The 107,658-nt window shown below is 27.3% G+C and overlaps 1 protein-coding gene across 1 annotated transcript; it reads right to left on the bottom strand.

Moving 5' to 3' along the window:
• Positions 1 to 3,208: 3,208 nt before the first annotated feature.
• Positions 3,209 to 75,094, bottom strand: LOC107441561 (uncharacterized). Its single transcript, XM_087159248.1, has 3 exons — positions 73,322 to 75,094; positions 5,719 to 6,722; positions 3,209 to 4,224 (listed from the first exon to the last, which is right to left on the bottom strand). Exons 1-2 carry the CDS (start codon positions 74,673 to 74,675, stop codon positions 6,433 to 6,435), a joined length of 1,644 nt encoding a protein of 547 aa, XP_087015374.1. The 5' UTR covers positions 74,676 to 75,094; the 3' UTR covers positions 3,209 to 4,224; positions 5,719 to 6,432.
• Between the last annotated feature and the right edge of the window lie 32,564 nt (positions 75,095 to 107,658).

Raw genomic sequence — 107,658 nt, 5'->3', positions numbered from 1 at the left:
ATCTTTTTGGAAGAGTGCAACTACCCGAAGAAAAAAAAATTATGCATGCCACTACCAACTTTTCCGGAACAGTAAAAAATATAAAAATAAGGGACATTTTTTTTTATCGATCCTGGTTATAGAGGTTATAATAATAATATAACTTCTTAACTTAATTAACAAATAACACATTTTTCTTCTTCATGTTAATCCGAGAAAGGATCTCTTAAATAGTATAGATAAAATAAAATTAAGAACATATGTTTTATTTTAGTGCACATTCTTGAAGGTTCAGTACGCAGAAAATAAAAATAAATAACTTTAAACATTTCTACTTTTAATAGTTATTGAGCTGTCAGTTATTAATTTGGGTGGTTTTTGAATACGTATTTTAATTTTCGAAGAATCTTGAAGTTGCAAACAATGGTGTTTAAAAGTATATTAATTATTCTTGAGCATTACTTTTAGCTTCATTAAGCTAAAAAATAAAGTTTATTAACACAAGTTGATGATAAATCTACAACAGTTTCCAAAATTAATATAATTTGAGACGGTTGGAGAATATGAGTAGGTTTTCATGTGGGCATTTGCAGAGTTTCTGAAGATAAAATTATCATTATTTTTTAATAAGTCTTCATGAGCCACTGTTAAAACTTACTGCGCCTCACTGTGGCACGTGTGCTGCAGGTTTGCATAACCTTATTTTAAATTATAGTAAAATCTTAATTCAACAAGCGGTCGCCTGCCAATTGAATTGAATTTTGAAATTTTTAAGTATTGCAAAGAACCGTAGAGGTAAGATAATGGGATGGAAAAATTGTGATACTGAAAATAATTATTTTCATGCCTAATTTCTTTTTCATGGAAATATGAATGTTTTAAGAAAAAAAACAATTAATCAATCAAAAAATAATATCAAATAAATAAATAAAGCCAAATAAATAAATAAATGAAGAAATAAAGAAACAATATCAATTTCTCATTAAAAGAGCGATAAAATTCATTTGATTTAAATAATTTTACTTCTTTCTAATTTTTCTTAAATTTATTTCGATATTGAATATAATAGACATTCGTATGCTCTATATTTATAGGCTTTTAAACTAATGGAGGAATAAATACAGATAAGTGATATTTCTCATAATAATTACATAAATGTTTTTCAATTAATAATTAAAATTATTTTTTCATTTCCGAGTTTGCAAAAGAATATATCACGTCGTAGCATCGAATGATAAATAAATAAACAGGAATAAGTAAATATATATCAGAGAAATTAAATTGTTGAGTATTTGCGCCTGATATCTATATTTTAAGCTAGGTGACTACCTACACTTAAAAAAAAAACGAAAAAAAGAATCTGTTATATTACAGAAAATGTCTGGTAGCAAAGTTACCAGTATGCTACGGAAGTAATACGTTGACAGTTATTTTCTGTACCAAAACACTGCAAAAATATCTGTACACACCAGATATTTTCTGGAGGTCAGAATACAATGGAGAAATTTGTCATAAAGGTAGCTTTATACCGTCTGTTTTGCATAGTGTGACAGATTTCTAAAATTGTGTTTAGTTTTCTAATTATTCCATTTTTTGCGTGATTTTACAGGTATCGAAAACCATCATTGTACGAAGAATCATCGTAGATTTCTTTTTTTCCTCCTAACGTTAAGTTTAGACGTTCCTAAGCGGGATTCGATCCCGGAACCTACCTAGTTTGAGGCCAACTCCTTGACCACCATGCAAGGCGGTCGTCAACTGTTTCAATGCATCAAGTAATTTTTTGCCACTTTGATAACAAAGTTTTTCATATTCAAAACTGAAAAAAATCTGAACCCAACAAATACAATCTGTATCAATGGTTAAAGATTTTATTCGCTAACAGAAACAAAATTTATGACGTTTTAGTGCGATATATTTGCGATGTGAGTGTGACAGATTTTGATATAACCTGAAAATAAATTTCTGTAGTTTCAAAGAACAGAAATTTTATGAAAGAAAGTTACAGGATTGTTACGTTTTTAAATAGCATTTACAGTGTAGGGTATAAAAGAAACAATAAAAAAATGCGTCATTGTGATGTCAGTGTTCTAGTTAATGGTTTGAAGAAAAAAATGCTGGAAATTTTTTAAAAACTTGTGAAATGGGCAAAGCGTTTTACACCTATAATTTCATAGCCTTAAAATCTATCAGTATACTAAATTTCAAGTAGACTGGTAGGTAATGCTTCTTGTACTTTCCTAATAGAAGGATTAAAAACTAAATAAAAACATTATTCGATGAAAAAAAATACTTGGAATTGAAGTAGGAAAATGGTTTTTGATGGATTTTTATGCAGGAAATTAAAATTACTCAAAACAATCAGTTAAGTCTCTTGAAACTTCTTCTTCTCATTGGCACGACAGCCCAGGATGGGCCTTGATCTTCTCAACAAGCCTATGCCAAGACATTCTTCCCTTAGCCAAGGTTCTCCAGTTTATTATCTTTAAAACTTGTAGGTTCTTCTCATGGCGGTCTAAAAATCTTAGGTTTGGTCGTCTTCTTTTCTTGTTCCTGTTGGCCTGGCACAGAAAACTTTTTTGATTGTCCTGCTATCCTCCATTCTTATAATGTGGCCTGCCCATTTAATTCTTTGAATTTTGATAAATTTAATGACATCATGTTCCTTATATGCTTTGTAAAGTTCCGTGTTTGATCTTCTAAACCAGGTGAAACTAATAAAATAAAAAATGAAGGAATATGAATTTGTTTGATTCTTTTAGACATTATTTATTTCAGAACTAAATAAATGGGTTTATAAAAAGGGGGGAAAGCATTTTAATTGTTCAATTTCATAGCGAGTCAGTCCGTTAATAGATAAATATGATTAGAATTAAATCACTGGTTTCATACTGTTAGACATTGTTTAGTATGAAACTCAACAAACGTTTTTATTTCTATAAAGAGAAATACAATTTTTTAATAGTTTAATGTTGTTTCAAGCTGTCATATCATAACATGATTCGAATATAACAATGATTTCAAACTTTTAGAAAGTATTTAGTACAAAATTCAATGAAAGTGTTTTTTTTTTTAAAAAGAAAAACACAATTTTAAAAGTTCACTTTTATTGCTAGTTATTCAGTGAATAGATAGTTAAAATTCATACATAACACTGTCATTATAGCCTTAAGCACTGTGGAGTATATAATTCAACTAATGTGTTTTATTTTTAAAAAGAAGGACACAGTTTCAAAATAGTTAATTTTATTGCAAGCTATTCCGTGAATAGATAAATATGATTCGATGACAAACACAAATCCAAAGCTTTATTATTGCAAGGTTGGATTGTAATGTTACATATTCCAACTACAGACTAGTTTAAATGTTGTTTTCAGAAACTGTACAAATATTTTATTTACAGTTTAGATTAAAGCAGCGAGCACCATTTTGAAACAGTTCGATAAACAAGTAAGTGTAATAGAACAGTTTTGTATATTTCTTACAAATTTTTCCTGACTTTTTACCTTAGGAATGAACGTGTTTATGTACAATAATAAATAGAGAATAGTAATGCAAACACCGAACACATATCGTGACTTTGTTCTATACTTCATTGGTAAATTCCGAATGTACATTTAACAAAATATTAACGCAATAAATAATACAAATAAACACTAACATTCATTTACATAAACACAATGAATGAGATCCCATAATAATAATACGTATCACAGTTGAATTAAGTAACCTTAAGTTAGAATTTTCATTTCAGTTTACAAGAACGTCAAAGTATTCCATATTTTAAAGTAGAGGAATACATAATTTTCAAAATAAGATGTAGTTGACATTTTTAAACTTTAAAGCATGCAAAATCATAATTTAAAAAAGGATTCAGTGCATAAATGAAAAAACAAAATATATTTTAATTTTTTTTTCTTTTTTGAAATTGTTATATTATGTTTGCAATTTGTGTTCCGTAGATCGTGGAGAGCTTCTTTTTCCTTCTTCTTAACTTATGCAATTCTTTTTCTCAAGCTTATGGAATAAAATATTTTTATACGCTTATGTTTCCTTCAAATAAGCTTAAGTTAGAATATTTATTTGAGTATACAATAAATTTAAAATGAATCTAAAGTTCTTCTTCTTCAAAAGTAAAGAAATACAGAAAAATATAAAATATTGAACATAATAAAATGCGGAAAATAAGAAATTTTTTTAACAAAAAAAGACAAAACTTTATTAAAATGTTTTAGCTTTATACAACTACACTGGTTATCATAAATTAAGGAAAAATCACAAAAATAGCGATAACTCTTTCAAAAGTAAGCCAAACCGTGCAAAATTTGCATATGTTGTCCACTAAGAGTAGCTGAGTAAAATTGCAATATGCAAATTAGTGGCGCTGCACTCGGCTTACGTCATCTGCCTGGAGCATAAAAGTCCAAGTTTGAGAGAAAGCACACAAATTTTACTGTGATTGCGACATTGAAAATCTGAGATAGCCAATTCGTAATAATGACCTCTAGGCATCATTTGCCTGAAGAACTACGATGGAGAGCCATCGGGAGACTAGAGGCAGGGCAGAGTCAATCAGAAGTGGCCAGATGGCTAAATGTGAGTCCATCTGTGGTTCATAGACTTTGGAGGCAATTTCAAACCACAGATTCGGCATCTAGGAGGTTCAGTCAAGGACGGCCAACTGTTACGACCAGTGCCGATGACCGATATTTGACATTAAGTGCACGCAGGAATAGAACCGCTACTCCGACACATCTTAGATCCTCTCTTGCTGCAGCCACCGGAAGGTTGGTGTCAACGTCAACTGTGCGCAGAAGGCTCCACGAAGGTGGTCTGTATGCGAGACGACCAGCCATTTGCGTGCCGCTCACATCACGCCATAGGAGAGACCGTTTGCAGTGGGCCCGACAACATGTCCACTGGACGTCAGATCAATGGAGGCCTGTTCTCTTTACGGATGAGTCCAGGTTTAGTCTAGAAAGTGACAGTAGACGTTATTTGATATGGAGAGAACCTGGGACCCGTTATCATCCATCAAACATCCGTGAAAGAGATGCATACGGAAGAGGCAGTGTCTGTGTTTGGGGAGGCATATCCTTAGGAGGGCGCACATACCTCCATGTCTTTCCAAGGGGAACCGTGAATGCTCAGGTTTATCGAGACAACATCCTTGATGCTTATGTGCGCCCATATGCCGGGGCAATTGGTGATTGCTTCCTGTTACAGGACGATAATGCAAGACCACACAGAGCTCGCATTGTTGATGATTATCTTCAACAGGAAACAATTACTCGCATGGAGTGGCCAGCTCGATCCCCGGACTTGAATCCTATCGAGCACGTTTGGGATGCTCTAGGGAGGCGTGTATCTGCCATCAATCCGCCCCCTCAGACCCTTGCCACGCTTGCAACTGCTTTACAAGAGCAATGGCTCTCACTTCCTATTGAACTGATAGACCGCATAATTGAAAGCATCACACATCGCTGTTTGTGCTGTATTGCTTCTAGAGGCAATCATATTCCATATTAAAGGTACTTTTTCTATTGCAAACCGATACTTCCAATTTGTTTATTTTATACATGTGCTAATTTCTATACTACTATTAATGTCTGATAATTTCTTTTTATGTTGTTTAATACCTTACTATGTGTTGTATATTGTGGGTAAGTTTCATAAAATTCCATGTGTAATTTCTTGAGTTATCGCGATTTTTGTGAATTTTCCTTAATTTATGATAACCAGTGTATAATATGATTAAGGAAAAACTATTTTATGCATTAAATATTGTATGTAAAATGTAAATACCCCAAAATATCAGTTTTTCTGACTTCACAAGCATCGGTATATCTTACGTATAATTTACTTCTTATCTGATAGTTTAATTTTTTAATTTCTTTGCATTCATGCATTGTATATGTGTAATACCCATTTATTATTTTTTTTTAAACTAACTCTTAGGTTTTAATTTAAATGCACGATTTGATTTAGTTGCAAGACTTAATTCTCAGATTTTTAAAATTAAAAAAAACTGAAAAGTTTTTGTAATTTTAAATTAAGACGCTTGTAAGATTTAATTTCCACATTTAAAACTTAAAAATGCATGAATTAAAAAAATTTAATGAAATACAACATAGACAAATGTTTTTAATGATGTAAGAATATAGGATTATCACACAAGTTCATTTCGTGTAATATGAGAATTTAGTTATTCTGTTATATTTAGATTGATGATGTTTTCAATATCTACTTCACACAGAAGAATGATTATAAAGTCTATGCGTCATTAATCTCAGCGATGGAGGGTTCCTGCGAACACTGGCTCGTTTTTGTTTCGCTCTACGTTTCTGAATGTACCATGAGAATTTAAATATACTGTTATTTAGATTTCATGCTTTTAAATTAAAACGTTCAACGAGTTCGTAATACACAATATTTTTATGACATTATCAATATCTATTTTACAGTAGAATGATTATAAAGTCCATGCGCCATTAATTTCAGCGCTAAAGGGTTTTTGCGTCCACTGGCACGTTTTTGTTTCGCTCTGTGATTCTGGAACCAGATTTTGACTTGACTTTCTGTCAATTTTAAGTCCTGAGCTAAGGAAGCTCGTCTTTTTTCACTCAAGTATGGATTTTCAAGGAATTCTTGTTTCAGCCTTAGAAGTTGGCTGCCTGAAAATGCTGTTCGACATCGTTTCTCGTCATTGCGTTCTTTTTTCTTTAGCCTGCGACAGCGAGGACCTAGAAATTAAAATAATAATTATTATCACAGAAACAGCATGTTTTACAATAAATATTATCAACATATATTCGTAGAATCCTTGTAAAAATTACATTAGAGGTAGCAACATAAAATTTTAATGAAGAAAGAAACAAAAAAATATCGAAATCTGTAGCTCGCAACTGAAGTAGGCAGGAATGAAAACAAGGAAATCTTTCTGACCGTTGGAGGTAACAGAGAGCAATTGATACGTAGATTATTATAAACATCTCAAAGTTCTATCAGGCAATCAAACAGATTTTGATGCTTTCAGTCTCGTCTTCTTCAGTAGTGATTCGTAGATTTCAACAGCGGTTTTGGTATTGAGTATATCGATTAACGGTTTTGAACTGGCAGCCCGCGAACTGCTTGTGGCCCGAGGTGTGTTTTTTACAGTCTGCGAAAGAAAATATTTTCCTTTCAATTTTGTGTAAGGAATACACAAAGTTACAAAAAATTTTTCTTTATCGAACAAATTCGATTTCTCTCAACTTCCATGAAAATGTAATGCATTCATTTGCATACTATTTCATCCCTAATCAAATGTGGAAAGTTTATTATTTTTTTTAACCCATTTTAGGTCCAGTATAGAAACTTTATAAAATATGGCATAATTTTCATTGAAACATGCCTAAATTACATTCATTAAGACGCAAAAAGTTTCATGCCTGAAAAATAATACTTCATTTAAGGAACAAAATGGTGCGTATATGCACCACTAACCAAATCAATGGACGTTTAATTAAATGCTAGTTTTTTGTGACATTTGTTTTATTTTTACTTTATTTACCGAACTTTCAATTTTAATCCATCATAAAAACACATGATTAATCTCAAGGGAAATATTTATGCGTTTTCTCAAACTCGAATTTGTTAAAAAAAACCCATTTAAATTAAAGTGAAAAACTAGCTAACTAGAACTTTGAAAGTTTCTCATCAGAAAGTGTTTACTAATATTTATTACTGATTACTAATATTTTAAAGATGTCTTCCGAACCCTTAAAAATAGCAGAAAAATAAAATTAATGAAAAATTTCCGTCACAGTGCTACTAAAAACCATTTCTTGAAATGGTGCGTTTACGCATCTTAGGCCTCAAATAGGTTAATTTACGGGTTTTTATGGTAAGCTTTTAAAATTTGCTAGACTATCTCGGAAATTTGCATTAATTTTCGCGGGAACGTATTTAACGTGCTTGTGCTAAAGTGTTTTGCATTGAAATTTATAAAGAACCAACATAGAAGCCTCCAAGAAGATTCTTCTCTAGTCAAACAACAAAACAACAAGACTTAACGTAGATATCCTGAACATTTGGTGAACAAAACTCACTGAACATTTTGTAGGAAAATTTTGCATAGAGGAAAATAATTGTACTGTGTGGTAATGACATTTCCGGTCAAAAAACAAACAAACATAATTCTGATCAATTAAATCAAAGCATACGGTATTTGAAAAAACTCATTGGGAAATTTCTCCGATCATATGGTAAAGGCTTACCGGAAATTATAGTTTTTAAAATTATAGTTCCTATTACCATACATTTCGTAAAAAACACAAACATGAAGTATAAATTTAACCGAATAAACAGTTTTTATAACATGCTCCAAGTTATGATGATAAAATTACCTAATTTAATTCACATTTATCAAATGTTATCACACATTATTAAACTTTATTTTATTGTTAATGTTACCAAAATCATTATCAAAGCGCATTGTTAAAAATTACTGAGCTTTTTTGTGTTCCCATTGAGCCAGAAACGCAGTAAATTTGACCATATTTTGGTAGTTTTGTTTATGCTTTTTTCTTTTCATTTAGTATTTTTTTTTAAAGGTTTTATGCACATTTTACATCAGAACACTTTGAATCAAAAATAGTCAACTTTCATTATCACTACGTTTGTACAACTTGATGAAAGTTGACCAATTTTATCCTCGAAAAAAACCTCTAAAAAAAGTATCATGGGTTTTAACTTAGTTACGTTGCGAACCAACGATAGACGAGAGTTTTTGATTGTGGACCTCGGACACTTCTAAATTGGAAACCTTCGATAAAAATATTCAGTCAGGATTTACTCAACAGCATACATCTTTCGTAGAAGCAAAATTGTTACAACTTTGGTTGAAATGTTTTGGCTTTAAATATAATTTATGAATAAATTTACTTAGCGAAAGTTCTTTACATGTATTAATAAATATATAAAATTTTCTTATTTATAGAACTTTTTTTCCTTCTTTCTGACGTTTATAAAACGGTATTTTTGCTGCAAAAAATAAGAAAAAGAAAAAAATGATCATGCATAATGTGTAAAACTCTATATTTACTATAAGAATTAAAATATGAAAATTAAGAACAGGATTCGGTATGCAAACTATTAACTGGTAAAGTGTAATGTAGATGTAATGTTGAAAGTTTTAGTACTTCATCAATCTGTTATAAAAGAAATTCGATACATGAATGAAGTAAATTCATTTTAGGTGTAAGACGAAAAAGTGTTTACTGATATTTTTTAACACAAAATGGTTGGGTGTAGTAAAAAGTATACACCGAGAAAAAGAGTGTGGCCAAAACTGCTTGAATATGGTAAAATTTACCATTCTTGCTAGGAATACCAAAAAGCTCTGTTATTTTTACCTAAACGCTTAGATAATGATTTTTGATAAAATATGCAATAAAATATTATATTATAATGAGCACTGAAATTTGGTAAATGTGGTACAATTTGGTAATTTATCATGGCATGAAAACCATTTATTCGGTTAAATTTATTTTCTAGTTTTCACAAAATGTGTGGTAATATGAACTATAATTTTGGAAACCAGAATTTTCGGTAAACTATTATTAAATGTATGAACGAAAAAATTACTAAAAGACTAGTATAATTTTCGAATTTTATTATCAAAATTATTATTATTCTTTTATAAATAATAATAATAATAATAATAAAAAAGCAGAAATGTCATTGCTATACTGTGCGGTAATTTTACCAGAATTTTTTTCTTCGTGTACATTTCTATAGATGTAAGAGTTGTTTTTTTAAAATAAACTAGGGACTATTCCAGTGGTATCAACGTAAATAACATACAATTTAAACTTAGACACATTCAAATTTGCAGATGAAGTTCTTCAGAAAGAAAATATACCAAAACAAAAAGTAGACAGCAACACCATAAACAAACATCATTAATCTCGATAAAACTTAAAAATATTATTTCTTTAATCGTGTTTCATGCCATTTCAAAAAATATTTCAATGAATTAAATAGTTCATAAACACATATATTAAATCAACGTTGCCCAATTTTTAGAAATAAGTCATTTCGAATACACCATTGTTTTACACAATATTTCTTGTAATTTTCTAAAAAATTGTTCAAAAATGTCTTGAAACTGATTTTTGTTAAGGGAAAGAGAAAATAAATGGATAATATAAACGTTGTTTCAAACATATCGAGCATTTCTCTTTGTTCAAATATTTGAATTATATTTAATGTATTGTCTACTAATATACAATAAATGAAAATTTGTTTTGAAAAGTAATGAAATGGAACGAGAAAAAAATAGTACAATTTGTTTATTTAAAAAATGTTATTAAATAGTCAAGTTTTACAACAAAATATTTGATGAAATGCATAAACATTAATTTTTAAAAACCTCTTTCTGCTCTATTTCTAAACCCTAATTCTATTAATTTTTTTTTACTAAATTTGCTCAATTCGCAAATAATTTTATTCCGTAAAACTATATTAGGTGCAAACGTAATCATTGAAAAAATATATCGTTAAATGAACAATTATTTTAACAAGATATTTCATAAAACACATGATATTGGCTGTTTCTAAAATTGCATTTGTGTTACAATTCAAATCTTTAAAAAAATTACAACTTATTTTCAATATAGAACTGATTTTGCTCTTTTAACAAATAAATTTGTCTCTACTGAATGCTGGAAAAATACTTCGGATTGTTAAAATAAAATACTTTTTGATCAGGATTATGCACATTCACTACTGTCTAATTTGATAATATACAACTGTTTTATTAATAAAAATAAGAGATTTGTTTAAAGTTTCATAACAATAAATAATAATATGTGACATAAAAATTGTATTTTGACTAAGTAAGTTAACAGACTTATGCAGATTGAGGTTAAATTGCTATTTATATTTATTTTAAATAAATTAGGAAATTTATTTAGAATGATTGTAGTGAAATTATAAATTATGATTAAATTACGTGATTTGCGTGCTATATGTTCTTAAACTTTTTTACTCAATTATGAATAAAAATAAGAACATTTTTCAACTTTCAAACTGAACATTCAAATTAAAACATTCAAACCAAAAGTTTATAAAATAACCTACATTTGTTTCCTACCTTATCATGATACAATTTCACGTTATCAATAATTATTTACATTTTACTTAAATATATTAGAAAACTTTACTCTTAAGTAATGTAGAAGTGATTATAGTATCTTATATAAATTTAGATATAGAAAAACAGAAATTTTCTCGTCTCACACATTGTTAAAATTTTTCACCCAAAAATATGATTTATGAGCAAACTTTTTTTTTTTTTTTTTTTTAAATAAAAGCTAAATTTGTGAAAATTTCTGACACAAAAATTAGTGAAAACTTATAGAATTAGTGAGAATACAAATAACACTTATAGAATTAATATGTAAATAATAATCATTAAATATTTTAAGTGAAAAGTAGAACAAAAAGAATTTTTCTGGAGGAACTTTCTGGGGAAAGTTATAAATTAGTGGAGTACTTTGGAAATTAATTATTTAAAACTCATGGAATTTGAAACTCATAATTATTTGAAACTCATGGAATTGCACACATTTATCATGACTCATTAGACTATAATATAATTTTTTCAGAAACTATTTTTATACATCTTCTTATATCTATGTTCATTTTTTTTGTTTTCCGGCTTTTTAGTATGTAATTTTTGTTAATTTTTTTCAAAAATATTTTTTAAATATTCTATTTTTCTTCTTCACTTTTCATTAATCTTTATTATTTTACGTGTTCAATCTATATTTTTAACTTATTTTATACTTTCTATATACTTGCAGCTTAATCGTAGTAAAAAAACTTATATAAAAATATATTTTATAAAAAAAATTAATACAACTTTATTACCTCAAAGGAAGAAATATTGATAATTTTTAAAAATTTTTTGTAATAGATAATAATAATATTTGTAAATATCAGCAGCTCCCTATAATCAATTAAAGCAGGTTAATTAATTTGCATACGAATACATTTTTATATTCTACTTATAAAAGAACGAAAATATAAAAAAAAAAAGAGAGAGAAAATCGAAAGCTCCTTTTACATTATATTATTAAAACATCAATACATGAATTAAAAATTAAATTAACGGTGTTAATTTGTCAACGAGTCTTTTAATTAGCATTTTATTCATTCCTTAAATTAAAATTGCTTTTTATGAATATAATGTATTATTATTACATTAATTATCAAATTTTAATATTTATTCAGATTTAAAATTCCTTTTCAGTGAAGCAAAATTTAAACTCTAATTCAATTCTAATCCAAAGTTTCATTTAACATTGGTGGTATTTAAGTTCCAGTTAATTTTAAGACATCTGCCCGTTATAATATCTTCGTATTAAATAACTAACTCCTTAGAATGCTTAAGTACCATGTGTTTTGATGTGTTAAATGATCAATACAAAATCACTTGAATAAATACAAATAAACCTGGCTTAAAATTATGCTATGACTTATGATTAATTCTGACATCCAATAATCATTATGAAAAAGAAATCAATAATTTATGTATTTAGAATTCTTTATTTACTTGTTTAATCTCAATTTTAACTAATTTATTGCCTCTTATGAAGAAATGAACAAGTGAATTTTGTTAAATTTGATTCAGGTAATATTTAATATCCAATATAGTCTGCTTTCTTAAAACTTGAAAGTGTCTAACAATATCCTAAGTAGAAAATACTCTCTAGATTCGGCCGTCTAAAACTTTTTGAAGGTAAATTAAGGGTAAGAATGCTGCATAGTAGCTCTTTTTATTAATTATTTAAATGTCATACTATCATTTAGTGACGAGCCAAAAAGTGACGAGTTTGTGAGGTTGACTAAGCTGGTTGTAAAAGGAGGCTAGTATATTTTATTATTGTGATATAAATCATCTAGTTTATAACTTTTACAGACACCCTCTCAAGATCTTTTAATTTTGAGAGGGAGAACATCTTCTGTAATAAACTAAAAGGCAAACTTTGGTTTCAGATCAAAAATAACTTCTTTTACAGGATAAAAACAAAACTAGACAATTATTGTTTATAGTGATAAAAAAATACATCAAAAATATACAAAACCTCATTATACAGTTACATCTTAGACTCTAAAAGCAGCAGTTTGCTGCTATTTTATAGAACAGATTAGTATTTTTCACAATACCTCATTTTTAAAAATATTATTTTCATATCTATTTAAACTAATGTGCTACTATGTGTTATATTCATTTGAAAGTCTGTGTCCAATGATAAGAGATGGGATAGTTGCAAGTGACGTGGTGTTGGTATCTTGAATCTCGATTCTTATTAGTTGTTAAAACGTGGTATTTGTTTACGTTAGAAAATGCTCTTCCCATTCTATTTCGAGTAAGACAAGCCCGTCAAGTATGAATTATCTTAAGTGATACATTCTATATTCTTTTACAAAGATTAAATTCTTTCACTATATATATATATATATATATATATATATATATATATATATATATATAATATTTCTTACTTAACACAAAGACAGGCACGAAGTCATATAGAACATAAACAAACTAATTATGCATCGAAGTGGCGAGGTACACAAGACAAAAATATATCACGATTATCATAAAATACATAAACAAATAATAAATCTAAGTTGAGTAAAAGACTTAGGCGAGAAAGAATTATATTTTAACAAATTATATATTTTAATGAATTATATTTAAAAAAATTATATATTTTAACGAATTATATTTTAAAAAATTACATATTTTAACGAATTATATTTTAACAAATTATATATTTCAAAAAATTATATTTTAACAAATTATATATTTTAACGAATTGTATTTTAACAAATTAAATATTTTAACGAATTATATTTTAACAAATTATGTATTTTAACGAATTATATTTTAACAAATTATGTATTTTAACGAATTATATTTTAACAAATTATATATTTCAACAAATTATATTTTAACAAATTATATATTTTAACGAATTGTATTTTAACAAATTAAATATTTTAACGAATTATATTTTAACAAATTATGTATTTTAACGAATTATATTTTAACAAATTATGTATTTTAACGAATTATATTTTAACAAATTATATATTTTAACGAATTATATTTTAACAAATTAAATGTGCGATACGACGTTGTATTTAAATTAACTTCGCTTTTATTAACATTCCTACTTATGTGGAGGAATTTAGCTCAACTCTACGCCAATTATAAGCGATCAGCTGGAGCTGACGTCATGGGTCACATGTGTGGAGATCTGTGATTTTTTTCTTCTTGAAATTCAATTACTAATTACTTCAAGCATTTTCTAATTACTTCAAGCATAAAAATTATTGTTTTTCACAACTATAGAAATAAACATTTATTTCTTACAAAAGAAGCATGAAAACATAAAACAGCGACTAGCTTAAGAAATTTATTCATTTTTTTAGACTGATCATAATTAAGTATTTTAAATTTTTGGCGATTTCTGGTTTTCCAACCTATTTATTCAGCGATGTTTTTTGACATGTTCTCATTAAGTTATAATAACTTTACCATGTTTGACCATATTTGATCGTTAAAAAAACATTAGTTTAAATCTTAGTAAATTGACATTTATGTAATGTGCTTTTATATGAATGAAATTATTACTTCTTTTTTGTTCAATTAGGAACTTAAATGCTGACTGGATAATTACATATTTCATATGGAAGAATGCAGATAATGCGTACTTCAATGGATTTAAAAAATACTTCTATAAACTCCAACTTGTATCATTAGGAAGCACAACAGAATAAGCATGTCCCTAGAAACCTAAATAATTCAGAAACGGTTTTAATACAGTAAAGAAAGAAGGGGGGAGGGGAGCGTCTTAAAGAATTAAACACGGCTTATTAATTACACTTCAACGTATTATCCGCAAGGCTAGATATAATGAATAACCTTTACAACCATGATTCACTGGTTTAGAAGTAAAAAAGAAGAAAAGATTTACCATCCTGAACAAGCATTGGATGAAGAACAGGTCTCAAAACGCGATCCTTGTTTTATGATATTCGTTGAAATCCTGAAATACGAGGGTATTTGATTCTGGCATTTCACGCCCTTACAGACAGGTGGATGCATTTCAAACTGATTTCTTTTTCTTTTTTATTTACCTTTATTTTTTATAGTATCTAAGAAACGGCGGTAGGTGGTCTTGGGGAAACGAAGCATCTTCGATTCGCGTAATTACCTGCAATTGTTTTTTTCCCTTCTTCTTTTCTTTTCATTTCCCACCGATACTTAGAATTGTTTAATCCTAATTTTTAAGATAATTTTATTAAAGTAATAGCTGCAATGCTTAACAGGACTTGAAACATTAAAAATGTTTATCTACATGTACGGTGAATAAAAAAAAACTTTGGTTAAATTACCGTACTATATGGTAATGACATTGCTTGTAAAATAAAATAAAAATAAATTAAAAAAACACACACACAAGTAGGACTAAGCCAATAAGCCAAATTATACGGTATCAAGCCATTTATTTGGTCATTTGTTTTGTTTATGTTGGTTTTCAAAATTGTAGTTCGTATTGCCAAATATTTAGAAAAGAAAACAACATAAAACTGAAAATTAAATTTAACCGAATAACTGGTTTTTGTACCACATGCTCCAAAGTATCGTAATAAAATTACGTCATCTACTAAAATTATCACAGATTATGAGATCATATTTTAATTTTTGTTTTACTAAAATCATTATTGAAGCTTTTTGGTGTTCTCATAACGTTAGAAACATGGCAACGTCTATCATTAAATTTTAGTCTATCTAAAAATTATTATCATTACCATTATTATTATTTGATAATAATAATAATAATAATATTTAATTACAGTTGAAAAGAATGACGGCATATTATTATTATTATTATTAATATTATAAAAAGTAAAACCTTTTCAGTTTGTCAGTCAGAAAGCTTCCGAGGGCTTATGCTCCAAAATTTTGAGCCAACGGCATGGTTAATAATTTTAATAATTATTAAATCATACACACAATAGAAAATGTCAAAAAACTGACACAATCGAAGAAGTTAACTAATTTGAGATAAACACTTTATCTTAAATGCTAAAATATTTAATAATTTTTCAAAATAAGTAATATGGAAAAAAATTGCGTGTGAAAATAAAATAAATAAATACTAAAGAACGGTATTAAATTTGTAAACTCTTAGATTTGTATCGATATTAAATTAGTTAGACCTTCACACGTACGGAATTTTTGCTTTTAAAGTATTATACAATTTTTTTAACTAACGTTATAAAATATTATCTTATCTGAAACGATTAACCTTATTTTAAGTGATTTGTCTTTTATAAATCAAATCATAAAATGTCTGTTTTTAATTTCTAAATCATTTAATTAGTGCAATGGATATCCATTTTTGTTATTCTTCAACTTACGCTGAGTTGATTTTTTTTTTTATCAAATCATAAAATATCTGTTTTTAATTTCTAAATCATTTAATTAGTGTATAGAATATCCATTGTTGTTATTCTTTAACTTATGCTGAGTTGATTTTTTTTATCAAAGCATAAAATGTCTGTTTTTAATTTCTAAATCATTTAGTTAGTGCATAGGATATCCATTTTTGTTATTCTTTACCTTAAGCTGTGTTGATTTTTTTTATTTTATCAAGTCATAAAATGTCTGATTTTAATTTCTAAATCATTTAATTAGTGCATAGGATATCCATTTTCGTTATTCTTTGACTTACGCTGAGTTGATTCTTTTTATCAAATCATAAAATATCTGATTTTGATTTCTAAGTTATTTAACTAGTGTATAGGATATCCATTTTTGTTATTCTTTAACTTATGTTGTGTTGATTTAGAAAAAAAAAATTCATTTTGTTGAGAGACAATTTGTAAAATTCTGATTATCGAAGATTATGATAACAGCTTTTTTTTTCAAAAGTCAAATTAAAGTTTCTAAAAATGGACATAATATTTTAGTTTTGGAATAAAAATTACGTTATTAAATAATTATATTATGATTCATTTTATTTAAAGGACGCAGATTATTATATTTTTAATTTTTGCAAAAACAAAATGGCTTAAAAAAGTGTTTTTTTTTTTCCTTTTCTTTTTAATTAAATCGAATTAATTTTACATTAATTCAACATCGGGTAATTTTTGGTAATAAGAGCAAGCATTAAGCGACGGTAATCAAAACATTAACCTTATTTTTCAGTAAATTTTTTTTTTTTCTGATTTTCTTCCCGTAATGATCATTTTTGACCAAAATAACTTCAGGCTTTAATTGCTGGGAGAGTGGCAAGGAGTTTAGAAAGATAAATGAGGCAAAGGTTGTCGCAGAATGCGGATGAGTGACAGCGATAACGAGAGTTAAGCTTTCAAAGGCAAACAGAAATGAAACTCAACTCTCGTAATTATAGAGAAAGCACAGCGGTTTAACTATTGACACTAACACGACATTCATCAAATAATTGGAGGGAGAAAAAATTGCATAGAAAAGTTTGTTCTCTTTAGTTTAAGATGGCATGAATGAAGATGTTGAGTGATTTGGTTCTGTGTATAAGATTGAAATTAATAAATGAAATAAAAAAAGATTTATATTTGTATTGTTTTAAAAATTTCTTAGGCAATATCGTTCTCCAATTATGGTTTTGTGTTAAGATCCATATCCGTTTTTCTCATCATTGTCAAATGCCCGATTTGATGCTAATTTAAAAAAAGAGAAAAATTGTGGCTCATTCTTGCATACAATTCATTTGTAAAACTTAAACTGTTTCCTAAGTAAAATAGAAGAAATTAAAAGAAAAAAAATCAATCTAATAGAGGCATCTAAGCGAGATGCTAAACTATATCACTTAATTGGAATAAATCAATCAATTGTAGTCATTTTAATCCTAATTGGACGATTCCTATTCCCATCCTGATTCCTATTAGTTGCTGTAGGTAATTGATTGATCATTGACGGAATGACAGATGACAGGTAAGTGAAGTGACGTCAGCTTTGACATCTCCATACGTGACTACGAAGAGCTGGATCAAACTGGGCTATAAGCTGAATCCGTTTGTATAAACTATAGTTTGTCTACGGTAAGGACTCCCTCCACCACAAATTTTGAGACCGTTTGCTGCTATGGAAACAAGAATATCGCATTTCAGGGAGGGTACCTTCTCTTCACTCTAGGGCTAACACAATAGACAGAAGAAGAAGATTCTTTTGAATAATGAATCAGAGCAGAATAATGATTTTTATAGAGTATAATGAATTAAATAATTCAGAGCAGAATAATAAATAGAATAATTCTTGAATAATGAATTTTAGCTTTAATGATGTTTAATAATATATACGGGTTACATAATAATTTTGCTTAAGTGAGTGAGATGTTTTAATAAAAAGCTGAAATGTAGAATCAATAGTTATAGATTAGAAATACTGCCGAAAAAGAGTCTGTTAAGTGTAATCACAGGTATCCTGATCCGAAACCCATTTTCAGTATTAAACAAGAGAAATAAGGAAAATATAATATAAAACTTACATTAAAAAGAAAATTAAAAAACTTTTTTGAAAAAACTAATTGAAATAATAAGCTACAAATGGAAAAAATAATGGGATAATGAAATGTGTACATACAATGATTCATGTAGTGCACAATGTAAGAAACATCATACTCGAGTAATTTTTGAAATGATTGTCCTTATTACGAAATAAAATTATCCTTTCATGGTTTTAGGATAAGTCCAAATTCTAACAGTTAATTAATTAGACGAGATTATAATTTTAGTTCAGAAATAAGGCACGTGAACGTACTTTCTCTGAATAAACATATGTTTTGTCTACAGTTACGAGTATTTTAAAATTCTGGTACCCATGAAACATGGGTAGCTGCAAACCAGCAAATGTTAATCTCCCAATGTAAAATTCAATAGTTTCATTAGGAAATCACGTAATTGCTCCAAATTTTTTCTCAGAAAAAATTTGGAGCAATTACGCGATTTCTACTATTTTTCTGAAACTAATCACTCTGATCAAAACATTCCTATTCATTATTAAAATAACTAACATAACCTAGGTAATTTTTAACAGAAAGTAAATTTTTAATGGTCATTTTGATAATTTTCAGTTTGTAGGGTGAAAGCGAAAAGTCTCCGAAAAATTCAGACCTTCGCCAACTTTATTTTTATTATTTTATAAATATTTATTTTTTAAACACTGAAAAAAATGGAAGTTCACCAAAAATTCAAAACGGCATAAAAAAAAGTAGTAAGTAAATAAAAAAAAAATATTTAAATTTCCTTGCTTCCGGTGTAACGAAAATCGCACCAGCAACTTGTCACTGAGTGAGTACCGCACAGCAAGTAAAAAAAGGGAGAGGTACAAAAACATTGTTACATTGAATTTTTGCATTAAAATTATCATTGATTGCACCAGTCTTAAAAAAATATTACAATTTTAAAAAAAATGACTATGTTTTTTTTATGTTGCAATGAACCACTTATTAAATTAAAAAAAAAAAATTCTCTGGTGAAGTTATACACTATTCACAATGCAAAGAAAAAAAACGGAAATAATTATTCAATTACACATCATTCATTAAATTTCGCAATAATAATAGAATAATATTCAAAATCTACTTTCACGCCTTTATATGCATTTTACAATGACATAATTCTAACATAATTTAAGTGCTCCATCATCAATCACAAAGCAAACATAATAATTGAACGAATAATAAAATCTATCGGCACGTCAATCATTTTTTAACCGTGACGTAAGAGGAGAGGAAGCTTCTTTGGCGATTGGTAATATCGCCAATGGCGCGAAAGTTTTTTTTCCCATCCCTACTTCCTTGATCGATGCCCGCGGCAGCTGACGTTTTGGCGGGCGGGCGCGTGCCGAGTGGGGCCAAAATCGGACCACCCAGCTTGATTTCCGAACATTGCTCACACAAAGGTGGAGTTCTGGCTTCATTTCCAATTTATGCCCCCATGTGCGGTAGAGCATCAATATAAAAAACTGGAAGAGAGAAGAAAGTTGAGTTTCTTCTTCCATTCCACTTTCTTATTCCACAATAATTGAAATCGGAATACCTGAGAGTTTAGGACTGGTTATATGCTAGGCACCTATGAATATATTAGAATAATTATATTTAATGAGGAACGTATTAAAATAATGGGAATTAAGTAAAAAAATATTATTTAATGATAAATAAAATAAATATTATTTAATGATAAATAAAATAAATATTATTTAATGATAAATAAATAATATAAAATTGTATTTTTTACAAAGGCTGAGTTTTGGCTTAATTTTCACTAAATAACTCCATTTAAAATAACTGTATATAATAAATAATATTAAATAAATGCGGTATAAAATAATTGTAATTTTAACAAATGTGAAGTCTCAACTTCTATTCAACTTTCTTACCCAGTTGGAAATGAGATTTTGAATAAATGAAAATTTAGAACTGGATAAACTTAAGCTAGCATGAAATGTATATAAGACTGTACATCAGGGGTGTCAAACTCAAAAGCTAACTTGGGCCAAATAAACAATGCTTAACTTTAGGTGGACCGCAAAAAAAAAATCAATGTTCATAGAAACAAATATTTTTATTTTGAATAGTACATTGTAATAAACATATATAAAGTTAAATTATTGTTTACGTCCTGATACTTGACATCTCTTCTCTGCTACTATCTTAACTATTTTGGGGAGAAATTTTATTGGCCGAGACTACTTTCAAAATTGACCCAACGTGAGCGTTATTAATACGGTTTCGGACAAGAGATTTATTTCCATTCTTAACGGAAAACAATTGCTCTCACTGATAAGTACTTAATTAAAATAATTACATAATACTAAATTATTTCATATGCGTATTTTCGAGTATTTTCAAACCTTGCGGTAAATATTCGTAAAATTCAAGCATACCCACTTCAATGAATTTTGCCTTCAAATTTGAGTCGTACTGAATCTCAATCACTTCCATTTGCATATAACTGGGTACTGAGTCTATATTTATTAAGAAAATCGAAGAAAACAAACAAAATTTGTCTTCTAAAGAAATAAAATCCTTAAACCTTGTTTCAAAATCTGTTCTAAGATTTTCTGCTTACTTTTGTTACAATGTAGTATCATCTGAGCTAGATTTGTTCTTGTTGCACGTTGGGAAGTGCGTTTTTTCATTTTTCAGTTGCCTTTCCCAAAGAAATAGTTTATATTTGAATACTTTAATTATGTCAAACATGTTTGTAATGATCTGATCCTTGCCTTGTAACAATAAATTTAAATCGGATAAGTGTTGGGTTGTATCAACCATAAAAGATAAATCTTGCAACCATATTTAATCGAAGAACAAGCTCGTATCTTGATTTTTAGTATGTAAAAACTTACATATTTCTTCTTTCGAATCCCAGAATTGTTTGAGAACCTTGGGGCAAGATAACCATCTTACCTCGCTGTAGTAGGATAAACCTGAATATGTACTATCTAATTGATAGCTTAATGTGAAACGGTCTCTATTTCAGCCAATTAGAATTTTACATTTTCGCTCGTACAATTTAAAATAATCCGTATAGTTTTTTTCACAAAGTATATTATAATTTTATATGCTGGTTTCGTTTCTAATTCACATTTCCAAATTATTTTTACTTTGCCTCGGATACATTGACTGGGCCACAAAAATGTTCACCTCGGGTCGCGAGTTTGACACCCCTGCTGTACATATATAGTTAATTAGGCACTTGGTGAAATAACTGAATTTTAATAATTAATAATTTCATGTAACTGATGAAGAATTAATTTATTTTAATTCTGATAATTTATAAAATTAAGAAGCTGGTGTATTAATTTCAAATCACGTAGTTAAAATATTAGATTCTAGCTAAATTCAAAATTAATACAATTATGGTACCTATTTAACTTTACTATAATTGCATAAAGTTTAAATATTTATTCAATTATTGATAGATCAAAACCAAGTCGTTCGAAATAATAGTTTAGAAGAAGCTATGCGAGTTTCAAACATTAAATATATAATTTTTCATTTATGTTTTTGTATACATAAAAACCTTATAATTTCAAGACTATTATTTTCTTGGGTTTTAAAAAAAACATGACTTAAAGCAAATAAATTATTTATTTATTAATTTACTAGGAGGCTCCGCCCCCTGCTCGCTAACGCTCGCCAACCCTCGAGAATTGCTAAGCAATCCTATGTGGATCACGCCGTGAACGTGGCTCGTTGCGCTCGCTCGCCAATGAACACAATGTTCTAGCACAAAGACATAATATATTATCATCAAAGACATAGTATTTTATCATCAAAGACATCGTATTGTACTTATGTAGAAGAATTCTACCAATGTTGTTATTGGCTTTTAAAAAAGTATATTAGCTATTTAGATTGTACATGGTGAAAAAATCAAAACATTAGCTAAATAAGAAACATATTAGCAAAATAAATTATCAAATATTGCTTCACTAATATTCTGCATTTTAAAGCGTGAAAATTCAATGCATAAATAAACGCGAAATATAAAAAAATTCAATGCATTCAATACAAACACTTAAACGTTTTTTAGACGTTTAGGTAGCTCCCAGTAGAAAAATATCAATTCAACAGCGGCCTTTTAAAGCATTCTCACTTCAATTAATTAATTAATTCCTAATTGAGTTTAAATTAAATATTGTCATGTTTTTAGTGCATGAATCTGAATTGAACAACCTGATAATGCTCACTCTGGTTATTGTAATCTGGTTGCTCACTACGTGCTCTTGCGCGCCGAATCCAATCAATTAAAAATGAAAACTGTTGCCAGCGCGAGAAAAGAAATATCATCGGTTTTATTGATACATACATACGTACGTATTAGCGTTTTATATAATATAGATACTAATGTCATTAGCAACAAAAAATAATAACCGTAAAACTGTTAATAAGATCAGACGCTGATTAAAAGAACTTTATCTTAAAATGTAAATGTAGAATTCCATTATTCTAATAAAAATAATTTTGAAAAAACAATCCTCCTAAAGTTTTATTTTAGAAACAAAACAAAATCAAAAACGTAATAACAGTACAGGCAATTTTAACTCTTTAAATTAGGGAAATCAAAATATTGATAGGAAAGCAATAACTTCATGACTGATATCAATTCTATGCTGATGACAACCGAACCAATATGAAAATGAATGTGGGAAAACTGGATCCTACCACGTGATTTTCCAGCCAATAAAAATGTGAAAAACTGCGACACTATCATTAGATTTTTATATATTAATTTATTTTGGATTTTTATTAGATGGCTAGTAACTTTTATAGAATATTTAATTTTTGCAGAAGTACATTTATTGCAATTTGAAAATTAAGTATTATATATATAAAAGAATAAATTTTAAAAATTGTAATGTTGTACTTGTAAGGTGTACTTTTAGTGGTAAGGTGTAATTGCTAAAATGTAATTGAAAATATTAAGTAAAATTTAAGTAAAATTATAAGTATAATTAAGTAAAATTTAAGTAAAATTAAGTGAAATATTTAAGTAAAATTTGAAATATTACATATAGGTTAGATTCAGAAACAAGATATCTTCCAAATTTGATTAAAAAGAAAAAGAACGGTTTAAATATCGCGTTATAAAATTAGCTATCGGAGCAAATGAATTATTGTTCAATTTAATGCACATTTATTAATGCAATAATGCACATTTATTAGTTTACTATTAAACACAAGTTTACTACTCAGAAAAAAAAATATGAATAAAATGAATAAATGAAACTGAGAAAGGATATTTTCCACTATTATAAGTATTTTGTCCGATAACAATATGAAAGATGCTTACTGGTGTTCTTGTTATATTGATCGAAAGTAATGAAAACTTTTTTTTCAAAAAAAAAAAAAATATATATATATATATATATATAATAAAATACTTATTACACAGTAATACTATATTACATTTAGCATTTTCTGAAAATAAAGGCATAAACATTAAGTAAAAAGCGTTAATTTTGAGGCTTGTTTTATTTCCAATTTTTTAGTTCATTAAACCATTTGCAGAAAAAATAAACAAATCTGTCAAAGAGGTAGAAGTAAGCAATTGCTTTTTCTTTTGTTGCTGCAGAAAAATTAGTGTGTCAACTAAGTCTTCCACCATTCCATGAAGGACAAATAAGATGCAAGATCTTCCTCAAAAAAAAAAAAAAAAAAAAAAAAAAAAAAAAAGAATAGAAAGAATCTGCCCAATTTCTGAATTTTTTAATTAATGTTATGAAATTACTGGAATATTTCTTCATACCTTACACAAGTTCTCTTCATATATTCATTAAAGTTTTTTTCTCGGAAAACAAGCTAGGAAAGGAATGTCCCATCACTTCAACCAAGTAGGTTGCATAGGTGTTTTATGCTGTCAAGAGCAGTTTTGATAATACAATGAAATCTCTGGGGAACGACCACTCTCTGTTCCATCGTAAAATGGTCGTTAATGGAGGTTGTTTGTTTTTTGGGATTACCTTCTTTGACTTCAAAATGAAATTGAAGGTGCATGATTTTTCGCAGGCGATTTTAATTTCACTCAGCGTCATTTTCTTGGTGCGGGAATGCGAGCCATGGAAACAGGATCGATGAATAAAACTTAGCGTCAGCAAAAATGACCCCTAATTATGTGTAAAAACAAATTTACCAATTATGAATGATAGAACTATTTTAATTAAATAAACAATTACGTTTTTTGTTTGAGTTTGTATTTAATTTCATATCATAAAAATTATTTAGCTTTAAAAATTGAGAAGAGATTTGTTCGTTTGAGATGCTTAGTTTTTTCTCGAATAGTTTTTTAAAAATTCAACTTTCAACTCTAAAAATAAACCATCGATAGGATCTTCTTCAGTACACTCTGACTGCGACAGGAGGAGGATGTTGCTCTCTTTCAGGGATCGTAGAAAAAAACTCTATAAATAGGAGCCACTCACAAATATTTTCAAAAATTTGAATCTATTTATTTGTTTTGATTTGATATTTTTTCGTGTTTCCTTATTTGACCTTCTCCACATTGGGTGCAGAGGTTTGCCCGGTCTCTGGGCGAGTTTTTGATGGTCTCTTTTAAAGGTTTTCTTCAACACAAAGTCAATGCAAATTCCGTGCCTCTTAAAAGTGGTCACAAAAAGAGGAGGTCGTTACATAGTGGTGGTCTTTCTGGAGGTTTCATTGTAGTATGATGTTATCAAAGAATGGAAAAAAGAACAGTTTTGATGCTACTGAAATAGAATAAATACTATCAAGGGAAGGGTTAAAAATAGTCTCACTACCTCCCCTTCAAAAAATAAATAAATAAAATACAAGTAAATAATTAAAAGAATAAAAGAATGTAAACTTATAGACACAGAATTCTTTTTTCTAAATGATAAATAGTTTTAAGTTGTATAAAATTTTACAGAAAAAATAAAAACTAGTTATAAGCTAGAATTTTTTTTTTTTTTATGGATTTAAATCAGTGATTTTTTTAAAATGAAATCAAAGTGATTTAAATCTTGAATATAATCACGATTTAAATAAAGTAGATTAAAAATTGGCGAAACCTATTTTTTCCATCGATTTACTAATGATTTTATTAAATGAACGCTAAGAAATACATTTAGGAAATGCATTAGATGATAGCAATGCCAGACTCATAAATAGGTACAAATATGAAAATTGTGCTCTGTATGCAAGAAAACTTTATAACTTTCATTCTATTAGTTCTACTGACTTGGTACGAAATAATCAGTGGTAAATAATTTAAAACGGACTGAAATACCAGGGAATAAGTAGTAAGTAGATTGATTATCTTTCGATCATGAATATGGAATTAAAAATGCTCGTTCCGTCATACTAAGAAACACTATTAATCGAATCAAAATTGATAAAATGAATGTTGTTACTATTTGAAAAAAAGAATTTATAAAGCTAAAATCTTTTAATGTTAAATTTAACAACAACAAAAAAATATTAATAATAAATTACAAAGCGAATCGTTGGGGGAAAAAATAATAGGCTGTGATGCTGACAGTCTAAATCAGGTGATTATTTCATGAACACCAAAGTCGCAGTGTTGTTTCTATCATACTAATCAGTACTATCTCGCGGAAAAAAAAACTCGACAAGGTGAATTTCGACATTATAGAAGGCGAGGTACTTATAAAGCTACAATGTCTCACGAACCACATCAGAGTCGACCGTTTTATTTACCCTCTTTGGCATGAGATTCATCCATAACCACACCTAGATGATCAAGCCTGGCGTTCAATCCAACAGCTGCCGCTCTTTTCATTTACAATAGTTTCACTTAAGGTTATCATGTCAAAAGGAAGCTATTGTATTTAATTTAAAAACAACTGAGCTGAAGGTATAGTAGCCTCTCGAGTAAAGGTATAAGTAATAAATCATAGGCCGAATTATTGGATGGAATCAACCAGGTGTTTCAATCATGTAAACAAAGACTCTATTGTGTGCGCTTATTAAACACACACACGTAGTTAATGAAAGATGAGTAGTGCTGTTATAAAATTTATCTACAAAATTGCTAGATGAACTAGAAAAAGATTTTAAAAAGTTTCAATTCTTAGCTGGTTTTCTTTAAAATTCTTTAATCTAGAAATTTTTTTACTTGTTTTCACAAATTATACTATATTATATTGTGAAAACTTATACTTTAGGGCTTAAAAATTGTCTGGGCATTGAAACAAAACTTTAAATACTTTGAAGTTTAAAAATATTCCGGAAATGGATACGGAAATAAACTAATATTATCACAGGGGAAAAAAATTCTGGTTAAATTACCGTACACTATGGTTATGTATGACACTTTTGGTTTAAAAAAAAAAAAAAAAAAAAAAAAAAAAACACGATTCTGGGTTGCAAAGCAAAATATATTGTATTTTGAAAACTATACAAAGAGTAAATTTAACTGAACAAATGGTTTTTATGCTATGTTTTTTAAGATATTATGATAAAATTACTAAATATTACCACATTTACCACATTTTATCATATATAATAAAACCATATTTTATTTTTAATTTTTCCAAAATCATTATCGAAGCGCTTAAGTAAAAATTACTGGGCTTTTGGTGTTTCCATAGAGACAGAAACACGGTAAATTTTATCATATTTTGGTTGCTTTTTCCAGACTTTTTTTTCACAGTGCAAATATCAGTTATATTAGATATGTATATGCAATTCATAATAGATATAACGGAAAAATTTTACATGCTTCAAATATTTCATTTCATATACTTTTAGTACTTAAAATCTTTACGCTTCATGTCATTAAAAACTGAATGTTAGGATACTGAATCAGGGATCTGTCTAGGTTTTTCTGAAAGATACCTATTTTGTGAAAATTTAGAAATAATTTGTGAAAAATTAAAAATTATATTAAAAAATTAATACAAAAACTTGGTAAAAATATAGATTTATCGTTTCTTAAGAGATACAAAAATAAAATTTTAAGAAGAAGTATTTTGTGAAACTACCGTTTTTCCTAAAGTTGAATTTGTGAAACTTCCGTTTTACCTAAAATTGAATTTGTGAAGGTACCGCTAAACGGTAGTAAATTCGGCCTGGACAAACCCCTGTGAATTATAATTTTGTTATAGATTAGAGATCTCTGAATATTTTGTCTTACTTAACATATTTTAGCCAATATATTTTGAATAATATGTTTGTTTAAAATATTTTAGCCAATATATTTTTGCTAGATAAAAAAAACTATTTTAAAAAACGAAGATAAATATATTAATAGTTAGAAGACAAAAAAGTTATATTAAATACTTTAATACATAATTGCACAGACCTTCCTCCTTGCATAACCTTCCTCTTTGGAAACTAAATTTGTTTGTGCGGAAGTAAAACTTAATAAAATACTTTGTACTTTTAAAAAATTAAACATTAATACAATAAAAACTTATCTGCTGCAAAAATCAAAAATTATAAATAGTTCAATATAGAAAGCATGAATATTTTACAGCGAAAAAACCGTATTACACATCTCTTAAGTAATGCTTCAAAAACGTAAACAAATAAATAAAAATAAATATATAAATAAAATTTAATATAAAGGTGAAATTTAAAAATTCTTCTGAGAAAAAATCATTTTAAAAACGACCCAATAATGATAAAACTCAAACTTAAGGACCATGTAATAGAAAAGAAAAATATTTGCAGATTGGTGAATATAAAATAGGAATGCTGGTTTTTCTTCTAGCAACAAATGGTGCAATAAGTTTTATTTTCTGTTGCAATAAGTTTTTAAATTGAAATTTCATGCATTTTGTAAAATGTAATTAGTGTTTTCTTAAAAGCGAAGGCAAAAAATAATATTATTTTAAAAATGACCCAATAGCCGCAATACTCAAACTTCGGAACTAAGTAAAAAAAAAAAAAAAAAAAAAAAATGTTTGTAGATTGGTGAATGCAAAACAGGAACAAATACTGATTATTTTTCTTCAAGCAACAAGTGACGCAGGAAGCTTTTATTTTCTGCAGCATTAAGTTTTCAAGTTTAATTTATATATTTTTTGTAAAATGTAATTAGTGTTTAATTAAAAGGGAATGTAAAAAATAAACTAATTACACACAAATCGAAGCAGATATTGGCTTTCTTCCAAATTACTTAAGCGTATTACTCTTATTACTATCTGGATTGACTGGATACGTCGTTACGATAATTAGGTTTTTTATTATGGAAATAAATTTACTAGTTATTATTGAAATAAAAGTAATGCTTGTCAACTTATCATTATAAAAGCACAAAAATAGCTTTCGCAAATCGTTGAATGAATTGAAATATCGTATACACGAGTTGAAAAAAGTATTTGCTTTTCTGTGTAACTTTAATTTTTGATTTTAAAACAATATGAAAATAATTAAAAAAAAGTACCTTACCAACTAATGAATCTATAGAAAAACAAAATTAGAAATTTAAAATCTAGCTGCGTAGTAAATTTTTTGTTTAGTAATTAGATGTACTACATTAAACGAAATGCTTTCATTTTTTATGCAAGTTGACGCAAGAATAATTTAAAGTACGAAAAGGGAGAAGTAAATTAAAAATCACAATCATATAATATTTGATTACAATAATCGGTAAAAAAGAAACTGAAAACTTTTGAGAATATAAATTAGGAATCTGTGTTTTTAAAGAAAAAAAGATTTCAGAAACAAAAGGTAGTGCAGCCAAGATGAGGAATATTTGATCTCAAAATTTTAAAATGTGAGATACATTGTAAAAGAAAAATTCCAGATCAAATTACGGTAAAAAGTACTGGCTGGCACCTTGAGTGCAGCATTAGTAAAATCCATTTTACCGTAAGATTTCATATCGTAATTTCTGCTGTAATATTTATTTAATTACTATGGATTTTACAGTCAAGATAACAGTATAAAAATTACGGTATATCAGAATTTTTTGTTAAGCAAAATTTTATTGTAAAAAATAGTAGTACCCTGAGTGTCGGTACTTTTTACCGTAATTTAATTCAGAATTTTTTACAGAGTATGGAACCTAATATTACACATAATTTTACTTTAATGAATTCAGTTTACTTTCACTAGAGTACTGCTAATTCTGTTCTAAAATTGCAAATTCAATAACCGTTAACTTCTTGAAATGTTGATATGTATTCTAAATGTGTGATGAATTAAATATTAAGCTTAAAATTCAAATTTAAAATACTTACGTTAAATAGGTAGATGTTTATCTGTGGGTGAATTTTCAGTTGCATATTTTAAAAAATTATGAAATAGTAAGAGAAATGCAGAAAACATTTCAAAAATCATATTTTTCTATAATTAGCAGTAATTTAAACATGCTTCTTAAATGCCCTATACTCTTGAATAAAAAATAACCTTGCTTAATATCCCGTAAAGACAAATGAGCAAAACTGTAGGTATGGCTAAATTTTCAGTTCTATTTTAAAAACTAAAGTAGTAGTAAGAAAAATAAAGCAACAATATTCAGCACTCAGATTTTTCAATTATTTTCAGTATCCATTTGATCATATTCACAGTAAAAAATTCCGAATCAAGTTACGGTGTATTATCTGTAAAAAACATTTTACCGTAAAATGTTATACATTAATTTTTTACAGCAACAGTCATTTAATTAGAGTAAATGAGTGATTATTATAAAAATTATGGTTAGTCCGAATTTTTGTTCCGTAATATGTTTCGTTATCATTTCAAACACATTTTTTCTTCTGAATAAAAAAAAATCAATATTACATAATAATAATAATAAAAGTTGATAAGTTTTCAGTTGAACTAAAAATTACAGTGTAATATAGTTTCAGTAAGCAAAATTAAGCTAAAAAAGTTAAACGCATTTTTTGAACACGTATTTTTTCATTATTTTTAGGGTTTTTTTTTACTATATTTCTTAAAAATAAAATTAACCAACAATTTATATTTTAAAGCGAAAAAAGAACCAAATTTTTAGTGAAATTTTGATAGTACGTACTTATCACCCAGAAAATAAATTATCAGTGACAATTTAAACACATTTTCTCGTTTGAGAAATAATAACCAATATTTAATCTCTTCTGAAGACAAATGAACAAAATTGTTGGTTAATTTTCAACTGAAATTTAAAAAAATGAGTAGTAAACAATAAAAGAAATTTAATATTTTTCAATTATTACAAGAATAATTTTAAACGTATTTGATTTTTAAAAAATAACCAATATATAATATCTTGAAAAGGCAAATGAACAAAACTGTAAACATAAACAATGAAATTGTAATAAAAGGATTTAAGAATAAAAGATTTTGTACAATAGGTAACGAAGCTTTAGGAATTTGTTTCCTATTTCAGCTGATTAATGAACGATGCATAAGTTACAGTCAGAGATTGTTAATAGGATTTCAGAAGCTACATAAAAGGTTTAAATGAATAGAGAAAGTTTTAATTGAAAAACAATTTTAAACATTGGCATGTTCCGGTCTTACAGATTTTTGTACTTAAGGACGTATGTTTAACAGTTAGCTTTAATTAACATATTTTAAAGACAACCTAAATGGAGAATAAAATTCTGGTAAAATTACCGTACTGTATTGTAATTACATTTCTGATAAAAAAAAATGAAATTAAATTTTAAAAAAAGCACACAAACATAATTCTGGTTAATAAAACTTAAATATACGGTATTTAAACCATTCATTTGGTAATTTTTTCACTCAAATGGTAACAATTTACCATAAATTCTGGTTTTTAAAACTATAGTTCTTATTGCTGCACATTTAGTAAAAAATACAAAACTGAAAGGAAAAACTTAAACGAATGAATGGTTTTTATGCCATGCTCTAAAGTATCATGATAAAATTAACAAATTTTACCATATTTACCAAAGTTTATCCCAAATTATTTATTAATAAAAATAAGAACAGAAACAAAGATGTTGCAACAGATTCTATATATCCCAAATTATAAAACCATATTTCATTGTTAATTTTACCAAAATCATTACTTAAGAGATTCGGTAAAAATTACCGAGCTTTTTGGTGTTCCCATAGAGCTATAAACACGGTAAATTTTACCCTATTCTGTTGGTTTTAACCATACTTTTTATCTCAGTGTAGTCGCAGAAATGATTGAAAATTTTATAATTTTATCTCAGAATTTTCAAGCCATAATTAAGTATTTTTCCATTAAAAAACCCCGTATTATAATATTTATACTTAAGCTTTATAAAGCTTAAACTATACTTACGCTAGTATATTAAATGTAAGCTAATGCAATACAATTCAATGTTAAATATATTAATGCTTTACAACTAAGAATTAACAAGGCTTTGAAAAATTAGTGTATTAAACAAAATAGATATTACAATCATTAACTATTATAGTTATTTTACTAGTTTCATTTTGCCAAAAAAAAACACATTATAAAAATTTATTAACTCAGAAAAGCTTAATGCAGTTAGTGATATAGTTAAGAGATAAATAATTAAATAAACAAAAAAAAAATATCACCCTGAATAAGTTTTGCTTTTGTGCTCGTATTTTCATGTACTGGATACCAATCTCAAATATTCAAATAGTAGTCTTGAAATAGGCTAATTAATTTGTCAATGTTAACTATTGATTAAGATTCGGAATAAAACAGAAAAACGTACTTCTTTTGATGGATATTTCACCGGATATGGATTTTACACCTCTCAAAATATGGGAGTGGTGGGTGTAGCCGGTAAATATGATCCCAATAGTTTAGTAAGAGTACGGGTAGGAAGTTTTATAAACTGTTAATCTTAACTTTGCGTTATTTGCTATATCTCACAAGCTTTTTAAACGAATCAAGAAATGTTTGCTCAAGTCGTTCATCCAAAGATAATTCCATGAAAAATTTTTTTAAGGATTATTTATTATCATTTTATTTAATAATAGTCGAAAAAGTTTTAAGTAATAGAGTGTACAAATTTTCACATCATTTTAAAATTTGTAACTTCAGATAACCAAATTTGGGCGAAATCGGTCGAATAGTTTCTGAGCTATGAAAATTAACAGTAGTCGTATTGTTTAAGTTTTACTTCTCAAATTTTCTTTTCTAAACAAAATGTATTTTCTTCCGTGGTTTCTTACCCTTTTTTGAAAGATATTTCTAATTATAAGTTGTATTTGGGGATTTTTTTACTTTTGACAAAGAGATAAAGGCACCGAGAAAAAGTATGGCCAAAACTACCAGAATACGGTAAAATTTACCGTGTTTCTGGATCTATGGGAACATCAAAAAGCTCGGTTATTATTACCAAAGTGCTTTAGTTATGATTTTAGTAAAATTCATAACATAATAATATTATATTATTCGAAATAAAATATTATTTCTTGATATGTGATAAATAAATGAAATAAAATTTGGTAATTTTATCATGATACCTTAGAGCATGGTACAAAAATCCTTTTTATTCGGTTAAATTTAGTTGTAACTATGTGGCAATAATTTTGAAAACCATAATTTCTGGTAAACCATCACTACATGAACGGAAAAATTACAAAATGAATGGTTTAAATACCATATACTTTGATTTTACTTTCCAAAATTATTATTATTTTGTGTTATCTAATAGAAATTTCATTGCCATACAGTCCGATAATTTTGTCACAATTTGTTTTCGTGTGATGTGATGCAGTAGTAAAGTAATGGGTATCAGATTGTTTTCCTTATTTTAGCTAAAGCATTCGATCAAGAAAAAATCAAATTTGCGTTACAACTAAATAATATCTGATAATTTTATATATTAATATTATATGTTAATATTTAATATTAATATTAAGCATTAATATTGTATTTAATATTACATATTATTATTATATATTAATATTATTGAGCTTAGTAAAGATAAAATATGAAACTATGCGTGTATCGTAAATTAAAAATTTTGATTATGTCTTGTGCTAAATTTATGCAATTGGGAAACAAAATGTATTTTTAATATTAGAATGATAATAATTACTCAAAAAGAAAAAGTACAATCTGCTCTGCTCAGAAATTCATAATGAAGGATGGATAATTTTTGGATGAATATGTAAAAGCCTCATCGTGAGAAGATGATGGAATAATGTGTACTCTGTAAAAAATTCCGAATCAAATTTCGATACATAGTACCAGCCTTGGCCAAGGAGTACCTGAGGCTTCAGCAAGGTACCAGCATTCGGGTGCATCATCTGTAAAATTCATTTTCATCGTAAAATACTAAACCATAATTTTTACAATAATATTTATTTAATTGAGTGATTTAGTGACTTTATTCTAATTATTACTGTGAAAATTACGGTATATCAAATTTTTTGTTTCGTAACATATTCTAATGAAAACGTATTTTACGGTTAAAAGTACCGGTACCCAGAGTGCCGATACTCAAATGGTATTTGATATGGAATTTTTTTATAATGAAATTGATAGTTACTTATTTTACTTAATTTCAGGAAGTCAAATTGGGAAAATATCAAACCTGAGCTATGTATTAAAGTTTAAATATAAAACTATGCTTGCAGCGTAACTGAAATTTCGTGTAAAAATACCAAAAAATCTTTATTTTTGCTTCAGTCAAAATATATGAAATTCTAATGCAAAACACATTTTTAATACTATACTGATAATAATTTATCAAAAGGAAGAGGGACAATTCGATGACATACTGGAAGATTTATTATGGATGACAGCATATTAAGCACAATTCATTTTCTTATCAGTAGGATTATTAGATGAAAAAATATTCGAAGAACCGGAATTGTATACAAATTAGTAACAATTAAAATCAAATGCATTTCATTTTGAATCTGAAATTATATGACAATCGAATGATATGGATTGTTATCATTATAATAGTTTTTCACCAGAGACTAAATATGTTATTTTGAGATGTCTACGTGAAGGAAATGTCCTAACGTTTTGTTAGTTTTTTCATCATTAGTATTGCAAGCACAAACACAACCTGAAACGATGTGTAAATACTAGACACTTGTTTATCAATCCATAGCCTTGTTAAAAATAGAGTAAAGCAAAATCGCATTTTGATTTGCAACGGACTTCTGAAGGCCTTAAAATTTTGACTTGATAAGAAAATATATCAATGAAATGTAACTTGAAAAAAAAAAGCATTTAAACAATTAAATCAAAAGAAACTTTATAATTCGCATACTTAATTCTGAATAAATAAATTATCATCTATTCAGGATCATATAAACATTTAAAATTTCTTGGAGCCAGAAATGCTTTGGGCTTGGGCTGAAATTTAAAATGCTTCGGGCTGATAAGCAGCATAACAGCTTTTTCCTTTAATGAAATTACATTAAGACAATTATTATTTTAAATTTAATGTAATCTGAAAATAAATTGATCAGAAGTATGATATATAGTTTTAATGCACAGATAATTATGCAAGTTAAAAAAATACAATAATAGAAGCTCTGTTTAAAAAAAAATCTTTTCTGTTTTTATTTTTTTTATCGTGAAAATATTCAGGTATTCAGGCATGCTTAAAACTTAATATTTTGCACCATCTGCTAGTTTTAAGCGTTTTTGTGAATTTATAACCCATAAATAGATAAAATTTCCATCTTATATAATTACTTTATTCGAGAAACTAATATAATACTGCTTATTAGTCTTAATTGCCCCATATTTTTTACAGTTTTTCTGAAAAATACACATTTTCCATCTCATATAATTACTTTATTCGAGAAACTAATATAATACTGCTTATTAGTCTTAATTGCCCCATATTTTTTACAGTTTTTCTGAAAAATACACAAAGTTTTAAAATGACGCGCCAAAAAATATTTTACTTTTTTTCCCTTACAATGAAAAAAAAAGAGTATTATCAAAACTGGAATATGATAAAATTTATGACATTTCTGGCTCAATGGGAACACCGAAAATCACGGTAATTTTTACCGAAGTGCTTTAGTATTGACTGCTAATCAAACTAACAATAAAATACAGTTTTATTACCATGCTGTTTGGTAGCAGTTGTGGTAAAAGTTGCTAACAATAAAATACAGTTGTGGTAAAAATTTCACCGTGATTCCTTAGAACAGAGCACAAGAACCATTTATTTTGTTAAATTTACTTTTCAGATTTGTATTTTTACTAAATGTATGGTAATAAGAAATATACTTTTGATAACTAAAATTTCCGGCGAAACTGTTACCATATGAACGGGAAAATTACCAAATAAATGGTTTAAAAACCGTATATTTTAGTTTTACTAGAAGTATTACTTTACCAGAAGTGTATTTACCAAACAGTGCGGTAACGTTACCAGAGTTTTTTCACCGGGCACGACGAACGCTAAATATAGAAGCAGATGAAAATAGCTTTATAAACAACTGCTACTTGAATAATACATTAACGTGCACATTTTGCATTCTGTTGATGAAAACAGAAACAATACAGAAGTGTATTAAAACTTATGAACGATAATGAAAAAAAAAATTATCATTGTTGATAAATTACCGTTTCGAAACCGTCATCATTCTTTATTATTTTTAAATACTGTAAACAATAAATAAATACTAAATAAACATTAACAGCTATTATGCTTTTTCAGTAGCAAACATGAAACTAATTTAGCTTTTTTTTTGCCCCTACAAAAAATTATCATTGTTGATAAATTACGCTTTCGAAACCATTATCATTCTCTATTATTTTCAACTACTGTAAACGATAAATAAATTCTAAATAAAAATTAACAGCTATTATGCTTTCTCAGTAGCAAACATGAAAATAATTTGGCTTTTTTTTGCCCCTACAAAAAATTATCATTGTTGATAAATTACGATTTCGAAATCGTCATCATTCTCTATTACTTTTAACTACTGTAAGCGATAAATAAATTATAAATAAAAATTAACAGCTATTATGCTTTTTCAGTAGCAAACATGAAACTAATTTGGCTTTTTTTTGTTGTCCCTTTTATGAAATCCTTAGCTATATCCATCTATCCTGGAATTGTCTTGCTATTAAAATTCATTAACTTTTGACCAGCTCTGAATTTAGTTAATACATATTTGAAACATATTTACCTTAACTAGATGCAAGAATGCGGTACTTCAATCACATCGATTTATATTTTACAGGCTATTGCGTGCAATATGTTCGTGAGTGCAAATTTCTGGAGGGGGGGGGGAGATAAAATTAGAATTTTTTTACTGCAGAATAACTATAGAAAGCGGCAAGTGAATGTGGTCCTCATTAATATTACACGAAAGAAAGTATAAAACGGATGGCAACTAAGATTCTGACATCATCTGTTGTTGTATTTCTTGGCAGGTAGTCATAATGAATGAGTAAGAAGGTGCAAAGAAAATATTAGATGATGTCCTAGTCCAATATATGTAAATAATTCATGAAACTTCTTAACTTAGGGAGTCCAAAATGGAATGTTAGATAAAACAGTCCTAAATAATTTATTGAATATAACAATTTTCCTGGCAACAGAGGAATGATAGCAATAAATTATAATATTTTTTTGTACATCCACAGAAACTTGTCTAAGAGCGAAAATCATATTTTAAAAACCTGACAAAGAACATCTGCTTACAATAAAACTAGTTTTATTAATGATCAATATCAAGTTATTTAATATTTTATTAATCAATTGAAATAACTAAGCCAGTTCAATAGTTAAAAAGGCATGATATGTAACATAATATTATTGTATGTTGTATAATATTCCAGGAATATACATTATGGATTAATTTATTAAACCATAATAATTCCTGCATTTGAGCTATTCATATTTAAAAAAATGCAAGATATGAAACATAAACCAAATTTCAAGCCATGCAATTATAATTAAAGTGTTTAGCGGATCATTTATATTTGAATCTAAAAACATTGTGAATATGAAAGCACAATTAGCTCATTTTTGAAACCTTAATAATTGTCCTTTTTAAGCTTCGTCTCTTTAAGAATGCAAATAAACAGTATTTGAAGTTAAAAGTTTTCAAATTGAATTTCACTTTGAAGCCTACTATATTTTATTTAAATTTTAAGCCTGTAACTTGTATTTAAAAGAAGATATTCTGCAATTTGTATAAGAAAGAATAAAAAATTTTTTTTTTTAAATATAAGTGTGTGATTTATATTGGAATTTAAAAAGATTCTGAATATAAAAGCATAATTAGCTCATTTATAAAGCTTTATTAATTGTCTTTTTTGAGCATCGCGCCTTAATACAATAAATTTTTTTTACTTAAGTTAAAAAAAATGCAATTTGAATTTTATTTTAAAGCCTGCTATTTTTTATTTTAACGTTAAGTCTGTAATTTGTCTTTAAAAGAAGCATTTCCGTAATTTGTATTTGAAGGAAGCAATTCTGTAATTTGTATTTAAGATAATGCAAATAAATTTTTTTTTATTTAAGTTAAAAATAGGCAGGTTGAAGCCTGCTATTTTTTTTATTTATTTAAATCTTAAGTCTGTAATTTTCATTAAAAAAAAAGCAATATTAGTTCATGTGATAATAATAATATGTGTTTAAGACTAAAGAACGCATGCTTTTTCCTGAAAATTTATGTAAGATTTTTGTTTAATTGAAAAAAGAATTACTATACACTATACGTTTTACATTAATAAATAATAAAAAAATCATGATAAACGATAAATATAAAACAAACCAAACCGCATTATAATATTTATAAATGCTACTTCCTCTGTTAAAATAAATGAAGACAAGAATGTGTTTATGTTTCTTAGAATGGTTTCTGTTTTTTTAAGCAGGTGAAAAGAGTTAAGAGATTATACATCCGCAACGACCACACACAGAGGCGACTCAGATAACGACTACCAAGGTCCATGGCATCTGACATTAGTAATATTTATCGTTTCCATACAGAAGTGCTTACAAAATATGATAGCAAAAGGGCATTAAATAGCAGGCTACATACCAACTAACTTTAGGTCCCTTTAATTAAAAAAAATGTTGAAAAAAAAACACTCATAGAATATTTTTTTTAAATTTCATTTATTTATTCATTTATTGAATATTTTTTAGGTTTTCATTGAATATATATGAGAGCACTGTGCTATAGATGTTACTTTTTCATTTGGATAAAAAATGAATTGTAATTAAAATTCATAAAAAAAAGTCTAGATATCACATTGATGTAAAAAAGCTGAGAGAGAAGATTAAAAGGATACAGGACAAATACTACAAAGATTCTTTCCAAAGAAAATAAAAAAAAATAGCAACAAATAAAACAAATTAGAGTAAAAGTTGTTTTTCGAAGGCTCCGTCGTTACATGAAATGATGCTTTTTCGCAACTAATAAGCTATTTTCATAACTGCTGTAGGTTTGCAATAGTTACTTATGACTATTAGGTCTAGTTTAGCCTATCCATATGCTTATTCTGAAAATGGAGCTAAACGTCAGCTTGAAGAAAAGCCACAGTTTTGTGACAATGCAAAGGTTTAATGCCTGAATTTTTAATATTTTAATACTTGCTCTCATGCCACATAATCTGGGCTCATAAGAATTTGTAAAACCTGTTCTAAAGCCACGTTAAGTTCAAATAACTGTGAACAAAACAAAATTTCTGGTTTCACTATTTTGATATAACTGGGAAGAAGGTGGTGCTTTTTAAAAAAAAAAAAAAAAAAAACTTTAAAGTCTTGACAAATCTTTAAAACAACCACCTTATATTCTTATTTTATGTAATCTTATATATCTTATCTAATCATTTTAATTTTCAATATTATTAATTATTCAGTAGTTAATCATTAAGTAATTAATTATTTTGTTCATTAATTGTAAGCATTACGCAAATATTAATAGAAAACAAATCTATCAGAAAATTCTTGATTCCAAATTTACATAAAAATGAGAAAATTTTAAAAATTTAAATAGTTATTTTGATTATTGGGAACAAAATTTACAAGGGAGGTTTCCGAAAGCTACTTGTTAATCACGGCGAATCTAAGTACATAAATACATATTGTCACGAAATAATGTTACATCGAAGAAAGTTTTTCATATTCCAAAATTCCAATTTGATTCATTAAATTCTTAAATGTACGAAAATTTCCTATTGTATAGTTCCAGTAATTTAAGAATTCCCTCTGTATGGTTAACAATTGTATGGTTGCACAATTCCACTTGCCGAGTTAGCACTCTTTAAATGCAAGACATTTCGAATTTTAACAAAGTAAAGCTGTAAATTTGTTATTTTAAATTTAACAGTTATTTCAACTAATTTATGTTATTCAGATTATTTGGGATGAAAATTACAAGGAAGACATAGCGAAAGTGACTTGCTAAACACGATGAGTTTTGGGACACATCACAGGAACATATTATGCCCCATTGTGCGGCCCATAATTTGTCTACACTGTTAGAATTTTCATTCTAAGACTATGGTAAAATAACCAGCAGCAGTCTGCTCATCCAATTAACATTAAAGTTTACGGAAAGGAATGTTTTTTATCTTTACGGTTTTGAAACAGTTAACAGCTAGAATGGTGAAGAAAAAAAATAAGTACGAAATAATTGGACATTAGAGCTGCGCTTTTCGTTAAGTAATGGACATTGGAGAGTGCAGGACACTGGAAATTCTACATGTGTTGAAGGGAATGGAAGAAATATTGTGATATCAACGCTGGGACTTGAACCCTCGTTCTGACGGTTACAAGGCAGGTTGATTAGCCCGCTCGGCTATAACATGTACTCAGCTGCAAGGAACTAAGTGGCTTCATTAGGTGGGCTTAGTTGGAGCGATAAAATTCTTATTGTTAACCGTATTAGGTGAAAGCAGTTAATAAACCGTTTTTTTCACAACTAACAGTTTGAAGACCATCTTATTTACGGTTATTTGGATGTTTTGTTTGAATATGGTAAATTAACAGTTAAATATATTGTTATTTAACCATTCTTTCCCAGAAATTTCTAACAATGTATACACAATATTATTAAATAGTGATTCGTGAAAATTATTTAGGCTCTTATTATAAAAGTATATTATTTTCAAAAATGTAGAGTTTAAAATTAAATTAAAATTTTAATGAATTCACTTGCCCAGAGTTTCTTTTGAGTCAACAAATCTACTTTATTAACTTTACATCCGAAATTTTTTTTAAAATTTCAATCAGAAACAGCATTTATTACAAATTGTATATGGGTAAGTCTTTTTGCATGTGTTATTACTTATCTAAATATAATCATAACTAACTAAGAATTCGTAAAATATATTATTCTTTAGTTTTTGATTATAATTCGTATTCAACGGCAAATGCTGAAAAATAAACGAAACAATGTAATTATCTACTTTTGTTGTTGTGACTATTGTGCTGCAGGGTAGCACTTAGTTACGAAAAAAATGCGTTCTTAAAAAAAAGGGTTCTTGGACTATGTGATTTTGAGAACCCCCTTTTTTAGGCTATAAATATTGAAACTTTTTTAGCCACACCGTCAGATTTAGTGTTAATACGCAATGATGAAGTTAAATGAATCTGAAGTATTTACGTGGACCAGAAAAAAAAATGCTATACACTTTCAATAGAAAAACGTTCAATTTACTGACAAATATCGTCCTACTAAACTGTGTAAGAAAAATTACTTATAAAATTCAGAATAACCCTATGTTAGACAAGAAAGTGTTTGGATACATAAAATCAACATATTCAGGGAATGACGCTTGGCGCATCATTCCAATAAAAATAATAAAAATAATAATTATTTTCTTAAAGCATAAGCATAAAAAGCATAAAAATAATAATTCATCTAATCTTCAGCATAAAAATAATAATTATTTTCTTAAAGAGAGGGTGAGAGAGAGAGAGAGCTTTTTAATCCATTTGCTAATGCGCTTCTCTTAAAGTTTCAGTTTAAAATTTAAAGTAAACTTCCACACTGAACTTCAGCTTTGTCCGGAAAAAAAGCCCTTATTTGAGAGATAAAAGACGGTAACAAAGAAAAAACGCTAAATTAAAGTCATTAGAGTTTTACTAAAGTAGAATGCAGTTTTAAACTGATTCTAAATGCTATTTTTTTTTTTTTTTTAAATATATAAAATTTTGCTGTTTGTATTTCGAGAAAATTGGCTTGACAACTTTTCTTTGTTAATACTATCAACAGGAAAATAGAATTTCAGAAAACTGGTAAGAAGAAAAAAGTTTTTTCGAGAGATGTAGCTTATTATGCAAAAAGACCGGATATTTATAAAAATCTCAGTTTTGAATTTTTCACAAATTTTAATTTGATCACGGTTTCAATTATATTTAACTATAGTAAGAGGAAGAAAAATATAGTTATGGACGCAAAATATTGGCTTTATTTTTTATTAGAATTAACTACCACAGCAAGAGGAATTTTCGCGAAGTGAGTGGGCTGTCCTATTATGGTTATCAAAAAGCGGATATGCATATGAATAGAGAGAGATAACTGCTTCTAAATATATGTGAATGGAGCAATTTGAGTCTATAGAATTTCGGAGAAAGGTCTAATGATTAATGTTTCCTGAATCCTGGATACACATTTAAAGTTTAATAATGAAGAGAATAATTAATGGTTATGTTTTGTATTCATACTGTAGTAAAACAATTGTTACCTTTGTTCAGTTAATAATTTATGAATATTCAACATAATTTGAGTATGCAAATCAATTATAAGTGTTACATTGTAGTAAAGTGATCTATGTCATATTTGATAAAAGATCGTGTTAGTTGTAAGAGTGAAGGATAATTTTTTTTGTTGTTCTTGAATTCAAGGTTTTTGCACAAAGCGAGTATTTATTTTTCTTACAACTTTCGTAAACTAAAATGAAGTGAATTTCTGCAAATTAATTTTTAATAAATAATTACTTCATAAATAAAGTTTAATAATCAGTCACGCTACGTTCAAAATGATGCATATATTCAAAAGTATACTTTAAAAAAAAATTAAATTTACCTTATTTATTGACTTCCTAGATCTCAAAGTGGGAATTTTTAATCATCAAAATCAGGTTAATAAAGGGAGGGGCAATTTTTTTACTACAAAGTTTTACCTTTATTTCAGATTAAAGTTAAAAAACATTTACGTAATTTACGGAATGAAATGTATGATGAACTGTATGAAAGGCAAAGTGATGTATGACAGATAAAGTTATGTACGAAATGATGATGAAATGTACAAAAAGTAAAAATCAATTTTTTTTTAAGGAATAAAATTTAAAGTTGCTTTTTTTTTTTATCTATTCGCTAGAGCTCAGAAAAATAATTTTCAATTTGAAAATACCAGTAAACTGTAAAAAATTCCAGATCAGATTACGGTACAAAGTACCGGTACTCTGGGTGAATCATCTGTAAAATCCATTTTACTGTAAAATCCGTTTTTAGTGTTAAATATTATAACGTAATTTTTGCTGTAATATTTATTTAATTAGACTGATTCAGTGACTTTAAGCTAATTATTTCTGTAAAAATTATGGTGTATCAGATTTTTTTCCCCGTTATATGTTCCGGTAATATGTAGGAGAGAGTGGGGTCAATTGTAACAGGGTGCGATTGTAACAGAGCAAAAATTTCGAGTGTCGGGTTCTAGATTTGGTTCCTAGGTGGGTGGCGCACAAGGTGTATTTAATAAATCTACATGTACACCCCTGCTGGCAACTATTTTTGTGTACTTTTGAAAGAGTTACATCACAAAAGATATTTTCACGCTACGTAAGTACTTTTTTTGTTATTAGAATATTATATTGTAACAAAGTAATTTTGTTTAAACAAATAAAAATTATTAACCGAATAGGTAAGTGGCCACCTTAATTAATATTTCAAAGAAAAAAGATTAGTTTTGTTAATTAACTAGCATTGTTTTTAACAAATGAAGGTGAAATGGCGTCTTGGAGACGATTGTAACAATAAGTAAACGGACGATTGGAACAGCTGAAAATAAATCATCTTATGTTTATAAACCATTACTTAACTCTTTAAGAACCACTAATAGTTTCCTATATCATTTATATTATGTTGCATGTGCATTATTTTATTTGTCACCTTTCACAGCATAAATTAAAATTTTTAACCCCTTAAAGTTAAATGTTTAACCCTTTAGGTCTCTGCTCATTATTATTTTTATTCCTAAAATATCACTACTATTTTGATCAATAAAAAATATATCACAACTATGATAATATGTATAATTAACTATGTTTTAGTTGAATTTATGAACTGTTACAATTGATCCCGTAAGTGGGAACAATTGTAACAAGTGCACGACTGTCAAAAATTGTTCATAACTAATATAATAACATTTAAAATAAGATGTTTTTTTTTTTCTAGTAGAGGATAGTCTACTTTACTCGTCTGTCAATTAGTACTAATAATATATTGGATTTTTTGTTAGTTAAAAATAGTTAAGTAAAAAATGTTACAATTGACCCCACTCTCCCTGAATGCTGGCAATTTTTACCGGATCTGATCCGGAAATGTTTTTACAGTTAGGGGAAAGTATTTTTTTTTTTACAAATCCTTATCGTTACTCGTGAAAAGAAATTTACTTATAGTTTTCAATTTTCCTTTTTTTTTTAATTCTTAAGCATTTCTGTTATGTAATTTTTTTATAATTTTGTCATTACTTCGTATAAAATTTTAAAAATATGATACGAGGCGTGCAAAATGAAATAAATATATATATATATATATTTCAGATTTAATGTAAATTTGTTTTATTTACCAACTTGATAAATCTCAAAGAAAAATCTATCGATTACAAATAACGCTCTAATAATGTGAAAATATATTCTTCTGAAACTTTGGAAATTATATAAATTATTTTCACATAAATTGTAAGTAAAGGAAAATTAATAAGCAGAAATTTTTATTTCCTTTCTTCATAGCTCCGGGATAGTTCTACTTAGTATAAAATTTTAAAAATACTTACGTTGCTTGAGGAAGTACATGCTGAAAAATTCTGAGCTTAAAAATTAACTTTAAATTTATCTTATTTAAATGCTTATTGTATCTCATAGAAGTAATTTTTGCTAATCTTTATTAGAGTTTCAAAAATCGAACAAAATATTTTCATTTTAACTGAAATAAAATTCAACTAAGTCAGTCAATAACTTAAGCTTTTAATATCACAATTTAAATGTTAAAATATGTTTATTTTAGTCTGAAATAGGATAATGTAATTAAATACAATCACAATATTGAAGCTTAAGTTAAATTAAATATTAATATTAAATAATGTAATCTTTGAGACCAATTCGAAAGAGGAATGGAATTTTCCTTGAACTCCTAGTAAGTTTTCGAAAATTTATTTTTTTATTTCTTAAAACATTCGCAATAATTAACGAATTTATTCTTGTCGTTATTCATTACATCTTTTTTTGTAAGCAAAAACTAAGCTGTTTTGAACACTTTGCATTTCTTTTTTATTTGTATTTATTGAATCGTATCGTGAAGAAACAATACTGTATAGGATTCATTTCTCAGACAAAAACTATGAAACGCTTTTTTTAAAAATTTGCTATTTTAAAAATAAAATAAAATTAAATGAAATATTTAGTTATTACAGATAACATATTTATTTAATAATAAGGAATTGAAGTGATTGCTTACAGAAAAAAAACTGCAATTTCATTGTTTATTGCCTCTCAATGTAATGTTTCTAAAATAAATAAAAGTATTTTGTATTGTTTAAAATATTATTTAAAAATCAATAAAGCAATTAAATAAACAAAATCTATTTAATTTATTTGCTAAGGTTCAGTGCCTTAAACATATTATGTTATATTTAATCGACTGAATGCTATCACTATTAATTAAAAAAAAAAAATTGTTTGTGGTTGTTTAAATCCAAGTGAATGCACCGAACAGGTTCTTCTTATTGATACGTGTAGTTAAATAAGTTATTCTTGCAAAAATATAAATAAATTAAAAAACATTTCAGAAGAAAATAAAATGTTTGAGTTGTCTTTAAGTTCATTATTTAATTTTACATTTTCTATCACTGGTTCTATGATAATTTGGGTTTAAAATGAAAAGAAAAATATTTTTGAAAATTAGAAATTTTCACTTAAGACTCTCACTTGAAGCACATTGTGCAATTATATTTTTGAATGTTCTAAAATTAATTAGAAATAAAATAATTTTATTCTTAAAAATAATAATTGTGCTTTTTTTTCTGTTTAAATTATTATATGGATTTTGTTTCTTTATTATGGTTTTGTTTTTTTAAACATTAAAAAGAAAATTCACATATTTTCTGTGTAACATAAAAACTTATTATCATTTTAGTTTTGTTTTCCTTAAGATACTATTAAATCAGAAATATTTAAATCATTTAATTGTTATACTTCACGGTATTTCGAATTTTTAGTTTAGTGTTAATTTTGGCTATTTTCGTTTAAAACATTGAAAGAAATTAACATTATTAACATTAAAATCCGTTAGAATTTTACTTTTTTCACTATTAAAGCAGAAATATTTAAATCATTTAATTGTTATTCTTCACGGTATTTCGAATTTTAGAGTTAATTTCGTCTTTTATTTTCGTTTAAAATCTTGAAAGTAATTAACATTATTAACATTGAAACTTATTATAATTTTAGTTTTTTCCCTTAAGATACTATTAAATTAGAAATATTTAAACCATTTAATTGTTATTCTTCACGGTATTTCGAGTTTTAAACTAGTATTAATTTCGGCGTTTAATTTCGTTTAGTATATTTAATGGCTCATTAATTTCATGGTATAACATTATAACTCATTTATCAACTCGAAATAAAAAAAAATAAAAAAAACTATTTTTTAATGCTTTACCAAATGAAATTTATAATAGTTCTCTCCCTTTAAAATTTTCCTATTTGCAAAATTAATTGTTTATTATTAAATTAACAAACGTGCTTTGTTGTTAAAATAAATCAAAGAGTCAAATTGTACTCAATCAAGTTTGGTTTTCTATATCTTTATTGTCATTAGCTAAAGTAATTTTTAAAGCCATTCATCTAACTTGGCAGACTCTGTACTTTTTAACAAAATTCGACTTAAGAGTTGTTCAATGTAGTTAAGAGGTGAAAATATTTTTAGCAAGTTTTGTATCATGTAAACAGCAGTTGTAAAAGCAGAAATTAAAAATTAGAATAAGAATAATCTACACAAGTATATAATAGTATATAATGTAGTAGTTCCACTCTTCCGTATTTCACTTTAAAAAATACTTCTGTTATATTAAGGAAAATTTTTGGCAGCAAAATTGCTAGAGATTATCCATATGCCACGGAAGAAAACACGTTGACAGAAATTTCCTGTAGCTAAACACTACAGAAAGTATCTGTACGCACCATATATTTTCCGTAGCTCATGTTACGGCAAAGGAATTTGTTATAAAGATAGCTGTATACCCTTTGGTTTGCATATTGAGCCAGATTTTTAAAATTTTCATTAGTTTTTTTTAATTATTCCATTTTTTGTGAGATTTTTTTGCGATTTTTGAGACATCGAAATCCATAATGTTCGAAGGAATCGTTGTAGAACTTTTATTTATTTATTTAGTTTTTCATTGAACTTAAGTTCAGACGTCTTGAAATAGAGTTTGAGCCCTTCGCCATCTTGGTATAAGGCCGACTCCTTGACCGTTACACAGGCCGGTCATCATCTGTTTTATGCATCAAATTATTTGTTGCCTCTTTGATATCAAAGTTTTTCATTTTCGAAACTGAAAAGTTCTGTACCTAACAGATACAATCTGTATAGATGGTTACAGATAACAGAAAAAATCTCTTTCTTGACAAATTGCGATGCAGTTAAGCAATAAATTTCTTTAATATTAGCGCGCAGATGCTTTTTGTAGAAAATTTATAGATTTATTACATTTTTTAACAGAATTTGTTTTACAGTGTTGTTACTTAAGAATTTCTTTTAAAACTATTTTTGAGCGTGTGTTTTGATAATCAGATTTTGGATATTTCTTTTAGTATCGTATAATTCCCCAACACATGTTCAACCGTTTTACGCAATATTTTCGTTTTACATAATATTTTTTGATTTACATAATATATTTTGTTTTACATAATATTTTTTGTTTTACATGATATATTTTGTTTTACATAATATTTTTTGTTTTACATAATATATTTTGTTTTACATAATATTTTTTGTTTTACATAATATTTTGTTAATGTTGAAATTAACAAGAAAAAAGATGTCTAGATGTTTTTTTTCGGACTACGTTGATATTATACAATAAAGACATTTCACAGTTTATATAACCAATTTCACTTCAGATAGTTATTTCGAAATTATCGCGAGCAAATTTCATGTTTTTGAATAAAATAGGAAATGTTAAAAATATTAAAAATATTAAAAATCTAACAATTATTCTAATGCAATAAACATTAATGAAATTCCAATTTCTTTTTCTTTTAAACTTCCAAAAAATGAACTTTTCTTAAGTCATTGTCACTACACTGGTATTCGTTAAAGGTTTTTAACCCGTTAATAAAATTCGTGATACGAATTTAAATTTGGTCATGAAATATTTGAACTATTTCCGCTCGAATTTGTGACAGACCAGTTGAAAACGTGTAAAGAATTAACGATTTAACTTTTAAAAAGGAAGTATAATTTGTCTGTGAAATGTTTGAACTATTTTTGCTTGGATTTGTAACATACTAAAGAAAAAATTTCAAAAAAAAAAAAAAAAAAAAAAAAAAAAAAAAAAAAAAAAAAGAAGAGAAAAAGAATATAATATTAAAAAAATTTCATAATAAATCATTTTAATGTAAACTTCAATAAGATCAGATTCATCTCGGAAAATTTTAATTTAAATTTCAAATCAATCGTACAATGTTTGAAATATTTTCAGTCAAATTTGCAACACACCGGTTTCAAAAGTTATTTTTTTTGCATAAAAGAGAGAATAATAAATTCATAATTTCAATTTTAAGCAGAATAGATTCAGCTATAGAACATAATTAACTGATAGCATTATATGCTATAGTTTTATGTTATTCCTTGTCATGATATTGAAAAATTCATAAAAGTACATTTCCCTCGCATTATTATTTTTCTATCAAAAAAAGTATGCATGACAATAATAAATAATAAATATGGTAAAAGAACCTGGCTTTAACTTTTTTATATTCACTATTTATGATTTATAGCCCGTAATATTGACTTAAGAGAATAAATTCAACACAGTGAATAAACGATTTTTGATAATATGGAAAAACTTAAGTCATAATGTAAGTCTAATTCCGTTTTCATAATGCTAATAGAAAATATTAATTCCGTTTCTATGAAATAGAAAATGTATTTATATTATTTCATGTGTCATTCAGAATTTATTTATAAGGATCATTTAAATTCATAACAGAAATACAATTTATACTTTATTAACGACAAGAATATAGAAATTGTAAAGAATAATGAATCCTCTATTCGAGCAGCGCTTTTACCGCATTAATGCTAACTTCTTGCAAAAAAAAAGTTTCCGTGTGGCATATGTCTCATAATTTTTGTGTAATATATGATTAAATTATCCTGATTCAGCAATTCAATTTACCAATTTCATAATTGCCATAATAATAGTTGCCATAAGTATGCGGTAAAAGTATATGGTAAAATGTTACCAAAAGCAATGTCTTGTAGGAATATCCTATGGTAATTTTATATATACCAAATTTTTGCCATAAATTTATAGTTTTTAAATTATTTACTATGGTTCATTAATTATGGTTTATTAATTTATATAGAACAACAATGGACAAGAGTTATTGAATTACAGAGACCACTTTCGAAATGATTATACTACAAGAATATCAGGGAAAAAAAAAACTTTATTATCGGCTCGATTAACAGAAACCTCGGGGTTAATCATGGTACTACTGTATATATATATATATATATATATATATATATATATATATATATATATATATATATATATATATATATATATATATATATATATATATATATATATATATATATATATATATATATATATATATATATATGTCTTCGTCCATTCTGATAACGTGCCCTGCCCATTTTATTCTTTGTCGTTTAATAAAATTAATAAGTCACACACAATTTTTATTTGAATTTTTCCAAAAATACTTCTCAAGACCTCTCTTTCAAAGGTACCCAGCAAAACCTCATCCGTACAAAACCTCATCCAAGATATGGTCTAGGTTTTACAAGCATATGTTAAAATTGATCCTGAAAGAGATTTACGTAATAAAACTTTTGTTTCTCTATGAATTACATTAGATTATATGTATTTTCGAATTACATTAAAACATCTATTGGCTATGGTAATTCTCATTTGTATTTCCATTGTAATATTGCTCCTGTTGTTGCTTACAGAACCCATGTAAGCGAAATTGTCAACAGCCTCAAATTTATGTTCTTCAATTTCGAAATGGGTGTTATTGAAGCTTGTTTTAGTACAGGGCAAATATTTAGTTTTGTTCTCGTTTATTCTCAGGCCCATATTGAGAGCTGCTTTCACTAAAGCAATAAAAGAAGATATATATATACATATATATATATACATATATATATATACATATACATATATATATATATATATATATATATATATATATATATATATATATATATATATATATATATATATATATATATATATATATATATATATATATATATATATATATATATATATATATTCTGTAATAGGTGTATATCTATATAAATAGTTGTCGCATTAAATACTGTTTGAAATGATTTACATTTATTTTAAAACTTGAAATACTTAACAGTCTTACTAATACTCAATTACTAATTTAATAATATAATCACTGAATAATTGATTAATGGTTTCATTGTTACTAACAAAATATTGTCACTGAATTAAATAACACGAAAATCATTAATTAACAATGGTAGTCAAATAAATTTTGCGAACTATAACTTCTACGACTGATTTGTTAATTAACTCTTATACATCGCATTTCACATCATTATCATTTGTACGAAAAATTAATGCATCATTACTATGCGACACATTACTTTAAGCACGCAATCGCACAAATGGCTTTTGTTTTTTTTTTATATTTTAAGGGTTTTAATAGAGTTAGCTAGATAAAGTTCATAAGAATTTATTCCACAGTTTTCCATAGTTATGTTATTAATAGACCAAAAATTTTGATTTATAAACCAAAAACGAAATTTATTATATTTACTCATGAGAAATTTATACTATCGTGGCAACTACTATGAAAACAAACAAATAAGCAAACTAAGTTTTAAATATCTCTAGTTAGTGATAAATGGAGAAAACAATATTTTATTTCTGAAAAAGCATTTTTCATATATTTATATGAATGAAATATTTTAAATTTAAAAATTTAATGAATAAATTAGAAACGATAACTATAGATAATTCTTTCGTAAACCTAAGTATAAGATCTTTATAACTATCGTCTCTTTTAAAGGATGTAAAAATACTTCATAATAATGTTTTTGACAAACATTTTGTATAAGTTATTCGTAAGTATTCAAGTCATATTTTTTTAAAAATATTTTGCGTTATTAGACTCAACTCAAAAGTAAGTATCATCAAAGGAAAAATAATAAGTTTTTATTAATTCACTAATGTTAGTCCTTTCTTTCCACTAATGTTTTCCCATTTCTAAAAAAAAATGTTTTGCTATGTTTAAAGTTCTTAAAAGTAGGAAAAACAGTAAATAAAAATTGAAAAGTTCAAACTTATTTTGAAGATAAAAAATATCTAAATATTTAAAAAATTGAAAGAGAAACTAGCATGAAATATTATAGAAAAGCTTTTATCTCATGTAATAGCGTGCTTCTCATATGCATAGATGAATTAAATATTTCAAAATTTAAAATTTAATAAATAAATTAGAAATAATGATAGTTATAAATATTTTTCTCCTTTATTTAAGATTAAGATCTTTAATATATGACGTATCTTTTTACGAACGGTTCTAAAAATACTCCATTATGCTGCGCGAATGATCTGTTTGACATATATTTCTACATGAACTATCTTTAAATGTTAGAATTTTCGATATTAAAGTAATAATTTATAATTTTAGACTCAAAATATTATGCTAATGAGAAAAATATGCCTAATTTGTGTTGTTTAGTCTTCAACAATTTTATCAGATCCAAAAATACGCATAATCATACACTGACAGCAAGAGAAAAATACTAAATTTGTATTGATTAGCCTTCAATAAGTTATTTTCTTTAAACACAAGTACTTTAGCAACTACATGTCTATTAAAAACAATAACTAAACAATGTTGAAACATTTTTCGAAACTAATTTTAATAGTCCCCATGCTGTAATTAAATGCGTTTTACTATATTGAAAAGCTATTAAAATTTCATTTTACTTTGGTTCTAAATTTTGATTTTTAAGAGCCATCTTTTAATTGAAGAACGAGAAATACAAATGTTATGTTACCTTAAAAAGAAGAAAATTTTTATTACTTCTGTAATTATGATTTTTAAACCGCTGTAATCCTTGAATGTATAATACTTTTAGTAAAAGGGTGTTTATATTTTCGGGTAAAAGCAATTAAAAGTTTTATTTAAATTTGATATATTTATTATTGCAAGTGAAACCAAAAATAATTGAAATTTTTAAAGGTGAAAAACAAAATAAATAAAATCGTCTAGAACAAACAAGCCAGTCAGTTTTTTTCATACATTTTCTGTTTGTTTTTATTTACTGACTCTCTAAAAGAAGAATACAGTCTCTATTCTCACCCTTTATGACTTTTTGATTATAGGTTTCTTTTTCTAGAGTTACACTTTATGGTGTAAATGACCAGAAATTATAAGTATTAAGAGAGTTAATAATTATTTCCCTTCTCGCTTTAGAAGAAAGACTAAACAATTCGAACCCTCAAATTCAAGAGTTTTTTTTTTTTTTTTTTAAATGAATAACTATTTTTTTATTTTTCCGAAAGTAGTGCTAAAATATGTAATTTTAATATTCCAAATTAGAATTTAAAAACTTGTTTTAAAGTATTGGATTAAAAAAAAAAAGAAAGTAAAAAAAGGTGGTCAGCTTTTTTAATATAAACAGGAAGAAAAAGAGAGAGAGGAAAAAAATTAGTATATTGACTACAGGGTGGCATCCTCGTATTTTTTCTCGTTTATATTCAGCAAAATCTGTTAACCGAACTCGACTAAATTGCGCGAACAACTTTTTAAATTATAAGATAGCCAATTGTAAAATTTAAAAAAAAATTTTTTTTTTCAATTTCAAAGCAACTTTTCTTTCTGTTTTGAGCCTTAAGTTTTGGATTATAATGCTTAATATATTCGTAATTAAAATAGCTTTAAAGTTTTAAAAAGTTAGAACATTTCGCAGATTCAAGAAATGCACGCATTATCGTTTATCTCACTATTAGTATTAATACTATGGTCATTTTTAAAAGTACGAAATTTTTTCGTATCAACTTTTTGAAGAAATTCTTTTTTAAATACTGTCTCAAGATTTCTGTAACAATTTATGCAAAGAAAAGAAGTTATTTTTCAATGTATTTTTATGTGATTAGACATTTTTAGATAAATAGTTGATGAGATTTTCAAACTTTTCAGTTTTGAGAAAAAAAATCATTTCTTTTAATAGTGAATAATATTTTTTTATTGTTAATTGTTAAAGAAATAAAAAATATTTAAGTTTTATTACCTTCAATTTAATCTGTAATTGTATTTAAAAAATATTATATTTTAATTAAATATTATGTAAAATAAAAGAAGCTTAAAATATATTTAACAGCGCTATAAGGAAATTTACTGTCGAGACGAATAAGTTTGTTTTCAACAAAACATTTCTTTCTTTCCTCTGAAATTTCTTCTTAATTTTATTTTTAAGAAATCAGATAACTAGCAATTTATATTTTATTTCCTTTCAATTGTAATTGTAGTAATTTAAAGTAATTAAATATTTACTTCAAAATAACTAAATATTAAAATATAATTTAAAAATAGAAAAAAAATATCGAGTTGCATATGTTTAATGTGTAAAAAAATTGTTTTTATATTATTCTATCGTTATAAAATCAAGATAAGCAAGATAAAAACTACAGCATTTAATGGAATAATACTTTTTTTTAAATTTTTGATTTGTTTTAATGACAATTTATTTTTCGAACAATTTATAATTCACAAGAAAATTAGTTCACAATAATAATTGCTTTGTTTGAGAAAAAGTTTGTAGTTATAAAAATTTTTAATGCAATTTTCTAGAAAAATTAAAGAATTTTTAAGTGATTACAGCTTTTAATTGCAGTATGAGTTTAAAGTAATTACTTTAGATTTAAATACCTAATAAAAAATAATGAATTGAAAATATAAATAATGAGCTTAAATTAATCAAATTAATTTAGCATCTTGTTGTTATGCTCTACTAATGTTTAGAAAACGTTTGCTTTCGTAAAACATGTAACACACGTAATGTAAAATATATTTTAAGAACATAAAGAATAAAATGACAATGAAAACGTAAGAGCCAAACCTATTGACATAAGTTTCTTTAATTTAAGTAGCAATTACAAAATCTTAAATTGTTGTACTATGTTTGTATTCTGATTATTTCAGACTCGTATTCATAAAATGTAATATTTATTACTTAAATCAACGTAAGAAAAAAAAATACTTCATATGACATTAGGTTAAAATTTAAAAGCATTATAAGAAAACAAAAAACATTGAGGTTCATATATGCTTTAAGCATTATTGTTTATTTTAATTACACTACAGATCTGTATTTTGAATTTTGCAACAAAAGCTTGCAAAATATACTTGTCGAACGGATATTCAAAACATATTAAGCATATTTTATTCAAGTAGCTGTTATTTGCAGAGCAACATCCATTTATTATTACTTTGCATATCTTTAGAAAATTGAAAAAAACAAACAAAAAGAGAAGCTGGGAATGTATTGAAATTAATGCGCAGTAGTGAATACATTGAATTTCTTCATGAATGAATACAAATTATATCATTGTACATTATTTAGAGCTATAAAAACTATATATAAGCATAACTTAAATAACATTTCTGATTTCTGATATTTTCTTTTTTTTTCCTTAAAAAAAGGGAGAAAAAGACAGCAGTTCTCAGTTTTATACATCATACACGATAAAAATCTGACACTAAATTATATTAAATAGATTAAAATATTATATTCTTATACCCCTAGCAATTGTTTTCTTAATATTTTGAAATATGAAGACAATATGCAAACTAATAAATTATAATTTTTTTTCATTAAAAAATTTAGAGATCGATAATAGTTACTTAATCCTATAATCGCAATTAGAAAATAAATGGTACATTAATGTTTAGCTTCATACATTAAAGTTTAGCTTTAGACATTAATGTTTAGTTTTATACATTAATGTTCAGTTTAATACATTAAAGTTAGTGTGTTTAGTTTTAAAATAAGCATATTTACACTGTAAAAAAGGATGGATCAAATTGCGGTTAAAAGTAATGGCTCTCAGGGTACCTGTACTTTTTACCTTAAAATCTATTTTTACCGGAACAAGAAATATTATATACCGTAATTTTTACAGTAATAATTATTGTAAAATCATGTAAAAAAATTACGGTTTGAAATTTTACAGTAAAACTTGACTTTATGGATGAAGTGCCGGTACTTTATACTGCAATTTGATCCAGAATTTTTTACAGTGGGGATGAAATATAACTCAGAGTCACTCAAAATAGTTACAAATCTTATTTGAACTACCTCGAGTATGTTTTTCTTTCTCTCAATTCCATATGCGATTGCAATTAAGATCTAAGTTATGAGCTATTTTATACTTCTAACATAGTTTCAGAGGAACATGAAAGCAAGCCAGACTCAAAGTTATTTCCGATATTTACTACATTCGCCTCTTTAGTTAAATTATTTGGTTTCCTTTCTGAATTAGAAAAAAATATTTTTCAGTCCTGCACGAAGACTGTAGAAAATCTCAACACGCTAAAATGCAATTTCCCATTACAAGTTGAAGTGGAAATAGCCTATCCTTTTATTCTAAGCTTTTAATGATTTGATTTTCATAAAACAAAGAAATCATTTAGACCTAGGTTTCATTTAGGATTTTTTTATGTCTATTTTAATCAAATAATAGTTGACAAACTCGCGTGCTCGGAAAGAAAGACAACGGTGCTATATTTGAGCAATTGTAATTTATTAGATTAATGATATCAAAAGAATAATTTACTAAGAACTCATTATGAATAAGATTTTAAAATATTATAATTAGGATTTTGTCTGAGAGGAAAGATATTTTTTTACAATTTAAAAGATCCATCATTAGTGTCAGTTTGCTCACATGAATTATTAAAAAGAAACAGAGCTTGTATATTATAAAATTGAAAATGAGAAGGTAAATAACTTCTTAATTGTCCGTGCAAAAATTTGAAGGATTTTATAAAGTCAATTATTATTATTTATTGCTAAATTATTAAAGGCATCTTGTAAACGTAAGTGTAGTATGATAGAATACACGTTTAAAAGTATGATTTTAAAATTGGCCCAATATGTATTTGACTCAAATGAAAAAAAAAAAAAGCCACAGATTTTGAAAATAAAATTGTTCAAATTTTTATATTTATCCAATCTTTAATATTTGAAAGGTTATTCAAACATTGCATTGCCTATATTGTAAGAAATTCCGGTATAAATTACCGGTACTTTGGGTACATCATCCGTATAATACATTTTACCGTAAAATCTTTCTTCCGTAAAAATTACAGTGAAGTATATACCGTAAAATATTATACCGTAATTTTTACAGTAATATTTTAATTTGAGTGATTCAGCGATTTTACTGTAATTATTGCTTCAAAAATTATGGTAGATTTTTCTTTCCGTAATATGTTCCGGTATTTGTGTGAAAAATGTATTCCACATTGAAAAGTACCGGCGCTCTGAGTACCAGTACTTTTATTTTGAATAATTTATTTTGATTCTGAACTTTTTACTGAGTAGGATCTTAAAAATATGCAATAATTGTTGCCTTTGATAGTTTTCCTCTATGAGGTAAAATTTTGTCAAATTTAATGATTTTTTTAACATAATTTTTTTCATACATAATTTTTTTTAAATAAAAATATTTGTTCCTTTGGAATTTCAACAAAATGTTTTCATTAAGATGGTACGTAAAGCTGTTATTTAAATTCTTGACTTTACTTTAAATTGCTTAAGCATTTTAATGTAATTAAGGGGAAAGAGCTTTAAAAACCCCTTTAATGAAAAAAAGTTCGGAAAAAGTTCTTATGCCATATATAATTCAAATTAAATGCCTTGCGGTATAAATTTAGAAATATAAGAGAGTGAGTCGTATGATTTTTTCTGTCGAGTTACCATTTACAACTTTTTATTCATCTAAATGAAGACTGTGTTTCTAAAAAATAGTAATTATCTCTAGGCTTGACTTTCAACAGTGTTTCAGTTTTGGCACTTTGACGGGCACTTTCTTCCCCTTCGAAATAGGATACTTCAGCTTCTAACAAGCAGGCGTGGCGTTAAAAGTAAATCTTTGCCTTTATGGGTAAAATAAAGCGGGTGCTTGTTATAAAGCGCGTTGAGAAGAACCGGCAAAAAACACAAGTTGCTTTATTTTTCAGTAGCTTGAGCAAAAACTCTTGACCCCCACTAGTGAGGGTGGGTAGACCACCCAGGGGGATTGTCTCTGTGGGCGGCAAAGGAGTCAGGCCGATCTGTCTTTTGGTTCTTTTACGCAACGCTACCTCCGATATCTCAAAGTGAATTCTATTCATTAGGTTACGCCAGAGCAGACATCATTTATATATATATTTTTTGAAAGACATAAATATTGTTCTATTGTTGAATACCGTAGCAACAATAATATTTTTGATTTTTGTTTTTCTAAATATTTTTTTCTTCTTCCAAAAAATTGTCTGTTAAAGGTATGTGATAAGGAAAAAATATTAGATGCGGAGATTTAAAATCACATTTGTAAATAAAACAGATAATTTTTTACTTTTTTTTACAGGCATCGATGCATTGCGGTATACCTGTAAACAAAAATATTTGATTGCTAGGTTTGAGGAAGCGAATCCTCGACTTCTAGTGATTTTTTTAAAATAAAGTTCTTGATTGTTTGTACACAATGGCACCAAGAAGTGTTTTATTTCGGCGATGTGGTGGCAATGATGAAAGTAATTGTTTAAAATTACCCTATCATAAAGTACGATTGCAGTATAGTATATCTAGAACTACGTATGATATTTAAGAGATCTAACTACTATCGGAAAAATGTAAGCATACCAAAATGTACACATTTTTCGTCATTTGCAGAAATTTTGCAATTGATATATTATTACGAGAAGTTAAAGAAATATAATATCATTGATTTCTCTTGGTTGTTGTTATTGTTCCTTCAGAAGCGCTTAAATAAGTAGTCGCGAAGTATTCTGAAGTATATCGCGAAGTATTCTGAAATAAATTTTTATTTTTTTTTCTTTATTTTATTTATTTATCAATTTATTGCAGAATTTCATTAGTACCTCAGATAGCGTAACTGTGCATACAGGTAAAAAAATGAATTTTTGAAGAAAAAAAAGTAAGTTATAGTTCTAAGGAAAAATTTTATATATACTGTAAACATTTTCAATTTCAATGGCCATTTTACTGCATGTCCGTATTCAGCTAATGTCCATTGTAAATAATGTACATTTTCTGTTGTATTCGGCAAATTAGGTCGTAATTTCAAAAAATTTGGAAACAATTTGATTTTTTGAAATTTTTGTACCAATTTTAAACAAATTCCTTTTTGAAAATTATATATTATGTAAGTTAAAGACAGAAAAAATAAATAAAGTAATATTGATTTCTTTTTGATGGAAACTATAATATTTCGTCATTCTGAGGGGAAAAAATGGTTAAAACTACCAGAATAATAAAATAAAAAATTATCGGCTCTTTGTTTCTGGCTCTTTGGTAATTTGTTTTTATGGTTACTCCAAAAAGTTTGGAAATTTTTACCGAAGTGTTTCGTAATGATTTCGGTAACATTAAGAATAAAATATGGTTCTTCAATTTGTGATAAAATTTGATAAATTTGGTTATTTTAACATAATAACATAGAGCATAAAAAAAAACATTTATTCGGTTAAATTAAATTATCAGTTTTGTATTTTTTACTACATGTGTGGTATAGAACTATAAATTTGAAAATTAGAATTTCCGGTAAACCGGTACCTTATGAACGGAAAATTTACTATAATGAATGGTTTAAATACCGTATATTTTGACTTTTGAATCAGAATCGTGTTTTTATTTATTTATTTAATATTATTATTTTTATAGGAAATGTCTACTCCATACAGTACATTAATTTTATTAGAATTTCTTTCTCTGTGCAGAAACGATTGAATAATTAGTGCTTTTAGAAATTATTGTGCACGAAACTAAGCAAAACAAAACCAAAATATTTTCTTCATTTGTTTATTACAACTTTTTATTACTCAGTTGAAATAGTATTGTCAGGTAATATGAATATTCATTAAAATACAAACATGAATTTCTGAGAAAGTAAGTAAATTTTCATAGATTTATTAACAAGAAATAATTACATGTTACAAATAACTTTAGAAACTAATGCTCATTTTCAAAAACAAAATATGTTTCATTTCTGAAATGCAAAAACATATCTCTCACATGAAATGTTAGGTATTGATGTAACTAACTAATCTATTACATATTTAATTTCTTTTTTATGTCAATACACTTTTATTTTTTTTTAAATACACTTTTAAAAGTGGGAAAAGGTTGTTTTTTATTATTTCAAAATAGGGGTAAATGCACTAGAATTTACATTAGAAAATTTAGTCTATAATTATGACCATGGCATGACTTTTCCATGTTTTCAAGCACTTTCAAGGAATTAGTCACTTTTATTTTAAGACACTCTTTTTTTCAAGGAAGTCATTTTGACTGCTTTTTAATTTCAATTAGAAAATCAATGTTGTATGTAATGATATAATTTCTTAGAATTTTGTGACTTTTATAATTATATTTATTGATGATATTTACTAATAACTTGTTATGTAACTGATCAAAAATATTAAAAATTAATCTTAAACGAATTTCTTTATACATTAGATATTCTTTCACAATGCAGTAATTTTGAATGCTTTTGAGCAATATAGGTATTTCAGTCTTTCTAGTGTTAAAAGGATAATATGTTCACAAGTCCATACAAGTCCTTATAATTGTTTTATCCCTCCTATTTTTCAGATAAAATACATAAAACTTAACTTAAAATATATTACATTTTAAATTAGTCATTAATTGAAAATTATGATATTTTATGACATAAAATAAAATCGAAACTGTAATCATCATGAAATACAAATCATACCATTGAAAGCGAGTTTGTTGTAGAAAAAGTTCAAACACTGTTAGAAATTGGATGAAAAAATTGAATAAATTGAACGAACTTAATTTGTTCTAATTCAGATTTCCAAAAAATAACTATGCATAAAATACATTTACCAGTGAAACTTTTATTTCGAAAACTAGTTTTATTTGAAAATAGATGAAATTCGACTATAAGATATCAGAAACCATTGATTTTTATTAAAATTTTTACTGAGAACGAATTTTTAGTTCTTGGTAATTTTGATATTTTACTTGTGGTATTGCAATATATGTCATAATAGAAAAACATAAATTTTGTTTGAATAAAAAATAAGTTTAAACTAGTTCTAATTATCAAATTTAAGCTATATATTTTCCTGCGGATACATCTTACTTTAGCTTTTATACAATTGAGTGAAAAAAAATTAATAGGTGGAAAAATGCTCCCTAGGTAAAATTCATGTGCAAATTCATTCAGATATATATATATATATATATATATATATATATATATATATATATATATATATATATATATATATATATATATATATATATATATATATATATATATATATATATATATATATATATATATATATATATATATATATATATATATATATATATAGATATATATATATATATATATATATATATATATATATATATATATATATATATATATATATATATATATATAGATATATATATATATATATATATATATATATATATATATATATATATATATATATATATACACACACATTTCACAAAAGATCAAGAATCTAGAGATTTTTGATTGAAATGTTCCTCCCTTTTTTTATATCCGTTCATTTCTTTGAAGAAGGATACATTACGATAGCATTCTCTACTTATTAATCTTTTCCTTCTTTATTCTACTTCATTTTTTTTTTCTTCTTCTTCCTTCCAAGATAACTCGGAAAATCTCCGTGACTCAGATGTTGAAAAAAAGAGGTGGTACACAAAAAGATGACAGGGGAAGAGGGGACACACAAGTCACGTGTCCGTGTCTAATAGCCACCGTTAATAAACCATGAGTGCGTGCTAGGTAATTTTAAGTTCCGAAAAGGACCACCAGGTGGCCACGCCCGCCCGCGTTGCCAAGACAACAACCTGATCTTTGACAAATTTAATATCTACATTATTGCCCACCGATAGATGTCAAAATTTAAGTGTGTTTTTGGCTAACGATTAATACCCACCTATCTTATTTTTTCCCCCCATCAAACATTTGCATCTTTTAGAGCGTTAATAACTTCTATTTGAGTTCTGAACCATATGTTTTATCAGGACCAAAAGGGTTTAGGGCGGAGAGATTTTACATCCTGTTATTAGTTTAGCAACGAACTGTCAATGTTTTGAAGGTAAAATTAATTTTATTTTTGAGATGAAAGACTGATCGACAGATGTTGCTCGACTTTTGCAATTGAGAAGGGTATCATTATTTATGTTTTATTGTCACCAGCAAAAATAGAATCTTCATGTACCAAGCGGTTGATTGGAATAAAGTCATACTAAAGAATATTCATTTGATTTGGCTTTGTTGATATAGTTGCCAAAGGCAACCTAAATGAATTGGTCAATAGTTGTTTATTACGTTTTTTTTTTCTTCTCCCTATCTTGGATTTATATATTATGTTTAATTTCTTTGATGCCTTGGCGATATAATAGATATTAGGAAGCAATCATACCTCGATTTGAAAAGAACAATAAATAAATGTAGTCGATTAGCGTTATTTGAGAAAGTGACTTTGTGATGAATTGCAAAAAAAAGAAGAAAAAAAAAAGGGTTATTAAGTAAATATTTAGTACATTTAATAATAGTTTTTCTTTGTGGCTTTTTTTTCCTGATAACGATTTTTTTCTTAACATAGGGAGTAGCTTTTTATTCTATGCATTTTGCATACAAAAAAGATGTAATTACATATTTTGATAATTTGTTGTGGCGCGATTTATGTTTTGTTCCATCTAATGCGTAGAATACATTTTTTAAAATTGATTTGCAAGATACAGTGAGGATATAAATTCCATGTTTGTGAGTGCAAAAAACAAGTTAAACTCAACATGAATAAAAAGTTGTATTTTAAAATTGATTCATTTGAAATAAAATTTAAAATTTTTGTCCAATTAATTCATTTATTGTTAATTTAATAGCTAATTTATTGGGTCTAACAAAATTTTAAATACATTACAAATTTGTTTTCATCTTTCATATTTAAATATATTTCAGAGTAAATTATAGTATAATTTAGAACTTATATTCCTAAAATTATAATTTTGTAACTCTAGCCACAAATGGAATTTGCAGTCACAATGAACAGTGTACAATGAAATAGATTACCTGTAAAAAATAAAAAGGAAGGAAATAGATAAATACGACTACAAGAATTGGAACTTAAAACTGCAGAATGTTATTATTACATTATTACTATTTAAATTAGTATAGCTTTATAGTTTTTCGAAAAATTACTCTTCAAGTACTGTACTATAAAACTTTTGTATCAACTATTGTATTAAGAAAAACAGTAATGTAATTTAGATGATAGAAAATATAATTTTGAAATAAAAATCCTCAGAATAATTACTAATAAAAAATTTGAGCAGTTTATTTAAATCATCAATCAATAAAATAAAATCAATTTTTTAATTATATGGTGTTCTTTAACAGTTATTTGATTATTATATGTCATATAGATATTATATGTTTAATTGAAATTGCAGTTTTCGAAAATTATTACAACTACAGTTAAGCTTCATTGAATTTACGATGGCCTGCGATACTAAATAGAAAGATGCTAAAATAGTTACTTTCAGTTGCTTACTAGCAATAATGTGAGCGAATTCGACCTTTTTTTACAATCACCATTCAACAGTTGCGTCTTTAAAATCGGCACGAGTTTGAATAGTTTGAATTTGAACAAGTATTTTTATAAAAAAAAAAAGAAAGAAGTGCTTTTGCTTTTTTTTTTTTCAATTTCTCTCTTTCTTTTTAATTTTTTTTAAAACTAGGAAGATTATAATGAAATGTTTGCTATAATCCTATATCCCTTAGTCCATCTATAATTCCCCTCGTGGTCTGACATATATAACTACCATCCCAAAAACAACAGCCGACCCAATTTTAACTTTAGAACTATCAATATTCAACTCCGTAGCCTTGTAATTTTTAACTCAACTCGGAAAACAAGGGAACTGCTGGATCAAGTATTGAGACAAACTAGCCTACATGGAGAATTTTTTTTGAGGGAACTAAACCGCATTTTCGTTGTGGGGTGAGAAAAACCAAGAAATCCTCCCACGGTAAACCCGACGGCAAGGAAATGGACAACAAACATGATTTTCAAAATCTTTTTAAAATAAAAGAGCTTGAAAAACTACACTGGAAAATACCAATTCAATTGCATTTAAATAAGTTAGTTATTTTTAAAACGCCTCTTAAATAGCTTTGACATTACTCCCAGCAAAAAATGATCATTGCCGGTGTCGTCACTGTACATAAAACATTCTACTATCACTGTTATTTACATCTACCTCGATCGTTGTTAATATAGATTTATTATACATTTAGCGATGGAAGATTTATAAAAAAAATTCAGCATGTAGCGAATTATATGTCGGAATTCTATCGAACATTACTTCTTAATTCTGATCTACACAAAGGACCGGTGAAATATTTTGGAATTTTATCGCGGACTAATAAGGTTACTAATTTAGACAATTAGCAAAATTTTTGCAAATACAAATTTTGTCCAGTTTGTTTCTGGTTATTCAGATACCTCTGTACAACGAAAAACATTTTGATTTATTTAAATATAAATAAAGTTTAAATTTATTCTAATACAGACATTAATCCACGAACCTACAACGGCTAACTAATAACATCAACCTACAACTGTCCGTGGACCGGTGGTTGAGAATTAATGCTTTAGAATGTCTGGTGCTTTTAAACTAAGTAAGAAATATGAAAATTATTATATACTTTACCTAGATATTGTACGGAACAAAATGCCATGGCATTCTATATGATGACAAATGTTTTTTATGCGAAGTAAGAAATATGAAAATTATAATAAATATTAAAAATTTTATCAATTTTTCAGTCATTTTTTTGAAAAACCACATATTTCATGATTAATATTTATTAAAGTGATGTTAAATAATTACTTCCAAGGCATTACAAATTTACAATTTCTTACATAGAGGAATAAAAATCTTATTTATAATGTTGAGAAATTTATGAAAATATGCTTACTTATGGAAAAACGAAAAAGCTTAGTTCAAAATGCATGCTAAATTCAAGGTACCCAGGTCAGGTTATAAAAAAACTTTAAAAGAAAAACAAAGTAAGTGCTACTCGAGTATGAATTTCCTTTTCTTTTCTTTTTCTCACAATTTTTAAGCTATTTTTTTCGCATTTGTAATTATTTTTTAAATTAGTTTATACTAACATGACCTTAAAGTTAAAAAAAAAAAAACTATGATAGAAAGAATAAATTTATGGTTGATTTAATTGAATGAATATTATTTAAAAGTACTTTTCACAAAATGTTTAACCCTTACTTAAAATTCTTCATTTGCTGAAGAAACATTCAAAAAAGTATCCACTCTCTATGCTTTTATAAATGAAATGCTTTTACCAGTGGCTTAGAAATAAAGCTTAGAAACATGTTATATTTATGTCATACGTAAAAGTTTCAGCGAACAAACAGGAGTGAAAAAATATAGCATGTTAAAATAAACTAAAGACTAGGAAAGAAATACTAATACTAAGTATACCAATATATCCCTTTTGACTGAAAATCTTTAAGTAATTCGACTAAATTATAATTAGAAAAACCTACAGTAAAACATTTTTTTAAAATCCATTTAAATACTCTAATCTATAATAATAAAATGAAGAGTTTGCGTGTTTCTCCTGTAACTTCAGAACAGTTTGAGCTGTCATCTTGAAATTTGGACAGTGAGCGGAGAAATTTTAGCCTCTAATTCTGAAAGTTATTCAAAAATTTCATTTAGATCGTTAAGGATAGACATTAAAAAAAAAATTGGAATTTTTATGATTGGTATAATAGTAGTCAGTGCTTTAAATGAAAATATAGACAACACTGATTTTTCTAATATATTTAAGATAAAATCAGTGATGTTTGGAAGTTTTTAGTTATATTTAATAAAAAGGAATTTAATGCACGCTCTTTAATATTTAATAATTTTTATTCGTTATTTAAGTTAGCTCGATGAGCAACGTGAGAGGGGTAACGTATGCAGACTACGTCACCAAATTAGTTTTCCTAATGTTATCTGATACCACGTTATTTTTTTCTTTTCTTTTTTGCTTAAAGTTTCTCTTTAAAAACTTGTTTCTTCAAAACTAAATAATTTTAAATTCCCTGTCAATTAAAATAATAAGAAAAATTATACACTAAAAAAAAAATGAATGGAGAAAAAGTACTCATTAGTTTAGGAGAAATGTAAAAAAATTACCAAACTATTTTTGATGCCAATATTGCTTTTTTTTTAATCTTGAAAATAGGGTCTGCGTAAATAAATACGCACAAACTTAACATTGGTTTTTTAATGTTGGTAGTATGGGTAATTTTTACGGTTCTTCGAAAGGGATAAAAGGAAAATCCTTTGACTATGAAAAATCTTGGATATACTAAGTTGACTACGAATAAATAGTTAACATTCCAAATGATACTCAGTATAGTTAATATTTATCTGACTGAGTTGGACTTCTTAAAACGTGTCTTGTTAATTCTAATAACTTAAAGTCACAATGAAAATAATAAATAAGTTTGGAATTGTTCTTTTAGCGTCATTAAATGTGTTGGTATATGCCTTTCAGATTTGTACATGATTTCGTAGTGTTGATTAACAAAAATTCTTATATTCATTGCTTTTTTTTAATATCCCGTACGAAGAATGGGTTTTATTATAATATCAAACTCGGACGAGAATAACTTTGATATCAAACTCGTATTCGGTTTTAGGAAATCACTAATTCATTTTATGAAATGAACGCAGATAAAATGCAATCGTCTGATGGTTAAGCGATGTATGTACAATGCTAATTTTAATGCAAATGCTTTAATAAAAAAAAGTTCTGTCTCGTTTAAATTACAAATTTAATCCGTTATGAATTTTAAACTACTACACAAACCTTTTATTTCAAATAATTTTGAGCTATATACGTAAGCTATATACAAACAATTATCGGACAATTTTCTTTAAATGTTTCATGTTTTTCTTTTATAGTATTTATTCATGATTAATAATTTAGATTTTTATAAAACAAATTTTATGTAAAATTTATAAAATTAATTATACTTTTTATTTTATTTTTGTATCTCAAAATGTTTAAAAAATCACGCGAGTTTTCAAGTGAATTTTTTCCCCCTTTAATTACCTTTTTTCTTCTTTATATTTTATAATTTGTTTCTCCGAAATTCAGATTACCTAAATATAAGGAGCAAATTTTAATCCATAAAATGAATTTACAAGCAAGGTTAGGATACTTCAGCAAATTAAGCCTAATAAAGTTTAAAAATAATTCATTGTAATTGGTTCACAAAAATAAAATTTGCGTCTTAAATTCCTACTCTATGACTTAAAATAAACTTTATAGTTCGTTAATATATATTTTTAATTAAAAAAAACAAGAAACTGTACTTCAACCAAATCAACTTTGAACACCATATTATCGTATCAATTGCTTGATGCCCAAAACGAATGTCAAAGTCAGGAATCATCTTGGAAAAAAGAAAATAAAAGTAAATAAATAATAAAATGAACATTTTAAAGCTTTTTTAGTGCTTGTGGTTTTTCAAACCGGTATAAACAGGATACATATTAGGGCATGGCTAAAATTCCATTTTTAATTGAAAACTGTCTAGAAACTGAAATATTTGAATAACTGCAATAATTTATTAATTAATTATTAAAATTCCAAGATGCGAGAATTTTAGTTTTAGTTTTTGATCTGGTTTAGTTCTTGATAAGAGAATATTTGATTTAGTTTTGCATAAAATGAGTAGTAGTATAGGAGGATGGTTTAAATATTTGCGTAATGCATCGTAATAATGAAACATACTATTTGCCCATTTTATTAAAAATCATTTTCAAATGGTTCTTATAAGATTTTTCGGTTTCTGAGATTGATCTGGTTTTGATAATGCTTTTTTCTGATAAACAATCATATATTATGATGATTGTTGCATTTTTCTAAAATATGTCTAATCATTCTAAATATTTTATTGAGATTTCTTTACCTTCGTATTTATTAAAAAAGTTCCACTGATTTGAAAAAAAGAAAAGAAAAGAAGGTGTTTTTGCATTAAAAAATGTTATAGATTTCAAAAATAATTAAATGTTCTAAAGAGTGCTTTATGTTAATACTTCTTAAAAACTTTTTAATGATTTAAAAAATATTACTTGTTCCGAAAATTACTTTGCCTAAACATTTCTTGGAAAAGTTTTCTTGATTTAAAATTAAAAAATATTTGCATTGATTAAAAAGTATTATTGATTTAAAAAAGAATTAAATGTGGATAAGATTTTCCAACGATTACTTTACCTAAATATTTCTTGACAGGTTTTCTCTATTAAAAATAATATACATATTTATCTTGATTAAAGAATATTGATTTCAAAAAGAAATAAATGTTGATAAGATTACGTTTCCTGAACAATTCAGGAAAGCAATTCGTTAAATTAGTGTTTGTAAGATAACTTTTCCTCAACATTTCATCAAAATGTTATTGATTTAAAAAATATATGTTTATATGCTTTTGTTACCTTAACATTTCTTAAAAACTCATTCATTGAAAAACTATTGCGTGTTCATAAGATTACTTTACATAAGCATTTCTTGAAAACTTTTTATTGATTTAAAAATGTTCTGTATTCGAAAGACAGCTTTATCTTAATATTTTTAAAAAAGGTTTTCCTAATTTAAAAAAAAAAAGCATATTTGTATTAAAAAATATAAATGATGTAAAAAATAATTAAGTGTTCTTAAGATTAAGTTATACGCTGCACAAATATTTAGTGATTTAAAAATATAATATGTTAATAAGGTTTTATAATGTATTTATTTTTGCCTAATTAATTGTTTTGCTTATCAGTTGCTTACCTAAGTTTTTCTTGCTAATTGTTGCTGATTTTAATACATTATTTTTAAAATAAATAAATAATCTTTAAATAATCTTTTAAATATGCTTAAAAGATTAAGTTACCTTAACATAACTTGAATGCTTTAAACTGAGTCAAAAGCTACTTTGTGTTCGTATTATTGTAGGAAATATTGTTCATAATATTGTATTGTGTAATATATTGCAATAATAAATGTATCCATAATTCGAGATGTTATATTGTTGAAATCCGTATTTTATATAATCTGCTCAAATGCCTTCCAGATAATGGTTAATATGACAATAAGTATTTATTTTTCTTTTAAATTGATTGACATTTCTCAAACAAAAAAGGAGAAGGAATATGAAATTAAATAGTTCATAAGTTCTGCATTGATCATAAAATTTATAATCAATGTAATCTACATTGATATAAAGTTCTACACGGATTATAAAATTTGTGTGTACACATTGATCAAGTAGACCTAGACAGTTAATTATTATATTAATTATGTACCAAAATGAGTTTTATACGAAAGTGTAAATCCAATGCAAAAGTTTCATTTTATTTATCCAATGTTCAAGCCGTTTACAAAACATTTAATTATTGTATATCGATGCTTTAAATATTTCAATTTATTCTGTGCATGTAACATCATTAAATTAAATCCATATTATAAGACATTTATAGAAATAATAGAAGTCCCTTAACCTTCCATCTCTTTAAAACACCAAATAAATAAGCAATTTTTTCAATCTAACTATTTTTAAAATTACTATTTCAAATGAATTTTAAATACCTAACCACTATGCAGATTTCGATGCTTCAGAAATAAACATTTTTCGTTATTTTGGAGGAAATTTTCTTTATAAATTAAGCTTTATTTAAAACTCGGTATTAACTAAAGTAAGTTAGTTAAAATAATTGCCATTATTGAGTGAAAAAAATTAATTCATTGATATCTATTACATCATTGTTTGAGAGGAAAAAAATGTTTAAAAACATTTAACTTTAGGATCTGCAGATGAATGATTACTAATATTTCTTTTTCTCTAATACGTATTTCTTTTCTCTCTCTTTTGGGTTTTTAGCTGAAAATTCAATTAAACCAATGGAAACACTAAAAGAAATATCAGGGAACATATGAAATACACTGTAAAAAATTCAGAATCAAATTACAGTATAAAGTATCGACCCTTTGTGTCCATCCCCAGTAAAACCCATATTTTTACCGTAAAATATTTTATTGAAATTTTTACAGTAATATTTATTTAATTAGAGTGATTCGCTGATTTCGAGCTATTTATAACTGTAAAAATTACGGTAAATCAGATTTTTTGTTCTATAACATGTTCCGATAAAAAATTACCGACACCCTGAGTGCCGGTACTTTTTACCGGAATATGATCCAGGATTTTTACAGTGCAGCTTTAAGTATTTTTCTATAACTATTACTTAATCGACACAATTTATTTTCTTTTAAAACTTGCTATGTATGGTTTTATGTTCTGATAGTATGGTTGAACCAATTTTTCTCAGCATGTGCAGTGTTTTAAATTGGAGAAGATGGCATTTAAATTTAAATGGTTAGTAAGAAGTGCTAACGTAAATAATAATAATAATAAACAAATAAAACTATAAATTTTAGTGGTTCATAAAAAATGGAATGCATGTATGTTCGATATTGTACAAAGTTAATAAAGATTTTTTCGCCACTTAAGGAACTAACAAGATTACTTTTTACAATCCAAGTGAAACATAAATCAAGATTTTCCTCAAATGGCGATTCAATTTGTTAACTATTTAGAAATCGTCACAGTAATTTCTTTCTAAGATTTACATTATACAACTGCGTGTGTTCCTTTATCAGAATATGATATACTTGGGACAGCGAGTGCGATAAATCAGATAATTCTGTCTTTAACCCTGGCATTTTTTTTCTTCTTCTTTTCTTAAATGGAAAGCAGCTCCAGAGATTTTGGCAAGCAGTTGAAGAGGTTGTCTCTAATGATTGGGTAAACTGTATTTAATGTTCTTGTCACGGAGCAGATGATGTAACAACTTCAAAGGAAGTAGTAGTGTACTTTGATTGATAGACAAGTGGTTTTCTCACTTTCTCACGGATTATTACAAAAACTTAGGCTTAAGATTTCAAATTTTCCAAGTAAAATAAGATTATTCTGGTTCGAAGTACCGATGTTCTTATTCAAAGTACCGATAATCTTGTTCAAAGTTCCCATATTCTGGTTTAAAGTACCAATATTTTAGTTCAAAGTACCGATATTCTGGCTCAAAGTACCGATGTTATTATTCAAAGTACTGATAATCTTGTTCAAAGCTCCCATATTCTGGTTCAAAGTACCAATATTTCAGTTCAAAGTACCGATATTCTGACTCCAAGTACTGATATTTTGATTCCGAGTACCGATGTTTTGATTCTGATGATCCAATTCAAAGTACTGATATTCTAGCTCAAAGTACCAATATTCTAGTCCGGAGCACCGATGCTCTGGTTCACAGTACCGTTTATGTGGTTCAAAGTATTGATTTTAGAATTCAATACTGATTTTTCTTTTTTAGTGCGACATTAAATTGAATCATCAGCATATCTTATTAATCGTGTTTTTATTCTCAACATAGTGCAAATTCGCACAATGTTCCAGTTCAAAGTGCCGATAGTATGGTTTATGGTTGAACCGATTTTTCTGAAAATGAGCACTCTAAATTATCAATTCAGCTTAATATTCTATAAATTGCTGTAATTTTAAACAGGTGATAAAATCTTGCATTCTAATTCAAAGTACCAATATTTTAGTTCAAATCACCTACAGTCTGATTTCGAGTACCTTATTTATTTATTTTTAATTCAAGATGGAATTCGATGTTGAAAAATTGACAGGTGTTTTATGGTAATTTGAAGGAAAAAAAATCAAAATTGATGGACAGTTTTTTTAAACATCAAAGATTAAAAATATTATTTCATTTGAAAATTTAAATCAACGATTTTAGAAAATGTTAAATTTAAAGCACCAAAAAGTTGATCAAAACTTAAAAATTATGTAGGATGATTGTCATGACAATCGTCACTTGCAATCAATGTTTATGTCATAACCTACGTTATTTGCAGTCAATGCAATTCAAAGCTATCTCTTAATTATAACTTGAGTGAAAAATTGAGAGGGTTTGGGGCAACATAATGATAAGCCAAAGATGGCCGTTTTACATTAAACTGCTGCTTAGCATTGTTTCCAGATAAGTACCTTACAAGTTTCCCTTAGTAGACAACAGCAAAATACGAATACACAGAAATGCATGGAAACTGGAGTGTTAACAAGCATAAACGTTTTCCTGAACAATTTGAAATGTGACTTATAATTATAATGCCTCAATCTCTTAATTAATAAACCTTAATAAGAATGATAAGAATCCTTTTATGTACTTTGGAAGATAAAAAATGTCTACAAAATACAAAGAAAGATCCCGAGACAAAGTAGAAGGCGAAAAAGTACCCCTAGTTATTAAACATTTATGATTTACTATTATTGATTTATTTATGTATCAGTATTCCAGTAGCTTACTCATAAAAGCTTTTGTTTTCGTAGTTTCTCGATTATATGAACTTTAAAAAAATGTATTTTTTATCCAGCACATATTTTATTCATTTTACTAAATAGAGAATATGATAATTGTATAACTCAGAGTTTATGAATAAACAAATATATATATATATATATATATATATATATATATATATATATATATATATATATATATATATATATATATATATATATATATATATATATATATATATATATATATATATATATATATATATATATATATATATATATATATATATATATATATATATATATATATATATATATATATATATATGTTCTCCTCAATTGGAGAAGATCTTCATTAATGTATAGCATTTTTAGTAAAAAAATATCCCCGTAACACTAAATATATCTAGTACGAAACATATATTTCATAATAATTTACAAAAGTTATCTAGATAAAATTATATTACTGCATATAAATATCGATAACAGATACCTAGCGCATGTATTTTCGTTATTACAATAATTATATATTTCATATTGTATATGAAAGGCATAAAAAGAATTATCATCAAAAATTTTCAAAACACAAAAAGGTATCTAAAGCAATTTGATCAATTTCGTGGAAATATTGAACACTATAGGAAAACTATCATTTTTATATTTAGTGTCTTAATTATTATTCTTAAGATAAAAAAAAATTAGAAGAATTTCATGAGTATTTATTATAATTAAAATCTCGTATCTTTTAATTTTGCGTAAAATTATTTTCGGAACCACAAAGCAACCAAATTACCATTCTTTTATTTTTTAACTATTCATAGTATTAGAAAACTATTTTGATTAAAATTTTTTGAAACAGTTATCTTTATAAGGCCCTTTGTTTTTTAATTCTATTTACAATTTCAACCGATTCAGGAGAATCGTAAATATTTAAAGACAACTTTTCATGCAATATTTTATTAGACTTATCACTTTTTCTGAAATTGATTTCTTATCTATTATTTTGAAATGAGTATAGAATAAAAAACTTGTTTTTCTTTAAATACTATTTTTGTCTCAATTTCCTCTATTTTTTTGAGACCAATACATTGGAAAATTTTGTCCTATGCATTGGAGAACATTTGGTATTATTCTATCGCTTAAAATGTATATATATATATTCCAGTTTGTATGCTTTTACATAGCGTTTGTTTTTGTTATGATATAATTACCCTCGTTGATCGAATTTTTTTAATTACAATTAAATAATTTATGAAATTAAACGAAACAAGGTTTTATTATTTGAGTTTAGTTTCCTGACTAAAATGGGAAGAACACAATAAAAATATCTTACAATATATTGAAAATGCTAAAAATTATACGTTACCATACTTTTAAGGAACGATTGAAAAAAAAATAATTAATTAAATCTGAAAAACAATTTTTAACGCATGACTTTGTTTTATTTGAATCTACATATTAAAGACGCATTTTCTACCATTATTTAAAGTTTGAGTAGCAGGATATTGGAGATACAGAAGAAACTATGTATATTAATATAGAAATTAAACTATGTTTATCTTATGCTTGTTGTGGACGGAATAATGCTTCGTAATTGTAAGTCATATAATCTTAGACTTAATGGAGAAAAAAAACTCATTGTAATCTCTAATTTCGATAAAATTATTTTTGATTCATATCTTTTACTTACCGGAAGAAGGTCGACAACTGTATCGTGTGGCGAACACCCAGACAGGCCAAGCCTCTTCATTATCTAAGTCAATTTCCTTTCCTTCTATTGCACTAGAGTCACTAGGTTTCGTTGTTTCATTACTGGGGAGCTTTGGTTCTTCAATGTTTATTGTCTTTTCATTGCTGCTGCTTGAAACACAATTAACGGACCTATTATTAGCAGACTGCGACGTCTGTACCGATTTAATCGATTTTCCATTGACTGCTGCATTTAATTGTTCTATTGGTGGTGTCTTCTCAAGATCGCATTGTCTTAAGTGATTTTCTCGGACTGCTGGGGGGCTTGACTTAAAAGACGAACAGCTGTTACTTCTCGGAGAGCACCTGTTGGAATCGCTAATCACCGTAGATCCTCGGGTATCACAGGTATCGTTGAAAGAGTGTCTTAGTTTCAGTTCAAGTTTCATCAATTCGGATTTATTCTCTTCCGATGAAGATTGCGAAGATGATAGATCAAAATAATCTGTATAGTGATAAGAGGGCTTTAACTCGGGTGTTTTGCAAGGTGTTAGTTTCAATGTCTTTGAATCCGCAGGTGAGTATTTTGCGGTAGTTTGATGAAGTTTGACATAAATATCGTCTGAGATTGAATCGTCTTTTGGCGAGATAGCTCTCGGCCAATTGAATGCCTCATTTCCTAGCTTTTTAAGGTTTAAAGCGGGAGATAAGGAACAGTCATTGAGAAGATAGTCTTTTTCACATTTGGTGTCTGAATTACTCTTTAGAGAAGCTTCATCAAGTACCATCGGACTCGAGTGTGAATTTCCATTTGGTGAATATGAACATTTGTTGTAGGAAACATCTGATGATGGAAATTTAAAACTATTAGCAATATCTTTAGGCACATTAATGTGTGAACTGTGGTCTATTTTGCTGGAGAGTTTTGTCAAATCTTTTCGGTCAAAGGAACAATAATTTCTTAAATATTCCCACGCTTTGATGGGATTAGATTTAAGGAATGATTCATTGGCTATAAATCTATCATCGCGAATCGTATATGGTTTAAAGTTGAAAAGATTGTGAAATTCAAAACTAGGCAATTTCAATTCTGACTCTTCAATGTGAATACCATTCGATTGTTCACGAAGAAACGACTTCTCGAAATTTTTCACCGGGAGCTTTTCACTAGTGACTGCGGGAAGGGAATAACCGAGATACCGCAAATTACCGGTTTGTTTAAAATCGGCCTTGGGCCCGAAATCAGGCGCTAATATCCTTTCGATGGAGAAAGTTAGAAGATTTCCGCCGCTCCCACAACGGGAGGAGGGCGGTTCGATGCGGCGACCGCCTTCCACATCCATTCCGCCAAGCATCAATTCGAAACCTTTTACAAAACCGTAACTTGGATAGAACTTAAATCGTAGCAGACGATTTCTTAACAGAGTTGACTCGAAGAATCTTGTTATTCGAAACTACGATGTTCTCTTCTCCCGCCTTTTTTTTGTTTTGTTTTTGTTTGTTTTGGTTTTATTTTTCTGAGTTTGGGGTGGTGGACATGCATCGATCGTTTCGTTTTCTATTTGATGAATATTGCTCATAGGACGAGAGCACTTCCGAAACTCCGCCCATTCGTTCGTGACGTCATGCATGAGAAATTCCTCATGAGTTCACATGCCGATCCTATTGTAACAGTGAGCAAATGATAGAGGGAAAGTAAAAAATGTTGGTTTTTAACTATAAACTGATCGTTTGTTTGCAGTCGTGAGGCGGACACCCACGGAGAATGGCGGCCCACCTCAGAATTCCTTTTTACAACTCGGGCTTTTAATACGACACAAGGAGGACTGTAAAAAAATGTGGACTGACGACCTGGTTGAATCTTTTTATTTTATTTTTTCACATGGTCTCTCTTCCGACAAATGCGCGTAGTAAAGATAATATTTCCACTCCCTTCACAGCTATTGTTCTTGTAAAAAGAGAAGTGATTTGCTTATTATTTCAATGATATTCCCTACCATGGGAGGTCTTATGATTTGATTTAAAATCATTTATTCTGATAACACATCGTTAGCCTACCGCAGTCCATTCAAATCGCAGTGAGATAAAAAAAGATCTATTTTACTTCAAAGAAAAATTATTCGAGGTATTATTTCTAAGAAATCTTTTTCTCATACATTTTATTGATTTAAGCAAATTTTCAACCAGATTTAGCGTAGTATCAGCGAAAGCATTATTTTCGCATTTTAATTTTATTAAATACTTGTAATTTGAGCATTGAAATTAGAATGTATAAGATGTTTGAGAATAATACAATATAATGATAAGCAACAACTTTAAAGGTTCATTAAAGCATTATTCGAGAGTTTTATGGTGAAAAACATGTCTGTGTCAGTGGTTTAGGGGTATTAGGAAATTTTGGAAATTCCGGAAACTTATAAGATACCTATCTCGAAACAATACCTACTGATAAACAGTTTGAAACAAAATGTCTCCTTTAGAAAGAATATGTTCCATGACCTTCATGTATTAAACACGATACTTTGCCTAATTTTGATATACTCAGTATGTGAAACTATTTTATCTTTTATGTTGAAAATCGCTTTATCTTAAATGAATGAAAAATTATTTTATTCTTGAAATGAAACGATAAATTCAAAAGTATAAGTACTTAAAATCTTCCGGTTTTAGCTAGCATTTTCTTTCTTTTCTCTTGATATAAGATAGCTTTTGCAAAATTACTATTACTAACACTTAAAATATGTATCTTTATTTCATTGCTTTCCAAGAATATAAAAAAAAATTCGCCACCAATTTTGCTCAATCATTTCAGGGACTTACTCCAAATTATTTTTAATTTATTTTTCAACCGGAGTTGAACAGCTGATCTATATCGGACAATGTTTAGCTCCGTAGTGTTGTAATTTTGAACTAAGCAAAACTACAAAATCCTCTTACGGTTAGCCTTACGACAAGGGAACTATAACCCATGATTCGTCAATCACTATATAGGTGGAGATACTTAGTTCCATAATATGGATACTTTTTCATGAAACGAAATTTTTTAACCATAAAAAAGTAAAATCAACACAAATGGTCTAGTTTTAATTTGTGATCATTACATGTTATGTTAAAAAAATATTAATTTGTTTTTTCATCGGTTAACATGTTTAAATTTATTGGAACATTTTAAAAGGAATTAGGTATATTAGAATTGTCTATTTAGTATAACTCTACTAACGCTACCAATCAAAGGTCTATTAATTGTTTTATCATGATGTTTTAAAAATTCTAATTAGTTGGAGGTGAAACACTTATTAATAAAGGGGTTTATTGTTTTAAACTACAAGGAGAAAAAAATTCGGGAAATATTGTAATGAAGTATTGAAAATGTATAAATTTAATCAAATAAACGGTTTTTATAATACATTTTGAATACCTATAGAATCTAAATTGCAAAAGTGATGTTTCCAAAGTGGGTAAAATTTTAATCCATTTTGGATATACAGATAAACTAAATTGGAATAATAATGTATCCAAAATGGAATAGGCTTAAAACCCAAAATTAGCTTTAACAATTAGCACATATCGGTTTTTGGTGTCTCTAAAATAGATTGCATTGTGTACATTTTAGTAATTTTGTGTCCATTAAAATTGTGTACATTTTAGTAATTTTGTATACTAAAATGTGTACATTTTAGGTTCTTTATGAAACGAAGGCATATTGGATAGTTTTTTTTTTTAACCATTTATAGTTTCAAAGAGAGTATATTTCCAATTTGAAACAAAACTAAATCCATCTTAAAACCCAATTTTAGTTTTTTTTTTGTTCTGTTAAAGATTAAGAATATTGTCTTAACAAAATAATATTTAAGATTATCGACATTAAGATAATGAACATTATCTACTTAAATTTAAGTCTTATAAAAATGTGAGTCTAAACCAAATAGTTAATTATTTTTCATTCTTCGCAACAGCAGTTAGATAAACAAATGTTTCTTTTAAAACGAACTGAACAAAATGAATATTGATGATATTTATTGATACTCAACAAAAGTAAATATAATTAGACAATAAAAAAAAAATAAAAAAACTAATCTGAGACGTTAGTTTTTAATATAAATTTTTCAAGAAAAAGAAACAAATTTCAAACAATTTTACACAGTGAATCGAATAAATTATCTAAAATTAGGTTCGAAAGTCATCAGTGAAAAAATAATAAAACTCTAATATAAGAACTCAAATGGTGTAAATAAAATGTTAACAATCCTGTTTTCTCTCAGTATAACTTTTGTGGAATTTGCTGACTTATAATAATGAATTTTTAAAGACAATTATGAATTTTAAAAGTATTTGATAAAATCATAATAATCTCAATAGAATAAAATAATTTCAATACAATAATCCCAATAAAACGAAGCAACTCTTAAAGAAAAAAAGAACTTTGCTTTTATGTGTCATTAATTATATCAAGCTGCTAATCATAATATTTATGACATGGTAAATTCAATCCTTTTAAAATATAAAACTAAAAACCTTAAAAAGTTTCTTAAGGACAAAAAAAAATCTAAATCTTTATAAGAAAATTAGTTTAAAAAAAAGGCAAGGGATAACATATCCCACATTCTGAAAAATGAAATGACCCATTGGGTATTATTGATCGGGCGTGCAATGCCTAGGCAATGCGGCGTGCAAATATCGGGCGTGCAATGATTTAAATAAAACAGAGTTTATTAAAATAAAATGAATATAATTTAGTGATAAATGAATGCATTTCAAATAATTTAATTTCATCAAAGCATTTCATTTGTTAAGATGTTACAATTTGTAACTTGTAGATAAAAATTTTAGTATAGTTAAAATTTAAAAATCATTTAATGTTATACAGAGTATTCACTACAACACTGTTGAAAAATTTCTCGGAATAAATGGTTACATAACAATTGATTTAATTGTTATTTTACCATATTCAAACAAAACAGTCAAAGAAGCATAATAAGATGGTATTTAAATAATTAACTGTGAGAAAAATCGTTTACAAACTGCTTTCATTTTATGCGGTTAAACAACCTGAAATTTATCGCACTATATAACTCACCTAATGAAGCCACTTAGTTCCTTAAAATTGCGTACGTATTTATGCAGTGAGAGAGGGAGACCTAATCTGTCAGTCTCATGGCGGTCAGAACGGGGGTTCGAGTCCTTGCGTTGACACCACAGTATTTCCTCCTTTCTCTTCTACACATGAAGAGTTTCTAGTGTCCAGCACTCTCCAATAACCATTACATAACGAAAGGACAAGCTCTGTCTAGTTAAATTCTTTTTTACGGTTTTGAAACCCTGCTAGTGATGTAAATGGTAGACCTGTATGAAACTGTAAGAAACCTGTACGAAAAACTGTAAAGTTTTACTGTTACAAATCTCTAAAAAACGGTAACTGTATAAAAACTGTATAGTTTTGTATTCATGGTTTAATAACCATACTAGTTCTAAACGATTTCACAACCGTAAAAGTAAAAAAAAAATTTCTTCACCGTAAATTTTGCGGTTAATTGGATGGGCAGAGTACTGCTGCTTATTTTAAAGTATTTTTAGAATTAAAATTCTAACAGTACACTGTTAGAATTTTAATTCTAAACAAAATCTCATTCGAACACAATTATTAACATCTCATTCGAACACAATTATTATCGAACACAATTAATTCGAACACAAAATCTCAAAACTATAAAATTTCTTTTAATTCAAAACCCACTTTTTCGAAATGCAAAAATTCCCTTAAATACTTAGAGTTAACTATCGTAAAAAACATATCTTTATCCGACGATTGATTGTCAAACTGAACGCAGTCTACAGTATATGCACACTAACACTAAATGCTAAAAATATATATATATATTGCTATTCAATAATTAGACACATTTGATATGAAATTATTTTCAAAATATTTCCCAATAAAATGAATCAATTTCTAAAAAAAAAAGTTCTGCTTTTATACGCCATTCTTTTTTATCTTTATTTCAATTCAAACTTGACATCGGTATTTCTAACAGTTGGTAACTAAAAGGTGTGATGATGCCAAATGGTTTAAAAAGAAATCAAACGATGTCAGACTTAGAAATCTATGTCTCCCAGCAAAACTTTTTCAATTGCGTGATTAAATTGATTGGAACATTTCAACCTGGGCTAGCTACATTCACGTATCTTAGTCCATTAGTAATTCCAGTAACATTACCAATCAAAGGCCTTATAATTGATGAGCTGAAGAATTTGCCGGAATGACAGCAAAATAGGAAGAGCTATTACATAGTAGTAAAGTTCTGTCAATTGAATAACGCATAACGAATAGAATAATTGAAAGGAATGAATGAAGTATAAAACCAAAAACTTTTTTCTTATTTAGAAACATTTTTGTACACGTGAAAAAAAATGCTACCCATCAGAGAAACATCAATTTTGCATCAAAAATACGTATATTTAACCGTCAAATTTTACTAAGCATTCGTAAAATTTACATAAAACTGAAAGGTCGAATTATAGCAAAAAATGGATGTCCGAAAAAACGTGAAATTCACGTAAAATTATGCTTAAAAAAATTCGTTTCTATTACGAATATTATACCAACCACTTTTTACTAGATATGAATCAGTTTATGTATTATTTACGTCAAAAGTAGGTCAAAATTTACGTAAGTTGAAACGTCGAATTATATCAAAAAATGGTTAGCCAAAAAACGGAAAATTTACGTAAAATTTTGCGTAAACAAATACGTTTGTTTCACGAATATTTTATCTACCACTTTTTTCTAGGCAAGAAGGAGATGAGTACGTTATTTTTACATAATATTTATGTCAAAAATGCGTCAAAATTTACGCAAGTTGAAGCGTCGAGTTATAGCAGAAAATAGTAAGCCAAAAAACAGAAAAATTACGCAAAATTTTGCGTAAGCAAATGCTTTTTTTCACGAATATTTTAGATTGATTTAATTGTTGTTTTACCATATTCAAACAATACGGTCAAATAACCATAAATAAGATGGTATTTAAATAGTTAACTGAGAGAAAAATTGTTTCGTAACTGCTTTCTTCTAATATGGTTAAACAACCTGAAATTTATAGCACCAACTAAGCTCACCTAAGGAAGCCGCCTAGTTTCTTGTAACTGCGTACATATTATAGCCAAGAGGGCTAATCTGTCAATCTCATAACCGACAGCATTGGGGTTCGAGTCTCAGCGCTGACGCCACTATATTTCCTTCATTCATTTCACCACATGAACAGTTTCCAGTGTCCTGCACTCTCTAAAGCCCATTACCTAATGAAAAGCCTGGCATAAAAGCCAAGTCAGTTAAATTTCTTTTTTACGATTTTGAAACCATGCTAGTTCTAAATGGTTAAAAACTGTATTTTGTATTCATGGTTTTATAACAGTACTAGTTCTAAACGGTTTCAAAACCCTAAAGGTAAAAAATGTTCTTTATCCTAATTGGAAGGACTGATTGCTGCCGATTATTTTACCATAATTTTTTAATAAAAATTTAAACAGTTTACATTTTGTGATTGCAAACAGAATTTTTCCTTTATCGAATCAGCTAGAACCAATGCTAACGATAAATTATATTTATTGTTAACTCAAATGAAACAAAGCATAAATGCACCGATAGTAGTAGGGAAATGACTTTTGAAAGATGAATTAGCAAGTAGTGAAAAAGAGTTTTAAAGACTAACATTTTCCTGATAATAATGAATAAAACTCCCTTAATAAAACACAATTTTAAACATTGACATTTCCTGAAAATAATATTTAATACTGTCATTATTTTAAAGAGCGCTAAAAATTAACGTTTTAACTGGAAAATATTTTATAACTTATTTTATAAGGACTATGACTCCAGTAATATTTGCGTAAGAAAATATGCCAAAAAATAAAAGTAGAATTAATTGGTTTTGATGTTTTATTTACCTAGGTTACCTGAATGACACTATGTTAAAAAATTATTTAAGTTAAGAAATTTGCGAAAACATAAAATATACTTCATATTTTTCGCAATCACTTCAAAGAGTTGAAAAAAAGTAACAAATGTTGCGTTTTTCTTAAATATTTTGCCATTTATTATTATAATTTTTTGCAGAGTTAAAGCTTTTTGTGCTATAAGTTACCTCATTATTTTAAATATCTGAATTTTATTAAATAATTAAAGGAAACTAAAAATTTCGAGAAAAAATAATTCAAAAAACGATAATTATTTCAAGGGAAATTCTTATAATGATAAAATAATAATAACATTCCAAATGGAATAAAATGAACAATATTATTCTAATCACTAAAATTGCCTTATACCACATAATTTTATCCAAGAAGTTTCAAACATTCACTTCATTGGATCGATTCATAATTGTAAACCGCCTCATTTGCTTGAACTCCACCTTAAATAACAATAACTTTGGTTTCCTTATCTTTATTTGTTTTACTAAATCTTGCTTTTACATGCTAAATCGTGCTTTTATATTATGTTTTGACATGCTCTAGAGGTTTTTCTTTTTTCTTTTCTGTAAACGCATTCAAGTGAAAATAAAATTATGCTTCATTGAATATTCTAATAAAATAATGTGTCGTGCAATTTATTTTGAATGTTATAGTTGTTAATATTATGGTTTATTTATTTGTTATTACAAATTTCATTAAGTTATGGATCACAAATTTTTGACGCAGACGCTATCAATTGCTAAGATTTCTTTTTTCATTTTAACATTTTGAGAGTTAATAGTAAATAATAAAAAACATTTTTTATGATGAAAATATATTACATTAAAGCACCGTTTATGCGTTTTTCAAGAGACTGATGCGCTGTAAGAAATTGTTATCACGAAACATTCTTTGTTTTTAACGAAAGCGTTTCCTTGTATGTGCTCTGAGCAAAAATTTCGTCCAAGTGATGAAATAACTATCGTCACTTCTTCGAGGAAACGAATTTCGTCAAAATTAAAGAAACGTTTCATCATTCTATTTTGTCCAAAAAATAAATAAATAAAAAAGATCTTATGGGGTCTGCCGTAGTAACTTTTCTAACATTCAGTTTAACATGAGCACCATAAAGGGGTAACAACACAACAATGATAAATAAAACAAAGAGAACAATTTTTCCCATGAACTATGCGGGATTAGAACTTCCGATCTTCCTAGTGCTAGGACAATATCCTGTCCACCATACAGCCGGTTGTCATAAATTTTCGATTGTCCAGTTTTTATTCTAGTTTCATCATTCTAGTGAACAATCTCCCATAATACACTATGATGAGGTTTCGAGGTGAGGAAACATTTTCGTCATATATTTGAGACTTCGGCTTTCGTCGTAAATCACGTGATTTCTTGCCAAAATGATTCTCAGAATTAAAGAAATACTGTTCAAGGATTGTTGAATCATCAAAGGTGAGACTTTTATTTCTGAGAGTATATAAATCGACACATAAAAAAAAATTTTTTTTTTCGATAAAAATGTATTACAGTAAATCACCATAGGAAATAGATGTAGAGTGTAATTAGAAGGGGAAAAAAAGGAAAAAAAAAAAGATATTACCATGAATAACTTTTGTTCTATTGACCGGATTTTCACAAATTAAAAGTCAGTCTTATTGGTTTAATGGCGTGAACTCAATACCCCAATTAAATATCGCTAACTATTAATTAAGTTAAAGAATCAGACCCGAGAACCCACTATCTCAAATTTTTTAACAATGTAATTTCAACAAAATACGAAATTTTAACAAAATCGGGGTAATAGTTTTTGATTTAAAATCTTTTCAAAAAGCCGCATTTTTAAAGTGACATTTCCCAACAACTCTTCGACCAATTTCGTTCGAATTTTGTATTTTGCCTTTTCAAATTACGCACTTTGTAAAAATTGCAAATTAACAAAAAATTGTCAAGTAAAAATTGGCATACCCCTAAAATTAAAATTTAATTTGACTATTAATTAATCATTAATAGCTTCCCACTATTCAAAATGACTTGAGTATACAATACAATTAGGTGGATAGTTTTAAAGGGTTAAATAACATAATAAAAATAATTACAAAAATAACGGATAAATATTTAAGACGATTCTTTTTAACTTGTAATTTTCTTTGATTAAAAGTATTTTATCACTGTGCACAAAAACTTTCGATTCTTAAAAGCTTCCAGAGATACGGTGAAGTAAACAAGCAAAATTATTATTAAAGGATCCAAATTTCATAACAGCTCTTCTGACTCCATATTTGAGGGGTCCAATATATATATATATATATATATATATATATATATATATATATATATATATATATATATATATATATATATATATATATATATATATATATATATATATATATATATATATATATATATATATATATATATATATATATATATATATATATATATATATATATATATATATATATATATATATATATATATATATATATATATATAATATATATAAATTGCAGTTTTTGTTTATGTATAATTTGATGATCATTTCAAAATAAATTCTATTCAACACTTAACATATTAAAAAAAAATTATCCGCACAAAGAAATTTAGCGAGTAACATTTCAGGTATCTACTTAGTGAGTCAGTTTTTTTCTTCTTATGTTGCTTTTGTTAACGGTTTTTTTAAAAATTTGTACTAAAGTTTTATTTTTTATTATAGAATGCTGAATCAGCTCCTATTTTTTCTTTGATTTTTTGAAATCTTTTTCTTATAACGCTTTCGAAGAATATATAAAATAAAATAAAATAATAAAAACGCAACAAAAATGAAATAAGGATGAAGGAATGTACTCATTGTTTCCTTATGGCGACAATTAAGAGTGCCAAAACTTACGCCCGATCACTGATTAAACTGCTCAATCAAATTCAATCTCTAATCGACGTTAAAAAGGCAATTCTCGCCTACTGGAATGTCGACTTGGGGGACCAATTATTGTTATTCGTGCGGTACTGTCCGAATAGTCCGGCACAAGACCGAAGAATGTCGGCATCCGCACAGGTCATCAGTCATGTTGTCTGGACATGGGTACCAATTACTCAGAGACCGTTTGGGGGGTCTTTTTACTTTCCCGACATTTTTTGTATCGTCATAGGTGATGAGAGAATATATCGAAAGTTCTCCGCCAACTCTGATGGGACGGAATTCAAGACCATTACTGCATTTTTCTTCGCAAAAAAGAAAGGATAATAATAATGATAATAATAATAATAATAATATCTTTGCAATTGGCAAATTTATAAGAGAAGCTATAAATACTTATTATACCTTTTGGTGATTCCTTTCGATCAACTATATTCAAATTATTAAGTTATTTCTAAACAACTTCATTCTTTTGCACTTTTTTATACTTTCTTTTACACCATTCTCTTACATTTTAAAATTAAGATAGTCGCAAATGAAGTTATAAAATAGTAATAACACTGAATATAATTTTACCATATCACATACATTTGAGTTTCAAAATGAAAACTTATTTATTTCATGTTTTGTCAGACCCGCTTAAGCAAATATCATTGGATCTAAGATATATTTCTAAGATATATTTTGTGATTAAGTGGGATATTCTACAATGATATATATATATATATATATATATATATATATATATATATATATATATATATATATATATATATATATATATATATATATATATATATATATATATATATATATATATATATATATATATATATATATATATATATATATATATATATATATATATATATATATATATATATATATATATATATATATATATATATATATATATATATATATATATATATATATATATATATATATATATATATATATATATATATATATATATATATATACACATATATTTATATACAGGCATGCATCTGACGGGGACATTTTCATTTCCAAAAGGTTTTTTTCTTTCCTTCAAATTGGGATATTTTAGCTTATCCGTTTACTGAATACAACACAACCGCATTAATACAATTTAAATAACACTTTTGTTAATTAAAAAACAAATTAACTAAACTTTTTTTTATTTTAAAGTTTTTGCTTCTTGTTAGTCGGAAGTAATTAAGTTATAAAATGGTGGTATATTATTACAACTCAATAGTTTAACAATCAGTTACTGGCTCTAACCTGCCTCAGTGAAGTTTCCATTCTTCACGTTTCCTTGCATTATAATTCCATTTCTTAATTTTTAATAAAATAGCGATTTGTCATCTTATTTATACTAATAAATAATATAGTATCAAAAAGAAAACTTTAATACAGGACCGATGACACACAATATCATGGAGCTAGGAGCACAATATCGAATGTGACAATATCGTGAAAAATATGCAAAGCAGTAATTATTGAATAACATATTATTGTGAATGCTACTGAATTTCATTTAGGTAACAAAAATATTGGCACCAATGTAGAAATAAGATTAATTGCAAAAATATGGCGATAAAATTTTGACAATGCATTGCGATATTGAAATTTATATTCATTAGTCATGGGTGTTAATGTTTGTGTGGTTTACAACTCAAGAAGAGAGTCGCCAACGCTTGGTCCGTATAACCGGTAAGTAGAAGATGAGAGGTTTGGGTACCAACAGAGGATAGATGACCCAAACATACATAAATTATACCTTTGAGTGAACACACAGAGTTAGTTATATCTCATCTCCTGGGTCTCAATATTAAGAAAAAAATTAAAGTTTTTAATAGCAAAACTCTTTCGTCTAGATTTAAAAAAGTTAAATAATAATTGGTTGACAAGCTTTAAGTCCATTTTAATTACCAATTAAACGTGTTAAATAAATGTAAAGACTGTTTTTAACTTTTTAACGCAAATAGTCATACCTTGGTTATGTCTTTTAGTTTAGTTCTTGTCTTCCATTAAGCTAAATTATTTTTTTAAGGTTTATATACTTTAAAATGTACTGTTTTCTGTTCCAGATCTGAGTAATTTTTTAACTTAAAGATATTTATAATAGTTAAATTTCGTTTTGTTTTGTCCAAAAAAAAAAAGTGCATAGTTTTATTTTGAAAATGTTGCTAATTTGATTTATTATCCATCAAAGGCCCAATTTAGATAATTGGCGTATTTGTTTTTTTTTTTTTTTAAATTTTAGTTATTCTGCATATATTATAGTAAAATTTTAATAACAACTTCTCCACGATATCATATGAGCAAAATAAAATCTAGGGACAAAAATAAAATCTAGATTCACATGAACAGTAAAAGTTTATTATACTAACATATTGTCTTGATTTTTGACTGTACGGTTTCAAAATTCGATATCCAGTAAATTCTACTTATTTAAAAAGGTAGGGCAGACGTTCATCGGAGGCGGCTGGTTTATTACAAATCTTGAATAGTAGTTTGGAATTCTAAATACTCTCGAACTTTATTAAGCTCACTAAGAAGGTGGTGTTTGAATTTTTATTACAAGTAGAAGTCAACAAAAATTCCTTTAAGTTTTATAAAAAATTTCTTTAACCTTTAGGATAAAAATAATTGTTCTGATGCTCATGGATTTTATATAATAAATGTACGAATTGTAAAAATAGAAGATAATTTGTATTGATAGGTACTTCGTACTTATAGAGTTAATTGTATTTAGTTTTTATTATACATATTCTATATTCTCATACGAAATTTATGTTTTTTCTTATGTTTAAGACGTTTTAGGCAATTACTACTTTATTATTTCACGTTTTGTCGCAATAAGTTAAACAAAACTTTTTTTAATTTCCGATGGTCATGCAAAAGGTTACATGGCACAAGAAAACATTGAAAAACAATAGAACATCGAACATTAGAACACCGAACAATGGAACATCGAAAAATAGAACATAGAACAATAGAATATAGAACATAGAACAAAAGAATATAGAACATAGAACAAAAGAATATAGAACAGCAAAACATAGAACAATAGAACATAGAGAATAGAACATAGAGCAATAGAACATAGAGCAATAGAACATAGAGCAATAGAACATAGAGCAATAGAACATAGAGCAATAGAACATAGAGCAATAGAACATAGAGCAGTAGAACATAGAATTTAGAACATAGAGCAATAGGACAACGGTACACTGAACAATTTTTTTAATTTTATATTTTATAATCATCGTTGAACAGCCGACCCAATTTTTGGGTCTACGACTACTAATGCTCAACTCCGTAGCCTTGTAATTTTAAACCCAATCCAGAAGACAAGGGAACTCCTTGATCAAATATTGGGAGAAATTTTGCCGTCGTGGAGGACTTTTTGAACTGACCCACATTTGCGGATATCTGCTATCAGCTCACCAAATAAGAATTTTCTGATGAAAAACAACAAATTCGAAAAAGAATGTTCATCAAGGCGGATCGTTAAAATTTTTTACTATCGAGAAAAGTTAGGGGATGGTTTAAAAATGTATGCATAAAATAAACATCATCCAGTTTCATTTTGAGTTTTTAATATTCGCCATTATAATTCAATTAGCTTAAGCCCACATGATATTTTTAGTCACAGAATATGTGAAACTGCCCAAAAAACGAAAGCCATATAAAATCGATTGGTTTTGTAGACAGTGATACAAGCGATTGTCAAAGCGTCATTTAGAATTAATATTGTTACAAATTGCTTTAAAAACTTTGATTGAAATTATCTCTACTTTGGGTACGAATCACATTGAGAAGAAATTCCTACTAATTTAATTCTAACTAGCTGAATACTCGATCTTCGTACGGAATAAAAAGTTAAAAATTGATAAATTGATATTAAGCAACACTACGCTATCAAGTCCAAAATTGAAAGTCATATACAAAGCCATATAACGATTTAATTAAATTAGTTAAAATAATCAGTTAACTTTTTAATATCATTTGTGGCCTTTTCCGGTGACTTAATTAGATTAAGCAAAGAATCACGTATCAAAATAAAGATCAATAAAAATCAGAATCAGTCGGCACCCAAAATTATGTTTTTGATTATTAGTAGTTAATGCATTATAGTTTAGTTTTACTACAATTGGATACCTGCAATTGACGTGGTATTTGTCAATGCAGAAGCCAATGAGTCTCGGCACACACGCTTGATGTAGCTTTTAGATATCCAATTAAATCTGATTTAAATTACATGGTTAGGAATAATCATTTCACTTTGTCTTGAATTGCAAGTATCCAACTAAGCAATGTGCCTGATGAATTTCGACTTCAGTTAGTAACTTAATTTTTCATTTTAAGTACCTTTAATTTTTTGTTAATTTAGTGTATAAAAATGCGCCTCAAAAGCATAATTATGGAATAAATAATCACCCGGCTTTAGATAGCATTCTAACTACTGATTCGATGACGCCACCCCACGTTAAATCTTACAATATAATGAATCAAAAACTTTTTGAAGAACGTGCAATAAATTCGAAATTTGATATTGATTAAAAACAGTTGTAAGTTAGCAAGTATCTCCGATGTTATGGATGTTATCGATTATAGTTGATGAAACAGAATCGTCTGCATTCTGCAGTTTAATTTGTAATAATGCGTAGAACAAAACTATAGGAAATGGAATTTGTTGAATTCTTATTTGCATTTTTTATGAGTTATAAGTCTAAAGTTATATTTTATTAATAACAGATAAAGAAAATTTTGAAAACTGAAGATGAATTTAAAGTGCTTGTCTTGCATTCGCTGGGTAAATTTTTTTTGTATATAATATTGATGAATTAATTTCTAAATATACATTTATTCGGCCCAAGAGTCTGCATACGGCACTGGTTAAAACTGATGTAACAATGAGCATTTTTGTTGTCTTGTTTTTATTTTACTAAATCATTTTATACGTCAAAAGTTTAGTAATGACTTGGAAATCATAGAGATTCGAAATAGTATTACTTGTGTTTGTTCAAAATTTGTACATTTACTATATGGGTGAAGTCTAAATATTGTCAATTTAAAGTAATACCTAAATTTTTTTGGTATTTCTATTTTTTTCCCCATTTCTTTTTCAATGAAAATTATTTCAAGCGATATAAATTGTTTCTATTAGTCTACTCTAGAAGCTTTTAATGAGAGGAAATGAACAACTAGCGACCAAGTTTTTCCAAAAAAGGTAACTATACAGTCAAACCCCGCAATAGTGAACCTTCAAGGGACCGAAATTTCGGTTCACTATAACCGGGACTTCACTATATCCGTTCCGCAAACAATTTTAACTAACGGTTCCAAACTCCCTCATTTATTACACATTATTTAAATAAATGACCAATAAAATGAAATACAAAAAATGACTGAAAAATCATACGTAGTAACAAAAATGTGTTAACTTTTATTTTTTATTACTCTTCGTCTTGTGTACAGTCGGCAAAAAAAAAAAGATATCACCCTGAATAACTTTTGTTCTAATGATCGGATTTTCACGATTTAAGTGTCAATCTTAATGGTTCCTGGAGGTGACCTCAAATATGCTAATTAATTAGTGCTAACTATTAATTAAGTTACGAAATCAGACACAAAAACGTACTTTCTCTGAATAAACATGCATTTTTTTTTACATATTTGGAATCCTGACCCTTAAAATAGGGGGGGTAGACAAAATTTCGAAAAAAATGGGTTGTAAATTAGGTCGCAATAAGGATTTATATATCTGGCGATGGTTTAAAAATATGCCAAATTACCTCGCCATAGAAGGGGAAATAATTTATAACAACCATAAAGAAACTGAATGAATGACAAGATGGGAAAAGATAGTGCTTCCCGTTGCTAAGCGACCAAAAGAATTTTTCGCGTTGCTTTCTGGGCTTTTTTTTTTTTTTTAAATCTCCTTTAAAAAGGAAATTTAAATAAATTAATAAATTATTTTTGATTCTCCAAGATTATAGAATCTTTGACTTTTTATCTGTCATTATTTATTTTTTTAAAGCTGTTTTAATGTAATTTGTAGGACAGTTTTGAATTAAAACCAATTTTCATAAGTTATCATAAATTTATGAAGAGTTGTAGGGTTAAATGCTTTTGCACCTCACTTCGAGTTTCTTAGGAAAGGAAAAAAAAGTGATCAAGCAAAGGTGGACCTGAAAAAAGATAGCTATTCTGATGTATAATCGCAAAATTTTATAGAAATCACGGTATTTATTTTCGATAAAATTGTAAAACTTAATAAAGTTTATATGGCATTTTAAAAGCATTTTGATATATATATATATATATATATATATATATATATATATATATATATATATATATATATATATATATATATATATATATATATATATATATATATATATATATATATATATATATATATATATATATATATATCAATATTATAATAAATAAAAACAAAAAAAAAACACGAAGAAAATTACGAGTTGATGTTATTTACACACTCCTTTCGTTAGTTCTTTTAAAAACATGATTAAAAGAAAATTAGGTTTATAATACCCTTAATTAAACAAGAGTAACAATTGTTACAGTTTTTACAATACTTTTTCAACTCTGACACTCTTTTCATGAGATAACTTCTTTTGCCAACTATTTTGTCCCTTTTTTTTGTTAATTGAAACCAGCTTACGCATTCTTGTAATTTTTACATTTTATCTTTGAAATTTCAATCTCGAAAGACATGCATGAAGTGACGCCTAGTCCAAAGAATCTAAGTTAAATAGTTGTAAGGCCGATTATTACGAAAACAATTAACTACTCTGGTTCAATGAAACAATTACAGTAAAACTTGTGTAAGTTGATCACTTCATGTGCATTGTTTTAGTGGCCAACGTAGACAAGTGGTCAACTTATAGAAGGGGTGGGACATTGTTTACTTTTTCGTTTCCTACATGTTGCTATACATTTAAATTTTTTTTACTTGACTTAAAAATTTGATTTAGCAAATGGCCAAATGAATATCTCAAGAAATGTGTTTAAACCTAAACGAACTTCAATTTGTTACACAGAAATAATTTTAATATTTAACTAACTTTTTTAAAAAAATTATTTTGTTAGTTATGCATGTGAAGTGTTTAATAAAAATAATTTCTTAAAATATCAGAACACGAAAACATTGAAAACTTTAACAAAACAAAATTATTTTAACACTTCAAAATTTATTCTGTTATTACTACACATATAAGCCTATTTGCTCACTATTGCAACTGGAAGAGCAACTTTTCAACTGACACACCTGTTTTCAATGAATGGTCAAAAGCTGAGTCCCTACAGTTTCCCCAGATGGTCAACTCACAAAAGGGTTTAGATTAGCTTTTTACACTATTTCACCAAACAAGTGAAATATTAACATACATTGCAAAATGACAGAAACTTTTCTGAATTTTTTTTTCTGGTCAACTTATGAGGGTTTTAGAATAGAATTTCATAATACTCCTAGACAAAATTAACTTATTTCAGTGGTCAACATACAAGATAGACAGGTGGTCAAGTTACAAAGGTTTTGCTTCTTTATTATGTAGGAAAATTTCCGTTCTTGATAATTGAGGTCAACTTATTCAGATGTAAAACTTACAAGTGTGGTCAACTTGGCAGGTTTCACTATATAAATAAATCATTAATATTCTTGTTTTTTTATTACGAAATATTAGGAATTTGTTTACATAATTTCTTCAAAACGTGTGTTAAAACTATGATTATAAGTTATTTAAGAAGAAGAAAGTCAAATGGAGTAAAAGAACAATTTTTGAGATGATGATTCTAAAAATAGCACGTTTTTCTAATCTTTTTACAATTTTTTATTTTAGTAGTTGTTTAACAAAACAAGGCATATCAAACATTTTCCTGATATAGCAATATTTTTTTGAACTGTGCAAAAGTTGAGAAATCATACAAACAACTTTTAAAGCAAATATTTTCAACTTTTTAAGACAAAAGGGTTACGCACAAGATTTTCTTTGAATGTTGAATTAAAATTGCATGCCCATAGTTTTTTTGTTCATTTAAAAAACAAAACAATCTGTTAAATTTTTCCCCTGTGCGCACATACACATTTACTTTTCATTACTCGAATAAATAAGAAGCAATAAAAAAAATAAAATTAATAATTTATCTTCATTTTTCGTAAACAATAGTATTTTTAGTAAATAGTCAGCTGTTCTGCTTCGAATGATATTGTGTGTGATCAGTAGAATATTTTTAATTTCTTAACAAGATTTAATTCTCAGATAGCTGGCAATAATTCTAAGTTTTCTTTCAATAAGAACTTAGCAATAATTTAAAAAGTAATTTTATTTTAAAGAAAAACATAAATTAAAGTACTTAAACGATTGATTAATATATTATTGGACAAAAATATACATAATAGAATTTAAAAAAAATTGCATTAAAATTCAATAAAAGAGTTAGAAAAATAATTCTGCGAAACACGCCCAGACAGGTAATTTACAAATTTATTTTAAGATTAAGACGATATACAAGATGTAAAGAAGTTTTAAAAAACTCTACTCTAAACTCAGCTGCACGACAGCCCACGGAGGGCCAAGGCCTACTGTGCCCATCTCAGTTTTCTGGACCTAGGGCTCTGGGGTGCAGGAGCAGATGTTCCGTTCAGGTGGTCAGCCGAACGCGGAACCCCCAGTGTTTAGTTCCCAATCATGCTTGGTACTTATTTATCGACCCACTGAAGGGATGAAAGGCTGAGTCAGCCTTGCCCGGCCCGAGGACGACAGCGCGAAGCGCTACCGGTCAGCCACCGGGCGAAGTTTTAAGATGATTAAAAATGTTGACTACGCATTCGTATTAATAATTATAAAATATATATTCAAGAAATTGATAAATATATTGTTCCAAATCTATGCATACGTATGTATATTATTGAAATTGTATCAGTTATTGAAAAAGAAAATCAAAAATTAAAAAATAATCACATTAAGTAAGCACAATCTGGTGCATAATCATATTCTATCAGAAGCACGCCTTTATAAAACTAGACATTCGTTGAATAAAGTGTTTTTTATTCAAAATGCTTTATTTATAATTTCTTTACTAAATTACAAATAAATTATTAAATGACTAAAAAGAAACATCGTATTTTATAGTTTGAAAGAAATAAAAATAAAAGGATTAGCAAACGATTATTAGCGAAAAAAATATGAATGAAATTTTACACTACGCGCGAGAAGTCAAGTTCCTCGCAAGTTTATCACATTTTAATATTAATCGCCCCATTTAATCATTTTTTTATTGTCGCCAAATTATTTTTTCAAAAATAATTAATTTTAATTTTTTTCAGCTTCTAATAAATAAAAACAGTTGAAACTTTAGATTTTTGTATTGAAAAATATGTAGATTATTATGGTATAAAAAAATTCATACCTTATAATTCAAAATTTTTTCATCCTCAATTTAATTAAATAATAAAAAATAATTAATAATTACTAAAAATTATTTTTTTCATGAAATTATCTTTGGGTAAATGAGTTTTATGAGTGGGCGCAATTTTCTTCAAATTGTTTCATTAGTTTTGAAAATATGACTAAAAACGTAAAAAGTGAAATTAACATTAACGGGTACGAACTTTGGATCGCTCTCCTGACCAAACTATGGGGACCATATTTCCCAGATTGCGGCTACCCCCTATATTTTGAAGCTTAGAAATCCAAATATGTAAAAAAAAATACATGTTTATTCAGAGAAAGTACGTTTTTGTGTCTGATTTCGTAACTTAATTAATAGTTAGCACTAATTAATTAGCATATTTGAGGTCACCCCCGGGAACCATTAAGATCGACGCTTAGATCGTGAAAATCCGATCATTAGAACAAAAGTTATTCAGGGTGATATCTTTTTTTTTTTGCGGACTGTTACACAAAAAGTAGTAATCTTTAGTTGATGAGCAATCCTCAGTATCTGATATGGAAACACTTCCCTACTCTCTGATAATTTACCCTGAATGTATGTTATTCTGCTCTTTGAACCTATCTAACCAGCCATTCCAGCACATTAAAGCAGTCTCACCAAATCGCTTAGCAAATTAATCGGCTTTCACTTGAGTTATTTCAGTTTACATTTGAAAATTTTTTTTAAAGATTTTAAAGGAGTTATAAAGCTAATTTTGCTTATATTAAGCACTAAACATACATTTCAGCCCTTATTATATACATTGATGCAGGAAACAACCTTGACTAAAATCATTCTTCTTGATTTAGCAAAATGGTCAACATTTTGAATCCTTTAGGTTCCATTAATTGTTTCGCTATTTCTTGCTCTATAGTCATTAGAACTAGTCCAGAATTGAAGTTGTTGACGTATGCCTGTTTAGGCAGAGGGGGTGTGATTGTTCTTGTTTTCCAGTGGCGCCATCTATGGCCGAGAATTCGACTTCTGCCACACCATACGTCACACCCGTTTATAGGGCGGATCCATTAATACATCCATTCATTCATCCACAGATCGTAATTTTGACCTGAGTCAGAGAACGAACGATCTCCAATCCAGTACCTCTAGAGGTATTGATTTGCTATGGGAACATGGAGGACTTTTGCGACTCGACAGACTTAACGTGCATCAGTCACTTTACTACACGGGGAGGCTTCGTCCGGCAGGGTTCGAAACCACGAACTCTGGGACATGGGTCCAGCGCCCTACCGACCAGTCTACCCCGGCCTTCAGATTTGAAGTGAAAAATAGATTTGAAAACACAGTTGTCGCATATTACATGAAATTACAGTCTTAAAGAGTTTCGAAAAGGAGGAAACTTTATTTTTGATGCATTACTATCATTTTTTAAATGTAGCTTAAGATATAAGAAAACTTAATTTTAAAAGAAGACAGCAATTTTTATAAAATTTTCATTGACATTAGGGAGCGAATGAAATAAAGTAAGCGATATTAAGTTATACAATTCAAAAATAAAGTATTCTAAATTAAGAAGAAAGGCGTTTTAAAACGAAAGTATTTATTAATTTACTTTGATTTTCAGACAATTATGACAACTGACATTTATGCGCATAAGAATCAAATTATTCAAAAATATGCCAAATACTTAAACACAAGGCAAAAAGCTTGTGTTTATATTATGTAACTATATATATATATATATTAAAATAAAAATAAGTATTATTACAAAAGTAAAATATTATAAGACTTTGTTTAATAAACTCTTATATAGATAATTAAATGTAATATTTAGGTCTTATCAAATATAATTGATTTTATTTATTATCTTTCCCTTCTGTGCCCTTGATTCGCCCTTTCCAAGGATTTCTTCAAAATTTTAGAGAAGATTAATCAGTATTTTACGATATTGGTAAATATTTACATGCCAAACCGGGCATATAAGTGTAAAAATTGCACATCACGGGCACGTCGGGCAATTTAATTTTCGAGCCGTACTCAAAACAGCTTTTACCAAGCAATTTTAAATTAACGCTTTCATATATAAGGTGTGCACTACATAAATATAAACTTTAAAAGACTAAAAAAAAAAAAAAAAAAAAAAAAAAAAAAAAAAAAAAACAGAAAAACACCAAGACATTTTTTACTCCATTCTTTATTTTAATTCAAACATTTGGCTAGATTAGCGACGGCTTAGTAAATTACACCTTTTTATTTCTCCCTTTAAATGATTGTATGGTAATGAGTTTCTCTCATAGAAGCTTTAACTTTTAAAGAGTTTAATATATAAAAACTATTTTTTATGGCAATATTTGTAATACTGAAAGGGCAGGATTTTATTTCATTCCTATCATCTGCAGGGTTATTCCTTCTGTAATTATTATTATTATTAATGCTTTGTTTTGATTTAACATTTAAATTCAAAACATCGACTAATTAATGTTTTATCCAGATAAAACAAGTAAGTATACCGGTAAAAAAGAATAGTTAAAAAAAGTAACTATAAATTTGTAAAATAAAATTATGTTTTATTACTAGACCTTAATGTTATTAATACAATTTAAATAAATGTTATTTTTGTAATTTTAAAATAAAAATATTTTACTTACCTTGAAAGAAATGCGATTTATTTGTTGAAAAAAAAACTAGAAGAAAAGAGAAAATTTTTTAAAGGGGCTTTTCTTTATGAGTGTTAAAATTCTGATTTTAAATGAAGCAAACGATCTTGAATTGAAAAACCAAACTTATGGATTCCAGAAAATGGGTGCATTATCGAAGCTTCAATTAGTAATCAACAACCCCTTTTATTCTTTTTTAAAAAATAGGCCGTATTCACTTCACCTGCTTTTTCAAACAGCTGCTTTTGCGAGCACCCACAAGTTAATACATGGAACAAAAATACCCAAATAGCTTCCTAAAGCAGACGATTATTAAGTCAATAATTTAAAATTTCTTTCTCTTTTTAAAAGTGACCTTTTATCTTTGTGTGATGGACGCCTTAGAATAATAAGATGAACTAAGTAAAAAAGAAAAATAATAAGCGGGAAAATACATAAATAAAAAAATACAGCAGCAATAGTAAAAATGTTTTCCCCCCCCCCCAATGACCACCTGTGTTAACATTTTTCGTCAATTCAGGCATTTACAGGGCAATTTTGTTGACCTCTCTTTCAGGGGCACCATATTAGGTGGGTCAACGTTGCTCCCACAGTAAGGACAGAGAAGGAAAGAACATCCATGACTTGCCCGGGATTCGAACCCAGAACCTTTCTGATGCAAAGGCAGTTCCCTAACCCCCACGCAGGCCGGTCGGCATAGTGAAAATGCAATAATCTTAATTTTTGTTCAATTATTAAAAAAAGTATTTTTTTAATTGTGCAATCAATTGCAGAAAGATTTGCATACATTGCAAATTTAATAAAAATTACATTACGCGTTATTTTTCATATAAAAATATTCAACGTTCTACTGTGCTACATTGTCAAAAATTTGCTGTATTCATTTCATATTATCATATATATTTAATTTTATTACTCGATACTTCGGTTCAATTTAAAAACTTAGGTTACGGCAAAGATAGCACCATGCTTGTATGGTTCTAAGTACCGACGGTGTGCTACAAAGTTGAAGCAATTTTTCTGAAAGAGCACGAACAAAATAATTGTTAGCCTCAATATAATTAACGCATTGTAGCTCAGTAATCAGCGTAATTAGCTCAATAGAGCGAATTGAGTTTGGCTACAGGTTTCTTTGAAAAGCTCGAGCTTTTCCAAATTAGTAATATGGAATTTCCGGGTTCGAATCCCAGCGATGGCTGGTGAATACGAATTCCACACCCGACTCGCATCGATCACAGTGCTGACGTAAAGAATATCCCCAGTGGTAGACGGTTCATGGGTTAGAGTCCCCTTGACCTCAGACTAAGCATGGGAGGTTTTCGTGGTTTTCCTCTCCATGTGGGTTAGTTCCATCAAAAAGTCTTCCACGAAGGCAAATCTCTCCCGATACTTGATCCAGGAGTTCCCTTGTCTTCTGGACAGGATTCAAAATTACAAGATTACGGAGTTGAAGATATGTAGTCGTAAACCGAGATTTGGGTTAGCTGTTCAACACTGGTAGTAAAATAAAATAAAACAAAACAATTGCAAAATATGTCCCGTTTAATTTGAAATTTTCTGAATAGAACATACGTCAATAGTGTCGGTAAAACAAGTGCAGTAAGACACCGTTCATCAGCCGTTTATCACCGATTCCAATTGATGGAATCGATCAAAAACTATTTTCTCCCTTATCCCCTGCGTTTTTCCAAAAAAAAAAGAAAAAAAAAGTCTTTTTTATCTTCTATTTCAATGAAGGAATGTATAAAAATGTGCTTTTTTTGACCTTTGATGTCTTTGGAAATTGGGTCCAAGAAGTTTACGGAAATCTTAGAAGAAATAATTACTGCGTGTCGGCCTCGAGTGAAAAATGCTGAGAAATTCGTAATTTAAAAAGTTGATCGAATTTGAAAATTAAGACTAATTATTTCATTTATAATACAATTACACCCAGAAAAAAATAAGAAAAGTTACTCACAAATTTTCTATCTTCATTAATTTTGCTTTTTATAGATTATTTTTTTTAATTAGAATCTTTTACTAAAATGAAGTAAGCATCATTAAGGCAATAATTGTATAGCTATTTCACACGCTTCTCCTAAATAACTTTTTACCCTTTCTCCATTAAGTTTGCTTTTTATTACAAAGTTTTTTCTATATCAGTTACCATCAAATCAAGTATCAAAGCTAATCAAACACCATTGACATTAATAATAGTATGGCAATTTTTTTACCTTTCTCATAAACGACTTAGTTCTATATCTCCATTAATTCTACACTTCAGTATACAATTTCTTCAACATTTTAAATACCATTGATTTGAAAATGTTTAGTTTTATTGAAACACCTTTCTAAAGTACAACTATAAACAAAAAAAACACATAATTTCAGATAAATTGAGGAAGACTTATTTGATAACGTAGTCCACCTACGCTACCATGTTCAAGCTAAGTCTAATTCAGTCATGTCTAATTCAGGGGCTCTAGGTCAAGCTAATCATTGATATTAGCTGTCATGATGAATAAAGAATAATGAAATATTTAGAAAACTGCAATAAATTAATTTCTTGATTAATGAGAGCTATAAGCCAGCAAACATAACTGATAATATTGTTTAAATATTTGAGAAAAAAATCAGAATCGGCTACAGCTTTATTTTTATTGATGGCAAGTTTTGAAGCTATAAGAATTCCCGAACGATCGAATTAAAATTTTTGTTAACGTTTTTTGGGATCAGGCAAAGTCTTCATTTTATTATTATAGATGAACAATATTGTGAAAGGCGTAATAGTATAGTAAAATGTTAATTTCTTCTTGCAGATTGTGGAGAAATTTGTTCAGATTTAAAAGAGGCTATCAGTGCTTGTGAAATCGCAAGAATTTTGATAGATGATATGTAAGTAAAGAAATTTTTTTTTGTCTGGAATCCTTTTTGATAAAATCAGTCTCAACGATCATAAATCAATATATGATTACGATATTCATGAATTTTTTCGCTCTTGCTATGGAATTTCACCGAGATCAAAATTTCATGACATCTGTTTTAAACATTTTCAGAATCTTTGTCGAAAATGAAGTCAAAAAATATGCACAAAGAGATCACAAATTAATATTGTTGCGAAGATAGAAAATCGAATCACAATTTTGGAAGATGAGCTAAAAACCAATTTGGCTGCCTTGTTCGAAGTATAGCAAATCACCTTTCGATTTCTCTTTTTGTATGTATTCTACAATGTGTTTTTAAAAAAGTTTTCTCCATACCTTTTTTTAGTTAAATCGTATTGTAAATAAGTTCAAAATGAAATTGCTGGCTTGAATTTCACAGTTCATTCATTAAAAAGATCTAACCAATTTTATTTTACACCTTAACGGTCGAAACATTTTAAACTGTCACTAACAATTTTAACTTTATAAATTTGAAAGATAAAAATCACGACGAGCTTAGATTTCTTTTGATAATTGAAAATAAAAGATCGATTGATTGTTAGGATGGACTATAAATTCAGATTAATGGCCGTTTTATCTATTGCAACCTGAAAAGTATGCTTTTTGACATTTATCAGGATCCTTCTTACACGATTTAACCTAATTGCCGAAGAGATGTTGGCGAATGTTTAAATTGACTTTAATTTTCAGCAAATAAATCGATAAATGTTTATTCAACCCGGCAATATTTTTCAAAAACACACAAAATACAAAGTCTGCAGCTGGTCTGAATGGGAATTTACATAGACTTGAATTTCTTGCGATTTTTTATTTATGAAATTCTACAAAAAAACAAAAAAAAATTGCCGTCATTAATGTCTGAGATTTAAAATATTTTCTCTTCTGAATAATATAAAGGGAAAAAAATTACAACCAAACGTGTATAATTTTATTTTGTTTCAGGAATTTTTCCCATGATCATTCTCTCGAAAAATGGAGAAGAGAACTCGACATGAAACTTCGAACGTGTTTAAAATAAAGGGGAAAAAATTAAAATTACATTAATGAGATTTGTAAGAATGATGCCGTTTATTAGCAATCGAAATATTAAATAATTTATGAATCGCAAATAATTATTACTTGTTCAGAGAGAAATATTTGTACAATCCGAAGAAAAAGATTTAATTCAATCCAAGAACTTTTCTTATTCCAATCCTATTGCAATAGAGAAGGAAATGTATAGTTAGCAGAAAAAAAAAAAAAAAAAAAAACGGACCACCCTGAATAACTTCTGATCTAATAATCGGATCTTCATGTTCTAGGACCCAATCTTAATGGCTCGACTGGGGGATGACACTAAATATGCAAATAATTAAGGGCAGACGATATTTTAAGTTACGAAATCAGACACACAACGCACGTTTTCTGAATAAACATACCCTTTTTCCAACGGATTCGGATTTCTGACCCCCGAAACATATGGTCCCCATAGTTTGGTCAGGAGAGCGATTCTAAGTTAACTTCTTGCTCGAGAAATTTTTAAGCGAAAAAATTTAGAATTGTATACACAATTTGTGCAGAATTGAACAAAAAATTTGTGCGAAACCGGTTGAGTTGTTCCTGAGAAATTGAATTTAAAATAGGACTTTTTCAAAACTCCAATTTTTCAGGAACAATTCGACCAATTTCGACATACAAAACTACACACTTTAAAATTATATAAAAATTGTATGCTTTACAATTAAAAAATTTTTGGACTATTATTTAATAAAAAATATTTACTAAAATTTATTTTTTGTATGGAATTGTTTTTGGATAATGAATTTCATAATTGTGTGCAAAAATTTTTCAATTCACTTAAAAATTTCTAGAAGTAATGGCGAAATCCAAACTTTGGATTGCTCTCCTGATCAAACTATGGGGACCATATTTCCCAGACACTAAAACTTCAACAAACTTTTCTTTTTTCTGTGTCTTTTTTGTGATAATGTTAAGTTGGAGTTAAAATTGATATACTTTTTGAATGGAAATTAGTATGTAAATATATCATTGTGAAATACCAAAATTTGTGAATTCCAACTTTCACCGGCAAATGTCTCATAGTCGTTATGGTAAATATTCGAAGTATATGCTAGATTTAGTTAAGCATCATTGCCAATATACACTTGCCCAGGAGTGATTGTGAGCCCAACTGAAAATTTCTTGAAAAAAATCATTAATGATGCATTTCAAAAAATTAATGCCTTTAAAAATTAAAATCATTGATATCTTCAAAACAAGAAATTCTAAATAAATTATATGCAGCATCATTTAAATAAATAATTATGTATAAGTTTACTTTTATCTCTAATGACATTTATTATTCTACCAGAAAAAATATTTACAAATGAACAGGGTGTCTGCTACATTTTAGATTTTCAAATTCATGACTTTTCATGATTTTCCATGACTAATTCCAAGAATTTTTCATGACTTAACGAAGTTACTATTTTCTCCGACAAAAACGCAACAATAAATTTAAAAAAGCATTATAATAACATAATAAAAGGCATAACCAAAACTATACTCTGCATCTTCATATTTATAGATTTTAAATTTAAAATAAAGAGTAAAGAAAGAATTGAAACAATAAAATAGCTAGAAAAAAAACAAAAGCAAATAATTTTTTTTCTGTAGAATTATATTCCAAAGATACTTTTCTTGTTCATCTGAAAGGAAAGAAATACTCCTGATTTTTCTGTTCTCATTTAGGAATAAAAACTTTTTTTGCAATGACTGGTTTGCTTCAACTAGAATTTTAAATTGATAAAATTAAATAAAATAAATAATAAGAATTATTAAATCACAAAAGAGTTTAAAAGATAATTCGATCTAGAAATTATGTTTTTTCCTTCATTTTTTGAAAGAACACCATAATTTTTAAAGAACATGATAAAATCATTTTATATTCTAATAAAATATGCCTGAGTGGTGATTTTGTTAGGAATTCAGATGTTTGGAACAGGAGGAAATTGGGGGGGAGGGATTCCATTTAAAAAATAAGATTTTTCGGAGACCAGTGGTGCAAGTGGCAAAACATGGTTTTGGGGCATCTTTCGAGCAACACAAAAGCAATTTTAGAGCAGCGAAACAAAGATTTGGAGCATATTTAATAAAAAGAATTAAAACAAGAATTTTTATTTTTGTTCATTAATGGCATATCTTATTTTTTTCACTTTTTTAAAGGTCCCTGCATAAACAAATTAAGTTTCTTTTTGGTAGCTTCCAATTCTGTTAAATATTCTGCTATGCTCGACTTAGCCTCAGATAAGAGGATCTGTCCGCTTTCTATAATCAACATGTCTTTATTATTTAATCCATCTTCAATATTTTTTTCAGCTGTGGCTAAGAGATCTTGAGAAGCCTTCAATTTTTTTAGCAAATCAATTTCAGCAACTTTCAATCTGCTTTCCTCAGTTTCAGTGTTTTCACATTCTTTTTTCGCAACCTCTAATCAAGCAGAATAATTTTTAAATGCTGCACGAGTTCCTTTAATCATATCTTTGACAACTTTAAAGTTATTTAAATTCCCAGTGACACAACTTGTCTCAAATCATTAACACTATGCAAATTTAAACTTGCCCTATTGTCAAGTAGCTTTTTATTCACACATATGAACAAAACTAAAACCTCTTTCAACATCGGCATTCCCATGTGGTATGCACAAAAGAGCTTTAAAAAGCTTTGTTATAAGAGGATATTTGATATTTCCCAAATTATATTTCTTCACAAAATAGTTTTTCCAAAACACATCAATTGGTGCATATTCATTTGAGTCACAAGAATAACCTTCTGGTTCTCCACGTAATAAACATGCCTCTTCAGGTTTTATAATGAATGGGGTTTCTGTTGCAAGATATCTTATTAACTTAATAGAATTCCATTCTCATTACAGGATGCAACAATTTAAGATGGTACAGTAACCTATTTTCAAGAGGCAATGCTTTTAATAACTTTTTTGCATGTGCCATAGACCTAGCACCTAAATACATAGAATTTCTTACTGAAGATAATGATGTCATCGCATTTGTGGTATCTAGTCCAACATCTATTAAATTTGAATTTTGCCAAATTTCTGCGTTTTCTACATCCAAAGATTTTAAGTCCTTTCCTGTCAAACTAAGAAAAGCAGAACTCTTTTAAAAAACGCCCTAACAATGCTTAAACTAGAGACACCATTTCATAATACAGCAAGTGAATCAATGGTGTCTCAGTTTGGAAAAAACCTAAACATTTATTTAATATAGGCGAAATATTACTTAAAAAAGAGCTTTTGGCAAAAGCATTTTAAATAAATTCAATATTGAGTGGCTCATACTATTTTTTAAATTAATAATTACCTTATTTAATTCTGTAAAAGGTAATTTAAAACTCTAATTAATTTAACTATTATTTAAGGTTATTGAGTATATTTTTCTTAAAATTTAAAAAAATGTTATTTGTAATAGTATCTTCAATAAAACATTAACAAGATTAATATTGATCATACGGAATTTATAAAAATATGCAAAGAATTAAGCAAGCTTCAACAAATTTATATTACAAATGTAAATTAGTGAATGGCCCCTAATTTTTTAAAATTAAAATTGATTACCCAGTACAGTATTTCATTAATGAAATGATTAAAAAAAATAATTTTTAAATGCAAATTCAATGAGTATTGAAGCTAAAAATTTTTTTGTCAGAAGTAAATTATTATATTGTCCCTACACTCATAATATTTAACAAATCTGTGATAATTAAATTTTTTTTATATCAATTGTTTTAAATCAAATCATTAAGAGATGAAAGAAAGTATTTTTGAATGACAAATCTGAAAAACATAAGATTTTTTTGCTGCTTTAAAAATTCTGAAAGTCCCTCTATTCATACTTATTTAAAATCTTACCTCTAAATATTTTTAAGTATTTTCCTAAAACAAAATAAGAGCACTGAAATTTTTGAAAGTAATAACACAATAATAAAATGCAATAAGTATAAAAAAATATTAGTAAAAAAAAGTAATAAGGTAAAATAAATGTTTAAAAACAATATGCAATTAGTAGATGGTCCCACAGATAAAAATTTACACTTAAGAAACTCAATTAATTCTTATCTTTATTAAATTAAATGAATAAAAGGGAGATGGAAATTTTGAGGTTATGAAGCTTTGTGATTCTTGACTGCTCTGAGGATCAACATGAAAATATGTACTTAGTGAATGGCCCCCAAGTTAATTCCAAGATCATGAGTACTATTCTATAAATAGAATAGAGCAAGAAGGCCATAAGCTTGCCATGGACGAAGACGATGGCACTTCAATAACGATGAAATTAACAAGAGAAATAAAATTTTCTTTTGCTCTTTAAACTTTGGCAATGTTTAGTCGGTCCCCGAAAATTCCTGCACATGATAGTGCAAGAATCCTTCGCACTGAATCCAGAGCAACCCATCACATGGCAGTTGGTTGCCGCAAAATTGTGACTTGGCGATACCCAGGGGGAAAATATCCCTTTTGGCGCAGATCAGGGCAATTTAAGCCTACTACTTCAATTTGGAGCATATAGGCCCAGGTTTCCACAATTGGCGCAGCACTTGCAACACTAGAAAACCAAAATCCATGACAAATTTTGTTCAATACTGAAATTCATGACTTTCCATGATTTTTCATGACTTTCCAGGTGCGCGGATACCCTGAATGAAAGATGCCAAGCATAAATTCTAGTTCTAATATTTTTAAATAAAATATACAAAAATTTTTATACATAAATGTGATTGATGATTTCTTGAAACTTCTGGACCTTGGATTTACAGAAACTTCCGGTTCGCGATCTGGAAAAAATCCGGAAATTCAGATTTTTTCCAGAGCACAATAATCTCTGCTTGCCTAACATTTCCTAAACTGATGCTTTTCCTAATCGGATATTAAAATATCAATGAATAAATTAATATCAAATTGGACAAAAATATTTCAGACACCTAACAAAGCGACTATGTGATTGAATATTTTAACAGGTGAGAGTACATTCTCCACATTTCTGCCATTCATACGCATAAAAATCTGAAATTTCGTAACAGTAAAAGAAATATCAAATGACATACCACTTTAAACATAAACATTTATTCATCCTAGAAATAGGGATTAAGTATTATCTTATTGCAAAATTTTTGTTTCATTGTTCATGTACATAGCAATATATTACAAAATTACAGCATCACAAAACAGTCTAGTTTTGTTTATATAAACAATCACATTTTTCCATTAACAAATACCATCACAGTTACATTTTGTGATCTATTCCAAAACTATCTCATTTGAATCATTCAAATAGAATGTCATGATATGATAAAATGTGTTATTATAACCAAGTATTTAAAAATGACTTGGGAAAAACAATGCTAGGCGAAAAGCAATATGCTCTTTCTTTGCACAGTAAATCATTGGTCTAAATTGCCAAATTATTTTGAAGACAATGCATTTGAGGAATAAGAAAAAAATAATGAATATTAATTGGTAGCATAGCTTGTACTTCTCTAGGTAATAAACCTGCAAGTTAAGCTATTAAATATTAATGATATATTTATATTATACAGATAATATACTTTAAAATCTCCATGCTTCTTGCATATATAAATTAAAGAATTTGAAATTTTACATTATATATGCTTTCTATAAATTATACACTATTATACTGAATAATAAAAATCTTTCTTACTTGCAAAAGTTTTGTATCTAAATTATTAAAAAAGAATAATATAGATTTAATAATGTACAACACAATGGGTGTAACATCGATAAGCGGTGACAGACATTTCATGTTAAAGTCACACCAGCCATCAGTGATTGATACTTTTAATTCATTCTATTATTAGTGCGCTTCTCATTGCTATACCACAATATGAGCACTCCTTTATAGCGCAGATAGCTTAGACAGAGATTTTATTAAAAATATGCTCAAAGTGTTAACCATCAATATTTTAACTTAGATTTTCAAATTAGTAGGCATAGCCAGTTGTCACCTACCATGGTTCTTAGTGGATATCATTCACTTTGTATCATTCCTGCTTCAAAAAACCACAACACCTGCTGATAAAAGAGCACCTTGTTGCACAATGTTTCCAGGTTTTTAACAAATTATCAACAACTTTAAGGTTCTCTTTATTTATAGTTACATTATTGAGATTGGTATCATCAAAAGCATGAATGGTGCTCTATAGCAAAACACACACTATATATAATATTTTATAGCCATATTAGATGATTTATCCCCACAATTTGAAAACTAAGAAATAGGCTTGAAGAAACAAGCGAACTTGGGAAAACACTAATGTTATATAACTCATGATTTCAAGAACTTATAAGAGTGCTATCTTACAACTGTCAAAAATCAGTACCAGTCTATAAAATAAAAGCACATTCTTAGTCAAATACCACATTTTAACTGTCAAGGCAACAAAACATGTGAAACACTTGTTTCACAACATGGATTATTATTGCGTAGATATATCGTTGCTGAACACCAGCAAGATTTGCATAGTTGGCATAAGGCGTAAACATTAATATATATAACTCCACCATCAAAACTTAACATAAGGCAAAAATCCCCCCATTATTTTAAGATACAACAATAAAAAATGAGATATAAAACAAATTGCACTAATATAAAAAGCAATGAACAATTAATTTTAAAACTAAATAATGTGTTCAAGAAATATTTAAGGCAAAAAACAAACTCCTACAATATGGATGACTGAAACAGAGCTGTGGCATCTATACATGAAATGCTTCCCTATGGTGATACTCAAATCAAAAATTTCTCAGAATCATATAAAATATCATTAATTTTAAATTATTTATTTCTACTCTTCAATGTACAAATATAATTAACCATTTTTCATTTAAATGACATTTTATTTCATAAAATGACAATTAGAAAAATGCATTACAACAAATATCTTTGCAAAACTGTTACTAGAGCTTGATATCAGTATATTGCATGTATAGATGTAAGCATCCAACCGCATGTAGATTTTTTTTAGGAGAATTTATTAATTAGAAACTATAATAAATGATTCATTTACAAATGATTAAATTAGCTTTGTAATTTAAATAAATCTAAAATACTTAATTGAATAAATTTAGTTTCAGATTTTGAGACTCGAAAGATAGTTAAAAAATAAAATAGCATCCAAAAATTTATTATTTGCGGAGAAATGCATGCTTTTTAAAAATAGCTTTTTTGTTGGGAAAATTATGAAAATCTTCATGTATTAAAATTTTTTTTAAACCAATAAATCAAAATATTAACTGAAGACAGAATTGAACAAATCTTCAGACTTTCGCAAAATTGTCTTCGACTCCCCAGCTCTGTTAGTCAAAACCATACAAAAGAAATTTAATGCATGCAATAAATAAGTAGACCAACAAGATGTAGTTCCTTATTTTGAAAGCAACCTGTTAGCAAAATAT

Source organism: Parasteatoda tepidariorum, chromosome 3 (genome assembly GCF_982258835.1).
Source record: "Parasteatoda tepidariorum strain Cologne lab strain chromosome 3, Ptep-v5.0, whole genome shotgun sequence".
NCBI classification, from domain to species: Eukaryota; Metazoa; Arthropoda; class Arachnida; order Araneae; family Theridiidae; genus Parasteatoda; species Parasteatoda tepidariorum.
Note: the sequence above shows the minus strand (reverse complement) of the source record. Positions and strands in the feature narration are given on the sequence as shown.

What these genes read in the sequence shown, in the direction of transcription:
- LOC107441561 (XM_087159248.1), bottom strand. Translation starts at nt 74,675, where the DNA reads ATGCTTGGCGGAATGGATGTGGAAGGCGGTCGCCGCATCGAACCGCCC. An exon ending in CAGTTGTCGACCTTCTTCCG is followed by an intron (nt 6,723 to 73,321) that starts GTAAGTAAAAGA and finishes TTTAATTTCTAG; the next exon opens with GTCCTCGCTGTCGCAGGCTA.